General features: G+C 42.6%; 4 protein-coding genes and 1 pseudogene across 4 annotated transcripts in view; 1 reads left to right on the forward strand and 4 right to left on the reverse strand.

Annotated features, from left to right (window-relative positions):
• The first annotated feature begins 9,790 nt into the window (after positions 1 to 9,790).
• Positions 9,791 to 76,811, forward strand: fgfrl1a (fibroblast growth factor receptor like 1a). The gene is made up of 8 exons (XM_053428660.1): positions 9,791 to 10,292; positions 10,741 to 10,849; positions 36,573 to 36,845; positions 65,444 to 65,521; positions 70,482 to 70,769; positions 74,252 to 74,424; positions 74,523 to 74,703; positions 75,025 to 76,811. The coding sequence occupies exons 2-8, from the start codon at positions 10,789 to 10,791 to the stop codon at positions 75,456 to 75,458; spliced, it is 1,488 nt and encodes a 495-aa protein (XP_053284635.1). The 5' UTR covers positions 9,791 to 10,292; positions 10,741 to 10,788; the 3' UTR covers positions 75,459 to 76,811.
• A 10,117-nt stretch (positions 76,812 to 86,928) lies between these two features.
• On the reverse strand, positions 86,929 to 92,448 carry LOC128446403 (probable E3 SUMO-protein ligase RNF212; annotated as a pseudogene).
• Positions 92,449 to 93,158: 710 nt separating this feature from the next.
• Positions 93,159 to 95,670, reverse strand: si:ch211-255i20.3 (transmembrane emp24 domain-containing protein 11). The gene is made up of 5 exons (XM_053429144.1): positions 95,359 to 95,670; positions 94,895 to 94,986; positions 94,558 to 94,683; positions 93,841 to 93,987; positions 93,159 to 93,747 (listed from the first exon to the last, which is right to left on the reverse strand). The coding sequence occupies exons 1-5, from the start codon at positions 95,609 to 95,611 to the stop codon at positions 93,598 to 93,600; spliced, it is 768 nt and encodes a 255-aa protein (XP_053285119.1). The 5' UTR covers positions 95,612 to 95,670; the 3' UTR covers positions 93,159 to 93,597.
• Positions 95,671 to 98,342: 2,672 nt separating this feature from the next.
• On the reverse strand, positions 98,343 to 105,013 carry spon2b (spondin 2b, extracellular matrix protein). The gene is made up of 6 exons (XM_053429525.1): positions 104,871 to 105,013; positions 103,670 to 103,933; positions 103,121 to 103,344; positions 102,478 to 102,669; positions 102,187 to 102,373; positions 98,343 to 99,473 (listed from the first exon to the last, which is right to left on the reverse strand). Exons 2-6 carry the CDS (start codon positions 103,902 to 103,904, stop codon positions 99,295 to 99,297), a joined length of 1,017 nt encoding a protein of 338 aa, XP_053285500.1. The 5' UTR covers positions 103,905 to 103,933; positions 104,871 to 105,013; the 3' UTR covers positions 98,343 to 99,294.
• Positions 105,014 to 126,779: 21,766 nt separating this feature from the next.
• Positions 126,780 to 144,179, reverse strand: part of LOC128445891 (C-terminal-binding protein 1) — a 19,016-nt gene continuing 1,616 nt past the window's right edge. Inside the window, exons 2-11 of the mRNA XM_053428776.1 lie at positions 135,147 to 135,301; positions 133,892 to 134,036; positions 133,144 to 133,247; positions 132,634 to 132,736; positions 132,106 to 132,230; positions 131,640 to 131,729; positions 131,099 to 131,229; positions 130,446 to 130,573; positions 129,832 to 129,946; positions 126,780 to 128,516 (exon numbers count right to left, since the gene is read on the reverse strand). Coding sequence (XP_053284751.1) covers positions 128,321 to 128,516; positions 129,832 to 129,946; positions 130,446 to 130,573; positions 131,099 to 131,229; positions 131,640 to 131,729; positions 132,106 to 132,230; positions 132,634 to 132,736; positions 133,144 to 133,247; positions 133,892 to 134,036; positions 135,147 to 135,301 — 1,292 coding nt within the window. The 3' untranslated portion in view covers positions 126,780 to 128,320. The remainder of the gene's footprint in view (positions 128,517 to 129,831; positions 129,947 to 130,445; positions 130,574 to 131,098; positions 131,230 to 131,639; positions 131,730 to 132,105; positions 132,231 to 132,633; positions 132,737 to 133,143; positions 133,248 to 133,891; positions 134,037 to 135,146; positions 135,302 to 144,179) is intronic.

Here is a 144,179-nt window from a genome sequence, read left to right on the forward strand (position 1 = left end):
AGGGAGAGAGAGACATTAAGGTAATAATACAACTGTTATTAAAAACGTATACTTTTAATGGTTTAATAAAAACTATTGCTGAGGAGAGCAGAGGAAAACGTACCAAACAACACCTCAGAACACCACCAGCTCCCACACACACACACACACGCACATACAGCAACACACACAATTTACAGCATCACTAAAAATACTAAACATAACTGGCTGCGGTGCCAAAAGGGCCACACAGGCTCAACTGGCATGTAGATACTCAACAGTCCAGGCAGCTTCTCCTCCCTCTCCTCACGGGAAGCCTTCCTCCTTTTCCTTGTTTCTTATGATGAACATGATTCACACAGGTCATTAACGTTATTCATTCAGGTTAGTCACAGTGACACATTCAAGCAAGACCTGAGCTCAAGCAAGACCAGAGCAGGTTCGATTCCGACCCAGCCCTTTGCTGTGTGTCGTCCCCATTTCATGCTCAAACCGCCTGGTCATCAAAAGAAAATATATTAAAAGAAAATAAGAATTTTGCCTTTATTCGAATCTACTCCAAAATCTAATGAGTTCTTCTACGCAAAATGTCATAGAAATCAGGTAGAAATCAATAGTTCTTGCGTAATCCTGCTAATTAACAAGAAAACAGACAAAATATTGCGGAACAAAAAATTACCTCCTACATGAAGGTAATAATCTGAATTTCCATTTTATAAAAGATAGAAAAGTGCATGTTTAATAACTATTGCAATAGTAGAACCAGATGTAAATTTAAATCTAAGTTAATATAATATATTAACAAATATATGAGCATATAACACTCACACAATTTGCATCTAGAGAGACTCACAACCAAGAGATCCACTTCGACCACAACTCTGTCATGAGCAACCCCCCCCCCCCCCCCCCCCCCCCCCGCCCTCACTCCCACTACCACCTGCTGTCAAACTTTAACTGTGTCACCACTGAGCAGATCACTGCTGATTCTGAATCAGTCCCGGCTCAGGTCTGGTTCCACTCCGGCACATTCAGCTCCACCAGCGTCCTGCTGGATTCTCCTCTGTGCCACTCTGTGCTTTCACAGCTGGCTCCATCACATTACACTTTTTATTTTCCCAGTCTGGGGGCTAAATATGTCCCGTTAGGTTAACTGGCCCCTATGGTCGCCTGGACCAATAACAATATGTACGTGTGTGTGTGTGTGTGTTTGTGTGTGCGTGGGTGTGTGTGGGAATGTGCGTGTGTTTGAGTGCAGCGGGGGGTCAGGCTACCTGGCATCCAGATGTGGAACAAGACGTTCTGCTTGAAACACAACCATTGTGTCCTAACAACTGTACGACTTGAGTGAGGCAGACATTTCCTCTAACAGAGCTGATATCCGTCAGGATGATGTGACGCTTGTCGAGCAGCATTTGTATTTGTGTACGTTTCCATTCCACAGACTAATAAAGGCTTGGGGGGGTTATTTTCTTGTATTTGACCCAGCAGATGAAAAAATGTTGACATGTTTAGTTTTCAAAATTAATTGATTTTGTGTTAATTTTTTGTTTAGAAGTTAACATCATGAAGCCGCTGAGGTGAAGAGAAACTTACAGTTGATTCCTGTTTTCACTGATAGATCCAGTTCAACAACATCTCATGAATAATACATCAGACAAGTCTCCAGATTGAACTCTGAGGTCGTGGTTGAACTTCAGAGGTTCACTGGGATTCAAGGACTTCACATATGAACCTGTGTGGATCTCAGGTCCATTATTAAATACGTTTTCCTCACATGTCACAGAGCTTATAACAAGAATGGAAACGATCATATGAAAAGACAAAATCTCAAAAACATGCTGTATTCTGAAAAATGGGAAGTAAATGCAGAGGATGCCAAAAGTCTCACTCACCCCCCCCCCCCCTCTCTCTCTCCCTCTCTCTCTCTCTCTCTCTCTCTCTCTCTCTCTCTCCAGCCGTTTTCCATTATCAGTGCCCAAACCAGCTTGTTAAAAAGAGTGAAACTCAAACCACAGTTTTGAAAATTACAGAATTCCTTCATAAATGCCCAACCCTCCCGGCGGCTACACTGGGTTCAGGCTTGAGGTGAGCCCGCCGTACTACAGCATACACACACACACACACACACACACACACACACACACAAACACACACTAACACACACACAGTCACACACGTACATTCCTACCTTACCAACAGTCGAATGTCAGACTGAGCTGAAAAAAAGTGGACCACTATTTGGAGTCATATTGATAAAAAAAACAAATAAAACCTTTTCATTCAAAGTCTTTTATCAAGTACACGTGTAGAACGGCTTTTATACAAATCTTTTCAAGATTGTCAAATTGTCAAATTTCAACCCTTGCTGCTGTCAGTTGTAAAACATCTAAAGATGTGGAACATGGGACAAACAAACATAAACTGACACGTGTGATGCCTTTAAAACGTGAACTGCATTAATTATCCAGCACATCAGGTTTGACTCAGACATCCAACTGAAGGAAGGAGAGGCGGAGCTGGTCCTTCAGTTCCGTACCTCCAGGGTCAATGGTTGGATCACCACAGGGAGCCTTTCAGCCTTTTAAACTCCAGTGTCCAGAGAAAACAATCAAAGAACTTTAATTTAATTTACACCACGAAGGTGTGTGAGAAAACAAGCCGTTAGCGGATCCCTGCTCCAGCCTGTAGAGGCAGTGCTGAGCACAGACTCGTCCAGTCAAACACCTGCAGGTCCCTTCTTGACACACAAACACACACACACACACACACACACACACACACACACACACACACACACACACACACACACACACACACATCAACTCTCGATACATACATACATGTTCATAGAAAACAAAGACAAGTTCCGCCCCCCCCCCCCCCCTCTTTCATTCAAACTTGAACTAGAGCCATTTGACCTCAGCGAAATAAAAATGAAATATTTCTTCCTTGTTCTTCTTCTATCTGCTCTCAAGCCCTGTAATCTCATTATGTAATTTGTTTTGTTACATGACTAGGTAACCTGAGGTTCTGCTTCAAAGCCATGTTACAGATTTATGCTGTTGTTTATCTTCTGTTGGTTAAAGCCTCTTCTTGCCCACAGCCCACCTGGACTCTTCACTGGATTTCTCCTTCCTCCAGGTCTGAATTGGCAGAAAAAACTGGGGCAGGAATGATGATGCTGAAGAAATCCCACTTTGTTGTTTCTGTGCAGCTGCTCTTTAATCTGCCTCATGTGTGCCGTCCCATCACCGAACCTGCGCCAACCTGGATAATAAAGTGTAATTATTCTCAGCTGCTCCCTCGTGTAAAAGTGTTAAATTGCTCGAGTCCTGCAGCGTTCAGCTCAGATAAGATTGTTTCTTTAGAGAATGGAGGCGGACAGCCAGTCCCTCTCCTCACCACACCGAAGTTGTGTAGTTGACACAGAGATAAAGTGTTTGATGCTGGACTCAGGCGTCAGAACGGACCAACACCGAACCCCGAGTGCTTCACACAAACACACACACGGCTCAGCTTCACGCTCTGTGAGTTATTCTATGTTTTGCTTCGGAGGGAAATTGGTGCACTTTGGCCATAATTGTTTCAAAACTGCCGGCTAATTATGACCTTTTGAAAACAAAGTGTACAGATTGAATGTGACATTCTGCTGTGCCTGCAGAATATAAACGCCCTGGTGCACTGGCTGAAGCCCAGTAAAACCTAATAATGGAAACCAGCGTGTCCTAACCATTGCTTTAACTGAACTGGAAGGCTATTTTCACAGGTTTCTGTCTCACTGACCCGCAGACGAGAAAAAAGGAGAACACAGAGAAGTTCTCTCTCAGATTTTGTTGCTGCAGCTTTTCTGCTCTATTGTGTATCGTGCTGTTGTTGTGTTGCCATGGTAGAGTGATTAAAAGATGAAAGTTCTCTCCGGGATCGGATCAGTCGGCTTTGAATCAAACACGAGACGGACTTCCTGCATGCTCCGAGTGCAGAGGGTCAATCCCACTCACATACACAACACAGTGTTTATCAATCCCTAAGCTAATGTGGAAGAGAAGTGTAAAAGTGCATTTATATTATCAGAAGTTTCAAGTTGTTTGAGTTGAGTCGAGGTTCATTAAATTAAAATTTCCCCGATTAGTTCCATTCTTGTATTTTTATATTTTAGTAAAACCCATTCAAATAATAATAATCACTATGTGTGTGCACACCTCTGCCAAGGCCCAACAGCCCCTTTGGATTCAATCAGGCTGCAGCAAATTCCACACACACAAAGATAACAGTCCACTAAATGTGTTTTATTTGATCTGTCTAGATTCATGAATTATTCACTGAGAAAAACACAACTAAAATATTTAAAGTAGTAAAAGTGTGTGTACCAGGTTTATACGTCCAGTAAATTTTGGACAGAACAAATAAATGGAAAGAAAACATAACCTGCTTGGCACAATAATAATGATGTTATATTTTGTTTATATATCACTTTTAACAAAGCTCAAAGACACGTTATTCCCAAGTCTCTGATATTAAATGTATAACTTAACCTAATGTATACATAGTTCTTTGAGTATTTGCAACATTTAACCCATGAATTGTAAAGAGTGACCACTGAACAAGCCGAATAACGACAGTCACTGGAAATATGGTGCAGAAAATCAAGGGGTAATCCAGTAATAATTCTACAGTTGTATCATAAATCCCTCCCAGTCAGAGAGAAGGAGCCGGAACAGAGAAACGACAAAGTCCCCAGTGACAGATTCATCCTCAGTGTGGGAGCTTTGTGGCGACAGTCGAGACGTGTGAGAATAAGAATCTGTAATCTGCCGCTGACAAGGGATGTTCTGCACAAGCTTGAGTTACGATCTCCAGCTCCTCTCAGACAAGTGACGATCACAGCTCAAGACTTCTCTCAGTTTACTTATAGAACATAATCAGATTTCTGGCTTCTGATGATCAGTTTTATATTAAGGCAGAGAACAGCAGAATGAAAGACAGAGGTAAATCAAAATACAACGAGAGAGCAGAGGTTCATCAGATGACAAGTTGCAAAACAGTATTTAATGCATGTGTGTGTTTAAATTATAGAAGTTGAACAGATCTATTGAATAGATTATTACCAGAATTATGATCGAAATATATTTGCTGTTGCAAGTTGATTAGATTTAAACATCATTTCTTAAAGAAAGAAGTATTACACTCCTGACACACACACACAAACACACACACACACACACACACACACACACACACAAACACACACACACACACACACACACACACACACACACACACACACACACACACACACACACACACGCACACACTCCCACTCCCACTAAGAGTGATCTTTACCAGAAGTTGTTCCAGCCTGCTGCCTGTCACAGTTCATGGATTTCAATGGAGCATATTCACTCCTATTCCCACCATCTGTTGTGATCATTTTAGAAGAGAAGCATGTTCTTACATTTACATCTGTATTTGAAACATGAAAGACTGTGTGTGTGTGTGTGTTTGTGTGTGTGTGTGTGTGTGTGTGTGCAGATGTGTAAATGTTATATGAGTGATATAATCCTCTGCTGCCATCAAGTGGAATAGGGAGGTCGTTGCAGTGGTTGTTTCTGAGGCCTCCCAGTAGGAAGGTTCAGGTGCTCCAGTTTGTGTGTGTGTGTGTCTGTTTTTCACCAGGAACTTTAGCTTCCTGCTGCACATTGGGGTTGATGGGCGAGTGTGATGAAGTTCAGTGGCTCATGCTGTTGACCCATGACCTTTTATTAAACTTTTGCTCCAACGAAACACAAACTAGCTGTTGCATCCTACAGCTGTAGTAGCTTAGCTTGTACCAGAACTTACCCTCTGGTCAATGTTTCCCAGAATCCTTAGTGTCACTGTAACACACACACACACGGATCTCACAGCCTGCAGTGACCTCTAGTGACCTCTCGCTCTCTTTCCCACCCGGTATCATCTGGGATTGGCTCCAGCCCACGACCCTCAAAGGATGTAGGTGAAGGACTGTAACCACCTACATAGGAATGCATTATCTTGTTGTTTGATCATCACAAAAATAAACTTGGATTATTTTTATATCTAAGTTCATTATTGAGCTTTGGAGGAGACAGAGACAGACTTAGTGTTTCCCCTGCTTCCAGTATTTGTTCCAAACTTTGTGAACCGTCTGCTGGACACTGCTTCATATCTGACAGACAAAGATTCAGTCACACAACGTATGTCTTGTCGGTGACCTGTGGAAGCTATATTTCTCCCACTGATCCAAGTTATCGTTTCAGCTCTTTCACATTTGTTTACTTTCTTTTTTCTTTTTTTTTAAATCGGTCACACATTTAGTTCCGAGCCACATCAAAAATTTTGATATCTGCAGATACTTTCTCCCAGTTGCTCGACACTCTGTGAAGCTCTGGGGAGTTCGGGGAGTTTGGTCGGCCTCCTCCTGACGCTGAAATAAAACACAGTGGTTAGAGTCTTAGCACTGGAACGCAGCCATAGACAATACTCTGCTGTATATCAAAGTCAAACCAAATTGTCATGTGACATGGTTTCATCCAATGACGTGTTCGGCTGATGCAGAGTTCAGGATGTCATGTAAGGTCCTTCGGTCCCATTCAGACTAACCTGATTTCACTCATTTCTGAAAGATGGACACATCACAGATACATTTCTTATTAATAATTGGACCAACTTTTGATGCTTACTCTAGATTTTTGGGAAATATAACATTAAGTGAGCCTGTCTTTTTTTTCAACAGATGATAAAATGGGGACGGATGAAACCTCTGGGCCAGATTTCATGTTTACTTTGACCTACTGTTCCACATCACTACCACAAACTTTAAAACAATTCCGTTCAGATATTTTTAAATATAAACTAATGACTGGTAGGTATAATGTATTGCTTCTTTTGTGTCCAGTGAGTTTAATTACTTTAAGGTCAATTAGAAATGTGAACTTCACACCGTAACCCATCACCAAACACGATCCTGATTGCTGAATAATATACAATAAATAGTCAGGCTCTCCTATCAAGTCACACTGCAGGGTGGTGCTGTTCTTCTCACTACCAGGAGAGGGCGCTGCAGCTCTTGTGAGGGACAGAACATTCTGAAGCTCTGAGGAGAAGATAGATCAACATATGGATTAGCGATGGGTCCAATATTTACAGACATCTTGTAAAAGGAAAAGAGGAAAAGCCATAGTAGGATTAACAACATTTAAAACCTGTCTTGTTGACTCACACTGTCTTCATTGAGTAAAGAACCTTAACATCTTATCTTCAAATATTAAGAACACAGTGCTTCTTTTTTAGTTTGAGACAAGGTAAAACATCTACTACTAGTATTGAATAAGCATCTTGTCAACTAGTATCTAATCAGCATCTTATCAACTAGTATTTAACTAGGATCTTATAAACTAATATTCAATAAGCATCTTATCAACGCAGCATCTTCATGTCACAAACACTGTGAATGGAGTGGTAGTTTAAATATAACATCGCTGTAATAACGTCTGTTTGCCAGCAGGTGGCAGTGTCCATTATAATACTTGGAGCAAGCTCTGCTGGATCAGATCAGTGTTCTGACTCTGAAGTTGAACGATTGAAGGAAGGAATCAATCAATAAATAAATAAATAAATAAATAACATTAACAAAAAAACACACAATTAAAAATAAAAAGATTTGAAAATACATAAAAGTAATATTTAATCATATTTATAATAATAAAACGGGTGAAAAAACATTTAAATAGTTCTTTGTTTGAATGAATGAATAATAATTACATTATTTATACAAACATAGAATATAATGAAAACTAAAATATTTGTCTTGCATTGTGTATTTATTTACGACACCATTCTTAAAATTACACTGCAACAGAACTACCTATAGTGGTAGAAGAAGAAGACAAAGAAGATGATAACGAGTGAACAAATGATTGAATGAATGAATGAACTTTTACCACTGAACCCTGCAGCTCTCCTGCTTCTCTTTAAGAAACTTCATCATCTGTCGCTGACTAATGATTTCAGCTGATCTGACTGGAAGAAGAAGAAGATGAAGATGAAGATGAAGTAGAGAGTGAATGAATGAATGAACCCTGCAGTTTCCTCCTGCTTCTCTTTAAGGAACCCTCACTTCATCACCTGTTGCCAACTCATGATTTCACCTGATTTGACTGGAAGAAGAAGAAGAAGAAGAGGAGGACGATGATGAAGGACTGAATGAATGAATGAACCCTGCAGCTCTCCTCCTGCTTCTCTTTAGGAATCCCTCTCTTCATCATCTGTCACCAACTCATGATATCACCTGATCTGACCAGGATCTGACTCGAAGTAGAAGAAGAAGACTAAGAAGAAGAAGAAGAAGAAGAAGAAGAAGAAGAAGAAGAAGAAGAAGAAGAAGAAGAAGAAGATGATGATGATGATGAAGATGAAGGACTGAATGAATGAATGAGGCCTGCAGCTCTCCTCCTGCTTCTCTTCAAAGATCCCTCACTTCATCATCAGTCACTAACTCCTGATTTCACCTGATCTGACTCTCGTCTCCTCCTCGCCTCCTTAAACCGCTCCAAATTTGTCCGGCGCCCTCCCGCCCTCTGATTGGCCCGCTGGCTGATTGGCCCGCGCTGTGATTGGTCCACAGCTCGGCCGTGGGGACGGTTCCGGCGAAGTCACTTTTTGTTTTGTCGCCTGCGGCTGAAGTTCGAACGCAGCCGCAGCAGCCGGAGGCGACGCGGACTCAGAGGATTCGGACCCCGGCTCTTTACACCGGGAGGGAACTCGTGTCCTCAGAAGAGAAACTGTTTTTCTCCTCTCGGTCTTTTCCGTGATTCAGAAACTCTGCAGCGGACTCACGTGTTTCCACCTTCAGCTTTTCACTGTGGTTCTCTCTCCGCTCCACGTTTCTCTCTCTCTCCTCAGTCGCGCGCTGAGTTTCCTCGAGCCCTCAGAAGTTTTTGAAGTGTCCGGTGTTGCGGTGACACGCGCATCTCCCCGCGGTGCTAAAGGAACGGAAGGAGGCGATTTGCGTGTTTGTGCGGGATGAGAAACGTGCGGGTCTGAGGAGATCTCATCTCTGCTGGAAAACAGTAAGTCCGACTTCATCTCTGAATAAATAAGTACATATTTAATAATATAAAGTCTTTACAGTAAAGTGGATTTGATCTTCTCATCACTTTTACACTAGTTATTATATGTATTGTAATCTTTCCTTTTACTCTAACATATTAAAGTCTCATTTTTGTCACATTCATATAATCCTCATTGATATTAATCTACTGAAGCTGCTATTTGCATTCCCTGCAAATACATTTTCTAACATAACAGGAACCACAAGCTTTACTTTGACTTCGTTTCAGGGTTTTAAGCTCATATCAAGATAAACAATTTCATATCAGTAGAACTATGACCATAAATGTCACATTATTACATCTTAAGTTTAAAGACTCCTGAGGGAAGCTTGTGATTCTATACTCGTCTTTATGGGCAGAGAACAACTGGTACTGGATACACATTTTTAAAACTCTGAAGAAAAGCAATAAACATATTATACATGTAGTACTTTGTTATATAACTATTGAAGAAAATTACAGATGGGATCATTCTTATTGTTGTTTTATTGCCCAGACACATCAACCTAGAACAAAGTGTTTTATTCAGTGAATGTTTACTTGCCTTCAGTTTGGTTGAAAAGCTTTAGCCTTTATAATAAGGTTTTTTATTTGGCTTGTTAGTAAATTATTTTAAAGAAGTGATATATTAAATCTTCAGTTTTGGTTCATCCTAATAAAAACGGTCACCCTTGAAAAAAGGCGTCTTACTGTGAACTTTTAGTTTCTTGACATCTATTTGGATTTTATGGAGTAAAGATTGATCTATTAACATAGGCCACCAGTAAACTGCTTTCCACCAGTACAAATCTGTGTGTTGGTAGAAACTCTCCTCTTGTTGGTCACATATCAATTATCCCACCCTGTGTAATGTGTGAGTGTGATTCTGAGACGCGGAGGTTTTGACAGATGCTGATCAGAGACGCAGCAGGTGACGCACAGAAATAAGACCTCATAAGGTCCAGAGGAGAATTTATGTGGCGGAAAGATGAAAACCTCTGTAAGGGGAGACATGTGGACAGGTGGACGGAATAAATCTGCGAGGGAAAAATTGTTTGGTACTTGTGGAAGATCTCTTGCTGCTGTTCAGAAGAGCCGGGACAGATTTATACTGGTGACCACTCGGTGACACTTTCCTCTGTGCAGGAGAAAACATTTAGCAAACACGAGACCAAAAAACTGGAGGTTAGAACGCAACATGTTGTAAGTGAGAGCTTCTCTGTGTCCTGTACCTCAAAGTTCAAGCTGGTTTGAAAAGACAAATTAAATGATTGAAACTCGTCCAGAGAAGCTTGAAAAGTATTAAAACCCGAGACGACTCATTATGAGCGGCACATGTGTGATTATATGCATGTGCAGGTTTCACATTCTCTCCAGCTGTCAGCCAGTCGCTAGTAAATCATGTTTTAATTCCATCGCGCTTGCAGCTATTCTGGCAGCGATGAATCAAACGCAGTAATGAGTGTGGCTGGAATCAAACACACTGTGACAGCAAACAATACAGCTGTTTAAATCATAAAGGGATGATTTATACACGGACATGTCGTCTGAATACTCCCTCAAGATGGGAGGTGATTCCTCTGTCTCTGCTAAATACAGATATTTCACCTGTTATCCTTCATTAAGCGACTTCATTTAATTTCCCCCTCAGGTTGAAGAGTCTGAGCTGATCCGTCTTCCTGAAAAAAGCTCAACCAAAATGGAGATTTTCTGTGTGTGTTTGTTTCTGAAGCTGCTCCTGATGTCCGCTGCTGCCAGGGGTGAGTAACAGAAGCACTGGTTTCAACAGAGACACGAAACAAGACGGTCATTATCATATTGTCAGGGAAAATAATGGATGTATCATTATTCTGCAGTGCTTGCAAAAAAAAAAGCTTCTTTGTTTAACATTTGAAGCGTCATGTTCAGTTGTTGGATCCTCGCTGTGTTGCTGCTGCTGCTGTTCCAGCCCCAGGAGTTGTTTTTGTTTTTACATAGTGTGGTTTTTGAAATGTTGTGGTTTGACTCCTCTGACTGTCTGAGGCCAGAAGCATGATGGGAGGACAATAGTAGATCAGGGACAAACTTCAATTGTGTCTTTTCTACCACTTTTTAAAAACGGAAACTTTAATAACTGACGCATTAGACACGTGGCCTTGGATGAACTTCAACTTTTTTTTAGATCAGTCCTTGAACTTTGACTTGGTGTTCCGCAGCGTTCTGCTCTTGGCAGGTCGTCTCGATCCTACCTGGAAGTGGTGTTTGCTATTTTGCAAAGATTCTGTCTTGTTTGCTGTCGAGCGGTGATCCTAATTTGTTTTTCCCACCCGAGCCGTGCTGGCAGGTCAGAGTCTACATCTGGCACCACACACACCAAAAGCCTGTCTGACCTTTTAAGCCTTCAAATCTGTCACCACACAACATACGATTTATAATGCGGCCAAGTCAGCAATATGAATAAACTGTAGTAAAAGTCCAAATATATGGAAATGTTGTATATTATGGTATACTGTATAAATAAGATATTTAAGGTATATTAAATCATGCTGAATTTCTACTCTAACTCAGTACTTACCCATCCAACAGCACTAGTCTGTCTCTAGCTGAGGCTTCAATGCTTTTTACGCCTGTTTATAGTTTTTTTTGGTAATTTTTACTTTCTCTTGTTGAGGGTTAAGGACAGAGGATGCCTATGAGACAACTTGTGATTTGTGAATATTGGCTATACAAATAGAATTTGATTGATTGATTGATTGAGAATACTGTCATGTTTGAACGAATACCATAACTGCGTGGAGTACTAGTGCCCTTTCAAAACCTGCCTGCTTGGAATGGGTTGTTTTCTTGGCCTGTGGTGATGCTGGTTGCAGCCTTTCTCTCTGGAGCTGATACAAGGTGAAGAGCTGCTGGAGGTCCAACAGAACCTGAGACTGTTCCACTGCTGCTGCACAAGGAGCTGTAAGAGGAAGAACCTTGAGCTGGAGAGTCAGAGGTCGTTGTTATGAACATGGCTGTTGTGGTGATGATGAGTCCCTGCTGCCGCTGCTACAGAATGATGGGTGCCATAGATTACTTTTAAGTTATATGTGTAGTGAGCAATGAGTAACAGTGCTGTGGACAAAAATGTAACTTTTCAGATTTCAGTTAGTTTTCCGTTAGGCAGTATTCAGTTTTTGAACAGCCCCACATGGAGGTCGTTGATTAGGATCATCAACAGCTCAGTTCCCTCAGCACGCTAACTAACATCAGAACAAAAAACAACAACAACAACAACAACAGCCGCACGCAGATGAGAACGATCACCACTCAGCCGGCATCATGGGCCGACAGTCACAGAGTTGGTGCCAGTTCCCTAGATCACACCAGTGATGGGTTTCCAGTGGGAACAAAGCTGCATTCAGTGAGGCCTGTGTGCAGACACGGGGCTGAAAGTAAACACAGGGTCATAGACCGCAAAGAGATCAGATTAGATTAGCCTATTAGGGAAGTTTGCTGTGCAATGCCACAGCATTTCCTCCCCCTCACTGCCTGCAGTCCGTCGACTGAGCCGGGCAGAGAGAGGCACTGGAGGTGTGGGAGAATGGAGGAGAGAGGAAGGACGAGTGGAGGAGAGGAATAGAGGATATAGGCCATTAGAGGACAGGAGTTATAATTGATGATGAAAGAGAAAGAAGGGAAGTAAGAGGAAATAGAGAGGAAGTAGAGAAGGAAGTGTATCACAGGAGCGACTGAGGGAGAAAGGACAGGAGAGGGTGAAAAGGACACGGGGAACAAACTGTCATTGTTTAGCTACTAGAAGCTGCAGTTTATCTAGTTAGAGCCTGGACCTGGTTTGTTTCTCTTGGTGAGGGTCCAGGATCAGTGTTTGAGCAATTTAACCAAAGTTACTGTGGAAATCAGTTTTCAGAAATGCAACAAAAAAGCTTTGTTTGTCTCCACGTTTGCATGTTTAGTGGATCTTGTGCCTGAGGTTCATACCATGTTACTGTGGATCTGTGGTTTTGAGTAATGCAGCGTGTCATTGGTTCTCTGTAGCTCATCTTTGACATCCCTTGTTTACAGTGTAATATCGTACAAAAGAGGAATCATTCATCTATTAATACCATAAATCTGTCTTTTGGTGGAACGTACATCTCAAGAGCTATTCTTCTTATCCCCTTCAAACTCTTTTGAATATTATTACAGTTTTTTTTTAAATCCTAAAAGTTGAAATCAAACAAAAGTTGCACAAAATGCCACAAACTCCACTTTATTCCTCAGAGAAGCTTTCACTAATTCAGGGGGCCACATTAACGAGGTCACGGTGGAACTGAATAACCTTTAGCTGCGGTGGGAGTTGCCAAGTGCCACCACTGTGATCGACCTTAAGCCACTGAGCAGCTTTACCATACGAGTAGTCCCAGGCTTTGTTCTGTGACACCAGCACGATATATGTTGAGGAACAAACCACAAGTCTGCAGCGTCCCACTATGGCTGGAATACAGTAAATAACCCCGTGAATGTCAGGAGGACAAAAACCGAGCGTATATCAGAGTGTTTACACTGAAGATCCCCAGAAGACGGCCTCTAGGAAGCAGGGCGAGTGTCTCGGGCTCTCAGCAGGGTGTGGGCCAAATGTTAGAGGAGAGAAAGGAAACTCAAATCCAAGCCGAGGCAGATTTTTATCTTTTTGTTCAGGACTGGAAGTTCAACCAGTGATTGGATCGCTCACCACAGTCATATTCACTTAATTGAAGCTGAATAGAAAAGTCATTCAGATCTAGTGGTGATTACAGTTTTCCAGTCTCTAGTACCAAAATTCTAATTTAATTTCAGATTGATTATATTGAAAACTTTTACATGGCTGGACTTCTCCACTGCACTCTAAGAAAAGGCCGAATCAGTTCATCGGTCACTTGACGATCACCCAGATGAATATGCAAACTGCAGCGAAAGGGTTTGGCTCCCGGGCAGCTGCACAAACAATGAACAGTGAAACGTGAAATATCAGAGGACAATCCAGGACATTTCAAAATTGAAAATGCTTTTATTTCCACGGAGCTCTCGGTTGCAGTAAATATAAGGCAGCCATTGTACATGTATCCAGGAAGTTATGTCTCTGAAATGAGAAGTATGGTTCGCTTCAGTGAAATGGCAGCAGCGCGGCCCTGAGTCGAATTGATAGACCCCCGAGAACAGTTTGAAAGGCTGTTACTGGAAGTTACGTTTCCCTGGGTGTCCTCGGAGTTGAGTGTTACATGGCAGCGAAGTCGGTTTTCCACCGTTAGCGCTGATCGGCCAGTGGAAGCAGGGAACCTTGGAACGGCCGAGGGGTTTTCGCTGGACCTCACGGCACGGCACGGAGATAAAGAGAAAACTGAGGAGAGGAACAGGACAGAGAAAGAGAGAGAGAGAGAGGGGAGGATATACAGGTGAAGAGAAAGAGAAAGGAGAGAAACAACAGAGCGCAGACATGACACAGAGAGGAAGACAGGCAGAGATAAGCCCGGCAATACACAGAGAGAAACAGAAATAGATGAAGACGCAACATTTATGCCTTTATTACAGCAGATGTCACATAAACTGCTCCCCAGAGGCTTACACAACCGCACTGTTTGAACTGGTGTCTGGGGCCTGTGTGTGTGTGTGTGTGTCTGCGTGTGTGTGTGTGTGTGTAGTTGAGCATGAGACTGAGCAGCTGAGAGATTAGCATTCTCCTCTGTGGGTTGAACTGCACTGAGCTCGAGTACAGGGGTCAAACACTGGTGGTAAAGTCACAGTGCATTCTGGGATACCTGCTGCTCTGGACGTATGACTTTGTTCCCGTTTGGAACAGATACTTTTAGGTTGCTTGATTGCTTTCTCATCGAGAGGCTGGTAAAAACTTTGATTGCACTTCTGTGTCTGTGAGATAAATATGAAGCTGCCACCAGGAGATGGTTCATTTAAAGAAGGATAACAAGCCTCCAGGCAGCTACAGGCCGTTATGTGAGGGACTATATCTTGGCTCGGAGCAGTGATTTTCTGCGTCATTGCTTTCTGCACATAATCCCTCGTATAACAACAACCTGCTGGGGGTTTTCTTTTGTGCATAAGAAACAAATCTAGTTTAATGTGTTGATCATCATTTCCAGTCTTTATGCCAAACTAGGATAACTGTCTCTTGGCTGTAGCTCTCTACTGAATGCACAGATGTGAGGGTCTCAATCCTGTAAAGAAAGAAAGGAAACTTTAATAGCAACATCTACAGATTCTGGAGATTGAAATGCAGCTGCAGGTCAAGGCCAGAGCCTCGAGCTCCTCTGCTGCCATTGGCCACCAGTCCCTCCGCCATGTTTTGCTACGATCACCTTGAAGATCCAAACCATACAACTAACCATCCGGGATTGAAACCAGTATTCGTATTATCCCCAGTGACATCCTTACAGGATTCCAGCAGAGTTTAGTTTTCTCTGCTTTTACCTGTGATGTTGAAAAGACTTGTTCACATCTTTCTTAGCTTCCTCCTCCAGCCGCACTCTGCCTGGAAGCAAACAGAGAAAAGAAAGGATATACCCAGAAATCAGTTGATGAGTGTGGGTTGTTTACATGGTTTCCTGATGCTCTGCTCTGTCCAAACAAATGTAATGTTTTCCAGGTGATGTTGCTCTATAGACCACCCGTCATGTGCGGGGCAGAGACAGGAACAGACGCGGAGATGAGAGGGTTTTTATTTGTTGTTCTACGAAGTGTCGAAGGGCCACAAACATTAAAAAGGCATCTTCATTGCACCGACGCTGCCAAATCAGGGATGCACATGGAGGAGCAGGAGAAGAGACACACACAGAGAGGCACTGGGGAGCGTAAACAACCGCACACACAGATGCTGGAAATGTATACAACCATAAATATGAGTAAACACATGTAAGCGTGCACACACAGACACAGACACACACAAATGCACACATACACACATACCGCAGTAACTTAACAACCTCCTGTCCCACACACTCATGACTGGGGAATGTAATTAGCAGGCCAACACTAACAATGATATGTAGGAGAGAATTGTCGTCGGGCACAAAGAACAACGGATCGACAGTAGAGCTTGAAATGTTTCAGAAAAGTAAAGGAGGGCTACAGAGAATCATTAGTTTTACTTATTATTATTGTCCTGATTTAATTGAGTGTTCGGTAAATGAAATATCAGCAAACTGGGCAAGATTCCAAATTCCCACGAACTCAACTAATTTGTACGAATGCTTTGCTTGGTCTAACCACCGGAATCCTAACATGCAGCTTGTAGACAAGGAAATATTTACTGTTGAGAAGGTGGAACCATTATTTAGTCATTTGTAGATTAAAATTCTTTGGGTTTCAGACTTTAAAGACGTCACAGTTGGAAACACTCAGTTTAGTGGTAGTTTACTAAAAAGGCTTCATTTTTATACATTATGTCAATTCTAGATGTTTAAATTAAACCCATGTTATTGTGTTTAAAGGAAAACAAACTAAAATTTACATTATTTTACTGAGTATATTTGTAACAGTAGTATTTGCACATCTCTCCACTTGGAGAACGGAGACAGAGGCGGATGAGCAGAGCAGCATCTTGATTCCTCGTAGAGTAAACGACTGCATACCACAGACAGATGCTTGAAACTGCCTCGTAGTGACCAGACCCACTCATCAGTAAATCTCCTCTGCTCCGCTCCCCTTGTTTGAGCAATGCAACGCGTCCTAAATCACAGCTCACCATCGTAAACGCCATTTGACAGACTGATAGACTCTATATGGCCTGATGGGGATAATGGGCATCTGGCTGCTGGATCCAGGCTCCATCATTACTGGTGTTAGTCATCGTTAAGGTTTCCATTTTCCACAGAAAAGCCATTTTACTAAAGCATGAGGATCAAAAATGAAATTTCAAGAAAGAACATTTCTATACCTTTTACCTTATATCAAATAAAACTCTTAATTCTGCCTGTTAACTGGGAGGTGCAGTAGATAACTCATTCTTTTCGGTGACCAACCTAATCTTTATTGTGTGGTGATAATCTTTTTGTCTTTTAAATGACAGAAAAGCTGAAATCTCCAGTGCGTGTGTGTGTGTGTCTGCTGATTACGTGGTGATTATGAGACAAAGGGCGGCTTCAAAGAGCCCAGATGACGCTCTGAGTTCCTCTTGTTAAATCCTAATGTCAGGACCAAATGTTGTCTCTCCGGCTATTTGCACAAGAAGAGCTGTCGTCCCAATGCCCCAGAATGCAACTTTCCACTTTAAATCTAAAGTCTTCTCCTTTTTTATATGTTTTACTTGAGGTTTAGATGAAATATTTGAGATATGATGAATCCAGAGTGAGACGTTCAAAACCATTTTCTCTTCTAACCTATATTTACAAAGTTTAATTTTTTTTTTTAAGTATTCATTGTGCATTGTGTGCTCTTAGAATTTATCCTGCACTGACATGAAGCCATTTGCAGGAAACCGATTTGTCGAGCTCAAGGCCCAGCCCCCCCCCCCCCCCCCCCCCCCCCCTCTTTTTACCCCTGCTTTACAGGGCCTGTTAATGTTAGAGGCTATTAGCCCACATTTAGATAAAGTCAACGTTTGCTTTGACATCGCTAATGGCGGGGTGGTAATGGGGTTGTCTGGACTGTCTCTGTGGGGGTTGTCTGTGTGTCGGGGTGATGTGAAGATGTGACGTGTGTTTGTGGAGGTGGGGGGGAGCGGGGGGAGGCAGCAGAAAGAAACAGGAGGAGATAGGATATCAAAAGAGAGGCTTTTGGGAGAGAAATGGTGAGAGACGAGGAAAGAAAGGCTAAAAGGAAGTGACCCTAAACCTCAGGCAGACTCAAAATTCATCCGCCCTGTCTGATAGTATCACATGTTCTCTATCGAACTGGTTCTACTCTTGATTTAAGCTGGAGGATGCTACAATGAACTGAAGACTCCATGTTTTTATAGATAGAGATTCAGGCTTTAACTCTAAAAGTTTTAGGATGTCCACAAATAAAGAAAAGTTCTGTCTGTTGCCACAATGTTTGGCTACATGAGTTTATACCTAAAGGCATTAGAAAGAGTTATAGAAGCTGCAAACAAAGTATATATGCAAAGTATATGTAATGCTCATAACAGTATATTTGCAGGGGTTATAGTCATGTTATTGTTAGAGCAGGTTAGAAAATTAAGAGTACGAGTTTCTTATTCATAATTTTCTCCTTCAATCCTCAAATATATGTTTTTCCTTCTAGTCTCTGCAGGTTTGACTTCTTCCCCTTTTTAAATATGACATGTTGCACATACGTCCTTCTCCTCCACTCCTCCTCGTACTCTTTCCTCCCCAGCTTTTGTGTCTCCTCTCTCCTACATAGAGCTGTATTGTGTGGGTCGTGGCGCCACAGTGCTGTATTGTGGTCTCTGTGGGTTTGGGGTATGTTTGGTCAGTGCTACAGCACAGCGGGTCAAAGGGCAGCCTGTGGATCAGGGGAGGGGAGGGGGGTCAGGGACAGGGTCTATGTGTGTGTGTGGAGGGGGGGGTCAGAGAAACCACATGCCCGCACCGGAGGAGACTGCAATAACACACCAGGAACCCCACAGGACAACACACACTCTGCTTTCACTGCTTTATCTACTCCCTGTGTCTCACTCGCCCTCAGGTCAATCACTTCATTGTCATGTATGACAGAATCACACTAATTAACACATCCAGACTCAACTTAATGACCTATATTGGTATATTTTTTAAACCAAATATTGCATAGAACAATATGAGATTTAATAGATTGATTTTATTGTGGAGCTTTTGATTTCCAGTATTTTATCATATAGTTGTTTTTATATTTATATTTCCCTTGTAAATCTTTTTCAAACAGGCACAATACACAAGACAATACATTTCCTGAGTCTTGAATCCTGAATATCTGTAAACTTTAAGTACTTCAGTAAATGTTACTTTGGAAAATCGAGCAGATTAAAGCAAATGTAAAAAGCCCGGGAGCATGTTATTCTGTTCCAGGTCACTTTGGTTAATCACCACTTTTCACTCAATGGTAGGAAAAGATGGGAAGGATGGAGTTAAAGCTGGTCTACAGGGAGGTCTGTGTGAGTGTCAGTCACCTAATTGTCTGTACTGTTCTGCCTTTACATCTCACCTCCTCTCTGATCTGTCTGTTCTCTTTGTCGCTCTCTATCTCCCTCTCTGACAGTTTAAGTCCTCTGCCACTTTCTTTGTCTCCGCTGGTTTCCCTCTCTCGCTCTCTCTCTCTCTCTCTCTCTCTTGTCTGCCCTTCAGCTAGACCCTTTCCAACTGTTTTTTCTGAACCTCACCTACCACACACACACACACACACACACACACACACACACACACACACACACACACACACACACACACGTAGACACACACAGTCTCCAGCTGTTATTCCTGATGGCGTTACAAATGAGATGCTGAAAGGTGATCGCTGCGACAGGAGACGTAGACCCTCTGTTTTCTTTGGGCTTTAGCTTGTCAGATTGGGTCTGTTGAGGGGGTGCGGGTGCGGGTTGGCGGTTGGGGGGGTGGAGGTGATGCAGTTCTCAGGGCAGCTGTGTGTTTGTGGGTAAGTGTGTGGCTGTGTGTGTGTGTCATTGGCCGTGATAGACTGACCGACAGACACACACACACACGTCCAACCCTAAAACCTAAAAATACCACCATTGTGACCCGAGCCCTGAATGTGATTGACATGTTATGGACAGTGAGCCACGCTCTCGTCCTATTGGTTGTTTACGAGACGCTCAGGTGACCTTCAACCTCGGGAAGTGGAGGCTGATCAGGGGCAGGATGTTAAGGCAGGCGGCTTTAGGAAATACTTTTTGTAAGCTGTTGCTGTAGGTGGACACACTTGAGTTCTTGTTTGTCTCAATTCAAACGTTTACTCTCACAAAATGAACACACACTTTACTTGATTATGTGGTAGCAGGTTTCACATATCAGTTTGCATGAATTAAAGGATTCACAAGTTATTCTCCAGGAAATTCTAGATATTATGTCTCTCTCTTGTTTTTCTCTGCTGTTTCCTTTCCACTAAAGCAGGAAACCCACTTAAAGTCTGTTTTAAAGAGACTTTATATCAATGGACACAATGGGCTCAGAGACTGTTTGGGGTTGGTCTTCCTTCAAGATCAGAAAAAAAACTTTAAACATGGCACCAAGTGGAAAACCGCGACACACGAGGAGACACAAATGCACTCTTCTTTCTCCCCAGTGCCAGCTGTCAGTGTGGAATCCATACTTCAGGGGGAATGTGAGAGGACTGTGAGAGTTGTGGGGGTGGGAACTCTGGTGGGGACATATACCAGTGTATGTGGCTGTGTGGCCAAAGAAGGGCATTCTTGTCATCTGGTTTTTACTGATTATTGATCTTTCCTTTCCTTCAAAATGAAATATAACCTAATATTTGTCTGTGTCCAAATACCTGTTTGTATGACATTGTGTTTGTCACCATCGCAAGTAAAAAACTATTATAGTTGTTTTGTACATACACAATCCCATTTAGGGGATCATTGTTCAAATCCAGCTTGACCTTCAGATGAGATGAAATCAAATAAGATAAGATTACGTTTTATTATCAGAGTTATCTTCCTACAGAAACCAACAGAAACCATTTAACCAAACAACAAAGCACTTATTGAATCTCACATTCTGATTAAGTGGCTTCTGTGGAATCAATATTATCACTCCTCTAATATTCATACCTCAGTCCTTACATGGAAACTTGTTGAATCTTTCTGTAAAAGCAGTTATTATGAATAAAAGTTGATTAAAATCGAACTTTGGAAACTTGGATTTTGAAGGTTTGGCTTTGCCGTTACAAAATCTGGCCTTAAATTTTGTGAACTTAGTTTTTTGGCATACATTGGTCCATCCTGGAAGAGGGACCCCTCCTCTGCTGCTTCTCCTGAGGTTTATTCCTTTTTTAAACGTTTTATTTTAAGAGTAACTACTTTTCCGACTCAAGGGTCTGAATGTGACGATCCTGTTTGCTTCACACACTTTAAAGCACTTTGAGTTTTGACTCAAAATGTGTCACCAACGCAGTAGAATCTCAGCTCACATAGACAGCAGCCGAAAAGCCACCAGTTCCCCTCCTGGAGCCGGACACAGTGTGATTCAACTCTTTCAGGACTTCACATGCAGCCAAAGTAGACAGAGCATCCTGCGTTGATTATTGTTAATAATTTGAGAAGCAGCACAGAACTGCATGACTGGCATTTCTTGCATTTTTCCCGAAGCAACAGGCAAAACATTGACCAGATCTGTCGAAAAATTACAAAAACAGAGTATCTGCAGATATCGGTTACAGCTGCGGTGAAGTAACCCGGGACGTTAAGCCCCTGCCAGTAACACACGGTGCCGACGTACAGCCTGCAGACCAGTTAGCTGCGTTAATTATTTCCCAGTGCACTACACTTCATCACACTGGTCAGCTCAGCGCGCACGTATTATCCGGAGGTAATCCCTCTGTTGTGCTGGCTCCGTTATCACACCAGGATACAACGGGCCTATTCTTCCACACGTAATTAACAAAGGTGCTTATGTGCTGCTTTCTGGGATTTAACTGTTGTGGTGGTGGAGCTTTAGGGGAGGCAGTGGGACCCGGTGGAAAATGGCGGAGGAGGAGGGGGAGAGGAAAGCTCGCAGATCAGCGGTGCAGCCGAGCTTTCAGACTTTAGGTGTGCAGCTTTCACCACACTGGATTACTTGTGGTTACTTTTAGTTGAGAGGGAGAAAGTTTGGGGTTTATTCTGGCAACTGCATGTCGCCCTCAGTGGTAGAAAGTAATGTGATTTAACACTTGTTAATACACATGTCCACAGTTTGTGTGTATCTAATAAAGACTTGTGTAATAGTGTCAACAACAAAAAGGTCTTGACATGATTTATTATGATGGCCGAGCCACACCCTCAGATTTAGCTCTAAACTGCTTTTACGCTTTCTCCGGAGGAGTGTGTGAATGTACATGTCAGATTAAGAGCCTCAACTCACGAGGCAGCCTTGGGGTCAGATTTTGACGCAAAGGTTAAGGTCAACAGATTCTAGAAGCAAGATCAAGCAACTTTGTCTTAAACTGATTTTTTAAAAAGTAGCGTAATGTTGTTGTCTGCGTTTTCTTTTATTGTGACACACACACACAGTGACACATGTGCAGAATGATGAGAGGAAAAAACAAGTGCAAGAGCTGAAGAGAACATGAGGGAGGCAGACTGAGGTAGAGATTAGTCCACACTGACAGCCACAAGTAACATGATGACTGATTCATTTCAGCCGGTTTTCTGGAATCGCCTGTGAATGCGTGTGTGTGCTTTGAGTGTGTGTGTGTGTGTGTGTGTGTGTGTGTGTGTGTGGTGTGTCAATCAACACTTCACAGGCTCTGTTCCCAGATTGCCTTGTGTATCTTTGCCAATTCTGCATGTGACACACACACACACACACACACACACACATATGTAATGTTATGATCAACCACTGATTCTTTTTGCTTCTCACACGGATGAACAAGAGTTTTTCTGTTCTTGATGAGTCTTAATGGATCCTCGTCCCTCACAAACCTTCTGGTGGTGAAACTACACGAATCGTGTGGAGACATTTAATCACTTTCCAAATCCAACAATCCACCACTTCACATAGCGATCAGCCAGATGTGCAAATGTGAGGAGCAAGTCAAAGCAGTTTTTAAACTTGTCTCTCTAACTGGGTTTTTATAGTACTCAGCTTTTACACGAATGTGAGTTCGGACCGTCCAAAATGATTTATTTTTGTATTACTTTGATATGCCAGTGTCACAGAAGCATTATTACTCACTTCCCAAATCTGTCTATAATATCGTTATTTATTCAGGTGAATCCTGTTTAAAGAGAGACTTGAATTTGCATAAAGTATCAATCAGTAAAATATATTAATGCAAATCCAATGATCTTATGATGTACTGAAACATTTTCTCTGATCATAATCAATCATTAGTTTAAGAAGCTGTGAAACTCTCCAACATGTTTTAATATCCAAGATTAAATCCTCATGAAAAATGTTAAACACATCTTTTATAGAGGTTTCCTACATCTGAGGGATCTAATGGGGCCTCAAAGGATTTTACCTGATCACTGTCGACGCTCATGTGGCATCAGGTGACAATGAAAGAAACACAAGCTTTGACTCCCTCAGTTTTTACTTGTGTATCAATGATGTGTGTGCAGGTTCAGTCCCGTGTGAGCTGCATGTGAAGGGGTTATAGGTTGAAGTTTGTGTAAAACGTCTTCATTTTGCTGATAGATTTGTACGTCAGTCAACAAAAAGAGATGTAGGTTAAGCACATGCAGTTGCACACACACACACGCACACACACACACACACACACACACACACACACACACACACACACACACACACACACACACACACACACACACACACTTTATTCCTCTCTCTCACACACACAGTTGGCTAAGGAAAGACAGTGACCTGAGCTGAACAAATGGACTTAGTCACGGCTGAGGATTGGTGTGGAATGTGGGAGGGGGCGTGTGCGTGTGTGCGTCCACGTGTATGTGTGTGTGTGTGTGTGGGTTTGTGTGTGTGTGTGTGTGTGTGTTACATGCATGCTTGGAATGTCTAACTCTCCACCCAGTGAACCAGAAAACACAGGTGGAGGAGAGAAGGAGGAAATACAGGAGGAGGATGGAGGGAGGAGAAGGAGGGAGGACTGGGTTATCACACGCAACAACAAGTGTGTAAAATGGATGAAGTGTTGATTACTCATTAACTAATTAACTCTTCAGTCTTCTTTGCTTGTTTGTTATTAGTGCTTCATTTGTTTTTTTTCTCACTATTAGAGACTTAAATAAGGTTTTACTTACTTAACATGCAGAACTTAAAGACATAGATTGTGCCTGATTGCATGTAAGAGGTCAAAAGTGTGGCTACATTCTATCAGGCTTGATGCCAGTAAAACGAAAACACAACAAATCTGGAGAAACACATGAACGTGCACGGAATATGTTTCAGAGCAGAAAGTTATTCTGCGTTGATCTGCATGAAGAACGGGTCACAGCACCGATCATTACACAGCTTCCTTCAGAGTCCCCTCCCCCAGGTTCCCTCTCTGAGATTAACAGGTCATGTTTGGCCCACATCAAAAATTCAGCCAATTAGAAAACGGTTGTTACAAAACGTAGCTGCACCTCCTGAACCACAGCCAACCACCAGAAGGTCCAGGAGTCTGAAGGTTCCCAGTTCCTTTCCTGCTCTTAGGCATTTCTTATTAATGGTTGTTTATGTTAACAGACGAGTTTAAGTTGTGGCTGAAATATAAAACTAAAGATTGTTTCCTTATTGTGTAATGAAACATCGTTCATTAAAATGAATGATCCAAAAGAAGAAAAAAAACACACACATTGAAGCCAAGGTGAACATTTTTAAAGGATACCTCCTCCTATACAGTTGAATATCATAAAACCAAATTTAATTAAACCCTCAACACAAAAGTCTCTGCTCCCGTTGATTTATTCTTTTCATTTCTATTTTCACTCCAGACGATTTATATCTTATCTACGATTATTTAACTGCCTCGAGAGTAGCTCCGTCCATTCAGGCGCTTATAAAATCAGTCTCCTGCTTTATATGTGCTAGGTCAATATGAAAGACCCGTAGCTTTATCACTGAAGGGCACCACAGCACGTCTCTCTCTGTGTGTGTGTGTGTGTGTGTTTTCAGTGCTGTTAATGTGTAACAGTGTCTGCCTCCAGAACGCTGATAAAAGTCAGGTCGAGGACACCGGTCGCGGCTCCTCGTGCACACAAACATCCACACACACTCAAGAGTGTTAACTACTTCTTATCTCGCACCAGCTATGTCTGGCCTTATCTGCAAGGCACGCGGCGCTCTGCATGCACACACACACACACAGACACACAAACACATAAGATGCACACCCACAATACAAATGTATGCATTTACCATTTTGTTGAGGGCAGTAAATTGTCGTTAAATATAAAGGTTTGCCACCAAAAAAAAGGGAGGCTTGAAATGTCGGCCACTGCCTTGTTCAGGGTGACATCGCTAACCTGTCTCCACTGTGGTAACCTGACAGTGACGGAATAAGTAGATTGACCCCGACCTCCGACTTCACCCATATGTTTAACAGCACCTGCAGCAGCTGTAGTTTTTTGGGGGGGAGACTTTTCAGTGTGTTAAGTGTCACAGGAAAAGGTAAACATCAATGAAACGGTGAAGCTGTTTCAACATCAGCATTTCTGCATCTTCTGCAAATGTTTTATTCACGTCTCCTAAAAGACCTTAAATGTAAAACGTGAAATGCTAAGAATTGAACATGTTCTTCACCAGTTTCCTGATGTAATTACATTATATTTGAATACCTATGCATGGATATAAAGAGTCGATCTGAGCATTTTACTTCTTTTATAATTGTCTCTTTATTATAACAGTGTTTATATTTTAATATCTGTAGCTGCACCAATGACTTGTGCAAAGAAAGACAAATGTGAATATAACGTGACAAAGGATTTCAGATTGTACTTGGCAAATTGTCCTTATTGGAAGGTTTTCCTTTTACTACAGTGAATGATTCATTTTCATAAATCTGTGTGTGATTCATTTTAAGGGGGGGGGGGGGGCTGGTATTCAAAATGGTTCGTTGCATTTTGCTGGCCAGGAAGTAAACTGAGCAGATTAATGTTTTGCAAAGTATAAAACCCCGACAGGAAAAGGTCTGTGGCCCATTTTGCACTTCACCCTGCAGGTTTCAGAGGAGGTGAACACTAAATGTTAACTTTGGAAAAACATCTATGTGGTCATTTTATATTATTATTAAACTCTAAACTGTTTATATATGAGAGGTTTTACTTCTACACGAGCAACTAAAGTTTCCCCCTCCATGCACAGCAGCTTCTTTGGTAGGTTTCCTGTAAATAACAGCCCTGGGAGAGATTTTTTTCACTGGAAGGTAAACTTAATTTATTCTTTTTAAACTTTATTTCTGTGAACTTGTTTAACTTCAGGGGGTTATGATGCAGCTAAGTTTAGCGCCGTATGTCTTATACGTCAGTAATTGGCTGTGGATCAGGACGTCTGTTCCATGTCTGTCTCAGGTCTTATATTGCCTTAAAACGTAACCCAGTCCCAAGCCTACATACACACACACACACACACACACACACAGACACAGACACAGACACACGCACACGCACACACATTGAACTGGAATAGTACTTATGGCCTTTAACCTACTTTCAGCCCCAGCTGGCCCCCTTTCCTCATTTATTTGGTCTTTTCCACTCCCCCCCTCCCACTTAACGGAATATAATGTGATTATCTTCATTTCCCCCCCATTTCTTAAATCCCATTATCTATTTGCCAAAGATGATCCCAGTTGCAGCTCAAAACAAACGATTCCATCTTCAGTTTAAAGAGATTACATCATCAGGCAGTCTCCTCTTTATTTCAACACATGTTTTGTAGTTTGGGGAGTTAAGACGTAGGAAGTGTATTTATAACTTTATCCATAATGTTAAAAACCAACGGCAGGTCCCGTGGATGCTTTGGCAGCTCCGTCTTCAAAGCCGACAGGTGGCATTTTAATATGCTCACTGTCAAATGGTGTAAAACAGGGGTCTCCAACCTTTTTTCAACTGAGAGCTACTTAGAAAAAAATTAAGTGGCCAAGAGCTACTTGCATCACATCGCACATATTTATTAATCAACTGACTTAAGCTTCTGTTTGTACTCGTGTGAAATTGCAATACACAATGCTTATCAAAAATAACTCAACTCTAATACAATAACTTAATAACCCAACATCAAAGGTCCAAGAAAACATTAGTACACTCACTCTTTTTAAAACTTAGTGAGATGACTGGCACTGCATGGAGTCCTTCTGTTTGTACTCGTGTGAAATTGCAATACACAATGCTTATCAAAAATAACTCAACTCAATAACAATAAATCAATAACTCAACATCAAAGGTCCAAGAAAACATTAGTACACTCACTCTTTTTAAAACTTAGTGAGATGACTGGCACTGCATGGAGTCCACCAAAGAGGTGTATGCTGGAGTGTATGCACTCAGGTTCACTCTAATACAGTCATTTAAATGTTCATCTGTCAGTCTTGTTCTGAATTCAGATTTGATGACATTCATGTCAGAAAAAGCAGCTTCACAAAGGTATGTCGAACCAAATAAAGCAGACATTTTAAGTGCTGCTTGGTGAATGTTCTTGTAGTTTTCGGGTCTACAAGGCTCCAGAAATGTTGTGAGTGTTGCTGAGACTTAAGCTGAACATGATTCTGGAGATTTATAACCTCCATCTCCATCTCCACAGGATTGACAGTGAACAGTTCAGCCATCTTTTCTGAAATCTCTGTGATGTCTACCTCCATGAATGGGTTGGCAATGAATGCCACACATGGCTCCAGCTTATCAAAATCATTGAACCTATCCTCAAACTCCTGGCCTAGCTTTGACATGAGGTCACAATATTTATTGACATCCAAAACAAAGTCAGCCCCTGCATGGCTATCTAACATCTTAACTACTGTTGGGAAGTGTTGCAGTCTTTTGTTTTTCAGTTGCTGGAGGTAGAATGACAGTTTTGCTTTAAAAGCCTTAACAGCACTGATCATGTCAGAAATTGTTCTGTCTTTACCTTGTAACTGGGTGTTGAGCTGATTGAGTTTCTCTGTCATATCTGTCAGGAACGCAAGATCAAGCAGCCACTCAGCATCAGACAAAAGTGTAGTGTCCTCCTCTCTTGACTCCATGAAAGCCTTGATTTCGTTCAGCAATGAGCAGAAGCGATGCAGTATTTTTCCTCGGCTCAGCCACCTCACCTCAGTGTGGAGAAGGAGATCACTGTGTTCAGCAGACAGTTCCTGGAGGAGCAGTTTGAAGCTTCTGTGCTGCTTGGCCTTTGCGCGAATGGAGTTGATGATCTTAATGACAGGTGCCATCACATGATCAAATCTCATGACTTTGGCGCATATAGCCTGCTGGTGAATGATGCAGTGATAGTTCACAATTTTAGGAAAGTCCGGGTCGGCCTTGCACAGTGCAATAAATCCTGAGTGGCGTCCTGTCATAGCTGGTGCGCCGTCTGTTGTAATAGACACCAGCTTTTCAATAGGCACGTTATTTTCAACGAAGTACTTTTTCACAACGTTGTAAATATCGACTCCTCTGGTTGTGGTTTTTAGTGGAAGCAACGTCAAAAACTCCTCTCTGGTGGAAGCGTCTTCGAAAACCATCCGGACAAACACAGCCATCTGAGCGGTATCAGCCGCATCCACCGACTCGTCACATTGAATTGAAAACCATTTGCATTTAATCATGTCCCGCTCCAACTGACCCACTGCATCGGCAGAGAGCGCAGACACTCGCCGTGCCACTGTGTTTGCGCCAAGCTGTACATCAGCGATAGCGGACATGATTTCAGTCTTACTTTTATGGTCCTTGAATAATGTGTCGGCCACCGCTGTCATTGCTTCCTTCACCATCCCGCCATCGGTGTATGGCTTCTTGTGCTTTGTCAAAATGTGCGCCACTTTAAATGATGCCTCCGTGGCCGCGTTGGCTTTCTTCGTCGGTCCGATGAATAAACATTGCTGTTTTTTAAGGTTTGCTTTCAGCTGGTTCACTTTCTCAGTCCGTAGAGTGCTGCCTGCTGGAAAATCCCGTGCAAAGTTACCGTGGACTTGAGTGTGGTGGCGCTCCACGTTACCTCTTTTGCCGACCGAAACACTGCTCCCGCATATGAGGCACACACACTTGTCCTTCACGCTAGTAAAGAAGAACTCGCATTCCCACTCCAAATGGAAATTGTATGTTTTCTGCTTTTTTTTGACTTGGCCACCTTGGTTTTCCATCTTTGTTGTTTGTGTAAAGTTCTGCTAATACCACCAAACTCCTCACTTTAGCTTAGCGAGCGTACAACGTCACTCAACGTCACAACGTCACTTTGGCTACATTTACACCGGACACCAATGTGACATATATGTGAACGTAAGTGAGATGAGGTGCATTTACTGTCGTCGGAATATATTTTATTTTTTTATTTTTTTCGGTCAACCTATCAGGCGAGCTACTGAAAACCTGCCCGCGAGCTACCGGTAGCTCGCGATCGACGTGTTGGAGACCCCTGGTGTAAAATGTCATTTCCCCTCCTTCTCCATCCAAAGACAGAAGTAACAGAGAAAACAAGGTTTGGTGTCTTCAGGTTTAAACAAGTCGTGACTGCGAGACGTTAATGGACCGTTCAGGATGTCTCTTCCTCTGTCAATCTCTTTGTCTCACAGGATGTCAAACGTAATACACGCTCATGGAAAGTAAAGCACATTCTGTTGCAGTCTTCATCGCAGGTAGTCATTAAGATGTCAGTTCCTTGTCCAGCCTGCACTTGACCTGCAAATCCCCAATTTTAGCAGGTAGTTGTTTGAGTGGATTAATTCCGTCTCTTGATCCCCTCGTCTCTCCATTCCTGAGCCGTCTGTCTCCATGTGTGCGTCTAACTTTCTGTCTTTCACACACAACTTCGTCTTTCTTCCCTTCCTGTACTTTAATCACTTTCCTTAATTTGGCCCAACGTGTTACTACCCTCACACAAGTGCATAGTGTGCATGATGTGGGTTTTTTCCCGAAAAGCTCTTTACAAGCTTTGAAAGAATGTTCTCGGCTCCAACTGCCCTCAGGTTCTTGGTGGTTTGTGCAGCTTTACGGTCTCAGTTTCCTCAAAAACCTTGTTCCCACTTTCCAGTGTTGGACAATCCTCCATCTTTCCTTTATGAAATGAAACTGGTGCAGTGTTTATTTTGGGACCTGAGGCTGGAAGCAGTTTTATGAATCTGACTTTTAAAGGTGCATGAATGAACCTCAGTGCGTCGGCTGTGAGATAGAACTTCAGGTTGTAGCTGCACCGACGAGTTGTGGGCGTTGAGATTTAATTTGATTCTTTAACTGTGAATCTACACATTTTTTCCCACAGTGTGAAACAGCAGATTGTTTCCATCAAAGCAGTTTCCTCTTGTCCAAGTTGAGTAAATGAGTCGTTTTCATAAATCTTCTCCGTGATTCATTTGAAGGGGGGGAGGGGGGGGGGGGGGGTGGCATTAGAAATGATTCATTGCGTTTTGCAGGCCAGGAACTAAACTTAGCAAATTTATTGTTCTTGCAGAGTATAAAACCCGACAGGAAAAGGTCTGTGGTACGTTTTGCACTTCACGCTGCAGGTTTCAGAGGATGTTTAGATCAAATGTTAACACTGATATCTGGTTTTGGAAGGAACGACATGGCCATGTGGTCATTCTTATTTCATTTTCACACTCAATGTTGGGGAGAACATTTTGGGCATTGTTTGTTTGAATGAGGTGAGCTAAGGTTTTTCTCCTCCTCCTCAACTTGCCCGGTAGGTTTCCTCTATACAACAGCCTGGGCTCTTATTCTTAATCTCACTTGTGGTAAGGTGAAAATCAGACAGGTGCTGCAGCAAGAAGAAAAGAGAGGTGGAACAATGAATCCAGGCTCATAGAAGAGAAGCAGAAAGAGGTGGATAGAGGTGAGGATGTGAAAGAATAGAATAAGGAAGGAAGTAGCAAAGGAATAAACCATATAACTCTATATAATCAACCAATCAAATACCAGATTAAAATGAATAAGAACAAGAATATACAAGGTTTTTCACCTTCATGAGTGTGTGCTCTCAGGAAGCCGATGTTGTGAGTAACTCTGAGGATCAGGTTGCCACTCAGCAGACTCCTCTACGTTTTTCTGGCCGCTGTGTTTTTCTTCTTCTTCTGTGTCTGTGTGTGTGAGAGAGAGAGAGAGAGAGGTAGAGAGAGAGAGAGACAAGTGTCGGCCTTCGGTCTCTGTGCTGTGTGTCCCCCTCAGTGACGTTGATGTATCCTCCCCGGCCTCGGGCCCAGTGTTAACTGTCAGGACGGAGTAACAAGCAGCAGTTGACCTATTGATGAGGTGGAAGTGACTGGGTCAAAATGAGAAAGTGTCGGTGGAGCGAGTGTGTTTTTGTGTGAGCACGTGTGTGCGACAGAGGAAGGAAACTTAATGTCTTCCCATCACTCCGCTTGTTGCCTCAGGCCTGAGAAAGGCAACGGAGTGAGTGTGTGTGAGTTTGTGTGTCTCAGTGACAGAGAGGGAAAGGGACAGACATGTTTTTTTGTGTTAATTCTGTCAGTGTAAGCTGCAAGAAAAAAAACTAAGATTACTTTCCCACCTTGATTTGTCCAGACCTTCTGACTGTTTAAGTTTAGTCCAAACCAAAATAACAGGTGTGGAAAGGGCCTCTGACCAAATAGCCCGACCCAGAGAGGTGGTCTCGGTTCCGGATCAAACTCAAACATGGTTTATTCAGATGAAGAGACAGTTTTTTTTCATGTTCACTTTATTTAATAAGTCTGCTAATGCATCAGCCAAACTGGCAACACACCAATGACGGATGCACGCCCATCTACAAACCAATAAATCTTTAAGGATTGTTTGAGTACCTAAGCATTTTATTCCAGCCAGCAAGGTTATGACGACAGGACGAATGTATATCATACAAAAGTCTTTAGCATGTTCTCATATTTGCAACTTGAAACCAACACGTACCCGATCAGATGTCTTTAGTTCGGACTCTCAGGTGTGAAAGTGCTCTAACTCAACAAGTTTGTTAAAATAATGTGTTACGCAACCAAACATCTCCCTGGACTGGTCATAATAAAATGTGATAAATGGATCCAGCCTTTTTAAAGAGAGTTCAGAAACACAAGCGTAACGGCAGAGGATTTCACGGTTTAAACAAAGTGTTGCATAAATATCAGACTTACGTGTATTCGGGTAATTTTAGCAGCACGCAGAAATTTTCCTTGGAGCCCAATGTGAAGGGATGAACCTTCTGCCAAGTTTATGAACTGGGTTCAGTTAAAAACACAACAAAGAAATAAGTTTGTTTAGTAACTGATGGGATAATAATGATGACCTCTTTAGGACCCTTTTGTGTTACTGTGCTCCAGTCTTATCAGAAACACACAGTGACACATAGCTGGGTATGCACACACACTAACACACACACACACACTAACACACACACACACACACACACACACACACCTCTACCTTGCGCAGTACATCAACACTGTGTCCCGCTGTTAAGTGCTCTCCATCAAAAGCATTCCTCAGCTCTCTCCTCCAGCTCCAGTCTCACGTCCCTGCCAATAACAACTCGGTGTTGGACCCATCTGACTCGGAGACCAGTGGAACGTTAAGGGGATTAAAAGACCAAACTCTGGATCCAAAACCTAAACGTAAAGAGTCACGCGAAATATGGCAGCACATAAATTGACCAAATTATCAGGTATTTTCTCTTCAAGGAGAAAAACGCAACAGTTCAGACACTGAAGCAGTTTTTTAACTGATTTCCAGAAGTGTCACATGTGTCCTTGTGATGGAGAGTAGCTGTTTATTGTTCTCCCTCAAATGTAAAGTATTTTACAAATCCTTCATTGTCAGCCAATTGTGGAATTAAGATTTTTTTTTCTCTCGGGAAATGTCTGGGAAAGGCATTAGTGACTCTGATTTAAAAAAAAACATCACTCTGCTCAGACCTTAGCTGGCAGTGGAGTTTAAATTTCAAAAAGAATAAGCAGAATAGACAACCATAGAAAAGAGTGGAAGTGTGGGTTGATACAAATCTACTGATCTAATTTGAATCTACTCAACCTGCTCGACTGTAACTAGAACCAGACGTACTGTAACTAGGTTAGATTAGACCAAACTATATTACACAATACACACTGGACCATTGTATACTGGATTTGTTAAGCTGCTTTCAGACTTGCATTGAACTCCAGAGACTTTACACACTTTCTGTGGAGGAGATGCATGAGTGAAGGCAAATGACAGAGAGAGAGTCTCCGGGTTATCTACGCACTTTCTCCACCTGGCCCCCCCGCGTATAAAGTCTGCATAAAGTCCCTCGAATCTGATAACACAGACTTTAGTTAACTGAGATAAATCATCTTTATAAAGAATATTTGATGTGTATTTTGAGTTTTTCATTTTGTCCATGTCCCATCTGCTATGATGGAGGAGGCGGGGTTCATGATCTACACTGTTGTCAGCCACCAGGGGGCGATTGAGAGGCTTTGGCTTCACTTTTGGGGAGATGTCATGCTGTCCATCGTTTTTTTTCCATCTATGGTTAAAACTAGAAAGTGGACTTTCAGTTGTTTTAAGTAAAACTACTATTTCCAAGGTTAAAACACAATATAATATACTATTCAGCATACAGACTTCTATAAAATATTTCAAAATAAAAACAATTCTCCAGAAAATTCAGGCACAAAAACGAATCTGGCCAAAGAAATGAAGTGAGCAGTACATTGTGAGTGTAACTGTGAAAAGAGCACAGAGCATATGAACTGATTTATTTGGCCTTCAGACTTTCTCTCTCGGTCCAAGCTGGAGGAGGATGATGAGTTCAGTTCAGAGCTGGAGGGTTCTGCCTCACGTGTGAGAAGTGTATCTCTGACTCGAGCTGTATTTTCCTCATTAAGCTGTATAGTATCAGGTATGCACATCTATCTTATTGCACACTCCCTGCTTCATCAAGGGGAGGGAGAGGGAGGCTGTGCATGGAATGTGTGTGAGCATCTGGAGGCGCAGACAACTTTTTATTGTTGTGGGAAGTCAGTTTTAAGCAAAGGAGCGCCCATAAGCCCCAAATGGACTAAACAGACAAACGTTTTCTAGCCTTACAATTTTCTCTACCCCCCCTATACACACACACACGCACACAAACACAAACACACACAAAGATGCAGTCAACCCAACAGATAAACGAACAAAGATGCTGAAGCACACAAAAGCACATAATCAGTGTAAATTGACTAAATAAAGTAACTCTACCACTTTTCATACGTAAACTAACATTCAGCTGCACATACAGTACATGTCCTGGAGGACCCACACACATGCAGCAACCCCCCACACACAGAGACACAAAAACACACTCGTGTCTCATGAAAGAGAAGAATAGATTTTTTACTCGCTTTGGTTTCACCTCAGGAGACAGATTCAAAAAGACATTTCTATGGTCATGGACCGTGCAAAAAGCAGGAGGAGGGGGATACGCGCTGGGGAGGAGGAGAGATGGGCGAGGAGGGAGAGTGTAGCAGAGGTTAACTGTTGAAAGTTGAGAGGTTCAGTTCGAGGTCCTGCCCCTGTGATCCTCTGGGGGAAGCTGAGGCTCCGCGTGTGCAAATCCGGGGCAGGGGACGAGTAAATCACGCTCTGAGAAAATAAGAAAGAAAAAAAAAAAAAGAGGAAATATGGCACAGCACAAAGAATTTGGTGTGAACGAGTGTGACGAGAGAGAAGACGGGAGAGCGGGGAGTAAGAGAGTGAAATGGAGTGAGGCGGAGAGGTCGATGGGAGTGATGACAGGGGGAGAGAGGACAGGAGGAGGCAGAGGAAACGAGGGGTTAAGGGCGAGAAAGAGAGAGGTAGCAGGGGAGTAGAGAGAGTTCAGGGGAATGAGATTTCAATCCGTCTGAGGAAGAGAAGAGAAGATATAGACAGAAAGAAGAAAATGAACAAAAATAGGTAGAAAGGGACATAAATAAGAAAAAATGATGTATGTGTTCAGGGAGATGCATAAAAGAAAGAAATGGGGAAAGAACAGCAGGAGAACGCAGGATTAATAACCAGGCTGCAGAGGAAAGAAAGAAATCAATGTAGAGAGAAAGGAAAATGAGAACGAGTGAGCTGTCAGGCCACTGATGAGAAAAGCACACAGCCTAACAAGCACAATAATCTGTCCAGGAGCGATGAGGATGGAGGGAGGACAGAGGAGGAGGAGGAGGAGGAGAGACTGATGTGAATACCTCCATGTGACTAATGTGTTTTTCACACGTTTCACCTTGATTCACATCTGCATCCATCCCTCCATCCCTCCATCCCTCCATCCCTCCATTCATCCGTCTTTGTGTCGACCTGTTTAACAGCAGCAAACACATGAAGACCGCTGCTGTAACGTTTTCCCTTATTAAAATCATATTAATTTAGCCAATATTATATATATATAGAAATTATCTCATATCTCCAGTTGCACATTGAAGAGAATTATTGTGAAAGTCTTTGTCAGATTTTCCAGAATCTTCTGGAAGTGAATTCAGAAATAAAGTAGACAAACAATTTGCTGATGGCAGAAAAGTTTTCCTGGCATTATCATTTCTTTCCCTGGTTTTTAAAAATGGCAAATTTAAACGGTTCCTTATAGATTTTAACTATTGATGTCTGGAATATCCTGCTTGAGAAAATGGATGAAGGGATTGTTGGATGGAGGGATGGATGGATGGAGGGATGGATGGATGTAGTACCACCTGTTCATCTTCCGCAGCCACACCTCAACTTCTCTTTCCCTTCCTCGTGCAGGAACCAGCTAAATCTGCTTCAAAACAACCCCCTCTCCCAGTCTGCAGCTGTTTATTAAACCAGTCGTCCACAAGGACAAACCAAACGTCCTCATAAACAATACCTGGCATCGGGCTGTGTTAGTTTTCCGTGATAAGAAGAAAGAACCAAACCTCAGATGTGTATGTTTACGTGTGTTCCAGGTCTTTATCAGTCCGTATGTGTTCAGCCTGATAAGCCTCTATCAGGCACATTGTTCAAATCACACTCCCTTTGTCCTTCCTGTAACAAACGTTTAACCTCCAGGACGTGACCCCGAGTCGCTGGTTTTCTGATGCATTTACACACAGTTGCCCTTTGTGGCCAGTCGGGACACTCTGTTCGGGCCACTCTGTGTTTTCAGGACTATATTTGGAGGCTATTGTTTTAACCCAGAAGCAGTAATGAGACGCTGCACTCCCACATCCCTCTCTCTCTTTCTTCCTGTTTGTCTTCCTTTGTGCTCCTCTCCTACTCGGCCATATTTTATTCCCCCTTTTCTCCCCTCTGACATATACTCCCTTAAATTCCTCGTCCCCTTCATTTCCCTCCCTTCTTCTCTCCTTACCTTCCTTCCTCTCCTCTTCCTCCTGCATTCCTATTCCTTCCTTTACCCCCTACTTCTCTCCATCTCTCCCTCCTGTTTTCTTTCCCTCTCTTCCAGTCACCCCGTCGGCTCCTCCAGCACCTTTTGTTTTTCTAGTGTGCAGTTTCACCGTCGGGCAGCTACTGATTGGTCAAGGTCACGCCTGATCTTATGTCTCAACGCGACGTCTCAGTTCATATTGAACTCACCGCTCGGCTGAGTGTTTGCTCCCGCGGGACTTTATTGTTGTCTTTGTAGAAATGTCAACGTTTGAGTGCAGCCATTATAAAATCACATGAGGTTAAAGGATATTTCCTGTTGGTTTCATGTCGTATTTGCACGGTTATTTGTTGTGGGAATAGTCGTTAAGAACTTTTAATAAATCTCTCTCTCTCTCTCTCTCTCTCTCTCTCTCTCTCTCTCTCTCTCTTTCTCTCTTTCTCTCTCGTCATCTCTCATCCAGGCCCCCCCAGGGTGTCGGAGCAGGTCGCCCACCGTCAGAGCATCCGCATCGGCCGCACCATGAAGCTGCCCTGTCCCGTGGAGGGCGACCCCCCGCCGCTCATCATGTGGACCAAAGACGGCCGCAACATCCACAGCGGCTGGACGCGGTTCCGGGTGCTGCAGCACGGCCTGCGGATCAAAGAGGTGGAGACGGAGGACGCGGGGACTTACGTCTGCAAGGCCATCAACGGCTTCGGCAGCGTGAACATCAACTACACGCTCATCATCATCGGTACGTGTCTTATTGTGAAGCTCTTGGGGGGGATTTCACACTTTCCTGGTTGGGTCAGACTTCAGACTTTTCAGTTTAGTACAAATCTAAATAACAGATGTGAAAGTGCAGCTGGAAATCACATTTTTTTGAAAGCGCAGACTTTCAGACAGATGCAGGAAATGGTATTAGTCAATAGAAGAAGAAGAAGAAGAAGAAGAAGAGGAAGGAGGAGGAGGAGGTGGCTCACGGGTTTGCTAAATGTTGAAATGATGACTGTGTTCAGTTAGCGCAGTTGAACTGGTGTTGGCGATGCTGGTAATAATTCCATTTCGATATTACTTTGGCAACAAATTAGTTTTTCCCTTTTTTTGTAACCAAATTAGGCCAAAATCAAATTCTCACGTTGAAGCAGTTCAGAGTTGTGTATTTCTTTTCCCCAGTGGTTATGGATGATGACAGACATCCACCAGTATATCACTCTTTTATTTCTCTTGTTTTCGGTTCCCTTCTTCCCCTTTAATTTAACTCTGCATTCGATCTTCAGAACTCACGTCTTCTTCTCTTCATCACACAGGAGTCTTCTTTCTCTCTTTCTTTCTTGTTCTTTTCTTTCTCTGGGATTTCACATGCTCTCTCGCTCCCATTGACTCTGCCCTGTGAGTTTTTTTCTAGGATATAATTAGCCAGGTTAGGTTGGCGGGGCCATTATACTGTACTAAAGCCTGTGTAGGGCCCCAGACAATGGAACTCTGCTTTTGTCTGAGTTTTTTTTATCCTTGTGTGTGTCGGTGACCACAATTATTGTGTAATTATGAATGATGCATTTGTTAAAAGAGATGCTTGTGTTTTTGCTGTATGTGTGTGTGTGTGTTGGACGTCGTGTCAGTGCAGTGTGGAATGTCATGTCTTTGCGTGTGGGCTCGATTCAGACGTCGCTATGAAAGAGACATTGTTGTGTTTTGTTCTTATTTTTTTTCTCTATGTTATCATTTTCCAGGCGCTTGTCAGAACTTCTGGGTGTGTGCATGTGCTTGTGTTTCTTCCAGTTGTACAATCACTGGGTTGTTATGTGGTTGTTGTGGGTCTGTGACCCTGTGGACTACGACAACCTTGCTGCTCAAATACAGGTGTGTGTGTGTTTCTGTCTGAACTGGGACTCAAATAGCCGCTTCCCTCAACTCTCAAGCTTGTAAACAGAATAGCCAGCGAGGACAGTCAGTGTGTGCGTGTATCCGCGTGTGTGCGTGTGTGCGTGTGTGCGTGTGTGTGCGTGTGTGCGTGTGTGTGTGTGTGTGTGTGTGTGTGTGTGTGTCTGAGGAAGCTGCAACACAACCTTCTCATTCCATGTGTTTGGGCACATGCACTTTGTGTGTCTCAGCAAGTTTCCAGTTAATGTGCATAAGTTAATGTAATATCGTCTGAAGTCATGGAGACGTGTTGTGTGTGTGTGTGTGTGTGTGTGTGTGTGTGTGTGTGAGTGTGAGTGTGTGTGTGTGTGTGTGTGTGTGTTTGTGTGTGTGTGTGTGTGTGTCAGGTTTCAGTCAGTAGAGCAGATGCCAACAGGGAGATTAAGGCAGCGTTGCCGTCCAGAGAATCTGACTAAAGCATCTCTCTCTGCCCGGCGTCGGCTTCTTCAAAGACGGGCACAAGTAAAACGCTCCCACGCAGAAATGACCTGCCACAACTCTCTGCATCTGAATTACTGTTGATCATTTACTGTGTTTACATCAGTCTTGGAGTTTCGACAAAAGATTATAATAACAAGTTTTTTTGCAGCAAAGTGTGAATCTTGCAGAAAACTGAACGATTTTATACATTACAGACAAAGTCGTCAATAAACACATCTTTGTTCCAGGTTGTTATAATATTATACTTAATTAAACTTTAGTCTCTAATGTGATATCACTTAAACTGCAGTAAAACAATCTGTTTGTCCTTCTGTTCCTGTAAAGTTTCGCATCCCAGCAGCAGTCACAAAAATATATTTAGTTTCCCACAACACGTCGACATGTTGCCAGGTCCGTTCTCCACTAATCATTATCGGTATGTGATCCAAAGCTGTATCGGTCCTGACCTGAACTTCAAAGTCGGGCTGGCATACAGAGGGCAGCCGGGCGGGGGGGGGGGGGCAACAGCTGCAGCTGAGGTCATCCATGCAGACAGCTGCTGCCTCTCTCTCTCCCTGTCTCTCCCTGTCTCTCTCTCTCTCTCTCTCTCTCTCTCTCTCTCTCTCCCTGTCTCCCTGTCTCCCTGTCTCTTTCTGTTCTTCTCTCTATTTCATTCACTATCCCCTCCATTCATTTTCCACTCTCTCACACACACATCTCACATGCACATGATTCAATGGATTGGGCAAACCTACATCCGTGTGTGAGGCTCATCTCAGAGATTTCTCTTCGACTGGAGATCAACTAATTTCACCTCAAACCTGCATGAACAGATTTAAATTGAGGCTTTATAAGATGATTATTTTGGACCAAAGGCGATATAGGTGCAGTTTACATAATAATCTGATCTCAAAGTGAACATACAAACTGTTCTGAAGCGTTCAATGGTAACACACATTTATCAGTTTTTTTAAATTGAGCCTTTTAAGAAGTCTCTCTGAGCAGAATGATCAAAGTTTTGGATGATAAGGCCCGAAAAGTGCACATCACTTGACAACTTGGCCAAAATTAACCTTTAAACTATCTATCACACTTTTTCAAAAGTTTAAAGATGAAAAACCTAAATGTGCTAATTACACCATAGTCTATAGCTTCAGGAAGAACACATGCACAGAGTTCACATGCTGTAGATGCTTAAGAGTCGACCTCGTGTTAGTAGAAACAAGCCTAGAAAAATGGAAGCTGAAAGACTGACCACAGAACAGTCGAGACAGAAAGAAGAAAACCAGAGTTGGAAGTTGAAGTTCAGTAGAATCGTGATTTAATGAGCCAAACAATGATTGATGAGATGATTGTTTCATGTTATGATTCTCACATAAGTGGGTAAAATGATCCAAATGACTAGAACAGTAGATGTTGGATAAAATGGTAAAAAAAGGAGGTGAAGGAGTTTCAATTACTTGAGTTAAAATGGATGTTTTTATTAATACTGCTCAGTTGAATGGGGGTTTGTGTCCTCACATGGCCCATTAGCAACTGGGAAATGAAGTGGCCAAGGCTACAGATTTTTCCAGAATCAGGAAGTTCAAGTTTTGAGTCAAAGAGTTTGGTGACTTATAGCCGGCCAGGAAGAATGCACACAGAAAGGTGAAGACAGTTAGCAGCAGGACAGATCTCCTTTGCTTCAGTGACTCGGGTGTCAAGTCAAGCAGACTAATCTTTCTTCCTGTGCTGAGGTGCCTGGGCAGCAGCACAAACAGTGCTTCGCCCTCCACCCTTCACAGACGACCCGTGAGAGAGCCAGGAATCCTGCTGAAGCATCTCCTCTGAGAGGCCGCGAGCGTGGAGATGTGTTTTCTGGAGCAATCTGTCGTCCAAAGCGTGCGTGCACTCCTGACAGCCTGTCCTCATCTGCTCGGGATGAAATTCTAGAGTTATTTTGACAGCATCGTCTTGTTTTATTCTTGCTTGCTTCACTGTTTAGCTTCCTCCCTCCTCCTCCTCCCTCCTCCTCCTCCTCCTCCTGGCCTGCTTCTCCACTCCTCTCTTGTGTGGTCCTGTGGTAATTACACTGCGACCGCTCCGTTTCACAGTAATGAGCCCAAACCAGCGTCTTATTGTCTTTCCCTCTCAATTTCTAACCCAAACTCTCTTTAACACCTTTTTCCTATTAGCACTCAATCTCCGCCCTCATTCCGCCTCCCTCCCTCGCTCGGCCGGCTCGTTTTTCCCCCGACCACGTCTTAATTTGTATCAATATTTTCACAGTTTCCCGTTTTTCAAGGGTGTTATAGCGTTCGATTGCCATGACACACCCGCTGTACGGCTGCCCAGGGGCTGGAAGTGATGGAGAGGCATTTTTCTGTTAGCGGGGGGAAATTAAAAGATTCCTTGAAGTATTTTTTGCTTTTATAATGTGTGGGTTGGCAAATGAATGGGTGAGTAAATAGCCTGTGTGTGTTGCTTGTTTGTCTGAGGATTTGAGGACTTGTGCATGCATACACTGGTGTGCGTAGATTAATGGGAGCAACAAACTGAGTCAAATGTATTTTTTCATCCTGAAAACTCAGAGCTCTCGTTTCTTCCTCCCACTCTCCTCCTTACGATCTCTCTCTTTCTCTCTCTCTCTCTCTCTCCATCTTTCTTTTTCCTGTCTCCCTTTCCTCTGCCGTCTGTCTTTTCCCGCTCGGCTCTGTGATATTCTGAAATTGTTTCCCTCCTCCCAGATTAATGATAGAAAATTTATAGTTCAAACCAGATGTGATGACAATGGGAGCGTGTCTGGAGCATGAGTTGGGAAGCCGAGCGTAAGAGGGAAGGAAGGAAGCGGTATGGAGTCGCGCGTGTGTATGTCGGTGTGTGAACAGTGACTGTGTGTGTGTGTGTGTGCGTGTGCGTGTGTGTGTGTGCTTGTATTTGAGTTTGCTTTTAGTGCTTCTGAATGTAGAAAATATCATTTTTAGTTTGAATGATCATGTTCATCGCTACATATTTGTGTGTGTGTGGTCTAAATATACCTCATATTGTTGGGATCTAAGTGGGGCCTTGTCTTTTTAACTGGGAAAAAAGTTAGACCCCAACCCCCCAGCCCACAAAACATAAATCATGAAGTGATTCATCTAAATGTGTTTAAATCTTAGGGTAAAGCCAGGTTTTGGTAAAGGCTAGTGGGTTAAGAAAACTTGGTCACCAGGAAATGAAAGTCAGCGTAACATCCTATGAAGTCACCCAGAGATTTAAACATTTAACCACTGCAGCTGACAACTGGCCACAACTGGAGACATAATAATGTTTGAATAATGATTTGTAAATTATTTATTTTCACTGAGCAACTGATACATAATGACTCCTTCCATCGGGTTTATGCTTTCTCTGTTTATCTGTCCCGCACGTGTGAGACTGCAGCTGTCTTCCGGGCCAGAAACTAACACATGCGATCAGGTTGCAGGCTTACATCATGTCTCCATCCCTCTGTCCCTTAGTCCCTCCATCCCTCCATCCCTCCGTCCCTCCGTCCTGATTCCTCGTCTGTTTTCGTGTTCTCACATTTCACAGTTTTTAATTGAGATATCTGGTGCCTCATCTGGAGAGGATGTAGAGGTGGCCAAGGTTTGCAGCCTAATGAGTATGAGTCATACTGGTGTGTGCATGTATGTGTGTATGGTGTGTATGGTGTGTGTGTGTCAGCATGTCAGCATGGAGCCCAAAACTATTTCAAATAACTCAATCTCTTTCTTACACACACCCTTAGCCACCTCCTGATAAACGCATAGGGCAGCTGTATTTTACTGAATGTGTGTGTGTGCACAAGTCTGTGTGTGTGTGTGTTGTGGAGTTAGTGTTTTTACTGCCAGATTCCTCTGCTCAGGTTACACGCACCACTTTTTTTCACTAATGGCTGAGAAATGCATGGAGTGAACGTGGAGCTGCAGCTCACTGGTTGTGCTGGTGCTCAGTGGAGGGTTTGAGGCCTCGGTGGGGATTTCTTTTGTCTGTGTTCTTGAGGGGGCTGATATACAGAAACATCAAAAAGATGTTATTTAAAAAGGGCCAGAGAGTTGATAGAGTGGTCCCTGCTTGTCAGTAGACTTGAAAATCCCTGAAGAAGTCTCCTCTGTGTGTTTCTTTGTGTTCTTATGCCACTTGGATAAGAGCAATTGAAATTGTATTCAATTTTAACATTCAAATTTTTTAATAAACTGTATTTAAAGTCAAAACTTTCATTATGTTCACCAATAAGTTATGTTTTACCCCGATTCTTGTGTTGGTTGGTTCCTATAAGATCACACAAGAACAGCTGAAGAGGATTTCCATGAAACCTGGTGTCAGTATCTGGTGCCGATCTGGGGCCGGATCCAAGATTTTTATTAAACGTTGTGAGAAACAAAACTTTTATAGTTTTCTCTGGGACTTACACATGGATGTTGGAGGGGAAAATAAATCAGGCACAATTAGGGAACTGATATCGATGAGTGTGTGAGATTTGGAGCAGCTTCTACTCAGTAACTGCAGTGAGCGCACCTCAGACAGGTGTGTAGCCCAAAAAGTGTTTATTTTGAAAAGAGTGAAACAAAGTGATTTTAGAGTTTTAAAGAGTGATTTTATCCACAGCCCTTGTGTGGAAAACACTGATTAAACTTTTCTCAGTCCAAGAAAAAACATCTGTTGTTCTCTCAAGCGTTAAAGCAATAAGATTTATACTTTTGGCTCTGCAGAAGTATGAATCTTAAATGGGCGTAAATGGTGCGTGACCAGAGAAAATTCGACAAAAGTTGATTATTGATTTTCTCAAGGTTTGCAAAAAGTAAAGCTACAGTTAACTGGAGGGTTAGGTCTGTTTTTCTGTGGTCCCCTGAGGCTCCGTATCAGATGTGAGGTTCAGGTGGGTCCTGCTGTTGTAACAACAACACGCTGCCCGCACAGAGAAGTAGACAAAGCTGGCTCTCCGGAAATCAGGGTGGCACAGTGGTGAGCAGAGATGTAAACATGCTGGTGTCTGTGTGTCTCTGTGTGTGTGTGTGTGTGTGTTTGTGCGCATGTGGGCTAGGGTGATAATATGAAATAGCATTGGGCGACTGTGGAGTCGAGTTTCAAAAGATGTTTTCCACCTTGTTGTCGAGTCCTGTTGAGACAAATGCTCTCAGATGCACAAAGATATATGTCCTGTATCTTTTACATAAATCAACAAGACTGGACAGAAAAACATTGCACACACACAAACACACACACCTCACTGACAGATGTGAACCAAATACAGATGCACACACACACACACACACACACAGGCAGAAGATTGTGCACTCCTCAGGGGCCCTGGCCTCCATTTCACGGCTGTCTGTCCCACATCCTTTCGTTCTGCCTCGTTTCACTTCCAGCAAAGACACGGAAAGAAGATGGACAGGATGGAGAGACGGAGAAAGAAAAGACTAAAAAAGGCCTCTCACGTTTTTTTTTCTTTCCTGGATTTAGTCCGAAGACGTCAACAAGTCTGGGGGAGAAAGAAGAGAGAATAATAATCCGTGTCCTAACAGGATGAGATGTCACATTCGAATCCAAAACAGGGGATGAAGGGATAAAGAGAGGTGTATCTGCTGTTTCTCTATTGAAGCTCCAATAACGGAAGAAAGACAGAAAAGACTACACACACATACACACACACACACAAACTGATGGATAGGTGGTCTGTTTAAAGTGTGGTGTATTAACAGTCCAACACTGAGCAACATGGAGCAGCAACACAAAACGTTAACTATCGACTGTAAATAAAGATTGACAAAATGTCATCTCTCCAAAAGTGATTCAAAGCATCTTGATTGCCCCCTAGTGGTTAGCTGCAGTATATAGGGCTAAACCTCCTTCATGTTAGTGGACGGGACATGGTCCAAACTCAAAAGCCAAATTAAAAAAGTTAATTGTCAAAGATAGTTTGATTTATTTTAGAGGTGTTACATTTTTCGGATAAGTTTGTTTTAAGTTGTTATTTGATGCTTTAGAAAGAGGTTGAAACACAGTGATTGACAACTGAGACATGACTCACGATTGGTCAACCGTATGAATCGTCTGGTGCTCGCTACCGTGTCTCAGCCCCCCCGGTCGCAGACTCAGGCTCTACATATGCAAGAGGGCCGTGCTCGTATCAGGGATTGAGTTTCATTTCTTGATTGTGGGAGGAAGTCTACGAACGTAGTTGCTAGAGGAAGTGATTGTTGTTGTGTAAAGCGAGTACACAGTTTAGAAAGTCAAGCTTGTCATATTCTCTCTCGCTTCGTCTCTTTGTCTTTTCCTCACTCTGACTCTCTCGTCCTCTCTCACAAGCCTCCTGTTGTCTCCCCCTCTGCTCCACCGGCTGATCGAAGGGATCTCTTCTCTTAAGGCGTCTCTCAGCTCCTCGTTCCCCCCCCCCTCCCATCTGCCTTCATGCTCCATTTACATCTGTATATGTGTGCGTACGTGCATGTGAGTCGAGTGAGTAAGTGAGTATGGCCTGGGTCTCCTGATTCGATGCCAAGCCAAGCTCTCGTACAGACCCCTAATGGGTCTTAAATACCCTCCGCTAGCTTTGACTCCATCTCTCCGTGCAAGATGCCGTCTGTCAGTCAACAAGCCTTTTTCTCCAGGCAGCGAGGAAATCCACCACAAAACAGAAGTGATGTGTGCGTGTGTGTTTTGTTTTTTATGATTTTGCGACAGTTTCATTTCTGTTTTCTCATGGAGCCTTGAACCCTCTCCACCTCACCTTCCTGATTCACATTCCTCTCAACAAATCCTCCAGCTCCTCTCACTCGAGTGTTGCCGTCATGCTGCGTTTGTGCTACGAGTCAAATTAGCTGTGAAACGCCGGATATTGAACAGGGGAAACTGTTGATGTCTGATTCTACCTTTCCATTTGAGTTCATCCATAATTATTAAGCATCAGGGAACTTATACGGATCGTTTCTCTGCCATCGTTCAAACCTCTCCTCGCTCTGTCTCTTCCATCCTTCTTAAATTCTCATTTCAGGCTGGAAATTACCTTTTAACTTCATCGACCAGCTGTTCCCAAAGTCAAATCTATCTTCACTCTGCTTTTCCACAGAAACTCTCCCATAGCTAATATGAGGTATAACTTTACTTCTGTGTGTTTTGGCATCGCGGGCATCCGTAGGGCTAAGAAGTATAATTATAATAAGTAACAAATGTAGCAGAATTCAACACGGGTCATTTAGTGTACTATTACTCACATCGAGAAACGCACGCTGTCCTGAAACACGAGTACCACTGTGGGAAACTGAATATTTGTGGGCTTCTTAAACGTATCTCAGCTCCTTAGTTTGTTTAATGTAATTAAGACCGAGCTGCTCAGTGTGACTCCAACGGCAACACAAAGATGAGAGGAGGCGTGGAAGAGGAGCTGAGGAGAACGCAGAGGGAGCTGAGGAGAACATGGCAGAGAGAACTATTGGTGATAATGAGAAAAGAAAGACTGAACTGAAGTGGAAATATATGGATGAGTGAAGGAGTGGAGAGGTTGTGCTGCACCTAGCTGTGAAAACTATTCAACTGTAGTACATATAAATACAGTTTTTAAATTTTGATTTTTTAATTCTTACAGTTTCACATCCATTACGGGTTAGAAATGTCAACAACTTTGATTTGGATTTTTCCAGAAATGTATCTTCTGTATTCTCACATGGGTTCGTTGATTGTTCAACTGACTGAGGTAATGATCAAGCAGGGAAAGTTCAGCAGAGACGTGAAAGACGTCAACAAATCCTCTCAAGGAGACGGACTCACTGCTCTTAATGGAGACGTGTCCTGCAGCCCTTCACTTAACAACTACCCTCCTCATCCTCACCCCACCTCCATCTGAAAGGAAACAGGGCTCTTCAGCATCCTTCACTGCGCAGCTCCCGGTCCCTCGCACGCAAAACTCCAACGACTCCGCGTTCTCACGAGGGAGGGTTTAACCTCCCTATAACCTCATCAATGCAAACACACACACACACACACACACACACACACACACACACACACACACACACACAATGCAAAATGATTGACAAGAGGAGGAGAGGGGAGAAAATAGGTGGGGAAGCAAGAAGCAGAGGGGATTATTATCATTACTTCTACAACTAATGATGATAAGCTGTATATGTATTCTACCTTTCATAGCAAGTTAGAAATTGCTTCACAAAAGGATAAAACAAAAAAGTTTTATAAAATAAAAATTCTATGAAAGGAAACAAAAAACTAAAAAAACTAACCTAAGATATGAAAGTCTTGATGTTTTAAGTGTATAAATGTCATGAAATAGAAGAACAGGTTGAATGGTTGACAATTAAAACAGAATGTTAAAGGTCAATGTCTTGAATTGATTCTGACAAGGATACAGACGTTTATAAACATGTACAAAGTATAAATATTTAATTATATGAAGATTAGTTAACATATTACATAACAAAACAAACAAACTTTAGAGGCATTATATGGCCATCGCTGTGAAGAATTGCTAGATAGAAAGATAGATAGATAGATAGATAGATAGATAGATAGATGATTAAAAGAAGGAAGGGAAGGATGCGTGAGTGCTGGTATTCGTGTCTGATCACAGCAGTTTGCAGGGGAGCCGTGCACTTCTGAATAGACAGCTTAGTGGCTATTATACGGTCTAGAGGATTAGTCCTGTTCACCATTGTTACCCCAGGAGGTACCAGCGTGCAACCTTACACACACACACACACACACACACACCGAACACACACACATACACACTTTCTCCTCCTATTTCTTCTTTTGTTTTCTATTTGATTCACTTTTGTTCCTTTATTCTTTATCACGTATAAAACAATTAACCCATCACTGATCTATAACTTAACTCAAAGACGCCCAGACGCCATCTCCCTATACTCCCCCCCCTGTTACTTCATAATAGGCCGGTCCATTGACAGACCTGCTTGTTCGCTGAAGGAGTCTTTTCTCATTAGGCCCTGGATTTTGTCGCTGGCCCTGCAGGCTCCATTGTCCCCCCCACTCAGAGCTGGCTATTAGGCCTTCCCCCTGTAACGACCCCCCCTGCTGAATAGACCTGAGAGCAGTGGAGAGCCCGCGGAGGGCAGAGCGGGGTCCGGCAATTAGCAAAGACATGTTTGAAGAGAGGGGGGGAGAGGGAAAAAAGAATGGAAAAATCAAGGAGAAAGAGAGAGAGAGAGAGTGGGGGGGGGACCTGTGCTACAAAAAGGCTCCTTTTGAAGTTTTAGAAACTTTTGTCTCCCCTTTTTTTTTTTTGCCGCTTCACTCTTGTGCTGTCATCAAAGCCAAAGTCCGGTTCTTCAGCACACAGTGTCCCTCCTCCCTCCTCCCTCCTCCCTCCTCCCTCTCTTTTCTCTCCCGTTCTCCTCTCATTTGTTTCCCTTCTGCCCGAGAATGCATTTTGTGTCAGCACCAAAAAAAAGAAGCCCTGTATCTCCTGCAGCCGCTTTGATCTATTAATGATGATGTGAAGAGCGAATTATACTCCGAGCTCCCCCCCCCACCCCCCCACCCCTTCATTCTTCTTTTGTCACTCTTCAGGGCGCTGCAGTTGCATCTGGCTTTTTCCAATCTCGCTCCACACTGAGAAGGAGCAGGCGCAGAAAACCACTCTCACTGAGAGGGACGATAGAGACAAAAAAATAAAAAGAAAGCAGCAGGCGGTGGAAAAACTTGCTGCGCTTATCAAAAGCTTTATCAGAGTTTCAGCTTTGTATCCCAAAGCCAGTGTTTTATTTGGATTTGATAAACCTTGTCCTCTATTCAGGGTTTTCCTGCCATGTGGCTGTCGGAGGCTGTCGGACTCAACTGGTGTTTTAAGCGTTCACCATGTTGCTCCAGGAATATTTGATAAAAACGCTTTATCTCTTGTATCTTTATAATTTGATGATAACTGAGGTGAAAAACACGGAGAAAAAAAGATAATGAAAAAGGAAAAATGGCTGCAGACAGAAATAAATCAAATAGTTGTGTGGTTGTGTCAGCAATGAGCTCCAACAGACTGATCCATCAGGTGTGTGTGTGTCTGTGTGTGTGTGCATGTCCTTACTTGTACACAATCACTGCATTCCCCCGCATTATATTTCACATAAATGCATGCACAACATGCTTTTGCTGTTTTGTCTCGATTGTGCGTCTGTGTGTTGTCTCGATTGTGCGTCTGTGTTATTGTGTGTGTGTGTGTGTGTGTGTGTGTGCAGTTTTCCCCCACGGTTCTTAGGTAAACACCGTGATGTTTCTGTGGCGCCTCCGCTATCACCCTGAAGTTTGATCAGTGTGACAGCATGCTGAAAAGTGATACACACACACACACACACACACACACACACACACGCACACACAAAGACTGTGGCCATGACCATAATCTCTTCATCACATTCCTCTCTCATGACTATTTTACATTTTGTCAGATTGAAGATCTTCATCTCTTTTTTTCTGTCCACCTTTCCAAATGATTATTTCTTCATCTTTCACTCTGACGCCTTTTTAAATCTCTTCTGACTCTCCCAGAGATTTGGGGGCTGTTGAGAGCTTGTCCCCCCCCCCCCCCCACCGCTTTCATTCAAGGCTAACAATCTAAGACAATTTTTCTGTACGCCGGTGTTGCTTTGATTGCACATTGGAGCGCTCCGTGCCAAAAGGCGTCTGATGTAAGCCGCCGTGACAAGCCGAGTGTGTCCTCTTGGTCTTTGCCCAAAAGACCAAAGCCCTCACAACAAGTGGAAACAGAAGTAAGAAGAAAGAAAGGGAGAGCGGTGGGTGTGTAGTTGCTGTCAGACGTGTCGTTAAACGATGAGAACAAGCCACAGAGTTAAACCCCTTGTCAGCCAACTCCTCTCCTCCTACTGTACTTCTGATTTCCTCTCCGTCTGAGACTCTGGCCATGTGGTGTCCTAAAGGCAGCAATTTCAGAAACTGAGAATAAGTATTTGTAACTATGGGTAAGGGTTAGGTTTATGAAAATCCAGAGACGAATCTACCACTTGAAGATACTGCAGATAACTGTGTGAGACCTCCTGTTTCACTGGTTCAGAGTCTGAACCTGGAGCAGCTGTGTACTACAAGACTGAACACATGCAATCACCTGCCTTGCTGAAATGTTCTCGAGCAAAACCGTGACTATTTGACGTGAGTAAGATAAAAGTGGCTTTATTAATAATCCAAGAACATCTCTGAGCAACACAACAACGTGTTGAACAAAGCCTCCATCCAGGTGAGTCATGTTGGAACGTCGCGCAGCGGGTGCATCACGATGAGCGGCTCGGTTTTCCATTGTTGTAAATAGTTGTTCATCAAAGACGGTCTGTCAGCGTGAAGCCTCACACAGCAGAGCCTGCCAGCGTCTTTGAAGTTATACAGGTCCACCGCATTTTCTCAACACACACACGGAAAAGCACACACACAACAGGCATGTCGGCTGCCTGTCGACACTCGTGAGCGTGTATGCAGATTTATGTAGAAACGAATCGTACGTGCGAGTGTGTGCACACAACAAGCGCTCGCACATGTTTGTGCGTTTGCATGTGACACACTCGCAGTAAAGAGGTTCAGGAGCTGCTTTGAAGTGCGACTTGTTTTAAGGCCGCTCGTACATTCCAGCAGGGATCACAGTGGAGTCTGAGCAGAGCCGCACAGACCTGGGTCACAAAGAGCTGCTAAATAATTTATAATGTTTAGATAAAGTTTCTGCCTCGGGACGAATCCATATATCACACTGATAGGGTCACAGGGTCACAGGGTCAACACATAGAGACACACAACCATGTAGAATGTCTGATTTCTCTGGTTCTTACAAGTCTGCAACTATAAATGTATTTACATGTGTTTTTGATTTGTTGAATTTGAATGTATTGTCCCATACAACTTGGATTGACTTTGATCTATTAGAACAGAATCATAAATTCCTTCTATTTCTGTGCAAACCAAACATAAGACAAGTTGAAAAAACGGGTGAAAGCTAAAGCAGATTAAAAAGCAAGTAGGACGATAAATCAGATTGAGAAACAGAAGGAGGGTTAATTAGAATCAGGCTTTATAAGCCATTAAAGGAAAGGCCGATAAGACTGATGGCTAAATAGTCAGTGATAAAGTAGACGAGTGTATAAAGTAGAATAAAAGTGTTGCTTCCTCCGGTCTTCTCCGTCCCACGCGACCCGGCGGCAGCTGCGATCGCACATATGGTCCTCCGCAGAAATGAATTCAGGAATGTCGGAGGTCAAACGGGGAGAAAACTGCTAAAGTACTAATGAGTAGCTATTTAACCGGAGTATAATTTGATACAGGGAAGAGCAGGGTGGGCGCGAGGGAGAGAATGATTGAGAGTTCAAAGTGCCGAGCCGAGGCCCGGCGGTATGTTTCAAAAGGCGGCGCGTGGTGATGGATGTGAGAGATTCATTAATTCGGCAAAGCAAAGCGCTGCCTTGATGTTTACTAAAGTTACACATGCGGCAGCTGGACGAACACACACACACACACACACACACACACATACGGACAGGTACAATAAGATTACACACACACAAAGGCACTTGGATGAAAGAGACGGCGTCCTCACATTACGGCAGATGCACACAGAAATTCATGTGGATGCACATTGTGTACATATGTGCAAATGCCCTCAGACATGTGCTCATTCGCATAAACACACTGACACGCTCACACACAGTGAATAGGACTGACACGCCCAGAGACACGATGATAAATTTGGATGTATATAAAAATAAAGATGAAAAGGGCACATGCAGCTCACACACAGACACACACACGCAACACACACACACACACACACACCTAAATCTCCCCTCCGTAACCAAGACACATATTTATACAACTGTTGCTTTCTTCATCAAACCCCGAAGCCTTGACTCTGAATGCACCATGAAGATTTATATTTGCAGTTAAGTGATTATATTTATGAGCGACCACGAGCATTAGTGAGTCCCCTCGACATCCATCATCCTCCAGGATTTACTGTGACGGTTCTGCCTCCTGCTGAGCGGTGGACTCTCACGTGGCAGCGAGGCAATACCTAACCGATGGGGACAGCGGCTATTTTCGGGATATGAGGCTTGATTTTCTTTTAATAAGCCAAGATGGTTTGAGGATGGAGCAAATTACTAAATATATCAGACGAGGTGCACCTTAAACAGACAGTGCACCGCGTGAGCTGACATGTAAAGGAATGATTGCACATTTTAAAGCTTTTATCAAGTCTCTGTGGTTTGCGAGGTTGTTGTTGTTGTTGTCTTTCGGGCGAGTTCGTTGCCCTCTTATTCCAAGAAGGTTCTGATCTCATCCCACAACTCAACCACTCGACAGCCATCGGGACTCACTGTGAAACGAGACAGCTGTGTGATCGGATCCCGTTTCCTCGCATGGCGCAGACAAGATCCGGGCCTTGGCGGGTCTGGTTTTGATGTTGTTTACTGTGGCAGTGATGGCTGTCGTTACATCACTCAAACGTGCTTGACTTGTGCTTGGAGCCAGATTCACCCACACAAAGTTCTTCCACTTCACGTCAGCCTCTTTCATGTAAGAGTTGATGATATTGAACAGTTTGTCTACAGCTGCTTTGAAAAGCCCTCAAATCATCGGCACAGCAAAAAGTGGCGTGTGTCAATCAACAGAGTGTGTATGATTTGATGCAGCTTGGTTGAATTGCATGGGACTGTTGAGACTTGGGGGTAGTTTGTCCTCTACTGACCATTCTTGACTTGTCTTTGTTTTGGTAGTAGTGACATTTGGTTTAGCTTCATCATGTCCTGGACATTATCCCACAGTCCTTTCACAAACCTGTACAAGCTTTGCTAGCTGTGCGCAGCCATGCAGTCATTTATATCCCCCCCCCCCCCCCCCATAACTCAGGGCCTCCTCTACGGGTCGGACCCCCCAGTTGGGAAACCACTGGTTTAAGGGGAATATAGAGTCATGCACACACCTGGTGGACAGGTGCAAAAAAAGAATGACATCATGATGAAGCACAGTTATCTGTGGAAAAAACAGAAAAAACAAGGTATTGTTTTCCAAAAAAAGTGCCTTTAAAACCACGTCTGTTTAGTTAATTGAGATGTATACATGTGTGACCTTCATGGTGTATGTTGACACCCACACATAAGCAGCGGACATGAAGTAATTCACTAATTCCCCCTGAATCATTTCTGTCCTTGAACGCATCACCTCCATCACGTAAGTCTGCCGGCTGGAGGATGAAGGCTGCTGCTGTCCCTCTGCCAGGTTCCTGTGCACGGTCCACATCCGCTCCATCTTAGGGAAATCTCCGTCCGTGTTGCACGCTTGACCCCGGCTGCTCCATCGATGAAGTGTGAAGAGTGATGTAAAACAGCAACGTGAATGAGCACACCCGCCGCAGATGCAAAGATTAATGCACCTCCACAGGCACACACACACACACACAAACACATACACACACAGACACACGTACATGTGCATCTGGAAAAGATGATGCGAGAGCAGAAGAAAGTTGAGGCACCGAAGGAGGCTGCTTTAGTTTTATACTCGGGCTTAAAACAACTAAATTAACTTGCGCTGATCCAGACAAAGTATTAACAACCACACAAAACCCCAAAAACCTGATCCCTCACTCTGTGTTTTCAGAACTCATAAACTCTGTCACTGTCTGACGTTTATGAGTGAGTGTGGAACCACTTGTTCCCTGTTTGGTGTTTCATCGCTCTGCTGACGTCTTATGCTCGGACACAGTCCACGTTCGGAGCCGGAGGAGCCAAAGGTTCTAGATGTATCTTCACAGAACATTTTTCATGTCACTACCAAACCCAGGCCTGGTAGTTGAGCTTAACCCGAACACCAAGGGGTGAACGGCTCGTGCCTGGCCACAGTGTCTGCAAATATACCAGAGCTGGATTGCTGCTAGACGCTGCACTTATTAACACCTCGTAAAAACTGTGGCACGGTGATCACACGTTTTGAATCTGGATGAGAAGGATATTGAATGAGGCGGATCTGTGCTTTGTCAGCTGGAGGCGACACAGATGAACTCTCTCTCTCTTCCTGTCACCGGTTCACCAGGGCAGCAGCTGAAAAAAAGATTTCAGAGTCAGAATCTGTAATGTAATAATTTATTGACCCGATAGAAAATAAATTCCTTCCCTCTGCGTCCTTGCAGTGAGGTTAGGGGGCCTGGGGTCGGCTGCTGGAAAGTAGATGTGTGATTAGTTTCTGACTCAAGGACGACTGAAGGACAAATCTCCTCACACACTTACACAAGCCTGAAAAAAGCTGCTATTGATGATGGATCTAACATTTCTTGATCGGTTTTATAATGTTTCATTTCATCCGGCGAGAAGCTTTTCTAGATTCAGGGTTTTGTAGCAATGCTCAACATATAGGAAGGAAGACATAATAAGAAGATATGGATTTCTCCTCCAATAATAGACATAATTCACTAAATGTATGTGATTTACTAGTGGAAGAAAACTAGAAAATTAGCCCCGATATTACTAATCTTACTTGTGCACAGCTGTCCAATCACAGCCTGCCGTTGGCCTGAGAGGTGTTTGGTTGCAGGGATTGGTCGGACGCAGCTGTGAGATCAACTAAGTGATTACAAGTTTAAGTAGTTTTACAGACTTGAGACTTATGGCGTCAGTTTTTTCCTCAACTGACATGACAGATGTTCACGTTACCTGATGAAATGAATAGGTGATATTTAAATCTGTAATCTCCTCTTCATCAGTTGTGTTCATGTGCTGCGGTTTAGTCTCTCCTGTGTCGTACGAGTAGCAGATCGTGATGAAGAGTTGTTTCTGCTGCTTTACTCCTCGGACACTGTGGATGATGGTGTCGCTCACAAATGAAATATGGAGTAATTAAAGTAAAAGGATGTGGTCGGGGTGAGAAGAGAGAGATCAGTGCACTGCAGCTGTACAATAGATCTATAGAAGTCCAGGGGTCTGGAACTATTCTCAGCCTTTGGGGTGTGGCTTTTACTTCCTGGACCAGGATTTTATTGCTCAGCACTTTTAGCCAGGACTCTGTTCCCTGCCTCAAATGAGTTACCTGGAAGGGAACTGGGAACATTTGGGGGCTTTTCTGTTCTCAGTGGCATTTTTCTTTCCTGCCTGACCTTCACCGTGAGCCGTACGTGCTCTCAGGAAAACGTAACGATTACCTTGTTGATGAGTAAAACAGAACTACTCCAGATGTTTGAGCTGTGATCGGACTAGTATATCCTTCTTTTTCAATAAAACCGCCTGTTTAAACGACCAGGACACTGTGTGTATGTGCACTGACTGATCACCTGCTGTCTTTATCCTGCACGAGACATTCAAGCTGACGTATGTTTTTTATTTATGATGCACTTACCCTCGAAAAGAGATTCGTCTGTTTCAAATAATGTAACCGTCACCGCTCACATACTTTCATGCATCCCTTATGTTGGAGAGGTAGAAATACATCCACTAGAGGGGATCGCAGAGTCCAGAGTACAACAAACACGGAGGAGGTTTTTAAATAATGTTCTTCTTAAGACAAAGTGCCGGACGAAGTAATGTCATTTAAATGCCTGTGTTTTCTTATCAATGTGTAAAAGTTGTGTCTCAATTTGCCGCATTGTTCGGAGGCTGCACTTGGAGACAGATTGCGTCAGAGTTGTGCGACTAGACTGTTCCAATTCGAAGCCTCCGACAAACACAGCTAACAAATGGATCCTTCCACCCCCGAGCAGCGGAGGCTCCACCAGGTGGATCCTGCACAGCCCAACGTATCCCATGATTCATTGCACTTCTGGGACAAACTCAACTGAACAACTTGGAAAGACATATTTTCAATGTTTTAAATCAACCAAAGATCTTTTTCGTCCATAGCTGCGTTTTGTAGAATGAGCGACTCTTGTCTTGTGTGTCAACGTGTGTGTAGGTGTGAGAAAGCAAGTGGTAAATGGCCCAGTCTGTCTCGATGGCTGATTGTCTCCCCGTTTGAGATCTGGATTTAGATCCGAACAAGATGAGTTTCCTTGTGTGTTTATTTTCAAACTGTCTTCCGGTTTGTTCGTGGACTCGCTGAGTGACTGACTCACGGCTGGAAAGACAAACTCAGACACTCTGCTGCCTGTTCGAGAGATATGATCAAGGCCAGAGTGAATGTAGCAGGTCTGACACATGCCAGATACACACACACACACACACTCAGTCATACACAGACACACACTGCCGGGGTTAATGCAAGAGTGGAAAACAGCCTCTCTACCTTCTCTTACGTATGACCCTACATTATTTTTTCCTGTGTGTGTGGACTGAGTGGAAACAGCAGGTTTTTCTCGATCTCACACACACACACACACACACACACACACACACACACACACACACACACACACAGGTGGCTGTAATTAGTGTGCTGAGCCCATTCATGGCACAACATCAAACTGCGGTGTGTGTGTGTGTGTAAGCAGGGCTCTGTATTTCCCTAAAGCCCAACACACACACACACACACACACACACATGTCCACACATTAATGGATGCATACACACTCACTTTTTATTTGTCTTGTTCTCTCTTTACCGGGCGTACAAAAGGTTCCCCCTGAAACTGTTTTTGTTTAGTCTGCAGTGAAACAGAGCCGTGTTTGACTCGACTGCAGAAACGGACAGACTCAGTGTTTACCTCCACACAGGGAACACAGACAGCGGAGGTGGAGTTCAGGGGATTACGAGTTAGATAAGCCCCGAAAATGCTTGACATCTCCAGTCAAACTTAAGAATACACACGCTTGGTTTTTGTGCTGCAGCGGTAAGCAGAACCTGTGCAGCTCCAGCCGCTGGGCACGAGGTTATAAAAGCAGTAATAATGCTGCTGATGAGGAAAAGCCTGGAGCGCTCTGTGGTCAGCGCTTCACCGTGATGACCAGGCAACGTCTCCCTCTCTTTGTCGTTCATCCTAACATGACCGGAGTTATCGAACGACAACAATGAGCCGTTTTGTAATGAAGCCGTGAGTGGGTTCAGAATGCAAGTTGAAAAAGAAAGTGAGAGCGTGTCGGGGAACATTGTTTCATTTGGCTGCTTCTTCAACTGTCAAGGTCTTGGACGGGTTTTTAAAAAAAACTGGCGAAAACGTTGACGGTTGAAACGTTGCCTCACTAAACACTGGCAGCAGAAAAAGAGAGGCAGTCATCACCCTGAATATTAAATGCTGCTTTTGTCCTCCAGTAGAACTCAAGTATAGAATTCTCAGTTTTGACATTTCGTTTTTACCAGAATGACAAGAAGCTTTAAAAGCGTTTTTTATAATTTCAACTTAACTTAAATTTAAAGTGTTACATTTTCTTCCATAAAGCAAAGTATGAGTAAGTTAAATTACTCAATGAACAACTAGAGCCACTTACTCTTAGGATTGCATGGTGCAGCGGTGATAACCATTGAAAGTATGAACCTCATGGGTATTTATTTGTGTAGTTTGCATGTTGCGTGTTTTCTACGTGTGCTCTGGCTTCTTCCCACGATGCAAAGACATGCAGGTTAGTTTAATTGGAGACTCTAAACTGACTGTAGATGTGAACGTGAGTGTTAATGATTGTTTGTCTCTATACGTTGAACCTGTTGTACCCTCTCCAGAGTGAACCCCACCTGCAGCTCACCCTGCGACCCTCAGTGGATGAGCAGCGTAGATAATGGATTCTTATTATTACGAAAATGTGATCACAGTCATCAGTCGATGAAAAGCTCAGGGAAGGTTCAGGAACATACCGATGCACATTAACAGTCCAGCACTGGAGGTGAGTGAGTGTAATGTGATGTAAAACAGAGAAGCAGCAAAATCCAAAGATCTGAAGAAGAAAAGCACAAGATGTTTGGCTGGAAAGTTAGATATATTGTTGCCAACTTACTTTAAATCAATCACCTTGCAATCGTCTAACGATTCTGGCTATTTTTATAGTTCAGTTATGAAAGGTTATTGTGCATCATCTATTCTTACGTAACAGACATGGAGGTCAGATTTTCACATTTCACAGAACATTGTAAAAGACTGAGGATTTGGCCACATTAATCTTTTCTTATCTTTTAGTTCTTACCTAAACCAGCAAAGGGAGAAATAAACCACGTACACTGAACCAGATGTGGGAATGAAACACCGTCTGCGTGTGTCAGTGTTTGTGTGTCTGTGTGTGCGTGTGTGTGTGTGTTTGATTCGCACATGCAGGTTTGTACCAAATAGGTCAGAAAGCTGGAAGCAATTCCCGGCCAAACGTTGACGTGTGTTCATCATATTTCCGAGAGGCCGAGCTCAGAATGCCACAAGTTGTAATCACATTTGTAAATAGCATCGTAAAGTTGCACTCGTAAAAAGTTTGTTGTCCCGGCCCGGTCCAAGGGGGCCGAGGGAGGAGGAGGAGGAGGAGGAGGAGGAGGAGGAGGAGGAGGAGGAGGAGGAGGAGGAGGTGAATATTTGGAACAGAAAACACCGTCAAGTGTGTGTGTTTGTGTGTTTGTGTATCTGTATGTGTGTAATGACGAAGAGTAATGAGATCAAATGTTCCAGAAACATTTGTGAGCAAAAGATGTTTATGAGGTATTTTCAACCTTAGAAATTGGTTGTGAGTCTGTGTGTTTGTGTGAGTCTGTGTGTGTCTGTGTGTGTATCTGTGTGTGTCAGGTATGTGTGTGTGTGTGTGTGTGTGTATGTGTGTGTAGCTGTAGCCGTGATTCAATGATTTTATGGTCACTGGAAAAAGTCATCGCCTCAAACACACGTCATTAGTGTGATCGGTGCCCACTAAATACTCCAGGTTCACTCAAACACACACACACACACACACACACACATGTATAAGCTGTTAAGCCCTCATGTTAGACCGTGGTGTCGCGAGGAGCCGTTAACCGTAGTGTACGACTGTCCGTTCCGTGGTTACAGATAATAAATCTCCCTGCGCTGGGGGCGTTTCTTCTCTCCAGCTCTCGGCTCTTTTCATCTCTCTCCTGCTGCCTCTTGACCTCGGCTCAGAGTCGAGTCAGATCCCGTCTTGTTCGCTCTCCCTCTCCGTCGCAGCCCCTTTCAATGTCTCTCTCTCATGCTGTTAATTGAGGACTGTGTAGCAGCGCAAGTCATAATGGTTTCCATAAGGCTGCACAGCGTCTCCACAGGCGAGAGCGTAAATCACATTGACGTGTGTGTGTGTGTGTGTGTGTGTGTGCGTATGAGTGTGAGTGTGTGTGCTCTTGCATAAAGGTTACAGGAAAACGACTCCCCTGTAGGGACCTGAGAATTTAAAACCACAGTAAAATCGCGGGTGAAACTTTTGATTATTTTCATTGTCAGTTAATCTTTTGAAAAGTTCACCACTTGTATTTCGCACAATGCGAAGGTTCAACGCGGCCAAAAACATCAAACATGGAGGAGATCAGAGAGGCGTTTTCAAAAGTAAAAAAAGAAAAAAGCTTTGCACGTGATGCTTATAAGATTCTTTACAGTCAGTCCTCACTCTGCTTCATTTGCCGATCACCCAAAATAAAGTGCAGTAATGTAAACACCAGCAATTATTACATTTGTATCAACCTTTGCTCAATAAATGATGAAAGACCTTGCCAGTGTTCCAGACAGTTGCTTTTAAAATTGAGTAGTCAATCGTTCTACCCACAAATTACAACATCCTTGAGCACAGAGATTCCTTTTTGACCTTGGACATAGTTTGAGAAAAGACTTCAAGGAGCCACTTAGTGGGGATCTCTGAGCTTGTAGCTGTATCCAGTGACCTTCATCATGTCCTAGTTTGCTTCTTTTTGGACAGATCTGTTGACACATGAGCTCAACACAGTAGCTGCTCTGGTTTCATCCCTAAACGTTTAGGATTTCTCACGTTTGGACGGATCCTCTGAAGCTGTTTTCAGACATGATCTGTGGAGAAGGCTCGCACAATTGGGTCTCGACTTTCTCCAGAGATTTGACTTTGGATGTGTATGGTTCCTCTTTATATTTGGGTTCCTGTAGTTTTTTTTTGTTTTTTTGTATGTCAGGTTTTAGAAAGTTGAACAATACCAGTCGCTCTGGGTGAATCCTGAATCTCCTGCTGTATTCTCACACGGGCTCATTCAAGCACTCTCCAGAGTTCTTAGGGGCGGGCAGGAGAAACTCCTTGAGTCCTCTTGAGTTCAGTGGATGTCTGAAAGCAGCGTTTGAGACACTACTCCATTCACAGAATAAGAAAGAGCATTTGATCCAGTTGTAAACCCGAGAGAGAGCATTCACAAATTCAAGAATTAAGTTTGGTTTGTTAAAGCCTTAACTTAGTGATTTTACATTTCAGTTTGACTCACTGAAATATGAGGAGCATCCAGCAGATGGTTTGTTGCCTTAAACCCTTTTAATTCCTCCACCGTGGGGTCTCACTGAATCAAATTAATAAAAAAAAAAACTTTTACATTCATATCCGTGTTGGTTTCTGCGCTGCACACTCTGTCATCAGTGGTTTGGCTTGTTCCTGGCTTCATTAAACAGCTACTGTCCGTGGAGGATTACAGGAGCCGCGCATTACATGTGAAACACGAGCCGCTCTGCAGACAGAAGGTTTCCACAGAGCATCGACGGTATTACATGCTGGATCGGGAGCCGCAGCTTGTAAATCTAATCGTTCATTACAATAACTCTGTGTGTTATGTTGCAATATGCAGAGAGAGAGAGAGAGAGAGAGAGAAGGAGGGAGGGAGAGAGAGAGAGGAAGAGAGAGAGAGAGAGACAGGGAGGGAGGGAGGGAGGTGTTGGGATGTCCCGCTCTTTATCCCGCCAGTTTCCAGAATGTGTCATCTCTCTCGTGCTGTTCCATCACCGGAGTACGAGGCATGAAAGAACCAGGCCACATGTGGTTTGGTTGTTTTCAGAGTTGTAATGTGTGTTGTAGTCGGGAGGTCGGGGCTCTGACAGTTCAACCAACTGCTGAAGGACGAATGATGTTTGTTCTGCTGCTTGTTACAGTCGATGGGTTTTTGGAGGAGGATGGATCCTCGCAGCGCTGCCAAGAAGGAGGGGAGGGGGGGGGGGGGGGGGTTCCAAAGTTCATCTGTCTCATGCACACAGTCAGCATTTATCAGCTTGTTCTTCTGCCCAAGAGTAATCAGCCGTCTGTGTGGTCCTGTCAGAGGTCAAAGGCTCCGCTCACATCTTTCCACAAGTTTGAAAAAAAGGAGTTGGACTTTTTTCAAATTGAGGTTGCTCCTCATTCAGTGATGATCATTGTGCTGGCTAATAATCTCAGGATAGAGTTACGCTGCAGCACATGTTTTGGAAAAGTTTAAATGCACCGGTTAAATACTGAAAAACAATCGTTTTAAACTATTGGATAGAGATAGGCATTGTTATTTCTTCATAAAAGTTATTATTAAAACGTGCACAGACAAATCTGCTAATAGTTCTGACACTTAAAAAGTTTGATGAAACCGGCAGAAAAGAGTAAACGCCTAAAAAATGTGAGCTTCTAATCCGACCGCATTGTGAGACCGATTACTCAGATTACATTTCCTCTTTAGGTTGGAGAAGTAAAATTGGAGGCAAATGAAAATCTGTTTAAAATGTCCGATCATTTACATATCGTACATTTGGCTTGAACTTCAACTTTGGTTAAATTAACAACCAGATGTCAAAGCATTAAAAAGACTCAATTCATATGGTCTCTACCGAGAGCATAATCCAATAAATGAAATAATTATTAACTAAAATATACCTTGATTATCATTACCAGCACTGATTAAGTATGAATTGATGATTTAGAAATCGTCATGTTGTTCTAGATACTTGTGAACAGATTAGAAATGTGTTTTATGAATCCACATTTCAAGATAAACCCAAATTAAACAGTAATTATCCTTTTTTGACATGTCCAACTCCAATAGTGAAAAAAGGTTCACTTTGTTTTGTCATCATTAAGGCTAAAAGTGTGTGTCCGCTATATCCACAGATCAAACAATATCATGTTGAAATAGAGACACTGGTCAGTGTTTGTAAGACCAACAGTAGTCTACTGGGTTTGTCAGAATCCAGTCAGGGCTGCTGGTTTTGGCTCCGGGGCTCCAACAATCGGTGGTCAGAAACATCTCAATCCCCCTCACACATGAGCTTTAACACAAACACACACACAGAGAGAGGTTCTGTCCACATATCCAGTGTCTCTATATTAAAACCTGGAAGGACGTGACCCTTTAGGAAAACACATACAGTAACACACTGGACATTCGGGACTCGTATTTCTGAGCGTGCCCAGGTCCAATCAGTGCTGTTTCTCTACCGACCTCAAAGCAAATACAAGAAGGGGTTATACAAATATACACACACACACACACACACACACACACACACACATAAGGGGTACCCAGCCAGTGAATGTGTGAAATGTAGCGCACTGTTGAACCACTTCCCCCTGAAGATTAAAAGAGATAGGAATGAAAAACAAAAGAAAGAAAAACAGGCAGAAAATGAAAACGGGAGGGATACAAAGCATGAGTGTGAAGAGAGCGAGAGAGAGAAAATGACTTCAGTTTTAAAGTTTGAATTAAAATGGCACTCAGTGGAGTGTAAACCTACACCAATGCCCAATAGTCCTACACATTATGTTCTAGTTCTCATAGTAGAGCAATATAAAACAGAAAGGGAAATGTTCCAGTAAGATTTCATGGATTCACCCCTGAATCTGCATCTGCACTAAAATGTGAGTGTGTTCTTCCTGGGAGTTCTTCTGCAGTCCACATACATGTATAGCAACATAACTAAGGAATGGATCAGAGCTCATCTGAGTCAGCACTAACTGTGAGGAGAGTTTCCAGCTGAAGCTTTAAGGGGGTGAATTATCAACCCCTTGCACCGCAGCCACGGAAAATATAAAACTACTCTATTTCGAGCAAATGTTTCTTGTGAGCAGAGCTGTGAAACCTGCGTAAAAACCTCCAGCCAAAGGATCTGGCCGGACATGAGAAGGTGGAACGGGATCAGAACAAGAAACGTGTTTATTGAAAGCAGCTGAAGTCTGGACGGAGGAATATGTTTTCTACTCCGTGTGAGTGTTCAACACGAAACAAACAGTGAAGCATTAACTCCACCAGCCACCCCCCCCCCCCCCCCCCCCCCGTGACCGTGCACTGGAATAACAGAGCTGGAGAGAGGTGTGAAACTGACTCGGGCTGGCTGACATGTTTTCTGGATGTCGAGCATTGTTTTTTTTTTATTTTACTCACCGAAGGTTTTAAAAGGTGTCACATCCCAAACATAAAAGGAATGTATATATAGAGGAGCAGGTTTCTGAGGCCGGAGTCTGAGGTGACAAAGTCGAACGTGGTGTTAATGACGCCGACCACACGCGTTGATCTCTCTCTCTCTCTCTCTCTCTCTCTCTCTCTCTCTCTCTCTCTCTCTCTCTCTCTCTCTCTCTCTCTGTCTCTCTCTCTCTCCGCTCTCTGAACATCCTTGGATGAAAGCTTCCTCTTCTGGTCACGGCCGAGGTGACAATGGAGGAGTCAGCTGGTCGTCTGTGCGACATCACGTGTTAACAGCTGATCTGAACTCTGTTTGGACATCACTGAGCCGGCGGTCTCTACTGTTGGGTTGAGTTTTTTTACGAGTGTAGAAATCAGTCGCTCATCTTTGAAAGGCAGTCGGTTCTGTTGAGGGTTTTCATGGGAGGCCCCTCTTCAACACCGCGCCTCATGTTACAGATCTGAAAATGTCAGTGAAAACCTGAGACAGAACTTCAGCCACATTTCTCTGAACATGTAGAGTAAAGTGCTGAACGTGTTTGGAGAGGTTCTCCTCCTCAGTGGAAATAGTAGCTCTACATTTGAATATCAAGAAATAAGAATACAACAACACTCTGGATTTATGACCAAGGACCAATATAATCTTTACCATAACTCCAAAGCATTTATCTGGTTTTAAATTCATCTTTTTACGTAGGTAATATTATTTGATCAGGCTGATTTGTCTCTGTATCACCACATATAGATGCTAATACATAGATGGTTAGGGCATGTTTTGAATTTAGAAAATACTTTGATACTGTGGATTTTTTGGCTGCATTGTATACAGACAGTGGAAGTGGTCCAACCGCCCCCCCCCCCGCCCCCCCCCCCTCCCTTTCCAATTCAGGTTTACAGGCTCACACCATTCCTGGGTGAGGGGGGGGTTTACCCTGCTAGCTTCTAAACCGTGTTCCCTGTGAGACCCCCGCGCACCTTGGCTTCAAACACGCTCCCCTTTCTCAGAACAGCCTGCATGTGGCAGGAAGGAGGGATGAAGGGGCGACTCAGAGGGAGGGAGGGAGGGAGGGAGGGAGGGAAGGAGGAGTGAGGCTGGACGGGAATACCAGCACCTCAAGTTACCATGTAGTTAAATAACGCCAGGACGCACGCACCCACACATGCACGGACACACCTATTCAGGAATTCATATCTCACACACACACGCACACACACAGACACACACACTTTGGGGCCTGCACCACGCGGCCTCCCTGCTATTAATACCAGCCCCGGCGATGCAGGTCATGCTCCGTGTTTTCATTTCGAATGCGTCTTTTTTTCCATCGTCCTCACGGTGACGCTCACTCAAAGCGCTCGGAGCTTTCAGGTGGTCGTCTGCAACACGCGTGATGAACAGATCCGTCTCACGTTACACTCACGCTCTCCCGGTGCTTTCTGCAGGTGGTCCCAGTCCACTTCTCCTCATTTCTATGACCATGAGGTTTTGGTTGAAGTCTCAGGTTCAAGCCAAGTTAACTGCAACCCCACCCCAACTCCCACCCACCCACCCCTCACATGTATTATGACAGATCTGACGTTGCACTGTATGAGCCCTCCCCAGCTTCCTGTTACAGGGCCCCTCGGATACATTGGATCCATCTTCGAGTGTGGAGCCTGAAGCAGGAAGGTCCAGACAGATGTTTGCATCTTTTTGTTTATCAGTGGAAAGAGATGGTGATGGTCGGAAAATGAGATTAGAAGAAAGGTGATCCTGGAGAACGTTATTTAGACGATTGAAGGTTTTCAAAACAGAATTTCTTCTCTGTATCGTGTTGTTTTTCCTAGAAAGGTAATTTTGGAAAAAATCTAATAATTGTTTCTCTTCTAAGACATTTAAGACAAAATATTTACTCGTAGGCATGAGTCAGCGAGTTGTATGAATTTGATTACAAGTGATTTGCAGCAGCGCCAAGTCTTTCCACACAGTCACTCTATCATATTATTTGTCATTTGATTTTTGTTGTGTGACTCTGGTCTATTACTGAGAAGTTTGAAAAGCACGTTAAGCAGTTCTCTGGCTGCAAAGTAAGTTTGAGCTCTAATGAGGTGCAGAAATTCGGAGGACATGTTTTACACATTTTACATTTCGACCTGTAGCTTCCGGTGCATTGAATTCCTGATATTTTCCTGCCAGCCTCCTAGTAAAGTGTTTGGAAAATGTCCAAGTGAGTCCATAAAAGACACAGACGAAGACGTGAACTTGGAAAGACGAGATTCTAAAGGGCTCGGTGAGGTCGGACAGTTTCCAGACCTTATGGTCCAGATACTTTCCAAAGCTCAGGCTTCAGTCGCCACTCGGCCTGATTTTCTAAACCACTCATCCACCTGTCATTCCCTACTCGAGGGGTATTTACGTCCCCACTCCCCTGACCTCTATCAGTCTGCCTCCAATTTGCAACTTCTTCAAATCGATGGTGAACGAGCTACATCGTGACCCTGCATTAAAACGGCTACATCCACGTATAAAACCACTGTCAGCCGCTGATAGAAAACAGACAAATTCCTCCTGACTCCCCGTCCACCCCCGAGGCTTCTTTTCAACCCTTCAGTGCGTAGCTCAAACTGTGTGTTGCACATCATTCATGCTTATCGTGAGCTCACTGGAGCAACAGATGGGTGCAGAAATCATCAACTCATCAAAGACCATTCAGCACAATTAAAGTTCAAGGGAATATTTCTTCGTCCTGCGTCAGAACTCTTCCTTCCACGCTGCGTTTTATTCATAACTTTTTTTGTTTTCCTCGCCAGATGACTCCGGCTCGAGAGGCGGAGCGGGGACGGCCAATGGCGACGCCGAACACGCCCCGGAGCTTGCTGGGAAACTGGGTAAGTGCTCTCACACATACAGGAAGGAAGCCTGGAGGTGACACTTGGGATAGCGGAGAGTGTGTGACTTGTAAAGGAAAACAGTAGCAGACTGAACAATAAACACCTTGCAAACTGTCCGAGCCAAGAAGGTGAGGGTGTGTACGCCCCCCCCTCTCACACACACACACACACACACAGAAATACACACGTGCACACAGCAGGGTGGGTGTTTGCGTAGGTAATTGACTCTGACAGAGTGGAGAGGAGTCTATTTGTGTGAGGTGTGACTTGGTGCCCCACCCCCCCCACCAAGTGTCCCTGGATAGTCTCCCTGTCGTGTAATTTAACCCACTCTTGTTGTCGTGCTCTTCTCTCTCAATCACCATGAAGCCATTAGTCCAGTTGCACATGTTTAATACGCAGCCATGAGAGAGGCATCAACCCGACCATCTTAAGATCTGCTATCAATACATTACAACCAATATTGATTTTTATAATTGGATTTATAAAAATTTGACCAAAACTATAGCCCGTTCAATATATATTTTGAAGCAGTACCACTATTATGAACACAACATTTTCCAATAGCGATATATTGGTCAAGAAAGTGTCAATAAATCCTCAGACGTTGTTATTAAACCTTTATGACAAAGAAATGTATTTGAGGCTTGATAATTTACAGTTTAACTATAAACTTTATTATTAATAACTATAGACAACACAAATACAACCAAACCAGTAGAACTTGAATTGAGCAAATACAAATATTTGGGCATAAAATGCATCTTTTTCTGCATTTTCTATTCTCATAGACATTAATATTCACTTTAATACAGAAGATACATGTATAGATGCCACTTCTAATGCAAGGACCCACACGAGCTCTTCCCTCAACTACTCAAGTCAACATGAGCCAGAGTTACCTCACTTTAAAATCTCCATAATCTCAGTAGCTGAATATAAATTTGGATATCACAAGTCTCTCTCTCTCTCTCTCTCTCTCTCTCTCTCTCTCTCTCTCTCTCTCTCTCTCTCTCTCTCTCTCTCTCTCTCTCTCTCTCCCTCTCTCCCTCACTAACACACACACACCCACACAAACACTCTGGTTCACTCTATCTCTCCCTGGCACCCTGATCAAAGTCGGCGTGTCGGAGGGTCAGTAGTATTTTTACACTGTGAAGTGTGGCGTTGAGTTGGCCCCTGAGACCCAGAACAAGCCTGCCCTTTCGCCCGCCCTGGCTCTCACCTCCTCCCCTCTCTCTCCTTGCTCCTCGCTCTTAACTTTCTCAGTTTGCCTTCGCTTCTCCTCCCTCTGTTTTTCTTTCTCTCTGTGCCCCCTCTTTTACCCTCACTTTGTTTTATTGTCTTAACTCTTTGTCTTTGTTCTCAATTTTTCAGCCATCACTCCCGTCTTTGATTCTCAGCAATCCCTCAGCCGTGCGTGTGTTTTAACCTCCACGCGAACTTTGCCCTCTCTCTCTCTCTCTCTCTCTCTCTCTCTCTCTCTCTCTCTCTCTCTCTCTCTCTCTCTCTCTCTCTCTCTCTCCATCTGTTTTCTCCTCTACCTCTGTTTGATTTGGTTTGGGCGTAGACGTTATAAATCAGCTCATTTTAAATTGCGCCTCACTGTATTTCGCTAGCCTCATCTTTATCCAATCCACCTCAGATCAGATTCACTTTGCTCCGGCTGCTCACGTCCTCATTTCTGTTCATTTCAAGCAAGTGCAGTTGAATTCATGTCGAGACAAAGGGAGCCGCTGCCAAAACATTAAACTATTAATCGCTGCGTTCTGCTGTACTGATGCACTGACTCCAGTTCAGCAGTAGTCCAGTAGCTTTTCTCAAGACTCACGCAGGACAAAGGTGAGACTTAAAAGCCTTTGGGGTATGTTTTCTCTGTCAGCCGGCCCAGCTTCGGGTCGGAGCGATATTCCGCTGAGCGATGCAGCCGTAGTAAAACCTCCGGACCCGAGCGCACAGAGCCGTCACATAACTCTTCCTCGTGTTTGTTTACTCAGAGCTGGAATAATAACTGTGTCCAAAGAAACAAACGCAACTGCAGTAGTTTCGGGGTGATTTATCGCCCCGGTTGATGGCTATCTGCTGTGGCTTGAACATGAGGGCTGTAAAAATCAAGCGCTCCTGTGAATGATTTCCTCTCCTCCCTCCCTGCTGGAGAGTTTCTTTTCCCCTCTTTGATGTGTTTTCACTGCTCGTTGATTGTTGGACTTCTTTTAGAGAGGGACGTGTGTGTGTGTGTGTGTGTGTGTGTGTGTGTGTGTGTGTGTGTGTGTGTGTGTGTGTGTGTGTGTGTGTGTGTGAATAGATTCATGGGGTTATTGTCTGACTGTTTTATTTCTTTGTGAGGAGGAATATGTGTCCGTGAATGGCTTGAAGGGATCAAGTCGTGCAGCAGTACGGACGGATGTGGTTGTTTGAATGCGTGTATGAGGTTAACTGGAGGCTTTGTGTTTTGTGAGAAAGAGTTTGCGTGGGTGAAAGGAGGGTTTGTGTGTGATGCCAGTCGCTGTCTGGCTTTGTGCGACTTGTGCACAGAGTCGTGAGCGGATATTTACGGTGATGTTACATAGCTGTGGGTTCCACAGTGAGCTTTCACAACGGAAGGATTTGAAGTTCAAATGTGTGGCTTTTTTTAATGAGCAGCAGAAGAATACAAACCCGGGGCCAAGAGGTGCTGGATCAGTGGAAAATAACAAATCTGCTGTGTCTATATTTGTGTGTGTGTGTGTGTGGTTTTTATTTTGCTCCATGCTATCCAAGAGGAACCTTGTGTCATTATTTAGCAGCCAACAGTGAAGTCCCGACGTCACATACTGTGGACATGTTTGGTCAAATACTGAAAAATGTATTGACATTTCACGTAACAATTTAAATGTATCTGTTAACAAGACGGAGCATATCTGACGTGAAGCCTTGGCATTCTGTCCTTCACCATCTTGGTCTTTTGAAACTTTATTTGGAGGATCATGGGTGAGTGTGGGGAAGGGGGGGAGGTAGAGCTGGGCGATATGGAAACAAATCTTTCAAGATATTTGTTTTTGTCAGTTGATACACAAACTGATACTCACATGGGATAAACACCATCTAGTCCTATATTCTAAAATCAAATCAAATTTCAAATATTATTTTATTTGTATAGCCCATATTCACATATCCCAATTTGTCTCATAGGGCTTTAACAGGGTGTGACATCCTATGTACTTAACCCTCAACAAGATTAAGGAAAAACCTAAAACAGGGATAAAAGAACGTAGAAACCTCAGAGAGAGCCACATGTGACGGATCCCTCTCCCAGGACGGAGAGAAGTGCAATAGATGCCACAAGTAATGGAGAGCACGAGAAGGAATGTTTGTCAGTAATGTTCGAGCATCTGAGTAGACATATTGTATATCAAGCAGTCTTGTTGTAATCATAGTCCAGGATCAGCAGCCACCAATCTCCACAATCCATTGACATGATCCACTGTCACCTATTAGGATCATCATCAGCTGCCACCTCGATCATGGTCCTCTATCTAGATCAATGCCAACACGAAACAGGATCCACAAATATAATCCACGATCAGCCGGCATGATACAGGATCCGCCATTAAGACCCCGATCTCTGATTCGTGATCCACCGTCATAATCCACGATGTGGCTGCAGCCGCGATCCTGGATCTGCAAAACGATGAAGCATCCAACACGGACTCCGGATGACATCCTCAACCTTTATCTTATACTCCATCAACTCCTCTCGTGTCTGCTGCATGTCAACCTGCTGCTCTTTGGGGAGTTTGTCAAGGAACTGTAGAGACTCGGACTCGTCTCGCTGCATCGCCTTGGCATTCTTCAATCTCCTCTCCAATGACACAATCCCAGCCTGCATCCGTGTCTTGTCCTCGTTCAATCTCCTCTCCCTGGTGTTCATCGGGACTTTAGGAGCCAGGTTCCTGTCTGCCTGCCCCATATTCTCAAACTCTGAGTCTCAGCTGTTGACTAATCAAGTCTTTGTTGCTGTTGTTCTGTCGGAGGCTCTTATCTCAGGACTTTCTCTTCCTCAGTTAAGTATGATTGTTAGTGACTTCAGAGCCACTGATCTCTTTGATCTTTGCTCCAATGTTGCTGATGCATGGAAACATGAATGACTCCAAAATCATTTGATGAAAACCCCTTCATGTCTTTTTAAATTTATATTTAAGTATATAACAAAGAGCAGGGGGGTGTTTGGATCAACATGCCACCGCCGGCTCCCTCTAGAATCTAGATATGAGACTCTGTTTTAGCTTTTCTTCTCATTCAAATAAACTGGTGTAGTGCCCGTTCTTTGTGAACCGAATACAAAGCAGTGGTTATTGTCGTGAACTTGCTGTGGCGATGGAAGTAAACAACTGTTTATTGCTGTAAATTGCTGCAGATTGTTGACAATTGGTTAGCTATTGAAGAATAGAGTAAAACCTTTAATAATCAACAAAAGCAACGTCTCTACAAAATGCTAATAATATGTTAATTTATCTTATATCAAAAACAATGTCTAGGAAATGTAAAAGCTAAATAATCTGAAACACAGGAGGCTTGAAACATGCGTGAACCGTCCCATTGTGTCCCTGCCTCCTCAGATGATTTAGCTTTGATCGCTTGTTACGTCCAATAAAAGTGTCAAATAAGAATCTTGTGAATTCCTTTTCCAGTCGTGGTTCTTTCTCTGCTCTGAAGAACTGAACTGTGCTTGTTAATATAAAACTTCTCTTTAAACCGTTTATATTTCTTCTCCTTCTCCCTCTGTTCTCTCCTTTTCTTCTCTTCTCTTTTTCGCATCTGCATCAGCTCAGCGGGCGAAAGAGGGGATTTTTTTTTTTGTCGTTGATATTCTAACTTTATGCTCCAAGCAGCTCATAACTGTCAAATTTAGTTTACAAGAAAAGATCTGTGGTCAGTGTTTCAATTATCCTCCCGTGTCCCTCTTTCCCTCATTCAGTGCGTCCACGTTTCACCCAGCCGGCAAAGATGAGGAAGCGTGTCATCGCTCGCCCGGTGGGCAGCTCGGTGCGTCTGAAGTGCACGGCCAGCGGGAACCCTCGGCCCGACATCGTCTGGCTGAAGGACAGTCGGCCGCTGGCGGAAGAAGACGACGGAAAAGACGGGAAGAAGAAGAGGTGGACTCTGAGTTTGAAGAACCTGACCCCGGAGCACAGCGGCAAATACACCTGCCACGTCTCCAACCGAGCAGGAGCGATCAACGCCACCTACAAAGTGGAAGTCATACGTGAGTCCACCGTGATTTATGTGCATCATTTATAGGGTCAGTCCATTAAATAACCATCTCTGTGTATTTCAGAGAGAGATCTCACAAATATAGAAGTTAATAGCCTGGTCCTTTCATATTCTCTTTTATATTTATGTCCACTGTGTCATATCTCTAAGGCTCCAGAAACCTTTTAAAAAAGATCTAAATTAAGATGTTTGCGTCCATCCAAAATCTTCATTATATCAATTTCCCATAAAACATCATAAATGTTCTTCCTCACTCCTAAAGTACGACTTACTCTTAGCTCCATCTTGTTAACATGCAGTTAAATCTCCAATTGGACGTCTTAATGAGATTAAACATATGTACATACATATACGTCATGTGACGAAGGTTAAAAGCAGATAACAGGCAAAATGGTTATTGTGTGTTGTCGATCATTTCAGCTCTACTATTGAAACATCCTGAAAATGTGTGTGTAAGATTGTGAAGGCTGTGGAGCATGTGGTCACTTCATGTCGTGACACATCGGAAAGTACATTCTTGGAATTGTGGTGCGTGAGTTGTGGAGTGTCCCGGCTGGCACATGATACTCTGTGTCTCTCACCCAAACAATAACATACTGTACACTACTGTGTACACAGGATGTAGATTATTGTTTGACAGAGAGGCCGGCCGGACCTAATGGCAGGGTTCTGTTTCCATTCTATGGTCGAGAGCCCCATCATTAACTTTCAACCGTTGAAATGATTTGTTGGCAAAGTGATGCGTCTTTGTGCTCAGAAAAGAGCTGAGTTTAGAATTCCATCTGGTTTGAGGAGAAAAAGACCTGAAGACGATGGTCAGTCATCAGTTTTCTTACATCGTTGTGGAAATTACACTTCCGTTGTTTTTCCTGCATTGTTCATTCCGTAACAAATCCAGTTTTCATATCAGCGCATATCAATAAACACTGATGCCTGTAAAAGGCTCACATCTGACAATATTATCAGCAACCAATGATTCTGCCAGACTCCTGTGTCAAGCACGATGTTAAACTATGATCCTAAACACTCAGGTGCTCAAGGTTCTGTCGTAGAACCACCGTCCCGACCTCAACCTGGGACTTGTGCCCCAAGCGCATGAGGTTACAAATATAAAGGTTTTTAAATAGTTTATTATAAGTCTCCTTTTGCATCAGTGGCATGTATTGATCTCCACCAGTCTCTGTCGATTAACATCATTGGAGCGAGTGTGGAATCTGGAGCTGGATGAACCAGCTGCAGTCTCACTCTAAAGAAAGTGTTCAGAGCAGAATGTGTTACGATGAGTTGTGAGAGTTTTCGATGTGTTAGGTCGTGTTGGAAAACTTTTTTAGTGTCTTTTACGCTGGTTGATTTAATGTTGAGTTGTTTGGTGGAGAGTTGGTGTAGAAGTTTGTGTGTGTGTGTGTGCGTGTGTGTGTATGTGCGTGTGTGTGTATGTGCGTGTGTGTGTGCGTGTGTGTGTGCGTGTGTGTGTGTGCGTGTGTGTGTGTGTGTGTGTGTGTGTGTGTGTGTGTGTGTGTGTGTGTGTGTATATGTGCGTGTGTGCGTGTGTGCGTGTGTGCGTGTGTGTGTGTGTGTGTGTGTGAGAACTGAACTGTAGGTTATTGTGTGTTACAGCTCTGTGGAGAGAATCAAACTCTCCTGACTCTCACTTTACTCACCACATCTGCTGTACATTAAACTACAGCTGTAGTCTTTCCTCAAAGGCATTCATGCACACACACACACACACACACACACACACACACACACACACAAACACACACACGGATTAAATCAAACTAGTGCTCGCTTATGTCAAATGTGATATTTTCTCCATCAGTCGGGATCTACTCAGCTGTCAATCATTCACTGCTGTTAGAGAGAAAACTATAAATAACGGCATTCAGGAGAAAACCTGAGAGGCTCTTATGAAACATAATAAATTCATAGATACAGTTGAACGACATGCACGGAATTCTTAAATATAATAAGTTATCAGATGGTGGTGAATGGGTTTGCACCTGGTTAAGCAGCACACACATCCTTTGAGAAGATTTAGATCATGTTTGGATTAGATAAATGAAATGCAGGTTATTCAGCTGCAACATTCAGAATTATTCCTGCAAGATGACGTCCGGAAATCAATTAAAAATTATAAGCATTAGAAATAAAATGTCATCATCCCCACATGAAATTGACTTTGAAAGATTAACGACAGCCTCAGTTGCAGCTCCACAGGAAACACTGAGACAAGCTAGCTCATGTAAATGTGTTTTCTATGTTTCGCCTAACTCTGAGGATAATGGGAGTCACATGTCTCTGGCAGCTTCACCTGGAGGGTTAGAGGCTGACAAAGTTTGGGAATCCATGTTCTAAAGAATTTATTTACTACCTTAAAATAAAAATCATTGCCCAAAGTCTTCACATAAACTTTTTATTTTTACTTTCCCCTCTGCCTTAGTGAGTTCTCGGTGTTGTTTACATGTGGGGTATGGTAACCTTTTCAACAAACAGAGAAAACCAAGCAAGCGCTGCAAAGTGTTAAACCTGCAGCTTTTCTCCGTCACCTTTCTTCCTCCTCCTTCAGTCACTGGCACTTTTAGAAACTTTTCTTTCCAGCTTCATGAATTCATCCTCCAACAAAACCCAAACTGAGGATTTAACCTTTCAACTTCTGTTCAAGACCAGGTTGAAAACAGCTGCTGAAAAAAAAAAGAGAAATCGTGTTAATTCTCTCGTGTTATGTTCCCGTGAGATTGCATGAACAGATTCTGAAGAGGAGACCATTGAAAGTCTCTGGCAGGTGTGTTTATTCTGAGAAGAGAAAAGGCGGAGCTGAAGATAAGGGATCTGTTTGTGTGTCTTCAGCTGAGACGGAGGATGTGGTGCTTGAATGCAGCAGATACTGTTCAAATAATGCTTTCAAAACACATCACGTTCTCTCAGCAGCAGAGTGTGTTTCACTCGGTTCAAATGCATTGAGTAAACAGAGTGTAGTCTTTCCTCTCTTGTGTTTTTAATTATGATCGCAGCTGAAATCGACAAGTTTCAATATACAACAATTAACCCGCCTCTTCAAGTTAACACTCTGGAGACTGAGACCCACAGTTCTACAGTATTTCATTGAAATCTTATTGAAGAAACTGAAAAATCAAAGGAATTATTTACATAACGGGCGTTTTTTTCAGGGATTAAGAAATTGCTCAATTTACTGCTTTCCTGTAGCGGTGGAAATAAATGAAGCCTTTAATCTTAATGCAAACAAATCACAACAGCTTCTGATGGTTTACTCACCAACCATCTGGACAAAGGTAGTGTTGGAACCACCTGTATTACTCCACCCTCTGATGCATTATAAGGACAATAGTGCAGGAAGTGTCTGTGAATACTGGACAGAGGCTCCACATGCAGCACAGTCTCCAGTCTAGAAAAATGATATTAATATTCTTCTTTCTTTCTCTGTGTGTGTGTGTCTGTGTGTGTGTCCTGCAGAGCGTACCAACTCTAAACCCGTCCTGACCGGCACTCACCCTGTCAACACCACCGTGGACTACGGAGGAACCACGTCCTTCCAGTGTAAAGTCCACAGTGACGTCAAGCCGGTCATCCAGTGGCTTAAAAGAGTCGAGCCCGGTGACGAGAACAAGTTCAACACCACCATAGAGGTACGAGCACCGGCTGCCCCCCCAAAAAAAACCACTGCAACAGGTTACTGGTAATCTGAGTGAATGAATCAATGCATTTGTTTGCTTTTCTTTCAAAGGTTGGAGACCATCGCTTTGTGGTCCTGCCGACAGGAGAGGTGTGGTCGCGCCCCGATGGCTCTTACCTCAACAAGCTGCTGATAACCAGAGCCAAGGAGGAGGACGCCGGCATGTACATCTGCCTGGGAGCCAACACCATGGGCTACAGCTTCAGGAGCGCTTACCTGACGGTGCTACCAGGTCAGAGGAAGAACCAGACGAGATAACATCAACCTGTATTTATTCCTCTGGTTTAAAACACCAGAGTGGAAGATGGTTGACCAGCGGGTTTGAAGAGAGGCAGTGAACTTAGTTTTTAAACCATCGTTACTAATGTGAAGCCAGGACACAGTTTATTTGTTATTCTTGGCTGTAGCATCAAAAATAATCATGAATTGCAAACTCAACGGTGACAACAGCAAACAAAATAGATAAAATGTAATATAAGCTAAGTAGCATGTTCCCATGACTGCCAACATGCTGCTTCACTCAACAAATAATTCCTATTTTCATCTTTCACAGATCTGAAGCCCCAAATCAGCTCTCTCCCCACAGCGACCTCCCCAGGCCTCCCCTGGCCCGTCATTATTGGAATACCTGCAGGCGTCGCCTTCATCTTAGGCACCGCCCTCCTCTGGTTCTGCCAATCAAAACGCACCTGCTCCTCCTCTTCCTCCTCCCCGTCTTCCTCCTCCGCTCTGCCCGCCGCCCAGCGTCTACCGGCGGCCAATCGCGATCGAGCGTGCCCGACGCTGCCCCCCCAGCCGGCCAACGGGGATAAAGATTCTGTTTCTTACGAGGACTACGTCGCCCATCAGCAGCTGCTCCAGGCTCAGGGGGGGGCCCCGGCGGCTCCGAAGGTCTACCCGAAGATCTACACGGATATTCACACGCACACGCACTCGCACGTGGACGGGAAAGTGCACCAGCACCAGCACATTCACTACCAGTGTTAGCAGCGAGGCTACGGCAGCGAGCGTTGGGTGTTTTTCGTTACAGTGCACGTAGACTCACAACAGTCCACACTAACTGCTGACTATACAGAAAAAAAACACACAGAGAGCAAAGAGACCGTGAGGAAGAAACACGGGATCATTTCTCCCTCACTTTGCTGCAGCCGTGGACTCGACACACAAAACGATGAAGAATGTAAAGAGAGAGAACACAAAGATCTTTATTTTTGAACCACGTCATCGCAGAGAAAGAACCCAAAGAACCTGTTTGAATCAAGCCTCCTGTGGAATGGAACCTCCTGTGTAAATGTGTAAATCTCTCACCGGGTTGCTCACAGGCCTCGTGAAGCAACTGGGAACTCACCGTTTTTTAACAGCAAACCAGCAATTTATCTGCCTCTGTTCTTTCAGTACAACCACAACCTCCTCGGTATGAACACAGCTCACTGTTCACTACCAGCCTCCAAATATAGCTACTCGTGTATATAGTGGAATATGATTATACGGCTTCTAGCATGCTACGTCGTTCCTGGATCATCTATAAAGAACATATAGCATGTGTGTAATGTAATAGCGTAACTTCAGAGTATATCGGCCCGACTGAGCCATAAGAACCAGGACTGGAGACTGACTCCCCCGAGCCGGCACCTCCAGCAGAGATCAGGCCCACCGGGGTTTCCTTCAGGCCGACAGCTGTTCTCATAAGTGTTCCAGCTTCTATCTGCTGGAAAAGAGCTGATTTCAATCTCTCCACAGCTACGATGGGATTTCTGCTAAACCCGGGGACCCCCTCTCCCGACAGGGGTTGCGGAAGTAATCATTAGATCTCTCCAGACTCTCGATAAGTCCTTTCCGCCCCCTTTTCTCTACTTCCTGCAGAATGGTGGCATTTCCTGTTTGCATTGTGTTTGATGCTTGCAGACTTGCGAGAGGGGTTGAGGGATATCGGCTCTCGTCGTGTCTTAGGCACAAAGGGATCATCCACGAGGCCTCGGTGTAGAAACGCTGCCTCCGGAGAATTGCTTCCAGATTTCACGGCTCACGCTCGGCTCTGCGGATAAATCACAGGTCCTTGTTAATCTGCTATATGGTTTAGAGGGCTTGAAAAAAAGAAAAGCGACTTAAACTATGTAACTCGAGGATGAGACTTGCAAACGTCATCTCTTCAGGCACCTCACAGGTCGACCTGTTGTCTGTCAACCCTGATTCATAACATGGAAAAAGTCACTTAAAGATACTTTAAGGGTCAAATAATACATTTCAACTGGTAACTGAATGGAAAACCAATATCTGTATCATTACACCGAGTGTCTTCACATTTCATAAACCTGTGTGGCACATTTTTTATCCAGTCGTCTGCAGGATAAATCAAGATCTTTACTGGATCTTTTTTTAAATGAACATCTATTTACTGAATTTTCAACTGCAGTGCCTTCAATCACCCTGATGAATTAAATTGTAAGTGTTATTGTCAACACCTTAAAAAATACTTTAAAGGTAAAATAATGTTTTATAACTGGTAACTGAATAGACTTTCAGTTTTGTTTGCATTACATTTAGAGCCGTGGCAGCACCCACTGTGCGTCTACTCACTTATAAACTCGTATTTACCACCAGTTGAACAAACCTTACCTTACCCCACCAAGTTTTCATATTTACTCCAGGCCAAGTGAGGAATTCATTATTTTAACTATCTAGATCTCTCCAACTTTTATTGCACAGTTAAAGGATCTTTCTTTAATGAATTGAATTTGGTAAACTGAGTTGGTGGCTCTTCCTCGTGGTCGTGTGTCCCGAGCAGAGGTCTGATCTACCAAACTGGAAACATCTTTGTGTCTGAGTGGAGACTTACACGCACCAGTGAGGTCAAGAGCAGCTGTAAGGAACAAAGAAATGAGTGCACGGAGATCTGAGGATGTTTTACTGGTCAGTGAAAGCTCGAGGAGGAGATGACAGATATTATATTTGTGATGATAAATGGTAGTTGTTGGGTCGTTTGTTTAAACTCGTTTAGATTGACCAGCACCTCAGATCAGAAATTAAATCATCCTTAAACTCCACTACATCCGGGTTCTTGTTAGGATCTGACCCAAATTACTCACACTCATAAATACATATATATTTTTCATCAAGATCCATTAATTATTTGCTTGGAAATTGGGGGAAATGTCCCAAAACATGATGAAAAGTGAAAAAGGTCCTTAGTGGAGTTGAACAAACCCCCTCAGTCCACAGCCATCCACACCACTCACTCTCTCTCAGGTGTCCATCCCCTCGTTCCTGTGTGTTCGTGAATCTGACCACTAAATGAAAACTGTGTAAAACGAGACGCTGGGATAAGATTCAGCTCTCAGCTGTTTTACGTTACAGGTTTCTCTCACTCAGAAGTGAGGCAGCTGTGCAGAGACGTTTTAATAAGATACAAAATGTGGGGGAATGTAGAAATGTACTGTATATATGTGAAATATGAAAGAGGCTGTAGGCTTGTTATGTAGTTTTATATATTTGTACTGTATTTAGTAAACAGCAGGCGTTCTCCAGGACGTCTGAAGTACAACAGTGAGAACTTTAAACAGCCATGTGACAGGAAGTGATCTATTGAAATCACCTGGTTGCACATGGGATCGTTTTTTCTTCAGCATTTATTTTTGCACATAAATCTTTAAACTCAAATAGAGAAATGTACAAGTGTATGAATATGGATTAATAAATATATACACCCATTTTGTTAAAATAATACTCACAGGTACAGTTTGAAGTTGCCCTCAAGAAAATTAGTTTGATACCTGTGGAGTTCTCGATGTGATTGTACTGACAGATATGATTTTTATTAATAGAGAAAATGCAGCCCACAGATAATCTAGACATCATCCTCACGACAGGTAACATTAACAGCATTTAAAATCTGAACCTTTGTCCTGCTCTTGAATGAAGATAAAAATAAACCCAGATGTTATTGGACGGATGAAAACGTCACTCACTTCTTTCATTGTTCTCATGTTACATGTTCAAACCTGTGAGTTTGATGTGTCAGAGCTAAGGGACTGCCAACAGACAGACTGTGTGTACCTGCACCTACCACTAGTATGTACATGAACCGGCATTAGTGTGAAAAATTAAATATTAGATCAGTTATAGAGTCAATGCTTCAGACCATAAAGTAGCTCGGCCCATGAAACCTTGTAAATGCTAAATTGTCTCAACATTCAAAAAGGTTTGTGCTTCTCTAAGTGTGCGTCTAATTTATTTTCTTCAAAACATGTTTGTTATTTTTCATATAATTGGGCATTATACTGCATGAGTGGATTTTGTGTTATAGTCATGATGTAAGCTATGTAGCGAAGGCCATGTTCATGTCATTGTAAGATACTGTATTTATATATGCCGACAGAATATACAAAAAAACTATCGATAATCTTTGTATCGACAATCTTGTACAGTCCCATCATCGTCATTTAGGATACAAAATGATTTTCTCCCTTTGTAATCACATTACTGGTGCCATTAAAAACAATAACTAAAACCTCTGGGAGTCTTTCTTCTTCTTTTATTCCTCGACGTCCCAGATCCATCTGCCTCGCGGCTTTAATTCTCCGTCCTGCAGACACACACGTGGATTCCAGCCGCGTGCAGCACAACACACCACAGCACCATGGGAGCGTCTCTGAGCGAATGTCCCTCTCCAAATAGCTGGAGCCCATCAACTGTGAGGGCTGCAGCCGGCGTTCGACCTGTCAACATGTCTGTCGAGGGAGATGACAGATGGACAAGCGTTGCGTGCAGACGGAGGGTGTGAAGGCCCAGTGTCTCTCTCTCTCTCTCTCTCTCTCTCTCTCTGTGTGTGTGTGTGTGTGTGACTCACTTTAGGAGAGGACGATGATGAAAGAAAAAAAAAGTCTGTTGAAATGATGGGGCACTGGGAAAGGGTGGATGAAGGCAGCAAAGCCGGACGTGAGATCAGAATAAGAAGATAAACATCGGTAGTCAGTGGTGAGTGTGCGTGTTTTGATTAGCGGCCATAAAAGTTCATATTTTAGGTCCTTAGTGAGCGAACGCTAGTTTCCTGTGGCGAGGTGAGACGCAGAGCGGCTTCACGTGGAGTTCAACTCCGGTGAACTCTGACCTGTGGTATTCGCTTCATGCCTTTAAACCACGGGAGCACCAGGCCCGGGGGCTTCCAACCAAGGTCATCAAAAGTTCTCCGCCCCCTGGATACCTGCTGCACGGATTTAAACAAAACATAAGAAGAACCAGACTTCGCTTCAGGTAAGTTTAGTTTTTATTTTGCATGTTACCTCCATTGTACTGTTTTATTTTGAAGCTCACATCTTGTCTTGTTTCAGGACACTTCCTGGTTCTCCCGATGACCCCCACCAGCTCTATTGTGTCTCACCGGTCAGATCATGTGACCTCTGATCCACCTTTTGCCTCATGATCGTGATCAAACTTTAGTCTTGATTGGTTCTTGATTTAGAGACTGATCCTGGTTCAGGGGCTTCATGGGGCCTTTATCTCTGACCAGTGGGATTCAGACTGCTCGAGAACCTGTCACTCAGGACTTCACTGCTCTGGATTGAGCTAGATCTAAATCACTCACTATCGCTTTTTTACTATAAAGTAACTTCTATGTAGAGAACTATATTGTGAGGTCATCGGCAAAACAAAAAGAAAAAGCTTTCAGACACTACTCTTTGTATTTTCTCTGCACCGATAATGAAGTCATTGTCGCAGGATTATAACTTACAACAAACTTAAATTCTTAAAGTTTATTTTACACTTAGTATTAATACTTTGGCAGCATGATGGTATATATCGCTCGATTAGTGCCCACACACAACATTGTGGGAATCAATGAGTGCACTATACAGGCTATAACAACATTCCAGCAATAGTGGAAAACAGTGAACTCAGTATTCAGTGCACGATGTCGTGATAAGTGAGTGATTTCAGACGCAGACTAAACATTAGCATTAGTTTACGATTGTGATTGTGATTCCGATCAACCTGATAAAACCACTGACCCTCTTCTGTCTGCTGATTTAAAACTGATTGAGGAGTGTACAGTGTATTTATCAGAGCTTTTTTTCGCAATGCTATATTTAATTTATAATAATCAGTAACTTGACGGCCATATAAATAGTTTTAATCACTTTTCAACAACAAGAACAGGTAAAAAAAATCATAAAAAAAGAAGGATAAGTCAAATAAAATCTGTCTGGCAGAGAAGGAAAAGAAGAGCTTTGCCAAAATCTTCTCCCGTCCTGTGTTTACTTTGCTTCCCCTTGTTTCTCCAGACGTCATGACACATTACATTAGACGTTACACATTAGAAGCACTGACACTGGTTCCCACTCGTGTATTAGATGTCCCAAACAGGATCATTACTACAGATACAGAGAACAGTCTCATAGCGTTCTGCATTGTGAGGTGATAAACGGGGCTGGGGGCTGGGGGGGGGGGGTATTGAATGTGCGAGAGAAAGGACAAAGAAGTCTGAGAAGAACAAAAAAATAAAATATACAAAGAAGGCAAAAACCTTAACAGGAATTTGTGGTTTTTAAATTTCTGCAAAGTCAACAGTTACTCATGACTGTAAAACCCGACCGGGGGATTTACAAATCCTGGAACCTCTGGATTTCCTTGCATCTGGAAAGCTTCACCGGTGATAATTAATAAGGCGGAGCAAGTGATATATAGAAATTAAAGCTGTGAACGATATCACACTCCACATTTTTGTAAGTGTGAGATTTTGAGGAGGACAAAAAAAACAACCTTCGCTGGGTCCTTTCCATCCTTGACATTCAACTCTCATTCTTTTCTTATCTCTGAGATTAGCCCTTTCCTGCTTTTTCTTTTTGAGTGTGTGTGTGTGTGTGTGTGTGTGTGCTGCTGTGATTTTGATTGACTTGAAGAGTGAAGGGGGAGAGGATGAAGGGGGAGGACGGAGAGAGGTGGAAAAGATGAAGAAAAGCAGGGAGGAGGAGGAGGAGGAGGAGGAGGAGGAGATGATACAGAGCTGCTGACAGATGTGTTGATCTCACTGCTGCTCTGCACGGAGGAGAGGAGATGAGAAAATGGAGAGAGGGATCAGCGGAGAGCGAGGAAGTGTCGAATGAAAGGGGAAAGAAATGTGCAGAACAGGAAGGGAAGAGAAAAGGTCGTCTTACTTCTTCCGTCCTTTCTTTTTCCACTTTGTCATTTTAATTCCTGAAAGCAAAACAAATTGTGTATTCCAACAAAAGTCGGAAATTCAACCTCTTTTCTTTCAGTAACACTCTTTAGTGTGATCTGCACTGCGGGTTCCTGATCCACTGTGTGTTTGTGTTTAACCAGGTGAGAGCTTCACTGGGATTATGAGCTTTCTCCAGAGAAGTCGGGTAAAGACGTCAGCAAACAATAAATGCGACTCAACAATAAACACAAAGTTTATCAGGGCGGAGATTCTGTTCCACTCCAGAGCTGAGATGATCCTGGTGAAACACACGAGCAGGTATCAGGTCTCAAGTGAGCATCTGAAGTGAATTAGAAACTAAATCAAAATAATCCGTAGCAAAACCAATGTGCTGTGACTAATGGGAAAATTGTGACATAGTTTAAGAAGGTATTTCTCCGAGAGAAGTGAGTGGCTGTTAAATAACCTTTGAATTAATTGGAATACTGAAATTGACATCCTTAATCATTTGCTTAAACAACTTTTCTAATTCAATTTAGATATCTGGAGTTTTGCCTGGATGAAACATGCACCTTTTTTATTTTGATAATAATAATAATGAATTGTTCACTTTACATAGAAAAGCAAGTGAAAGTAACAAGACTTTAACCCTTAACTGGTTTACTAAAATATTGAATGTACTGAAATCCTTCAGACATTGTTTATTAATACAAATAATCCCTCACACAGAGGAAATGTGTGCTGTCTTTTTGTAGACAGATGAATTTTAACATGAGGAGAAGGCCTAACAATGAAATTACAAAGAATTAGACATAGAAAAGCTTCTTTGTCGGAGTGGAAGCTTCATGTTTTCAGTGAATCTTCCTGTGATTGAATCGTGTGGTTGTGCAGGTTTCTCACCTCCAGTGTGTGACACTGTGAGACAGGCTGAGCAGAAGTGTGTAAATCTGCTGAAGACATTCCTGAGCTGCTGCGACACAGGAGGAATCCTTTGTTAACTTTAAGTCGTTGTTTGTTCTTTTCATTCCACATAAAGCTTCAGAAAACAATAGAAATCTAAATTGTAAAAAATATAAATACCAATATCACTTAATACCAGACACAGGAAGCTGAGAGTTAAGAATGCTCCATATTCTCTGAACGCTGCAGCACTTGCACGAAGCAGCGATTCATTCATTTACCAGAAGTTCTGTTAGAGAAATGAAGCCATCACAATTATCTGTGAAACTCTCGTGCGCTGCCAGGACAAATGTTTGGTCCCTCAGACGTCGAGGCCTTGCAGGACCTTTTGCTCGCTTGCGGAGGGGTCCAGTGTGCGGTCGGCTGGTTTGAAGGGTGTGAACCCGCGGAGGAGATTCCTGTGAGCTTGAGTCAACAGCAGCTGTGGTTGGTGATGAGGAGAAGCTGTCCAAAGAGCTTTTTCTACTGGCAACCGCCTTTTTTCACTGTGAAAAGAAGCGCTCAGGTGAATGGAGTCAGTGACCATGAAGGGCTCTGACACACACACACACACACACACACACACACACACACACACACACACACACACACACACACACACACACACACACACACACACACACACACACACACACACACACACACACACACACACACACACACACACACACACACACACACACACACACACGCAGAAGAATGAGAAAACAGATTGACTGTTTAGTGACTTGCATATGCAACACGTGCACGCGGGTAGACACACAAAAGCACAGATGCGTCACACACACACACACACACACACAGGAACAACACAGACACCTGGCTGGCATTCAGGCTTCTCCTCTGTTTGCATACCTCTCCCTCTCTCCACTCGTCCTCCACACGGCCACAAAGCCGCCATCAAAACAAGGAAAACAAAAACAGTAAAGGGAGGCTAAAAGGGGGCAGCGGGCGGCTTCCATCCTTCTTCCACCCATCCCTCTCTCCTTTTCTCCTGTCTCTCCTCTGTACCCAATGTTCACCCCCCACCACCACTATGAAAAGAGAGGGATGTGGACGTACAGGGTGAGAAAAGAAAGAAGTCTGGCAGATGGGAAGGGAGCCAAGGCCTTTAAAGTCTGCCACAGAGCCGTGACAAAAGCCTCCTAATCTCGGTGTTGTCTTTCGGCCCCTTTTTCTTCCTGCACATCCTGCCAAGTGTGTGTGTCTGTGTGTGCGTGTGTTTGTGTGTGTGTAAAGGCGAAAGAAAAGGAGAGGAAGAGAATCAGAGTTCAGTGTGTGTTTTACAAGCAAGAGTGTGTGTATATTTGTTTGGGAGAGTAGTAAAAGGCAAGTTGGTGTGCGTTTGTGTGAAAAGAGATGTAGTGTGTGATAAAGAAGTAGTGTGTGTACACGTGTGTGTATCTGAGTGTGTGTGTTTGTGTGTATATGACAGGAAAGGAATCTTTCCACAGTCGCGCTGACATCATTCAAGCATGCATGGGACAGTTGGAGGAGGCCAGACCCCTTCAAAGGCAACAGCCTGCCTTCACATGTGGGATGCCTGTGTGTGTGTGTGTGTGTGTGTGTGTGTGTGTGTGTGTGTGTGTGTGTGTGTGACCTCCTGAGCGTCCCTTCCTCATCCTGTAGATCCCTATCAGAGGCAGCTGGGGTCCAAAGACCTTCACAAACACACACACAGTGGAGGAATGCATATCGCAGTTATCATGATAGACGACTGACACAGACTACAGTGCCACCTACAGGCCAATCGATTGAATGCATCATATCAGTTATACATAGTAGATTCCTGCACTTACAGAGCTTCACCCCTTTAACTTTAACTCTAATCCATTTAACAGGCAAAGTACTTTACAAGGCCTGACAACTGGAAGTCATTTAGATTTCAGTGTCTTGCTCAAGGACACAGACGAACAAGAGAAGCCGGGGATTACTCCGACAACCCTGATCCTTGACCCTGAACTGATGACGACACATTTTTAAACATGTTATTATTAAAATGATTACATATCATCATGAAGAGAACATAAAGTACTGTTCTTAATGCAACAGCAATGGATTTTGTAGCTGCTCCACTCAGTGACACTGTGAAGACTAGACAAGTATGTTTTTATATATACAGTCCATTTATCATTCGATCAGAAAATGTATTTAATTTAATTTTGTAATTTGCAGTTCCTTTAAACATGACTTTTTTGATGAGTTAATAGTTTATAGCAGCACATTAGCATCAAACTATGTTTAAAACCCCTTTAACATATTCACTGGAACAACTTTTAGAATGTTGAACCATTAGAGCAAAGCAATCCCATTATCACCTGCTGCAGCAGATGTGTAAACTGAATTCACAACGTTAACACTCTTAAGCATGTCAAATAGGATTTGAGGAAATATAAAAAAAAACATTTGCCTTATTTTCTTCCAACAGAAGGCCGGAATCCTCAAAGCCATTAAAACGAATTGATCTATGAAAGGTGGTGTCTCTCTAAACTGCACTGAAGTGAGTTCTAAAAGAACATTGTAATAAAGGTTTGGTGGAAGTGAGAGTTCATTAAATGATATTCAGAAATAAATCCTCCCTTGTGGCTTTTTTAAAGAACATGTTAAATCTTCACTAATCTTCCTTTGTGTTTTCTCAGCACTGAAGTCAAACAATGAAGCTGATGGGGATCATAGATTACACACATCGACACTGGAGAGCTACACAAGGACTCACTGCACACCTCAGGAAGACAAATAGCTCTCGTGTGAAATCATTTAGTTCATGTCGTGTCTTGCCTGGAGGGGATTACACTTCGAGCACCAAAGGCACAAGACTGAAATACTGAGTGACAAAGTGTGAAATCTGGATCAGATTAAGAGAGAAGCTTCTCTCTTTCTCTCCCTCTCTCACACACACACACACACACACACACAGAAAGATGGAGATGGGAATGGGAGGGAGAGGGGGGGGAGACAAGCTGTGGGAATACGCTGCTGAATAATTACAACTGACATCAGAATAGTTTTCTTTAGCTCTCTGAAGTGGCAGGAATCATTTGTACAGCCTGGAGCCATGCAGAGGTGTGTGTGTGCTTGTGTGTGTGAGTGTGTCTGTGTGTGCTTGTGTGTGTGTGTGTGTGTGTGTGTGTGCAAAGCAAAGTGAGAGCGATAAAGACACAAAGAGAAAGGGCAGAAGTCTTAGTGTGCGAGAAAAGTATCCAGAACTGCGGATGAACAAAAAAATGGTGTTAACACGCACATTATCACTGTCCAGCACACACGATCCTCAAGTGTGTGTGTGTGTGTGTGTGTGTGTGTGTGTGTGTGTGTGTGTCTGTTGGAGACATTTTTTCTGATTTAGTCCTCTCCCTGTCAGTGTGTGACACCATGACAGCCTAGTCTGCCCGAGGGAGCCATTTCTCTCTAAGTGGACCTTAAAAAACAGGAAACGACTTGGGATCCCACTGGAGCAGAGAGGGGGATCAAGCCTCCTGACTCTGTACAATACCCTTCAACCTCACACACACACTAGTAAGTGCCTGAGCATAGCGTGCACAGACCCAGAACCCACACACACCCACAGTCACACCTGAGCCCCCTTCAATAGACACCATTCACCACCCTGACAACCAGGGACAATAGAGGCAAAAAACGCAGGTCGACAAAGAGCGAGTCAACCTGTCTGAACACATCAGGCCGTCCTCGCCACCCGCTTCCACGCAGCAGCTTCTCCCCGTCGAGATGACTTCAGGTGATATCATGTTTCTAGACGGCTACAGTTTTCTTTGCCTCCACTTGTTTTGTAACAAGATTTCAGGGTGAAATCATGAGTTGTGTTACTGAGGTTACATGCATCAGGCCAGAAGTGCAGTAACTATTGTTGAGGGTAGTTGGCTGTACGGCTTCCTGAAGGCAACACCAGGCTGTCGGCCCTGAAGGCAAAACCTTGTGGAATCCAGTAAAGGAAAGTTTTTTTGTGAACCTAATCCCAGTTAAACTCTGTAAATTGAAGAGATGGAGCGGAGTGAGCATAACGTCAAACTGTGCCTCTGGCTAAAATCATGTGAGGTTGTGTCATGAGGCCTGGAGGTTTCTCTGCTGGATTACTGAAAGTAGTTCACTCTTACTACAACAACAGCTAAAGAACAAGAAATCTGAAGTTTAACTTGACCTTTGACTTCACACCAGCCACCACCACAGAAGTGACTGCATCAGGATATCTGCAGCTACACTTAAACTCATAAAGAAAGACTTATAACTTCATTTTACAGGTTAAATTCATCAGGAGACTGGAAGAGTAACAACAAAATAAAACTGAAGTTGAATTTATTAATCAATGAACAGTTACATCGTGGCCCAGGTTCAAGCTAAATAAGTCAGATTTCACATGCTTCATAAAAAACAACCCACAAATCAGCTGGTGGCTCTGATTTGCCAGAGACATAGCTCTCTCATACCTCTATGTACTGTGCACGTCAGTGGCCATGTGTGTTTCCTCTAGGGGTTTCATGTCAGTTTAAGTCTGTGTGTTAGTTAGGGAGGAGGGCCGACCAGGGAGAACATGGACTGTCTGAAGGAGGACAGAGGTCTGAAGATGGGAGACGTCCATCCTGAGCTCTGGCCGTATGAAAGGTCTGGTGTCACTGGTGCTCCCTGGAAACGACTGGAAGAGGAGAGATGAGCAACATGATCAACCAATCAGAGATAAATCCCACTGGTGTATTAAAGAAGATTTAAAAATAAAAATCCTCTCAAGTACCTATGAAGAAGAATTAGCTTGTATTAGTTCCTCTTTTAGTACCTTCTAACTTTCCCACCATGTTCCATTTACAAAAAGGCAGTACTTTATGAATTTAAGATGTATCCGGATATAGAATCATAATCATTCTTTAAATTATTTATTAAATTAAATCAAATTATGAAGCGCAAAGTATAGATATTTACTGTATGTGCATTTACAGAAATACCCAAATTTATCAAAGATATTAAATAGACAGACACAAACGTTTATTATATGAGATTAATCACCTGACTGTCGCAGATCGAGCAGAGTGGTTGGCCAGTGTGTTCTGATTGGATGATCTGTGAGAGACGGAGCCTAAATATGACACACAAAGTAGATTGATGATAAATCCATGAAATACAACAGAATATAATGGTTTTATAAATACAAAACATATTTTGGGGTCTTTATCGGCTCATGTGTCACGTTTCATTTGGAAAAGCCTCCAAGAAGACAAGATAAATGGGTGAATCTTCTTTCAGAGTAATTAGTATCTCCTATTTTCCCCTTCACACAGACTTACAGGTTGTTACATAACTGGGAAATGTACTCAACCTCTGCTGTGAAGAGTCGAATAAGAAATGTCACGTGTTGTAATGGCTGCTGCTAAGCCTTTAAATAGCCCAATCATTCTGATGCAGGTTAAAAATTGCGGTATTCTTCAAAATGATACTTACTAACCCTAACCCTAACCCTAACCAAACACAACAGATATAGTGAGAATCTACACTTGGAGTGAGGCTAATAGCATTTCAGGGCTGTCACCTAACTCATCCACCATAACTGAGGTCAAATCCCTTAAGAGACTGACTCAGGAACTCAGCCTGTGTAATCCTAAACAAAACATCTGACAACATCTGCATTAGTTTAATCACTGTGGGTGGTCAGTGTTCGTGTCTGTAACCTCCAAACGAAGGTCGGGACTGCCAGATGATTTTGTGAGATGTTTACAGTGCGATTAATCCGTGTCTGTATGATTCCTCAAAAGTACATTTAGTACGAGCCATTACTATCACGCCTGTGTACACATTGAGCGAGGAGGGAAGAGAAACCACGAATCCACACGATACTGGTACGATGCCCTATGCATTGACGCAAAAAGAAGCAGATAGTCTTTCCAGAGACAGAGGAATAGCGAAAGCAGATACACAGTTACAGCCAACACACACAGACTGCAGTTCTCCTTATAGTTAACAAGTACACTTTTATGACAGGTGGAGCAAAGCGCTTACCCATGCGTTCAGCCTGTGGAGGACTGATTAATGACAGTCGAGGTCCAGTCTTAGGCTGAAAGATAGAGAGACAGAGGGAAACGGCACAAATCAAGACTTTTAATTTGCTTCTTCCTGTCGGTTCTTTTTATTTTTCCGCTACTACAGAAATAAATCCAATCCCAAGATGCAGTGTGAGAGTTTATATGTTACAGTAGATTATACAAAAAGCAGATATGGACATCAACGTTTGGCGAAATAATTGAACTTACTTTCCTGAACAGGCTTCTCTCATCCACCTCCAGGTTTTCAGTGCTACCAGACAGGAAGGCACACTTCATTAGTCTTGGTTCTATTGGCTGAACACTGCAGTGGTCTCTGAACTCTTTTTATCCAACCTAAAGATCTGCAGGATTTCAGTCCACGTGGCTTAACTTGGCTTTGGTGAAACTCAAATTGAAATCTAAGTAACGTTATATTTATTAATGCAGTATTTTAAAGGGCACCCAATTAAAATGAATGAATTATCACTATTATACAAATCACATTGAGCTATGTTTACAAGCAGTCTTGCCAGCCCAACATTATCTTTTCAATGGGTTGAATTCACCCTGCAGGTAATTTTGCAAATAAGATTAATATCCGCAGTAGAAAAAACCTTAAGTCCCAGCGGATGAAACAACATTTATACCATTACATTCTGGCAGCCAATTAATCCTGTGTCAACGGTCTCTCGGAAACCTGACAGGGATTCCTGACTAAACCAAAGAAAACCATAGCTTATTCAGGTGTGTGTGTGTGTGTGTGTAGATGGCCGAAGGGCAGGGCAAAGCTATACAGCAGCTTAAGCTAACACAAGCCACCATGGGCTGAACCCAGGTTATAGCTTGTTTACACTGTTAAATACCTCCTACATTCTCTCTCCTTAAAGAGCTGAGAGACAAAAAAAAGGCAGAGTAAAAAAACAGAGCTTCAGACAAGGTGTCGAGAGCCGAACAGAGGAGACGAGGGTTGATAGAATGAAGAGGGGGAGTGAAAAATGAGAGAGGTTCAATACTCACACGTTCGTGGACGAGGAGTGCCGTGAGAGGCAGATGGGGGAGTTATATGGGATCTGCAACACTAACAGCAAAAATGTAATTAACACAACAGCTACTACACTATAATCGATGAAGACACATTAGGTGAATCATTGGCCAGTTGTTCAGTGGCCGAGTTTCAGCTGCTACTGCAGTTTTCCCCTTTTTGTACCACTTGCCAGTTCAGGGTGTTTCAGATTAATACCACAAAGACTGGTGCATGTGTGTCATTAACTTGTGGGATTATTTACCTGGATTGTGTCCATGTGGCGTATGAGAACTGTGGCTCATTTGAGACACTGATGAAGCTCTGACACTGGATGAGAAGAGAAACATACAAGAATCATCGGTTTCCATAAGACAGAAGTCACAGCTGCCTCAGACACAGTTGGAGTTAGTGTTGAATGACAGAACAGATGAGGACCTGAGCAGGACTGACATATGATTTATTGAAATTCATCTTTCAATACTCATCAACGAGGGTACCTTCCCCAGAAGTTGAACAGAAAAAACCTCCACTTTCCCTTTAAACTCATTCAGTTCTTGCTGAAGCCGACCAGGAGTGAATGTGCCAAGAGTGACACCTGGTGAGAGGTGAAGCATAACAGTCAGCTCTTTGTAAACTTTATAAACTAAAGTGCCAAATCCAACAAGTCAAACTCCAAGATCCAAATTTCAAATCATTAAATGTTTTACTGCCTCCAGAGATCCAGATTTTATCTGTTTTTTCCATCTGTTTATTTCGCAAGAATTACAAAGACTGATCCAGGAACATTCCATACGACTCCTGATATTGTACGTTTATAATGCGTGAATTAAGGAAGATAAAAAATCATTTATATATGGGAAATAAAATCGACAACAACAGTCAAATGCTTGTAGGTAAACTCCTTGGATAATTAAACATTTTTCTGGATGGTCTGGTTTGTGGAACTATAAAACACGACATGATTACCCTGCACAGTGGCTGTTAAAGTAGTACAACTCAACAGTTACAGATCAAATTTACAAGCAACCATCTGTTTATCTCAAACTATTAAATAGATTTATACATTTTTAAAACCGTTTGCACGAGTTACTTATCTTTTTTAATAGAAGATCAGGATGTGTGTATATCTACTCTATGTACTGTACCTCTGATGCTGAAGACATTTTTCTAGTTTTGCGATGTAAGCGCTCTGTTCATTCAGCTTCCTTTAAAGGGAAGAGAAATACAAATAAATAAAAAAGTCAGCCACGATGTCACCCAAATTCGATTTAGAAATCTGTATAAAACTCTATTTATAACTTACTTTGTCATCTGCTGCATTTCCTGTTTCATCTTGACTAATACGTCTTCTAATTTCTCATTCTGTAATTGATTAAAATGGTTAAAGATGCTCACAGCTGGACGGCACCTCAGGAAAATATAGTCATTACCATTATCTGCCAAATGAAGAAATGTCTCTCACCCTTTGCTGGTAGTGAGTCAACAGTCTCTTCTGATGTCTCGCCTGGAACATTATAACCTGAGAGGAGAGGAAACACTTTCATCTCTGAAAATACATAAAGATATATAACTCTACAAAACAGCCAGTTGAAGATGTTGATGCAGCTTTAATAAAAGTTACTGAGACAAGAAGGAAAATGAACAAACTTTGCTGATTTCCGTCAAGTGCTTGGTTGCCAACACGTTGACGTCAGAAAACAAGGCTTTAACCTCCGAGCTGCTCTGAAACAGACATTTCACACATGACTGTAATGACATCATGGTTCTAAATTGATATCCATCTGTTCATTAAGTGTGATGTTATTCAACGCAGACAGCTCCACAACCACACAATGACGCCATCGGATTTGAAGGAAGATACTTACTTTGTCAGAGAGAGGTGACACTTGGCAGTTGGTATTGCATATTAAACATTTTCCTTGTGTGCCTGCAATTCAAATTTAAAAAAGCAAATAAATAAAATGCACAATCTTTGCAGGGTGACAGCTAATAGCAGATTTGTGGAAACTGAATCAAGAACATAACCAACAAACTGGGTTTTTAAAGTGTTTATCCCCTGAATCTAACACTGACAAACAGAGTGCAAGGCTCAGGAATGGACTTGTGGTTTATGAATATGAAAGTCACCACATCCAAGATTGAATCTAAGGATATGATGAGCAGTACTTCTACTCTCTTCTGTATAGTAATATTGCTCTCTGATTGGAGTAAGTTACCTTTAAATATCTGGTCTCTGTCATCATTATTTATCTTATTCAAAAATGTGATATTTTATCATATTAAAACAAACTGCCTCTGATTTCAGGAATGATGCCACTGTGCCACAATTTCTTGTAGTTCCCTGAATCCTCATTTATTTATAGATTTGTCTTTTATTCTATCTGTCTTCACTTTTGTAAGTGTTGTGTTACATACTGTCCCTTGTATTGCTCTGTTTCCCATTTGAGAGACACAATACATCTCAAGGGGTTTATCCTAAGACAATACATTTCTATAACGACCTAGGAAAATATCAAAAGTTTCAGAAATAGAAAGGCTCTTTTGGAAAAGTACAGTCAAAACCTTCTGTCTGAAGTGGTGTAAAAGTGAGTGGATCCAATGTGTAGTATCACTCCCAACCCAACAGATGTCTCTGTCTCATCATGCTTCCTCCTGCACAGAGCTGCAGGCAGACATGGCCGTGCACACTGGGTCTCAGGTCAACTCACCTTTCTGGAAACACACACTGCAGATGATGTGACCACATGTCGTCAGAGCCAATTTCCTGTCGGCACCGGGGGGGAGGAAGCAGCAGTTGCAGCAGATCCAGAAAGACATTGAAACTCCTGCAGAACACAAGAGCAGCATTCGATAGTTGTACTTTTCAATCCTGATCTCTTACCTTCACCAGTGAATCAGATCTGACCCCAGTCTAAACCTTAAACCAGTTGTCTGGGGCCTGAACATAACCTGGGAGGAGAGACGCCATTTTAAATGGCAGCAAACTGAAGGGGGAAACAAAATTTGTCACAACACCTGCTGGGGAAGAACTCACTGTTTATGTGTGAGCTTGTTAACTTAGCTTCATTTAAACATGCTATGCTGTTTTTCTAACAGTGCATTAAGACTTTAACTGGATTCCTGTTGAGTTTATAGCAACTTAATCCACCAGCTCGGCCCTTATTACGATCAATTACATGTGTATTAGCATCACTGCTCAAGCTAGCTCTGTAGGTAGGGAAGCTAAATGCTAACGTACCCTTGTTAATGGTAAATAAGGCTCCACAGAGGCGATGCTATCAGGGCCGCACCAGTAGTTAGTCGTTTTATATATGATCTTACCTGCTCTCTATCGATGAATGATGGAAAAGCAGGGTCGCATCCCATCAATAATCAATCTCCGTTAGCCTCTAGCAGCTATCACGTCAGTTTAGCTGCTAGCTAATCGTAGCCTGTGTGCTAATGCCTCACCTGACATGGCTGTGGCTGCAGGACACTTACAGATGGAGGTAAGTTATTATTGAGAATAAAAAGAAAAGAGGCTTGACTGAAAAACAATTGTTCAAACTTTATTGAAATTGCTGAAGTCTGGTTATTAAGTATTTAAAGATTGTGTATATTTCCTCATTAAGGGGTTAAACAACCGTGATTATTCTAATATGTCCAAACTAAAACTCTAATTAATGGAGTATCATACAATGCTATACATTTACATGGTGAAAGAGATTAATATAAAATAATGTCTATGATACATTCCTATAGTAGAATAAATGGATTTTCTCCACATGTTGCATCCATTTATTGTTTACATGCACAGTTTTCACCCTAATATCCTGTATTTGTCAAACCATATGTTTGGCAGATGGAGAGTTTTTAATTGTTACAGTATTTCTGGCCATGAATCTTCCTTTCTGCAGGTTATTAGAAGCACTGGAGCAGGTGTGGGGGAGATGGGTACAGCAGGTTCAGCGGTGACGGGGTCAGAGGTCACACCAGCTTCTTGGCAATGAAGAATGCCTTGAGTCGTTTCATCTGCCAGAAACCGACTGTGAGCAGAATGGACGTCTGCACCACGGCCCACCACATCACCTTCCTGTTGGTGGTCTCGCTGATGTGTCGAAACACCTCCTCTTTCTCCTGAATCGCAGCAGACGAGACAAAAGATGGAGGGTGAACACACAGTGAGTCTGGATGTTTTGATAATACTGCAGAAAGCTACTTCTCATTTACCCGCTGGTACTCCTGCTGTCTGCTGATGTACATCATCTGATCCACGAGGTGTCTGAGGCTGTTCTCCAGTGTCTCCATGTTGTCTTTGGTCTTGTCAGTAACGGGTTCAATCGAGTGCTCTCCCATCTGAACGTCCACGTGTAGCTTCTGCTCAGCACAGTGGGGAAGAGATTAAGATATTATTCTCTTATTCTTTCTCGTAAAAATGTCCTGTTTTCCCAAGAGGTTTCATTTAAATTCTGAACACTTCAGGACCTTAGGATTTTTACTGTTCTGTCACATGACAAAATATGGTGTTTCCTGAAGAAGTTTTATGGTTATAACCTTTTAAATTTAAGCTGTGTCTGCTTGTGACCCCTTATCACAGGTTTCAGGTACAATTTGTATCTTGACATTTTCTATTGTCCCATTTGATTACATTTTACATACTTTTTTTACAGTAAAAGTTGAAATGTAAATTAAAAATGTAATGATGATGATAGTTAACAATATTATAATTTTTCTATTGATTGACTAATTGACTAGTGACTAATTGTTTACAGTCCAGATTTATCATGGCAAAAATAAGGGAATACCGTGATCGTGTAATCGGGGGAAGGCAGAATGTTTTTTTTTTAATTATTAATATCTATCTGCACGCAATTCACAGAAATTACTTTAACATTGTATAATGTTATTTTTATCATTTTTTAAATTGTGTGTGTCCACAGGTCTCACCAGTCGTTCTCCAGCAAAGACAGAGAACCTGGTGGAGTTGCTTTGGAAGCAAACGTAGTGCTGACCAGAGGCGTGAGCTGTGAAGGTGAATTTACCAAATTTACCAAAGCGCTTGGTCATCACAACCTAGAGAGAAGGAAACATGCTGTTAGGCCGACATCTCTTCAGGTACGAGTCAACAAAATGGAGACGTGGTTATTAATATGTATGAATTATTCTTATCAATCAAACCATGCTGCACGTTATCCTTGTTTTGGTTTGGTTTGAATAGAGAAACCAGCTAGCACATGTTTCAGTGTACCATCACATGCTTGGTGATAGACTGTGAGTTCAGTACCTCCTGGTTTGGGTCTCTGATTGTCACAGTGGCACCAAAGTGGGGGGAGTTGTTGAGCGACCTCATATCCCAAGGCTCCAACAAGAAATAACCTAAAGGGAAGAGACATTCACACATGTGTGCGTAGACATACTATATGTGCACAAACACGTAGTTGTAATCAAGGACAAGATTTTAACTTTTATGAGGGAATGGACTGTATCGATATATACATTCATCACCATGTTACTAAAGTACAGAAACATTTCACCTATTCACTTATGGTAGGTCCGATTCCACTTTTTATATTTCTATGTCAAATTGTTATTGTTGAGGAGGAAATCAGTGTTCTTGATATGCATGTAACAGTTGTGTGTGTGATTCAATAATCACATGGAACTTCACAATACACCTATTAAAACATAATTCCACATTCGTTGTTCCTGTTTGACGTTCAGGAGGAGTATTCCCTCTCCAGGACTTACCGGTCACCAGCGTGTCCTCTGGAATCTCCTCGATGATGCACTTTTCCTCCTGTTCTCCCAGATCAAAATACATCGCCGAGGCCAGCATCAGGTAACACTGGAGCAGAAAGCCAATGCCTCGAAAACCCATTTTCAGCAAACAATGAGCTATTAGATTACAATACACTTGACACTGACCAAATGTTTGGCCTGTACTTCCGCCCTTTTTTTCTCTTAAGCGTATTGCAAATGCTAGTTTTGAGGTTTGTTTCATGGACTAGAGCCAAACAGCCATTTGCCAAGGCAGATATTTACAGTGGAGGGCTGCAGTATAGTGTGAGAGTGTGAGAAATTCACAGGTGCTGTTTTGTGTGACGAGACATTACCGTCGCGTTGTGACTGGTTAACCTGGGAGCCAATAGCAACTCATCTATGACAAGTTATTGATTGGGACTAGTAACTTGCACCAGATACAGAATAATCAGCAGTGACTTCTGTGTGCTCACATCAACATGGCATGGGAATTCATAAACCTTTCTGGGAGATGCATTGTTTTTATTGGCCTTAAACAGCAAATATCTACCATTTAGAATATTATTGTAAGAACTTGCATTTCTCATGCGTCTATAGTGTGTGAAAATGTACACATTTAACTGACCATGTCAATATCTATATCACAAATAAGTTTCTTACTCCTTGTGGATTTTCTTTTCCTTTTTCAAAAATGCGATGTTCACCTTTTAACCTCTTATAAAGCAGTGAAGATTCCCAGTGTTACCGTGACTGTTGCTACAATACAGAGGAGAAATTGAGTGGAAAATGTAATCCAGACCATTACATACAATAGTTGCCATATGCCTGCCCTACATCAGGTCACTTATAACGTAAACCCCAACACGCCCACACACAGAATGAAACCTTCTCGAATTTAACAGCTGCAAAAGTTATCATCTCCTAAGTAAGCAAAGAGTCCGATTTCCCTCTCCTCCCACACCTCAGTAGTTTCTCAGAAAGTGTGAATGCGACTGTACCTGCCAATAAAAGAAAAGAAAGACACTCCAGCTTTGTAGAAACCAACCGCTGCGTCTGCCCTGATCCTGAGGCAGTGGCACTACTCATTGTGCAGCAGCATGGCAGAAGTGAAAACCTGATATTGTCACATTTTGTTGCCACTGTTCTTCAACTCTTTCACGTTAATGGGCTCTGCTCCTTCACTGTCTGTGTCACTCTGTGAGTGTGGGCGGGGCCTGTTTGTGTGAGTGTAAACTCCGTCTCACTTCGTCTTCAGACACAGATTTGAGATGAGAGAAGCGACTCCCTAACTCACTAAAATGCTGTAATGTATAATGTGGTCAGTCATGGGAAAAGGCACATATTAAAAGGCAGATTCCTCCTTTTTATGAATTGATATCGGATCATTTAAATGCAGATAGATTTTTAAACCCATTGCCCATCCCTAATTGCATCCCATCATTTCTTTACATTTATCAGCTGCACATGAAACCAGTTTGAGCGTTTGCTTTGCGACATTGCGCATTCTCCAGCTTGGAGAGCCCTTATAAAATGGTTTATTGAGGCCATGAAGAGATGCACATGGTCAGCAGCTATACTCAGATTGATAATGGCCCTCAAACGATGAGTGATTGGTTTCGAGGGACCCAAGGTGAGTCTGCTCCACACCATTGCACCACTACCAGCCGGAACTGTTGACCCCAGGCCAGAGGTGCTCACGCATTTTTGCTGTTCCTGGCAAATTCTGATCCCACCATCTTTGTGTGTCTCAGCAGAAATTGAGATTCATCTGACCAGGTTGCATTTTTCCTTTCTTCAGCTTTCTACTTTTGGTGAGTCTGTGCCCATGGTGGATTCAGATTTCTGTATGGGCTCCTCTGCTCACAGCAGTGTGGTTGTCTGAGTGGTTATCTGTATTCTTCTGGTAGCACGAACCAGTCTGGCCATTCTCCCCTGACCCCTCATCAACAAGTTGTTTGCATTGGTACAAATTGCTGTTTCAGCAGTTTCAGAAGCCAGCCTCTCTCCGGCACCAACAGACCTGCCATGGTCAAAGTCACTAAGATAGAATAACTGATGCCAAATAACTGGTTGATTACATAATTGCATTGATAATCAGATGTGAAGTCGTTTCCTTCTGAGGACACTTCAGCAGTTTATGTTTCTCTTGACATATCAAGACTAATTCTGAGCAACCTGGATGATAAAATGGTAAATCTCTTTTCTGAGGATGTGGACATCCGGAGATTCTTCATCTCATGAGATTCAGGACACACTCTGAACTCTTAGCTGATGAAAATATTGTTGCATAAAAGCCAGAAACTGGATCTGCTCCTCTCCCGTCTCCTGATTCTTTATCTCAGTAATTTTCCTCTGCCCTTGTTATTCCAAACGGAAGGAGCTCCCTCGTGCACCAGATGTTTGGTTCTTATTGCTATTCAATCTGTCATCTGCAGTGTGGTTTCTGCGTTGCTTGGTGGGAAAGGGGGTGGGGTCCTAAGTGATTTTTATCTGTTTCACATATGAAAAAAGAGGTCACTTTACATGCAACTGGTTTCTGCTCCGTCCATTATAAAGAGACCCCAGCATCATCATGGGATGTGCTGCACTTGACGTTACAGCACAGAGTGAGCTCTATAAGATTTAATGAGTCGTGATCTAAATCAACATTTGTGGAACTTTTTTTAAATAGTTGGTGTGCACATTTGTCAATTTTTATGACCAACACTTCATCAGGACGAGCTGGAGCCAACGCTGGGTCCTGAACCCAGGTCATCCAGTTAAAATCATTTCTCTGAACACTGAACTTGATCCTGCAGCCCCAGTGTTTGTAACATTACCATGGGAGCCCCGGATGCATTAAGTCCAAATGTGTGGTTCAGATTTAAAAATCATACGCTGCATTGAAGGAGTTGAGTTCATGTTATGGAGGAATATATTTCTCATTGTAGGAATCATGTGAAGTTTTGAAAATGAATGCGCAAATATCAACCTTTCATCACAAAGATAATCTCTTTATTCAAGAAACAGTTGAGACTTTATCTTGAGACTTATTTACACTTTATTGATACAGACAAAAACTTTTTTTTATACATTTTCAATATTTTTATACCAAACTTATTTTTCTGTTTGTAACTAAGTACCATAATCTCAGTAACAGTAACATAGAGGACTACACATTTTTACCATCGAATTTGATATACTGTACACCACAGGTTAAAATCCTGTCAATAAATATATCCTTTGTGTTCAGGAAAATAACCACAATGTCTCTCTTTAAACATTATGCTTTTCTTTCTCGCACTTTTCTGCTGGTACTACCTTAGCTAATGGGACTTGAAGCACCATGTTTTCTCTGTGTAGGAGCCGATGTTATTTGGATTTTCTATTTAGTATTTCTCGGATACGGTGATTTGAGATCTTACGTGTTGTTTGCTTGGATTTGTTTCCAAATCAGTCAGAGCAAAGCTGCTGGGAGGCAAACAACTGTCTGTGATCTTCAGAAATGTCAAACCAAAGCCAATTACAAAGTGAAAATATGTTTTTAGTTCATGAGTAAGTTTAAAAAAAAGGTTGTTCAATCCCCTGACAATTTTGTTGAACTGCCAAAACTGAATCGGTATCTAATGGCTATATAAAAGTAGCCAAACTACACCTCTGTAGTGCTGACAGATCTGTCAATGTGACATAAGGATGAGACTTTATTGGCAGTCTATTCTTCCAATTGAACAGTTTGACAGTCACTCTGTACAATTGCCATTTCCACAGAAAGAGGCCGTAGCCAGGGAGGATGGAAGGGACTCTGGCTCTTCATGTTTATGCCTTACGTGAAGACCTTTTGTTGTTGTTTCTCCGTCTTCGTCCCTTCCTGCCTTTCCTGGACGTCCTATCTTTCTTTTCTCTCCTCTCTTTCCTCTCTTTCTTCTCCCGCCTTCCCTGGCCTAGTCATAAGCAGTTGTCCTGGATGCACTTCCTCTCCCCCTCCAGAAGGGGGCAGGGGGCTCCGTTGTTGGCAGGGTGCATGCGGATGTATCTCGTGCGGTGCTGCACGCCTGCCTCTCCACATTTGCCTTTGCACAAGCCCCAGGGAGACCAGACTGACACCTCACAGTCCAGAGGGGTATCTGCAGACAGGGGGAAATTTGTATGAGTATATTTGTGTTTCCTTTTTACAGATTTGAATGGAAACTGGTGGAATAAGTCATAAACAGAAAAAAACACTCGTCTTAAACGTGTATTTGTCTCGTATAAAAGTGAATACAGTAATGAAAGGGTATTCCTGTAAATCGTGGCGTGCAGCGTGTGCAGCTCTTTACAGACCCATTGCCTCTTGTTAGATTCTTGGCAGTGGCTGTGCTCCTGGAGTTACAGTAGGGGAAATAAGTATTCACCACTCAATCACAGTTCCAATGGAGCAATTCACATTAAATTGTGACCAGACATTGGTGTCAACTCCTGAATTTCACACATTACAATCCATAAAGTGTAAATTGAACACACTAAGGAAAAGCAGTAAACCAAGAATAACGGATTTCACAACGTTGGCTCGGTTAGTTCTTAGAAGAAACTTACTCAAGTCTATATACACATCTAGAAATTATTTGTCACCGAGCTTTAGCACAAGGAACATCTCATGATGTGTTGAGGAAAATAACTTAACCAAGACCTTTACATTGTGAATGTTACTCTTGACGCACAGTTGAGTGACAGATTTCACAACTCCTACATGTTACTGTCAGAACCACTGGGGCCATTATCTACAAATGGTAGGAACATTAATCCACCATGAATTGGCCTTGCACAGGAGCTCCTCACAAAGTATGTGACCAGGGAGTCATGATGGGCAACAGAAGTACAGCCACAGAGCCAAGGACCACACTCCAGAAAGACTTGGAGGGAGCTGTACAGTTGTCACAGAGAAATCAATCGGCAACACACTCCATGCACACTCACTCCATTATAAGGCAAAGGCACGATGAAGCCTGTGAGTTACTGGAACTGAAGATCAAGAAAGGATGAACCACGTTTCTTCATAAAGACATAGCCAAGAAAGGCTTCTCCACCAAGTAGCTGCTGATGTGTTCACCTCTTTTTTCCAGTCAGTCCACTTTTGTAAAAGATAACTCTACAACTTAATTTCTGAAATGCAATATTACAATTTATTTGTAAGTTTGACCTTCTGGAATTTGTCTTCCTGGCTTTCACCTCTCTTTTCTCCAACATTGTGAACTCATCAGACTACCTCAGCCAAAGTTGCTGTGTGTTTGTGTTCAGCAAATAAGTATCGCAGACGTGGTGAGAGGTGAAAGAGTAGAAAAGCAGAATGATGTAGGGAAGCTGCACGGATGAACAGACACACAGACGGAGAGGTGGAGCGTGCAGGTCAAGTCGAGACAGATCTTGGCTTCTCCATTCATCTTGCACTCCCATTAAAGACGGAGAAGGATAACTTGAGAAGATGCTTTAAGACTCAAAGCTGAGTAACTAAAGCAGGTGATTTGTGAGGTGCAATATTCTAATTGTTTTCCAAGCCCCGAGGAGAAGGTGTTACAGAGACTGGGGGTTTAGTGGAAGGATGAATAGTTGGAGGGTAAGGATGGAGAGTTGGGAGCAGGGCAGGAAACCCCAACATGTCCTTGGCACCTCTCTGTTGTTTGTTGACAGGTTGTCGGGGGAGCAGACTTGTGATGCTGAGTCAAACCTTTACAGTCGCTCTGAACTCTGAATCTGATTACCGCACTGTCAGCGCTAATGCCAGGCTGACACGCTATCTGATTCCTATTTTCCGTTTTACCGGTTGAGTCATTTATTTAGACTTTCTGTGGTAACGTGTCCCACTGGAGAACATCAGCCACACACACAGGTTGTAAGACTATCGCACTGTTGGCTTTACTCTTGTTTGACACACTCCTCATCTTTATTTTTCCAAGCTGTCTTTCTATTTGTTCTTGCATTCAGACTGTTTTACTGTTGCTACTCATCTGTGCAGCAGGGAGTCTTAAAACTTAACAGTCTGGGAAGCAACATTAAGTAAATCCAGCTTCAAATCATGGAACCAGGCCTTGTTAAAACACACATGTGTGCATCCTATGTTTGGTCATGACCTAAATCCTGCTTTACATAATTTTTACATATTATTCCTAAAATGCTCTTCCACTTTCTCTGTATTTTTCCCTCCCCGGTGGAAGCCAGATGTGCCCCTGGCATTTCTTGATGCCCTTCACCCACGAGGCTTCTCTGGTTTCTGGTTGGAAGTAATTGAGTTTGTGTGTGGCCTGTAATGGTTTGCAAATGCTTCGATCTGAGTCAGCAACACACACAAGTCCCTACTTTTCTAGTAAACCCTCAGTTCGAGACACCTACTTTTTAATTTAACGTTTCCATAGTAAGATTCAGTCAGTGGAAATAAATGGGGAAATGCTACTTTAGGTGGGATTTGTGTAGTATTGAATATAAAGTTGTTGAGTGTGCACATCCTTATGCTCATGTACAATAAAAGCCAATGGGTAAATGGAGACATTAAATAGCCCTTAATGGTGAATGTAGGTGTGAATTGTTGTTTGACTCTTGTCCAGGTTGTACCCGTCCTTCTGCCCAATTTGAACTGAGATTGGCTCCAGCCGTGACACTTAAGGATAAACAGTATAGATAATCAATGATTGATGTATGAAATGTTTTAGTGATCTGTCGTTTTTTTTTATTATTTCTATTGTTAAGCAAGTTGTTATAGCGGCCCTATTTAAGGCAGTGATTTAACAGTTTTGATGTTCTTCAGAAACCAATTAATCATTTTAATCGAGGTAGAAATTCTTCTTTTGTTGTGTTGTTCAGACTTACTTATGAGGGCCTCTTCAATCTCGTTCCCTGTCAGCAGTTGGTTGGTCTCGGTGGGCAGCTCAGGCAGGCTGATGATCTGATTGTTCTTCTTTATCTTTGTCAGGGTGACCTTGGCGATGGGTGGGAGGTGCTTCACGCGGGGGTAGTAAAAGGAGTTGGCAGGGTGACTCGGGAAGGAGGAGGTGATCTGAGGAGGAGGAAATGTATATTGAAGAACAGTTGATGTAACATGGAGAAGTTTTGGTAAAGATCTGAGGAGTTATCACTTAGCAGTTTCTCAGTTTTACCCACCTGTATGATTTTGTCCTGTGGGATGGTTTCATAGTTTGGAGACGAGAAGGTGAATCCGCTGTCCGTACCTGCATCGTATGGGAAAAGCTCTAGAGACACATTGTCTTTCCACTGGTCGCCGTCACACAGGTCAACACTGTCCAAACCCACGAACCAGTCAGGGCTCGGAACGATGCGCACGACAAACGACAGCTGCAGATGGAGGAAGAAAAAGCATGGGAAGGAAGATGGAGAGTGGAGGGAGAAAAAGGAGAAAGAAGAGGACAGTGGGGCGGGGGGGAGAGTGAAATATGGAGATAAGGAGAGAGAGTGAAGAAAGACGTGTGGGAAAGAGAAGAGAAAAGTTATTACTTGCGTTTTTTTAGCAGTTTTGGACAACATCATTCTTGGTAATAAAAATGTTTTATTGTTGTGACATCCTCAATGGAAATAACCTCACAATATGGTTCACAAGGGCAAATACACAAGTACTCAGACATGTTTGAAACAGCTCAGGTTCAACCCCAGTAGTAATTACTGTCAGGAATGGCAACAATTCCACTGACCCAGGCCTTGTTATGTATATTGACCTATCAGCAGAAGGCCTCTGACAGCCTGAAGCCCGGCTCCAGACCCGAAGGCAACCAGGTGTTGAGTAACTCACATAGGAGTGCCTGGCGAAGACCTCAAACTCAGTGCTCATCTGGCCCGTTCCTCCCACAACAGCAGGAGCCGACAGGATCCCATAAACACTTTGGATGCGCTCGCCGGCCGCCTCAACTTCCTTCATGAGCGTCCAGGCCTCGCCCTTCTCCGCAAACTCCCTCACTCCATTGCTGGCAAAGTCATTACGCTGCCACATGTGGTAGTCGGTGCTGTGGGTCAAGCCTGGGAGCAGAGAGGAGGAGAGGAAAGGATCAGAGGAGGGCTCAAGTCTGCAATAGTCAGTTTATTTACATCTTTGCTGAGGGGCGATGTTTTGTCTCAATGACTGAACCGTCTGTCCTAATGTCTTGGGCATAACTGAGAAGATTCCTTGTATTGCTTTTCATATCGAACATGAATTTTACAAGTTTATATATACGTACCGTTTGGGTTATTTTTCTATATTTTTCGTTTAACAGTTAGTTTCAAGCACTGAGCAATGGGTCATTAAGAAACATTTCTAAATTTCTATTGATCTGTAAAAAGAAACATTCCACTCTGAACTTACCAATAAGGTTTGACCACTGTGCAGGGGGACGGTAGACAGGATACTGCTTAGGGAAAGCACCCCGGGACCATTTGCCGGTGAACGTTAGTCTGTACTGGGCCGGTTCAGAGGCCGTGCACATGGGGACGTCGGTAGGAACAGGCATTGCCTGAACGCCTTGGCCCAGTGTCAGCAGTATGACGACCAGATGGGAGAACGCCGCAGCGATGGAGAGGATGTTCCTTGTGGTGTCCATGGTAATGAGCGCCGGGGAGGATGAAGAACCTGGAGGAGAAAGATTAAAGGGAATTCTAATGTCAGGAGAACAGTCAGCAGTATTTTTCAAAGCTGAGTCATCCAGCTGCAAATGAGGGGAAAGGACCGAATAGATTACAATATATGTTTTAATTCTCTCTGCTCTGCTGTTGCTCTGATCCAAGAGGACATCACTATTCTGCGAGGTCTCAGGAGGATCAGATACATGGCCAAATGAAATAGAGAATTCGAGAAAATGGCAAAGTGTGTGGCTGCACCATCTCTGTGGGGCGTGTGAGTCAGAAGAGATGTTTCTCATTCCTTTCCACTGTTTATTTTCCAGTGTTTTCCTCTTGTAAACTCGAGTTAAACAACGCTTGGTTGATAGGCGGGGAGATCTGGCCTTAATTAAAACACAGTGAAATGTTGTTGTTGTTGCAACCTGATGAGCTCTGCAGTCCTGCCTCACAGAGAATGAAGCTCAGCCAGCTGCCTTTCCTAATGCTGGATACCTCATACATCATCCTCACTATCTGGCTGTCCAGAGAGGGAGCAGTCACTTGGTGACTCATCTTGCGACCTCCATGAACTGGTTCAGTAACTCTTCAGTGGGGTGGTTCCTCTCTGTCTCTGTCTCTGTTTTTGCAGTATATTTCAATATACATGACAAACATGAGCACTGAGATAAATATTATCTTAAATAATTGCATATGAATTACATCATTGACATGCAGTTTTTAAACAACAAGACTTTCTGTTTATTGACAAATCTTTTCTTAATTATCGTTTAATGTCACGAGAGCTGTTACAAACTTTGCAATATCCACAGTTCCTTGTCTCTTTTCTGTCACTTACATGGTGTGTGACTGCATAAAGTTACACTGTTACATGCAAGCTTGGCAGCCTCCTGTCATACAACAGTCACACAGAATCTCTGTGCTGTTGGTGTGGTGCAGAAACTACTCACTGAATTTGCTCAGGGATCCAGAGGAATGAAGGGATGCAGCAGATGAGAGGAGGTGGAGCTGGTGGAGGTGAAGAGAAGGGGAGAGGAGAGTGGTGGATGTGGCTGTCTGGAAGAGTGACTGCAAAGTTCCAACCTCTCTTTCGCCTATTTATGTCTTTCAGGAGGTTCACCCCCCCCCCCCCCCTCTTTGTCTCCCCCTTTCTTCATCTCGCTCCCTGCCCCTCCTCAACTTTCTAAACTCTTCCTCTCAGCCTCACTATCTGCCCCCTTCATGCCCTTTGACTTTGGCTCTTCGTCCACCACTCTCCTCCTCCTCCTCCTCTCCCCTATTCTTTTTTAAAATACCCCATTAACTGACTAATGTGTTCAGCAGGGCTGGATTCACAGCCAGGTGTCCTCTGCAGATCCATCGGTGTCATTTCACAGTGTGTTATTGTCGGTCTCTGCACCTACAATTGTGACTAATGAAGCTCATTATGCATTTCTAGAATTTTCTAAATGTTTCTCTCTGAAGTTTTTTGAATTGGAACTGAGCTACTAGACCTCGTCCTAGTGCAGATATTGTAACTCAAAGTTTTATTGTGCAGGACACAGTAAATTTGCAAAACTCAAGGCTTTGGCTTTGTTGAGGAAGTAAAGATTTTAAGTTACAAAGAAATAGTGTGTTTGGTTCCAGTGAGTCAGGGTTAAGTATAAATCTTGCACCTTCACAAAGTGATTTTTTTTTAATGTCAGGGTATTTAAGGTGTGTAGCATGAACTTTGATTATTTCAGTCCACTTAGTCGGTTGTGGAAGGAACAATTTGCAGAAGAAATCATAAAAGTGCTGTAGAACTTCATGGTAGCAATCATAGTTTCCATGACAGAGCCCTCTGCTTGTGTCTCTTAGGAGTTCAAACTGGTTTTCATGCTTCGGGTACCAACAGACAGGATTTTAAACCAGACACTGCACCACTTGCATGTTATCATCAGCAACAAGCTCTTCCAACAAATTACCTCTTCAACGCTTTTCACATTGGGTTCTAGAATTTATAATTCACTGGCTTTATAAGGATCAAACTCACATCCTTCAAATATTCCAAGCAGGACTTTATGTTTATCTTCTTTTGAGCGCCATAGCACTTGTTTAAAAAAAAAGGGTCCAAACCATTTCAAGCAGATGTATTTTCAGAAATCTTAAAAAAAAAAAAAAACATAGTTAAATGAGCTTTTATGCGTACTTGCCTGTATGCATGTCCCCTTCTGGTGTAGTGTTTGACTTGCTGAACCTGGAGGTGGTAGACGTCACTCCACACACTCACGTGCACGCACACAAATTTGCCAGTGCGCTGAATCAGCCCACATCTAATGATTTCCACATGGTCACGTTTCTTACAAACACAAACTTAACACTGGAGTCCAGTCTGCGTTCAGTTCGTGACATTTACAAGGAAAGTTAACTCATAGCCACCTTCATAATTCCTGCTTACAGAACAGAGCTGTACAGTTTGGTGGAGGGTTGTAGAGCAGACTGAGAGAAGGAAGAAGAGGAACCAATGTGGCTTGAATGAGTTTTAGCTTAATGAAAAAAATCTTCAGTTTAAATTGACTTACTTTCTTGCACTGGAGCTGTTGATGGTATCACACAGTCTTCCACTCATTGGGAGTTGTTGATGTAGAGACAGATACACATGGCCTCCAATTATGTTGTTGTATTTTTTCCCTGTTTTGTTGCCTTCGGTAAAGAAACAGTTTCACAAGTGCACCCTGGCCTAATTTTGACAAATAAACTGAGTCCTTATTTTAAAACATTCTGGCGCTGGTCTTAGCTGATTGGTGCTTGTGTAGGAAAATAGTCAGTCTTGTGTTGCTTGAAAGGAAGCCATAAATACCAAGGGAGAAGAAGGTCAAAGATAATACAGGTCAGGAACTAACACTGACGGCCTGAACACATTGCCTGCTTTGCCTGTCGGGTACCTCACTGACCTGTCATGGCTTGCATGGCCTTGTGTGTCCAAACCAGCAGCGTGTCTGCTGCAAGCACTCACACTGCCAGCCGGTCTTTGACAATGCATTAATCATAATCACTGTCCATTGTCGGTGAGTTGTCCAAAGAGTGAACCTTCCTGAAAGCAGTCATGTGATGTGTGTTTACTGTGGTGAGGGTGAGAAAGAAAGAGAGCCCTGGAAAACTGACCCTCGGCCTAGAGATTGAAACTGCAGTGAACTGCGTCAGTTTTATACTAGAATGGGAACCAATGGCCCTCATTCCTCTGTCAAGGCCCAACAGTTCCCTTAAATTCAATCAAGCTGCCGCCAAATTGCACACAAGCATAGATAAGTGCTCCCATCATATGTCATCAAGATACACAAAATAATTCCCTGGGAAATCTGTGAAAATGTCAAAAAGAACCCCCTATTTTGCAGTGTTTAGCGAAATCTGATCTGCACCGAAATTCAAAGGGTTCTTTCTTGGCCCCTGTCCCGTCTTTCCACAAAGTTTGGGAATCCATTCGGTGCTTTGTGTGTTATCCTGACGACAAACAAACAAACCGAACAATCCAATGGACAGTGTTGAAACATAACCTCCTTTGTGGAGTTAATAATGTTGCTGGTAAGATGTAATCGTGACCATCAACAGGTCTGTTCTCTGTCTATTTATTTTTCGGCAACACATTGACGTCACCCCAATCAAAGTGAATACTGCAGCGTTTCTGTTGAAGCCTCCAACGCAGTTGTGTGATTGCTCGGTAGGTAAAACAAAAGACAGAAGTCAAGTCATTTATCATAAATCAGTCACTTTCTTTCTACACTTACACAAAAACACACATTCCTGTCGACACCTGGTCTTGGCATTCAATCTTTTTCACTCTGTTCTCTCCCCCAAGTTCCACTCAACTAACCCCCAGGGCCTTGTTACAGCAGAAATTACCCCCAGATTACTGGAAATAATTTACTCCTCTGTATGGGAGCAATCTGTGTGCATTCATTTGCACATTTCTTGATAAATTGTAGGTGAATTTGTGTGCACGTGTCTCCGCCAATGGAAGCTGCAGGCCAGTGGTGACATTGTACAGCGTGCAACACATGGATCTCTCCGGTTTGGCCGAACCTTCTCTCTTGCCTCTGCGGTTGCGGGTCTGCTTCTTAGTTCTGTGATAATGAAATATTTTCCCGGTCGACTGTGAAGATACAGCTGGATTCACCCGTATAAAACTTAATATTTGCTCCTCTAAATGTTGGTTACACAGATTCTCACTCATATAAATCTGTGTGACCTTCCTCAACTCTGTGATGATACTTTATTTGAGTTCTGCTGTTGGACTCCACAGTTACAGACGGCTGGTATTCTAACTCACTTTGTTTGTGTCATCAATCATCAAAACCCACCGCAGCCAGACAAGCCAATATTAGATGTCGAGACAAAAGCGAATTTATATGGTGAAATGTGGATGAACAGCGCTGGTCCAGGGTATTAGGTGACCGCAGAGTATTAAAACATCATGCATATAAATTCAACATTAGGAAATCGCTGCTGCTGAGTCGGCTGTTCTCGCTCCCGCTCACTCGTCCTCACGTCGTAGCGATTGGCCGAGCGGTTGACACCTGGATTACATTGTTCGGTTGTAGAAGAAAGATTTTTTTGAAAAGCCCCGCAATGCAGATTTATACGTGGGTAACTGCAAGTGACAGTGAGGGGTCATACGCAAGTGAGAGGCAGGAGTTGTAACAATGCTGAGTAAGCCATCTCGGCCGTTTAGTTTGGAGTGGCCAAAAGCTTTGCCAGATTTTGCTTTGGGAAAATTAACTACTGTGGCAGGAGGGCTAATAATTTCCCCCATGAATCTTTCCTGATGTTATTATATTTTTTTCACAAGTCTCAAATTCTGACCTTGTAAACCCCCGCTCAAATCAAATTGAGACAACTTGGCGAATTAGCAGCATCAAAATATTACTAAATTTAAATTAGCAAACCTCTATTTGTGCTGAAAGCTCTCATTGGATTACTTTAAAACTAAAACTTTTCAACATTTTAAAACAATGTCTGGTTGGTTAACTCAATCCTTGCCCCTAACGCGACCATCTCAATCCCTCCCTGTTTCCAGATGCACCAGGCACATCTAGTCACCAAAATACCAAATGCACAGTCACGTTCCGTGTGCCATGGCGAATGAAAATAGATCCATATGTTTTTATTGACTAGTATTGCAGACGTTTCCACAACAGCGTGTCAGTGTCGGTCTTTGCAATGTGTGTGTCAAACTAAAGCTCAATAAAGAGGCAACATCATGTGGTTTAGTGAAACGTTTCATCTCTCATCCAAGAGGCTTCTTCAGTTCAGTTCCAGAGGTCTTGTTACCAAAGAACAGAATCATATCTCATATGCCATGATTATTGATCTCTTTCCCACATGTTATTATGTCGTGGTCACGTAATATATTTTTCCCCAAATGTCTCCAGGGGCTCCGGAACTTACACATTGACACTATCAGAGTTGCTTTTACCAGCTGTCCGTCCTGCATTAAGCAGCTGTAGCTGTGTTTAGTTTAGCCTGGATGATGTGTTTGTACAGTAGAACTTGCCCGTGTCAGTGTTTGGTCAAGTGCAGTAAACGGCCCTTTAATGTGCGAGCGCGAGTAGGAAAGCTTTGCTCCAGCTTGGTGTGACCGTTTAGCCTGACTGCATTTGTTAGGCTAAGTCAAGCCGGATTAGGGAAAGGTATCCAGGGTATGTTGAGCTCGCTTTGTAATACAGGCCGATAATCTCGTCATACAGACAGTTAATTTGCATGAAGAGCGGGAAAGTGAGATCCGATCACAAGTGGTCACAGGAGGATGCATTTTAGTGCCTGGTTTGAACAGACCGAGATATTACTGTCCTTCTGTGAGTGGATCAATCAGAATGGATGTCAACACCAGGTCTGAACAGGGCCTGTTGGTTCAGAATTGACTGAGTTATAACCCAGAGAGGTGAGTTTACAGAGTCTATGTGTCACAGCTCCTGCTGCTCCATCTGCTGACTGAGTTGTTAGCAGACCAAATCAGCAGGCATGCAGCAGCTCGGCTCAGACCTGCACCTGTGCCTTTCACCTCGGGCCTCACCTCTCTCCCTCTGTAAGGACTTGTTTTCTCTTGGTGTGGTTGGATTATACGCTGTCAAAATACAATTACTCAGCATTTTCAGCAACACCCACTTAATCAAGCTTTCAACTTCTCCTCGGTGACGAATTGAGAAAACATTAGGTTTGTGGCACGTGGACTATTGTTTTACAATGTTGCAGAGAAAAAACCCTGCGTGTGTTTCAATAGAAAACAGTTTGTATTTGATTTTTACAAGCTGCAACTATAACATGTATACTCTTAGTCTACCACTTTATCAATTGATTAGTTTCTAGATGGATTAGTCTATAAAATATAATAATAAGCGATTAACATAACTTGGTTGATATCTTAAAATTACTTGATTTGTCCCGCAATAGTCCAAAATTCTTTACTTTTCTGTAATAAATAATCGTCCATGGACAGGAATCAGTAGATGTGAGATCAGTTAAAGTTGGAGGAGAAGTCCAGACGGTTATTATTTTAGTTTCTCTATAGAAATGCTTCTAAAGAAAGTAAATTGGAATTTTATCAAACACTATATGCAACTGATGCTTTTCTCGTCTCCTTCTTGCAGCGTCTAAGCCACGACCAGTGTGTGTTTATTTATTTACTCTTAATTTATTACTGCTCACTCTATGTTTCTGTCCTTTGGCAGGATGAAGTTACCTTGCTGGTCGCTGAAACAGGTTTTGAAATAGGAAGTCTGTTTTTTATTGCATTTACAGCAGCTTTATATCTTCATATTCCTCTTTTTTTATTTCTCTTTCTCAGTCTGACCATATTTCAGTATTTTACCCCCTACCCTCTCCCAATCTGTCTTGTTTAGTATTGACAGCCCCTCCTACCTGCATCACAGCCCCTCATTCTGGTTTGACCTTTTCTCCAGCTCGCTCGCTCTCTCTCTCTCTCTCTCTGACCCGCTAAAGTGAGATCCCATCATGTTTTTCCCATCATGCTGTCCTCCCACCCTGCGGTGAGGCGGTGAACCCCCGGCCGGAGGTATAAAGGACATGATTTACTGGGCCCCTTCGCTGCAGAAAAATGGGAAAATGAAAGAAAAAAAACACGAAGTGGAAGCTCAGTTTTCCAACACAGTAGCTCTCTGCTTCGGCGCAGGTTTCACTCCTCGAAGTTTTTCACTTGAAATATGAGAGGATCTACACACAACACGCTGTGGTCCAATTTTGTCAGATTGCTAAAGTGCCATAACGTATTTCCACAGGAGACGGGAGATGACCTGGAAAAGGCTGATTTCTGTTTTCTCCCTGTGTGATTTGTTGACATGTCTGAGGGAGGAGGTGGGAGCAGCAGTTAAGACCTGAGGCTGCGGCTCTGACACATTGTAATGAAGTGTTTTTGCATTTCAGCGTGGGACGTTAAATCCCAATTAAAGTCTAGCTTGTTTTCATCCTGTTGGCCACGTGTAGTTTAAAGCCCTTTGCACATTGCTTCAATTCGAGATTCAATAACTTGATTGTTATGTTTCTCTCGACATGAACAAGTGTGATCAACACATCAGCTCTTCCCAAAATAAAGATTCACTGCAAGATATCTCAAGAGGAAAACATTTTTTAACAGGCCTAGGATGCATTTAGAGATGGCATCACAGCAGCGATACATTTTTATTTCTAACAATTAAAGCTAGCACTCAAATCTCCAGCACCTATCATTACATCCGTGTTTGTCTGTTTTGTAAATGCAGGCTCATGTTTGTTGGGGAAATCCAACATGTAAACATGTTGTTTGAAGGGAGTCTATCCGACGGACAGGTTACCCTGCTGGAGCACGATCTGAAGCACAGTGAGTCCCGCTGAGTAGATCTCACATCTCCGGTGAGTTGAGCAGTGCCCAGACAGACGGGGCTCTTGAACCAAAACATCGTGACAGGCTGTGCCAATAAATCTCACAGCTGGAAACTCACCAGTGCATATGTGCGTCAGTGTCCAGACAATTCCACAACATCAATAAATATGCCTGAATATAGTTTCATAACCACAACCAGGGCACTGTTTGTATGAAATGTGCAAATTCAAATTTTAAATAGAAGCCCACGTGAGAAAATGTGGATAAGCAGCACTGATAGGATATTGAAGTTCCATTTGGGCTTCGGGGGTTTCCATTTATTAATTTTGTGCCATATGTTGATGTACTGATTTAAGAGGTGTCAGTGGGATATTTGCAGTCAAGGCTGAGGCTCTGTAAGGATTTTTTCTCATCTAAACTTGGACACTAAAACTGCCAAAGAACATTAAGTTTATCAAAGTGCTTTGTTCTTGCAGGCCTCCAGTTTAGCACATTTCAAGGTTGTTGTTGGTTTTTCTACTGTCAGTGAGTCCTCACAAAATGTGCACACTGGCTTGTCTTTCACTTCTTAAAGACAATAATATTATTAATCCTTTTCTCTGGGACTGTGCAACCTTCCACATCCATTTTTCTTTTCTTGACAGTCACCATGATGCTTGCTGTGACACGTAACCGCTGTGTGCATGTTGCGTTCGGACCGTGACGCGAACTGGCAAACAGCCAGAAGAGACATATCAGTCAATCTCTTTATGTGATTCTCTCTCTGTGTATTTGAAAATGTTTAGTTTTATCATTATATTCATGCTTGTGGGGGATTATATCACATCTGACACCCGTTTTTCTTCGTATGTATATTATATTTGTTATACTGGATGCAGATATACAAGGATATTGTGCCATTGCAGATTCATGGTTAGAGATAGAAACCTTATTTTACAGTTTAGTTAAAAAAAATTTAGCTTTGCTTTGTCACATGATACATTCAACAGGTGAACAAATGAGTAGATTCAACATCAGTGATAAAGAGTCAATATAAATGGGAATGAAGACAGCTTTAAAAACAGAACATCTGTGGTTATCATAGATAATGGAAAAGTGTACAGCTCACGAAGAGGAAGTTCATATTTCGAACACAGCAGTGGAGCTGCTCAGTAACGTCAGCATCTAATAAAGCTGAACAGCATGTGTTCAGAGACCTTTTTTTTTAATCTTAGATGGAGATTTAAACACAATCACAATTTGATATTTCATAGCCAGAGAGCTACAGTGCACATTGGTCCCTGGATCTTTCCCCTAATTGGGATATTAAATAAAATACTTGACACTGAGGATACCCACAACTGAAAAACCGGCCAATGTGATGTCCTCTGTTCCTTGACTTGTGATTGTTGGAACGTCTTTGATGATGGAGGGCAAGAAAAATCTGCTTGACAGAAGTCTGTCCAGCTGTCAGGTCTGGATACAGATGATTTACTAATAGTTTGGAAATGAATAGACAGGGGAGGGTATTAAATTATTACTGGAGTCAAAAAAACTAAAATAATCTTAGATCTCTGGGGAAGTACCCTTTTAACCCCCCCTCCCCAAATCTATTTTTTGTTTCATTTAAAAAAAAGGGAAGTTTTGGATGTAAACCTAGAATGTGTCACGGGTCTCTCAAAGGGTATTTTAATCAAACAATAAAGACCTAACTTGATGATGGTGGAAAGATTAAGATTAAGATCCATTTATTTGTCCCAAACACATGCACAGACATGCACAGGCACACTCATGCAGGTAGGGAAATTTAACCCCTGCTTTTGACCCATCTAGTGAAGGACACACAGAGCAGTGAGCAACCATGTACGGCGCACGGGGAGCAGATGTTGGGGTAGTAAGGTGCCTTGCTCAGGGGCACTAGACAGGGTAGGGGGAATCCTCTTGGATTTTTGGACAGATCAATCCAGGTTCGTCTTTTTGTTGTTTCTCCGTGGAGTCGAACCAGAGACGAACCAGAGACCTTTTCTGCCCATAATCCAAGTTTCTGCCACTTGTCCACCGCCTCTCCGAAGCAGTGTGGGATCATGGGAGTTTTTCTCCTCACCATCATCGCCAATGAAAATCTACCTGAAGTTACCTGGAGCGTCTCTCGGTGTAAATCATGTTCATAGATGAGGTGATGAAATCAAGTTCTATTCAGGTTATGCAGCGAAGGACAATCAATAAGCGTGATCCTTTCAAGCTGACTGGCTAACTGGCTAGTTAGTGTGTTTGACCTTCGCCAGAAGTCTTTTACCACAAAATGAAACGTTCCTTTACTTTAAATAAGATATGCACAATCTCTGGGTTTGAATATTGTTAGAAACATTTTAGATAATGTAAGTACACAAGTTAACAAAACGTATAACATAGGTCTTGTCGTTTTTCAACATTTGAATGAAGAATTGTCACGTACGATATGTTGAAACAAGCCAGTTTGCTTTCTGGTAGGATTTTTGCCTCCCTTGCTTTTACACCATTGGATTTTAAGACTCAACAATACACTGAATGGCTTGTCAAGATGGATTGCTTTTACAGGGCATGAGACAGAGAAAAACTGTTCCCGTTTCCAGGTGACGCCAACGGATTATAAAAAAATATCCACTACAGGCCTCGAATGGCTTTCTCAGACACAAAGGTCATATCACTCCCTCGGCATGCTGGGGGATGATATCACAGTCAAAGTCAAGGTGAAAATGAAACAAAAGCCAAACTGACTATACAAGCTTTCCACACAACTGGGGGGGGGGTTGCATAATGATAGTTAAACAGTGACGCTTTGTTTTGAGTCCCCACTGTGGCGTATGAAACTGTGGCCAGCTACCTCTGTAATTTAAAGCATGATTTATGGCCTGTTGAAGTCGCTGGGATCAACCCACTCTTGAGATGACATTCTGCAGAGAGCCGTGCATGCAAAGCAGTGGATATCGTGCACTGTTCATACAGTCATGGCGACACGACTGCACCAATGAATAAAGAACAGGATGAATGAAAATGCAAGGACACATACAAAAGCGTTTAGCGTAGATGTGGTTAGATAATAGACCAGATGTCTGCACAAAGAATAATTTATAGACTTTCTGTTTTTCTTATTATGTGGCAGGAGAATTGTACTGAAGAAAAATTCATACATACTCGTGAAGTTTCGTCAAAATAATTTCTTTAATGCGTTATTGCAGGACAAGACATTAGAGACTTAATTAAAAGCGACATATAGATTGACGTTTGGTATTTGGGGTCAGGGTTAGCAAATGCATCCAATCCACTTATTCACTAATGATAATAAATTAAACTTGTGTTTATATTTGAGCAGCCTATATATCAGTTATTTCAGCAACTAACAAAAACAAGTAATAAAGAAATGACAAATTTTTGGAACACCCTTTGATTGCAGTCCAACCTGTCGCCTATTGATCAGAGCAGCCGGACAGGGCATTTTCAAATATGAGGATTTGCATCTCCTCTCTCATCCAGACACTCTGTGCAGTGCTGTCATTATTATGATCATTCTCTGATGTTCTCATTCAGCGGAAATCAAGAGGTGCAAGTTCACTCTGAGCGATGTTCGCGCAGGAAGGTCTTGACCTCATTTCATGTCTTGATGAGCTAAAGTGACCTTTTGTGTTGTCGATTTAAAAAACCTTCATTTGAGAAAAGTTATTTCGTTATAAGTTTGTAAAAGAAAACAGCTGGAGTGACATAATAGCTGTTCATTCATCCAAAACACCCTTGTGACGATTGAGAATTACAACCCTCAGTTTTAACCTTCTTAAATAGTGTTTTGTCCTTGTTATATATCAAATAGCAATTCATGTAATATTCATTTCCTGTCCTGATCCACACAGTTATTTTTCTTGGTTTCCATTGCACACTGAATCCAACTATCTAGATTAGTGACTTCATCCAAAAGGTTATGTTTTTCTGGGAGAGGACCCCCCCCCCCCCCCCCCCCCCCCTAGTCCCATTCCAACTTTGCTACCCCATTTTAAACCTCAACTAGCCAACCATACATGCACACACCAAATGTATAAAGTCCTTGGTTTCCCTAACATAACCGTAAAAAATCTGCTTCCTCCCAACTGGGGGCACAGATTTCTTCCCCCAATTGAACAATTGATTCGTTTTAAGTCTGATTTTCCAGAGGTGGCCTCTGACCCACACACACACACACGCACCCCTCATCGGCTTTCACCGCCTCTTCATGATCCAGCCAGGAACATCATCTTGTGTTTCTGGTGTCTCTCTGTTCAGGGATTAACCGTCTGTCTCTGAGGATCTGTTAGGTAACCCTGCTCTCCTGTCCAGAAAATACAGAGTTTTTTAAGGACAGCCCCATTACACTACATGCAGAAAAACACCCTCTTAGGAGCTTCCTGCTGTCTTGATGAACCTGGCTGAACAGGTGAATCCACAAACCTGGGATCCATCACGCAGCTCAGCCCATTTAATCTCCTTCTGTCATGAAGGATTTCAATGGGTGGGAGGAAGGAGGATTTTTGAGCCTTGAGACAATTTATACATTGATTCATAAGCAGGTGCAATTCAATGGCACCAAAACTGTCAGGTGCAGTAAATATCAGGGGATGTGAGTCGGTGACAATGTAAAATGTCATATGAGCTGAGGAGGGGTAGGGAAAAAACTATTATTTGACCCTTTGGCTCAAGCATAGATTTCATTTTAGGGTCTGTCCCCTGAAAACAGCTGAACGCAAGATCTTGTAGCCTTTAAATTGGTTAAACTAGACACAAAATATGGACTTGGAGTGTGTGTGCCTGCGTACTTCTTGTGTGTGTGTGTGTGTGTGTATGTGTGTGTGTGTGTCTAGGGTGTGCCCCGCCTCTTGCCCCTTGCCAGTTGGGATTGGTTCCAGTCCCCGTGTGACCCTTTTGAGGATCAGCTGTAAAGATAATAAATATCCTTAACATTCTACTCAGGTCCAAATTTGAAATTGTCGCGTCGGTGTCTGCTGCCAAATACCAGTTATACCTCATTTCACTTAAATAGGCTTTTGAATGCTAAGAATTTTGCATACCTCATGGAATGTACTTACATACAAATACCCCAAATACCCAAAAGGCTCAAATGAAAAATCAAAAAAGAGTAAATTTACTTTATCTGGATATACCCTATAATGCATTGGCTCTTATTATTTTTATAGATGATAGGTTTGTAAGGCTTTATACATATTAACATAGATTAATAGGAGCAGACCAGGTTGTGTTTTGGTGTCGTGATCACATGAAAAGTTTCCTCTTCGTTTTAATTGCCCCCCAAAAACTGAGCCAACACTACATTCTCATTTTAGTGGCTGCTGCAATGCAAGAGTTGGTTCTGGGAAATGTCATGTGTAACTTTTTTATCTACCACTGAGACATTTTTGTGCCAAAGAAGCATTCGCCTTCATTTATGTTGCAATTTGGGAAACTTAGTTCAAAGCTGTGAGTTCAATAACGCGCAGTATATTAGCCCTCATACGCTTCTTAGCTTTTTAACTGAAATATAAGAAATAAAGTTTTTCCGTTCTGGCTTTGTACACTTACCATCAGACTAAAAAAATGTGTCTGTGTTATCTTTGCAGACCCATCACCCACACTGGTCAATTGGGATATTAATGTCGTTTCCTGAACCACCCTGGTCTTCCTGTATGAAAAGTGTAAATCACTGCAGATGGTTATTATTCCACAGGATTTCTACAGGCTTTATATATTATGCAATGTTGAAACAATTCTTTATCTCAAAGGATCGAAGGCTATGTGACGTTCACAGTGTAAAATGATATCACATATGCGTCATTGTTCCCAAAGTCAAACTAAAATTCAAGTCAAAAACTGACTTTTATTATGTAAATCAAATTTCTGAAAGGTTGCAATAGGATAAGTTATTATTTTTTAATGAGATTACTGTAACACCATAATCCGTTTCTTCCTACCACTGGTTTCCTGTGACAGGGTAATAAGCCCAGCACTTTGTTTTCATAGGTGTGCGCAGTTACTGCACAATATTCGGTGTAAATGACCTTGCCAGCCGCTGTCTTGGGTTTCCCGTGTAATGAAATAATGATGATGGATGTGCGGACTGCGACCAGAAGTCTGACAGCCAAGGTGGGGGGGGGGGTGTGATTGAGAGGAAGACTCATCACCTCGGTCTCTGTACCCGTGTGTCTGTCTCTCGCTCTGCATCAGCCTCAGCCACGCTGGGAGGTTAATGAAGACAGAAGTCGGTGCAGTGCCACACATGGCGAGGATTTTGAGTAACAGCTGTTCGCTCATATTAGATGTACAGATTCTATCTACATGTTTTACAATGCAAATGATGCTGTGCGATGTAATTTGCATCCCACTGTCTCCCATCAATGGGGAGGTTGTGTGTCTGTGTACCTATTTTTGTTACCTCCTTAGGACCTTTTCCAGCATAAGCACCAGTCTCGTCAGGACCAGTCAACCTCATGGGGACCAAGCCTGGTTGGAATGAGGCAAAAAGTCATCTTTGAGTTCCTGGTTAAAATCAGGGTTCAGCATGAATCGGGCATTGGTAGGTTAGGGATATGGTTTCATTAAGATTGCATGTTCTGCGAGTCGATGGAGGAATTTAGCTGCACAAATTGTGCAAACAATCTCCTCAGCTGATGTTTTTAATTTGACAGTTTCAGTTCAATCTCAGTGTCACACACGTGCAAACATCTCATCCATCCTTTCATTGCAGTGACGTGCTTTCGTTCTTTATTTATAAACTTTGTCCTTGCCAACTACAGAGCGTTGTCCACTGCAAAACACAACATCTAAGTTTGTTTAACTCTACAGGCAGCAACTCGGCCAAGTCAATGACGTGTCACCAACACAGTCCCTCAGTTAGTGGGGCTTATTATTGAGCTTATTCTAATGAAAAGTCCAGGGATACTAGATTAAAGCTCATTCACAAAGATCCTATGCAGTTATTTGCAACTTTGTAAAGGATCACAATCTCTGTCTACTCTACAGTCACAAACGAACAGAAGTCTAACCGAGGTAGAAAGATAGAAAAACATGCTTTCAGATGACACTGTCCTCACTTTTAATTCAAGACGATATGTACATCTGGCCTGCAGAGCCGCAAGGCTGCTGGAAACTTCTGGTTATTAGCTGCACTTGTTCTGGCAGATGAATATGATGAATATCTACTGCTGCTTTAGCTTTCACACAATTTACAGTCAATATGGTTTGTGTTGTCATAGATAGATCTATTTTTCCTTAAGGATTGAAATGCATGGACTGGACATGAAACAACGTGACCTAAACAAACATGTAACACCAATAAACGGAGCCACTCACGTCCGACGAGCTGTCTGCAGCACGATAAACAAGAACTGTGCTCATACAGCAACATTTCGGATTTGAAGCTGTCTAGTTTGTTGTTCTCTCTGACTAATCATGTTCTATTAAGACGCATCTTCTAAGTCAAGTGTGACTCAGGTCCAGTTTGGTGTTTGGCTCAATATCCAACTGGTTTTGAAATTGTTTACACCGGCCCAACATTAGTTGCAGGATAAATGCATAATCTTTGGTCCCTGCAATTACTGGCATGCCACCAGTCATCCTGGCTGTACGCCTGTCTGTCTGGTTTGTATATCCCTGTGTGTATTATATTTAAACTCATCTCTATGGCCTCCACGCTCGCCTTGGAAAACAGTCTGTTATTAATCTCTGACAGAATGAAGCGCTGCCCTGTCATCTGAATTTATTCTCGGTTCCTAGAAGAAATCTACTCTTGATTTTTAAAAACAAAACCGGGCGAATCTGCAGATGGTTAAATGTTTCTTGGAAATATCTCGTTGTGGATTAAGTTGAACAAGGATTCTGTGGTTTGGGGAGAAAATCTTTAAAAACAGCCTTTTGTTTTGAGGCTAATATGTGAAATGAGAATCTGAAAGGTCTTTAAACCTCATGTAAAGTTGTGATACCCCCCCAGCTGACCCCAACTGCTTTTATGAGCAGATAAGCTGAAGATCTGACAAAGTTTTATTGATTTTAAGACAAAACCCCAGAAATTCTACTCATAATTCAGTAGAAGGTGTAAGAGGAGAGTTTTATGTGCTTGTATATACTGTGTGACATTGATCAATCATGCTATACTGACAGTGCCAATTGTACAGCAGTAATATGTGTAAAAAAGTTAAATAGACCCTTACAATATTTAATATAGTAATTTGTGTAGTTTGAGCCTGAGTTTCTGGACCTTCCTTCACTTTTGGTGGACCCCTCTTTATAAAGACTCACCCTCTACCTGCTTCACCTCACCACAAGCTGTGGTACTCTATGGGAGAGGTGCACAACATTGTGTTAGATGAAATTTCCATATTTTAGCCACACTGTCATTACGTGTTTTTAAGTTTACCCACCAGCTCAAAGTTATTGTATAGTAAACTAACATAATTCTGTCACATATTGTGTAGGGGCTCAACTTATGAACTCAATGGATTGGAGGAATTTGCTATTTACCTCTCTCTGATAGAATAAACAACAATCACCCCACTGGTGTGTCTGCATTGCCAAATGTAAAAAAACTAAGCTATGTCAGGCCGAGACTACGCAGTGGATTCAGTGTAGATGTATAAATTGGCCTTGACTCTGCTTCATGGCTCCTGTTTGCTTGTAAAAATCTGCTTGCAGACTTTGTGTCGGAGCTGCTGGCGCCAAATTAAACTTCTCTATATGTTAAACTTTGGCAGGCTCCTGCATCCCTGCCATTGAAACACAGGGAAAGGAGCAGTCCACACAGAGGTCAGAGGTCAGGTAGCAGCAGCTCTTACAGTGAGGAGCGGTTTAGGTCCACCCTCTTTTCACATCATCAGTTAAATCTCTTTTCAGACAGCAGCAGGACATTGTCGGTGTGCAGTCAAACAAATGCTTTTTGAATATTTGCAACAAAAAATGTTATGTTCCCCCCTTAATTGATATTTGTATGCATGTGTATGTATGTGTGCGTCTAGTGCTCCAACAATGTGTGTTTTTCTCATTGTGTTTGTGTGCGTGTGTGTGTGTGTTTATACAAACCACACGGCATCTGTCCTCCTACCGCAGACACATTTGGGCAGGAAAACAAAATAGAAAACCCCAGAAACCTGGCTGTGGAAACTGGGTCAGCATCTTTCACAGACTTATATGGGAAACACAAAACACACCAATACGCTTCAGGGGGGGAAATGTGATAACGTGACCTGGACTCACTCTGAAAAAATGTAAACAAAATAATTGAAAAAAGCTGATTTTCAGGTTAATGTGCACAACAGTGTTATTGAGGGGCATAGTAGAGGGGCATTTGTCACCTCATCAATCGCGGTTCACCATTTTCTCTCTCTCATACTCTGCGTCCTGCTTCCTTCTCTCCATCTTTTCTCCCTCCTTTTCTGTTTGTGTCTTTAGCTGTCTTTCTCATAATCCTCTCATTTGACTCCTCGTGGTTTCTCCAGCAGCGAAGGCTCCATCCAACTGTCTCTTTATTTTTCATATAAACTACTGCAAAGCCAGTCTTCCAACATTATTATGGGTCTAATAAAACCCATTAGGCCAGTGATAACAGTAGAATCGTCTTTAACAGATCCAGTGAAGGAGGTAGAGCCCAGTCTTTGTGCCTTGTTAAAACCCAAGAAACTGGCATTCAGAGGCATAGCATCAACAAACCTCTGCGTGTTTGGCATCGTGCTTGACAGCTGCAGTCAAACAGTTTAGATATCATGTGGACAAAATGGGCAAAATCTTGCAGGAGCCTTGAACTGCAGCTTCATACTTTTAACTTGGGAACTGGTAAAAGTAGTCTGAGGTCAAAGAAATAGGGATTTACAAGTTACCTCTCGTCTTTTACTTCCACAAACCATTTTCTTCACATGTGACAAAGTCATGGCCGGTAGATTTTGTAAAAATTGAATTAATCGAGACCAAATAGCACAATTTCTGCTTGCCACATGCAGAATGATGGTGTCCTTCCCAAACAGCTGATGGAGTTAGCGCCTTTCAAGCAGCAGCTGACATTTACAAGCACGTGTCTGGTGTTGTTAATATTTTTCCTGGCAAGGTGGAAGAGCCCTATATGAAACACTATAGCTGCTTTCAGACATGCACTGAACCCTATTTTCACCAGAGGACGTTTATGTGTGAATGCAAATGTCCCGAGGGAGACGCTCCACAGCTTCTGCGTCTGTTCTCCAAGTAGAATGTCAGTAGAAATCCAGGAGAAGTCGATCTCCCGGTGCAAAACCAGTGACACGTGTAGAAGACACCAACAAAGATGTCTAGAGAGTTTTTGGTGATAAGAGTTGACACCAGTGTCTGTGTGTTGTCAAGAAAAATCGCGTGATCTCCCCATCGGAGAGATCACGCGATAATACTAGGGCGTCCAATGTCTTCCACCACATTTTTGTGGATAATCATCTTCTGTGAGGGTTTATTTGGACTGTGCCCTAGTCGAGGGGAGAGGAGAGCGGAAGAGAGGAAATGTCTGAAGAAGAAACCACAGAGAGGTGAGAGGAGATGTGAGGGGAAAGGCGAGAAGAGCGGAGGGACGGTAAAGGGAGATGCAAAGAGGAACTGCGAAAAATCCACCGGTTTCCGACACGTCCATCATCGACCAATTCATCTGGACATTCCTCCTGAACTCACGTCTCTGTCCCATGCACAACTTTCAACAAGGCCTAAAACTTGAATGACATGGTGAATTCTTTATTTTATATTTAAAAATTATATTTATTATATTTATGACGAAAAGGGTGGGCAGAGACAGCTCCTGGCTGTGGCCCCCGCTGGATGAATTTACTCGAAATCCTCCCTAGACCTTCGGGCACTGATTCAGATGCAACAGACTGAAATAGAAAAGCAGAAAAGCAACACCTAGACAGTGAAAAGACCCATGTTGCAGATTTGAGCTACTAAAGTTAGAGTTGTGTATTTATGGGAAGTCTCTAATTCAATATTAAACTAAACACAAATGTTTTGAAAATTCTGGGCTGGAGGTAGAGCGTGTCGTCCACTCACTTGTAGGTTTGTAGTTTGATTCCAGACTCCTACTGTTTGCATACCGAAGAATCCTTGGGCAAGACACTAAACCCAAAATTTCTCCTGATGTTGGTGCTGGCAGTGTGTGAGTGAGAGTGGGTGTGTACGGCTAAGTAAACTTTGAGTAGTCATTAAGACTTTAAGAAAAGTGCATCTATAAATCAACCTTAAATCAGCCCTAATGTATAATGACAACTTTTTTTGTGTGTGTGTTGCGGTTTACTTTAACTTGAATGCACTTCCTCCATCACCGGTTATTAGCTCACACAGTAAGACAAACAAGTTTTGAATATTTGTCTATATTCATGTTTGCAAGCATCTCGTAAGTGGCCAGGCAAAGACAGGTGGATCAGAGCAACAGCACCCTGAACATCCATCAAATCTTTCTTGGGTACTTGTCGATTTGCACGTACTGCTTCAGTTTGGAGTCGTCTCCCGTTCTTTTCATGGCTCGTTCTGTCTTGTCCGGCTGCCAAAGGTTTAACAAGGACAGGAGGCGTCACTCTTCCACTTGAACCCTGTAAAAGCGTATGATGCTATTACACGGATTAATGCTAAGTGTGAAGCCCAGGGGCAGCTTGAAGGCATTTCCTGATGGAGCGGAAAGCGTTAGTCACTCAGCTATTCCCCAAATTTTCCTCTTCTCCTAACAAGCCAGGATCTCTTAAATCTTCGAGCTCAGTGGAGATTCACAGTGGAAGATGTGACCGCCGAACATCCAGGGTTCAACAAATGTCCCCAACCTTTACATTTGAGTCCGTTGGTCAAACTGAAAAAGGATCTTCCTCTTTGCAAGGTGCCCTTTGGAGGCCTCCACGCTAAGCTGAATAAAACTCGCCCTCTACCTGTTTCTACCGATACATTTTTTTTGGGCTCCATCTGGGTCCCATCCTGCTTCCTGAGATTTAGATTAAACTATCTTGAGTTTCCAGCTGCTGGCGAGCGTGTTCCAGTGGCTGTAACCCTGAATGGAGGAACCAGAGGAGGAAGGAGGAAGGAGGAAGGGACAACGAGTGCAACTGAGAGATTTGAGTGTGTGCGAGGAGCAAAACAGAGATAGAGAAAAATAAAGACGACAAGGAGGAGATGTAGCAGAAGTCTCTCCATGTCCAACGTCAGAAGTCGGCTGTGGTCGGTTCAAGATGAGGTTTACAGCCAATTCCACAGAAGAATCATAGCTAATAGATTTAGCTCCTGCCTCTCAAAATGTCATCTTCTAACCACTGAATAGATTTTAAATATTTATGTTCTGTCATAAGGTTTCATCTCTAGTTAATTCTCTATGGCTAAAATGCCTGAAAATGTTTCCATCAAGCGAGTGGGCATGTTGAGGATCATTCTAACACTCAATGGACGATTTTATTCTGTAAACAAAAACATATTTATACATCCTGTCCTCCCGTCTGCATGCTGTTCCACCCTTCGCCTGAATCATATGTAGAAAGGCAAACTCTGGAAAAACATCTTGAGTGCAGTGGGCTGGACAGCACTGGAGCAAACACATCAACATAACAAGAGTTAACGTATGGTCAGCAGTTGTTTTCACGTAGCAAAGCTGTCCATGTGTTTAAAACTGTTATGAATTTGTCAGGGTTTCTGAACTCATGTGGTAACACTTTGTCCCGATGGAACCCTCGGCTCAGATCTGGGACATCTGTCCTCCACAGAGCATCTGATGTCAGAGGTCTGCAGGAGTGCTGTGACAAGAACCATGAAAGTTTGAGACCAGGCCTCTGGAAACTCCGGTGTACAAGCTGCATAAATCATTTTTCTCCCACAGTTTATACTCGACATTTACTGTTCTAGCTAGAATCAGACCACATCGATTTCCACGCATGGAATTCAATACGAAGCACAGTTATGTAACTGCTCGTTTGTTCAGTCCAATTCAGGTTAGATTTTAGTGTTTTGGATTCTAGCAGATTCACCTTTAAACCATTGTGTTTTATATCCAGCTCCACACCCCTCACAAGCAAGGGCAGTTATTACCTTATATTGTATTTGCACACCTTGATTACTAATATTTTATACAATGTATTTCGTATTTATCGGATGAGGTCTGATTCGATGACACTAGATTTACTATTTGACCAATCAGTGACCCCCTGTGTGCTGGACAGTGTCTTTATCACTGTCACAAGAAGTGTTGACAGCCGCTGTTCCACTGTGACACATCTGCACTGTTTACGTCTGGAGGAGCACCGAAAGATGAATTTAAGATTATTGCATGAATACGTTGAAGTGGAAAACAGATGCGAGCAGCAGAGCCAATGCAGATTCAGATTCAGACGTTAAAGCTGGTCTGTCCACAGCAGGAGAGCTGCAGCTGTCCTGGGGACATCTGGTGGACGCAACTGGTAACTGCTTAGCAAGGGCCACAAACATTTTTAGCAGTAAACAATTGTTCACCTTTATTGAGAATCCCACCATTTGTGAGCACATGTCAGCATGAGCCCAAAGGGTGAATCAAGACTTTAACTAATTTCTTCACCTCTATATCTGATCATGTTTTCACTCTGAAGAAAAAAGAAATCTGATAATATTCAGTCACTTGTCATTAATCGAGAGTGAAATACTTAGACAGATCAAAATCCCATAAGCATTTTATCTTAGCTGAAGCGTTATGCTTTGTTTCATTTATTTCTACATTTTAAAATTGTGGAACCTATAAAAGTTGCTGGGTTTGGCTCCAGCCCCCCAGGACAAGCGTCATAGGTAATAGATGGATGGTGTCACATCCTGTCAGTATAATAACTGTATAACAACTGAGAAAAAGTTTCTTAGTTAATTTATCAATGATGAGTTTAGAGAGTCAAACATCTCTCACACTTTACAAGCTGTAAATTAGACTTTATTAAAAAAACCTTTAATCAATCTTTTTCTACATCATTCAAAACAGACCAAGATTAAAAAGACACGTTTCACCTTTCCACAGTTTATTTGCTTTTAAAATAATTCATACAAATGCATACAGTCACAAACATATCTTTGTCAGGTTGTCAGTTTTGACCAAAAATAATGATATTTACTGAAGAATATAGAATATGTATACTGTATATTGCTACGCCTACTACTTTACCATAAAAGGGACCAAGGTAGGCAACAGTGGACTGCACGTTACTATCAGGGATGGAATTTCAAGGAGCACCTCGATGCATTAGAAGCTAGTCTGCATGTTTTTCTAATTGTGGCACCCATCGGTTTGAACAAGGAATGATTAGAGTTTATATTCGGAAGTAACCACGAAGTTTCTCCACCATGTAACGACCAGGCATAGATTAAGAGTCAAGTTCATAATATTTCAGCTTTCCCCTCAGGATTTGGGAGTTTTTAATCCTGGGTCAGATCAGTACCCTATGAACTCGACACTAGCCCGGGCTACAAAACCCTCACAGATGGCGAGTGAAAGTTCCATCCCTGATCGCCACGCTTACCTCACCATGAAGACGAGCAGGTAGGCAACAGTGAACTGCTCTACCACTCAGCCGCTGGTAGAAGGGGTTCGAGAAAGCACCAATCGCTCTGCTGGCCTGCTAACTTCAACAAACTGGAGTCGGTAATAAATATTCCTCATAGCGAAAGGGTTTTGAGATATTTTCTATACATTGTGGGAATTGAACCAGTAAGAACTTGTGTTACTGGCTCAGTTTGCTACCGTACGTATTTCTTCGTTGTGTGTTTAGATGGCAGTATTTGTCGTGATGCCACCAACCCCTTCTCCCAGTGCTGCTGTTTTTTTAAGACACAGATACAACCAAGTCACATTGACACAGGCAGGCAGAACACCATATGTACACATAGACACAGAGGCCACAGAGGGTGGCTAAACGGTATACTCGGGAAGGAGCCATCGTGAAATGTTAAAGGGATTCTATACTGGAGCAATCCATACATTCTGACATGCTACCATTAAACATCTGACCTTCACTGTGCATATATGATGTCTCTCACATTTCTATAAAAAACATACTTTTTTTGACAATGTTTTGTTTGCACAAGCAGGTTCATCTTTTAGAAAGCTGTTTAAAATGACAAGCCATGAAGCAGTTTCTTACTTATTTTTTATCTGTAAAAGCTCAACGTGGCAACAGAAACAGGAACAGATTTGGTTTGACCAAACTTCACCCCCACAACTGTTCCTCAACTGTCTCGAACGGAGTGTGACCTCTGCAAAGTGGATTTAACTTTGAATGGGAAGCAATACAAATGTTTTTGTCAGACAAAGTTAAAAGGGCAACCTCAATAAAATATTTATCTAGCAGCAAGAAGCAACACACTTAATCATCGCTGTTGTGCATCTTTTGTAAACCTTGGTGTGCTCGACCGTTCACGCTCCAGGAGCTGGACAATTACTGGGACTGGTGGTGGAAGTACTGGATCATTGCACATGAAGAAGACGAAGACAAGTACATGTTATGAAATTCACCTCATGGACGACCTGTCTATCAAACAGTAATTCACACAAACCACTCGATTATGCTGCAGATGAAGTCGCCCTAGCCAAGCATACCATTTTGCCACCGTCCTGCAGCCTTTCTTCCCACAACCCCCTCAACTTGGGTCAAACATTAACACAAGTCCGAGAGCAAAATCACATGCCCCCCTTAAACAAAACAAAGAAAAGCAAACACCAGATCGACTTTAGCTCGTATTTAAGGTCTTGTTCTAATGTGGCGGGACACGAAAAGGCAAGCAGGTAGAAAAACAAAAGCACTAAGTGGCATAAAAATGGAAAACAAAAATATATCAACATACCAACTGCGGAAACTTAATTTCCTGAGCTGGTGTGCAAAAAGCTGCCTCTTTTTTTGGGGGGGTGGGGGGGCTTGTTAATTTGGGGAGACATTTAAAATAAAACAAACAGACAGATATTGTATTCTCAAACCAGTTTGGCTACATAGAGGTCACACAACTCTTGTTTCTGTGTAAGACTGGAATTCAAATATCAGTATCTTCTCGCCGCGAGTCTCAAAACACAGACAGGTTACATTCATTTCATAACCTACTACTTTTGCTTGTACATCGAACTAAGGAAAAGACAGAAAAAGACATGAAAGATGCTCCTCTAACTTTGGACACACTACAGTCTAAGACAGCAGAATTTGATTTAGTATTTTTTTCTTTCCAAACCAAGAGACCGTTGTTGTTTTTTTTTGTTTTTTGATTTACTTCTGTCAGAGGAAACTATTCGAAAGATCAATGTGCGGACCTCGAGTTTCACAGTCTTTTTTTAGGACTTGTGTGGGGCAGAGGTAAACTGTCTCGTTCTTAAATTAGAACATTTGAAAGTGATCCACTCCTGATCCTCTTTCTCTCATCCTCCTCTTCTTCCTCTCTGGAGTGTGAAAAGGCTTGCTGGGAACCGTTTGCCAGAGAGTTGGGATTCGATTGTTTTTGGGGACCTCATCCTGTCGATCTGAATCCGTCTGATAACCTCTCCTCCAGTTGCCAGACAACGCGGGCAAGTGTGTGTGTGTGTGTCTGTGTGTGTGTGTGTGTGTGTTTGCGTTGGTGTACGTGTGGCTACAGGTGGTCATTCGGATGCTGCTCTCTGTCGCTCTCTGGTGGCTTTACTGTGTTTAGTCCAGGAGACGGAGCATGGGGAGGATGTGTGACAGCGGGCGGGAGGGTGTGTGTGATGGGCATGGCGCTGGGCACAATGCCTTCAACTGGAGGCGGGAGCCCCCCCGCTGGCAAACTGACCACCCCGGGGGGATACCTGGAGGTGTGTGTGTGTGAGAGAGAGATACACAACTGAGTCATGAAAGTTCAACTGGAACTGGAAGAGTTACAAATCTGTGACCTTTTCTGAAACGCCACCAGTCACTGACAGTCTGCTGGATCACATTAGGTTCACGTCAATGTAAGCAAACACGAATTCCACTGAAATAGTTCATAGTGGTTATAGCCGTGAATAGTTAATCTGTGGTGCTAACATGTAAAATATTCAACACTATCCTTTTCCCCCTTGTTTTCACAGGGACCGTCTCCACAGTGGATAGAACATGTCTAAGAAATGTTGATTCTTTCATTTTTAAATGTCATGTTTCAGTGCTGGTGAAAACCAAAAAAAATAATTCTATTCGGCTCTATTGTATTGAGGTGACAGCCAAATCTGAGGGAAGATAAAAATCTATAAATACTATAAACGGGAAGATATCTCGAGGGGAAAGTGAGAAGATATATTCTTTTGTAATTTGGGTTAGTTGACCTTTAGAGAAATTATAGCCTGTATCACAGTTTCTTTTTATCGCCCTCCCCTGACATTAACACAGGATCCTGAAGGTTTTTGCATAATTCGTAAGGATTTGAAGTTTCTCCTCCTGAAATGTTATAACAGTTCTGGTGTTTTAACAGATTCCGGTGAGTTTATATTGACGTCTGACCGCAACAGTATAAGATCAGTGATGGATCAGGTGTCATAGCAGCAATATTGAACTGTAAAAAAAGCCTTGAGCAGCCGTCAGACTGGTGCTGCTGGTCAGCAGTAGCTTTCCCAAGTGACTGGCTGTCAGATGAAAGAACAGCTAAAGGTGGGGATGCAAGCTGAGCCTTGATCGTGGTATTTATTTGCTACTGAGGTCAATCAGGTATTGGGAGAATGTGTAGTATAAGATTCCGGAGAAAATGACAATTCCTTATCCTGATTTCATACAACCCACATCATTCCAATCTTCAAACAATTGTTTTATTAGCAAAATTAGAATCAAAGTGCTCCCAGTAGGGTCGTGACGTTTTAATTGTAAACCCCCATCAACATTCCAGCCACACAATACACAAACATTTACACTTTTTGAGTCTTTGACCAAACCTCGGACCTTACAAATCTTTTGTCAAAGAGCTGGTGTCATGGGGCCTTGTTGGGGGGGGGTTTCTGAACATGGCGTCATTTCAGTCTCCTGTACGCAGCCGATTATAGAATTTGAGGGAGTTCTCACAAAGTTTGTCGTTGCTGTCGACTAATCAGCTGCTCACAGGGGGCCCCAGGCTATTGCCTACCTTGCCCACCCCGGTGCACTTCCCCCTGTAGTTACCTATAAGCCCCGTTCAGCTCGGGGTGGACGGTGGCTGGGTCCACTCCTGTCCAGTGGTTGTTCTGGGAGAGGAACTCCTTATTCACACAGTTCTTCAGACTGTCTGGAATACGACCTAAAAAACAGGAAAAAAAAAAAGATCATGAGAAGTGCAGAGTTATCTACACACAGGGGAACTAGTTAATTTCACTGCGCTACATTTCAGAACAGGTGTTAGGTGCTTTTTTTTTTTACCTCACTAACCCACTTTCTACAGAGGCAGAGAATGTGGGCATGATTAAACAGGCCATTGGTAGAAAGACCGAGCCACAAGGGAAACCATAAAGCAGAGGATGGAAAAGGAGAAAGAACAAAGGAAGAAGGCAAAGCGGATAGAGAGAGGGATGTTCAGAGGAGGAGGAGGAAGGAGGAGGCAGACTGTGAAAGGCCTTTAATCTCACTCTCTGCTAAAAGAACAAGATGGATGGCTTCTCGCTCGACTGCTGCAGGACACCTACAACAGATCTCTTTTGAGACTTGTGTTTACATTTTTCCATCGGGGATGTTTTCCATCACTGCGTGCGTGTGCATGTGCGTGTGCGCGTGTGCGTGTGCGCATGTGTGTGTGTGTGTACCTGTGATAGCCCTTCGGACCTCCCTGGCTGCCTCCTCTCTCATTTCCAATGATGCCTGTTCACTGTACCAGGCAGCGTGTGGAGTGCAGATCAGATTGGGGGCGTCCTTCAGTGGACCCTGACTGAAACTGACAAACAACAACAACAACAACAACAACATTGAACTGAGTTACAGCTGCAACAAGTCATTTCATTTATCAGTGATCATTATTTTAATCCTTAAAGTCAATAAAATGTCATGAAATTGTACATTAATGATGCTGTTTACAATTTCTATCTTTTAAATTGCATATTTTGCCCAATGAATAGAGATCCCATCAAAACAGAAAATCATGATCAAGTCTCAGATGTTGGTATTTTTGCTTGATTTGATTTTGTGTAATTGAGGTTTTTATTAATTAATCAGTTAATTCTACAGTTGGTGAATGTGTTTTTGTCAAAATTAAAATATCTATGTAACAACCAACAACAGATGAGCTTGATATATAATTTGAACGCTCTTTATATTCACTTATCTAGTAGTTTTTGATATCCTCTAAATCTTAAAAACTACCATATATTGTCTAACACAGGTATTTAACCGTCCTTTATCCTTCTCTGGTGGAGAAAACACCGGCTGCCTTTATCACATCATCAATCTTGGAGTTTATTACCTGAAAGGCTCTGTCTCGTGAACATCCAGAGCCGCTCCACGTATCCTCCCCTCCTTCAGAGCCTGAGCCAGGGCCTTCTCATCCACCAGACCCCCCCTGGCTGTGTTTACCAGGAACGCCCCCTGACGCATCTGTAACACACAGACACAGTTTACTTCTATCTAACAAGAACACAACACAGGTGATTAAACACACACAGAAGAAACCAAACTTAAAGCTTAGTCCCTGGAAAATATGTGCTCTGCTCTCTGTGGTGATATTGATCTACATCCATTCCATCTCATTTCCTCCAGCAAGGTCAGAGAATTGCTTAAGAGCTTGAATCCTTTGGGTTGAAGGATCCAAAGTGTATTAGTCGTCGCATGCAGCGCACGTAGTAAAGAAGCTCATTCATCTGTATGTGGTAGTGAGCTTCCCTGGGTATCCACTCCTTTAATATGAATGGCCTTGGCTTGTTGCAGATGATGTTAGAATAAATAAATAATTTGAGTGTGTCTGTGTGTTTGTTCGCACATGAATGTGTGTGTCTGTGTGTAGCTACCTGTTTGATGGTGAAGTCGTTGATCAGGTGGTGGTTGTGTTCGTTCAGGCTGCAGTGCAGAGACACACAGTCCGAGTGGAAGAGCAGGTCCTGAGGAGGGAGACAGACAGAAAGACTTAAATGCTCTATCAGTTTTTTCTTTCCTCTAGTTTGTTATAAAGTTTTAACAGGAGAGCGGATCTTATAGAGACTGGAGCTAAATCAAAGTGTTTCAGACATTTGCTTATAAGAGAAATGCAGAAATGGACAATCTAAGGAAAGGGATGTGTTTTCTGAACATGAAAACATGTGAACCTGTTAAAATCACAACACAAACTGAAATTAGGAATCTGAATATGAGCAGAATATGTCTCCTGTGCAGGTGTGGAGCCATTGTGTGTGTGGGAGCATTAACATTTTATCATTTTATAAAATTCACATTTCACAGTAACAAACTGGCCCCTGTGTGTGTGTGCGTGTGTGCTACCTGTAGTGTGGTGACCCTTTGTAGTCCCAGGGATCTTTCTACTCCGTCGGCCAGATAAGGGTCATAGAAAATCACATTGAAGCCAAAAGCCTTCGCCCTCAGCGCTACAGCCTGGCCCACTCGACCTAGAAACACACAAATACACGCTATTATACACACAGGTTCATTTAGACAGATTTCAACACACATTATTACTCATGCAAACACAATCATTTTTTGCCCTGTAAAAATAACACAATGCTCTGGCTACACACGTCTGCTTAATATGTTGGAAAATACTCTGACTGCACAGGGAAGAGATTTAAAGTCTACTTCTGGTTTAATCCTCTTATATCTGTAGTGGTAACTCCTCGGGAGCCAATTTAGCTGAGCTGAGGATGAAAACTTCCCAAAATGAAAGTGTAAAAAGAGAGGAAACGGTTTGATGAGCAGGAACCTGACCGACAGTCTGATTATCCAACCGAACTGAGGGATGCATATCGGGCAAAATAAGCATTTTTAGAGTTTCACTGATGAGGCGTTACTCACCGAGTCCTATGAGTCCCAGCGTCTCTCCTCTGATCCTCGCTGCACCTGAGGCCACCTCCCGGATCTGCTCCACGCTCTGAACCCGCGTGCCCTCCCGCAGAGCCTGGCGTACATATCACTCCATTATTACATGCAAAACTGACACGGGCGACAAAAACAATCACACTTCTCATAATCCCAGTCAATTTCTTAAAGATGTCAAGACTCCGCACTTAATAACAAGAGCCTACAATCCTTTTAGATGGTACGATTTAAATATGACTAAATAAGGATTTAAAACTTAATCATTTTTACTTTACCTTCTACATCTTACATCAACGTCTTTCAAATAGAGCCACATTCTAAAGGAAGCGAAATGTTTCAATTTTGCTTATTTGTCGGTAGATACTTTTTTACTGAGTGTCGAAGACCAAACTTGCACCTCTAACACTTCAGTGCATTTAAAATGAGTTAATTCAAATCCAGTTCATGTCATTTCCCCCTGTTTATCACCACACTAGGCGCACACACCTGATGCAGCCAGGTGGTGCGTCGGTACAATGTGAGGATGTGGCACAGCGTGGAGTCGGCCGTCTCCTCCACCGAGGCTGCCGGCATATTACATACAGCGATGCCTGTTCAACCAGAGAGCAGATAAGGATCAGTAATAGCTTTTTTGGGGTCATTTAAGGAAAGAGATGAAGGCTGGGCGAAAAGCTATTTTGGTGGAGCAGTGCAGGAGGAAGACAGGATGTCAGCAGTTTTCTCCACGAACACCACTGGGAACTTTCACATGTCACAGCCTCTTGTTGGAGGAAGATAGGAGATGTAAGTAAAGCTTTGCCTATTGCAGGGGGGAGATGAGTTGAAAAAAAAAAAGTTTAACTGCGTTCACCTTTAATCTACTTTGAACTTGTAAACATGCTCAGCACTCACTGGAAGCCAGAAATGGACATTTTTGGGGATAATTAAAGTTCTAACTTTTTATCAACAGTAAAACAAATGGGAGCATAGAAGTGGTGAAATAAGACATAACTCCAATTAAAGTAAGTCTGTTTGATCAGAGTGAGTACAAGCACAGATGACTGAGCAACAACTTTTGTTAAATACATTTAAAACAAGGAGAATAACTTATTTCAGCTTAATATTAGCAGTATCGGTCACGTTCTCTAGAGTACTTCACAACAAAAGATTGTATGATAAATTTTGCTTTAACAGTGTAAGAAGAACATTCCGTGTGTGTGTGTGTGTGTGTGTGTTTGTGTTGTCGTGTTCTCACCCAGCTCCCCGGCAGATTTGATGTCGATGTTGTCGTAGCCGCTGCCGATGCGGACGATAATACGCAGACCTTTGAACTTCTCCAGGTCTTCTCTCATCAGCGTGATGGTGTGGTACATCAGAGCTCCTACAGCTTCATTCAGCACCTGAACACAACACACACACACACACACACACACACAGTCAGTCACGTGATCGAGAGATGGAAATATGTCTCTGTGGATATATGTGAGATATCGAAACCTGTAAACTTTTACTTTACCCCCTGTTATAATAGGATGGTACTCTGAACATCTCTATGGCTTCTCACCAGGATGACGCTGCTCCTCTTTATTGATAATGAAATAATATAACTCAAAGAGAAGATACATTGATTATCGTATAAAATAGGGAATATATATGACTGTGAAAACCGGTTCAGCCTTTTAATTGATTCTCACTTAATCTTTCAATCTTGTTTTTAACGGTGCCAGCCTTTCCCTTCATGTGTTTGAGAGTGGGTGGAAATGACATGCGGTTCAATTACAATAAAGAAACCCTCTTTAATTACACAATGAGGTGGCTGCTTACTAGAGAGCCAGGGAGAGAGAGAGAGAGAGAGGGAGAGAGGGAGAGCCATCTGTTTCTCCCACGCTGTGGCCACAGAGCGAGTGGGCCTGGCAGGCGCCCAGAACGAGACGTAACCCTGCCAGACATACAAACCCATTTACGATCCATAGTGGCTGTGGCACGATCCCGGCCTGACCCACATTTCAAGTCTGCTCTCTGTACTCGTCTTGACTCTTCTTCACTTATTTTATCGTCTTCCTTGGACAGATCTCCTCTCTTTGTTTCTCGTGATCCTTTTAATTTCAGATCGTCCTTTTGTAAAGTGCTAATGCTGCATTCATGTCATATCGTTAGACCAGGAAAATCGTGTGGTATTTCTGACTTCTTAGAATGTCTAAAATAAGAAGGTTTAAAATGAAAACTAGGTAAAATAAATCGGTGTATCGGCCACTCCTTTTAATTTAGTTAGCTATTTTGTAGACTGTAGGTGTTTTCTGACATCTCGGTCATAATGACTGTCTGAACAATGTGTACCTAGAATTGCCAACAGTCCCCTTAAATTAAAACTTATAGCTAACGCCACATTACGTATTCGTTTCACAGTGGCTGAATAAAGCTCATACCCTCTACCTAACCTCAATTCAAATCCATAAGATCCAGATTTCCAGGTAACAAGTTTGTGTGCATTATCCAGTTGAGTGTGTTACCTTCTCGTGAATCTCCTGTGTGGACTGAGCGTCGCAGAAGGCCACAGTTGCTACGTCTTTGAGGATGGGCATCTCCACAGTGCAGTCACGCCCGTCCAGCAGGGCCACCAGGGGGCGCGGGTGCATGGGCCCGTTCATGATGGGAGGCCTGATACCTACACACACACAAAAGAATATAGGAAGAATGTCAGATGGGCAGAATAATAATGATAAAAGATAGACAAAGACATATTAGACTGTCGGGCATTCGTTTGCTTGAGAGTTCTCTCTTTGTCTTAAACTGTTCTGTGCGTAACGAGATCTAAAGCTGAAGGTATGTGGCCTTTTTATGTTTTCAGGTTAATCATCTCTGACTTTTAGATGAAGTTTGCTGACTCTGTGAAACAGGCGGTAATTGGGAAAATGCTGCAGTTACGTTAGGTTTGTAGAAAAAAGCAGGACTTGCCCTTTGAAAATCAAAAAGCCTGAACATTCAGAATATCCCTTTAGAATCAAAACTCAGGAGTTTAGCATTTCACCTTATTTGCATTATTTTAATGAAGTTGTCATATATTCATGGTGAATGTGAAGGCTCGTCCCTGTGGATCAGTAACAGGGAACAACTTGTAAATGGAACAGATGTTTTCTTGCTGACTTGGCCAGAAAACCACTGAGTCAGCAGACTTGAAGCTCTTTAGTTTATGTCTCAGTTACTCGATTATCCAGTCGCAGTTTGGTGTTAATAAAAAAAAACAATGCAACAAAAGTTTGATCATAACTCAAACCTTAAAAATGTCACTGAAAATACGTTTAGAGTTTAAATAAGGATTGATGACCTGTCTCCTCCCCAAAAGTTAAGCCAAAGTGAATGGATCACCCCCTGGTGGCTGGTGGTATAAATCCTAAACCCCACCTTTCCACAAGATGTATTATTAAATCATCTCTTTGAGTTTGAAGCCTGAGACTGATGCCAAACTGTACAGGAGAAAAAGCAGCATTAAATAAAGCAAATACACAAGAAAACCCTACTAACAGTGAAACCTAAATGTAGCTTTAACCACAGCATTGATTGAAAGTGACAGTGCAGGGGCAGTTTTTAGTTTCCCTTCATCATCACCTCCCACTCAAATCTTCCTGGATCGATTTGTTTTCTCTTCTTTCATGTAACTGTCATTGTAGAACACTGACTGACAACCAGGACGTCTGACAGCTAGGACATCAGATGTAGATTCAGAGGACAAAGACTGTGTTTTTGTAATTGTGTCTCTTTGACGTGTAAAGAATTGACAGCGCTCTGAAACACTGCTGCAAAAGAAGAAGAAGAAGAAGAAGAAGAAGAAGAAGAAGAAGAAGAAGAAGAAGAAGAAGAAGAAGAAGAAGAAGAAGAAGAAGAAGAAGAAGAAGAGCAGAGTTATGCCTGTTTCTGCTGATGCTGTCTCTGCTCATCACTCGCTCGTGACTTTTTCCCATCTGAGATGTGCCGGCTGCCGTCTCAAATAAGCAGCTGCCTCTGTCATTTTTCTCAAAATATTCCCCAGAAAACTTTTTTCTCTTGGAACTCAGACGTCCAAACTGAGCCTGTTTTCTACCTTAGTGGATAAACTCATGAGAAAGTTGCCAGATCGTTAAACCAGTCATTTCAAAATCAGCATCCGACAGTGAGTCTCTCTTTGTATTTTGAATTCCAAGGATCCCTGAGATCTTGACAGATGTTTGGCAGCTTCCATCCTGCAAATTAGCCTGGGAACTGTGGGCAGGGATATTCTTCCCTTAGAGCTGTGATTAAACAGCCCATAAACAAATCAAATTAAATCTGGAATCACACTCATATACCGTCAGTGTCATTACTGTGATTTTCATTGCTTTGCAGCTGTGTTTTTCTAATGAAGCTTTTTAAGTTACTGATTTTCTTGTACTTCACTGTCTGTCTTGCTTAAAGAGGCGTTGTCACATTGTTTTTAGGTTTTAGATTGATGCGAATACAAAAGAGGTTTTTTTTGTGATTTGTAAAAGCCAGGATCTTGTGATTGCATTACTAATGCAAGCTGCTTTGGCTTCTTCTGCAATCACTTGATTGTTTTATTTGTATTCTTTATTCAGAGTGACATCTTTAGCATTCATGTTTGAACAACTTGTCAGCTTTTAAAAAATCTATGTTTCTGTGCTGGGAATATGTGTTACCACATCCTCTGCCTTTAACCAGATACCAGTAACTGCTGCAGTGGAATAGCTCAGTGACCAGAGGGTGATGACAATAATATGATTCAGCAGCAGTGAGGACCTGAAGAAAAACATGTAATAAACCTCTGTGGGCAAAGGCAGATGGATGATGTTCCTCTTCCGCGTATTGAGAAAGTCTAAAACAATATACTGCTCAGTCCTACCCCCCCCCTTACAGACTCCCAGGGGTTTTCTGTGGTTGTTGACTGGGCCGATGTGCATGCATGGGGAAATAATGCATACAGTGATTACATGGATTTCTGCTTCATGCTCCACTGTGCTGCATTGTGCAGGGTTTGGATGTGACAGAAAACAAGTGGAGGGCGCAGACAGGAAGTGTCTGTAGTCGGTCTGTGAAACCATAGTGCACAGAGCTAGGGTCAGGAATGTGATCTATGTTTACGCCTTTACAGTGACAGCCTAGTGATTCAAACTTTCCTTAGGGCGTGTTACCGGCAACTGATTTTAACCTCACTGTATGGCAATAAAAAGTACAACCCATGTGTGAACCTGCTCAAACAAAATCCATACAAATGATAAATTGCAATTCTGCAGCGCTCAGAAACTGCCCTGAAGCAAAGACGGCTCCGAACTGATCAAAATCCATCACTGGATTTCTGCCTTGTCTCCTTATCTCCGTCTTCAGACCCCAGCCTGAAACCGGATCTGATGAAGCCGCCCCCCCCCACTGTCCAATGTAAGACCAATAAAGGTGAAACTCAAATCCTGCTCACTGGGCCTTATGTGGCCTGGTAAAACATTAGCTTTCTGTAATAGGATTTGCCCCGAGGCCATTGCACTTAGACATCAATACAAAATCAATGGTGCATAGCTGAGAAATTGGAATTCAACAAGAACAAAAAGCGCTGTGAGGCTTCAACACGGCGCTCATTGTAACTCAGACGTAATCATACGTCGCTCGCCCGCCTGTAGATGCTGCTCTGTAGTGTTAAACTCATCTCCTTTAGGATTTTGAATCGAGCTCATGAACAATGTGAGCTTGATTCAACAACACTCTACTCGGTCCCGCAGGCGGAGCGGCGTATTTTTTTGGGAAAGTAACAGAGATTCCCCACATTTCTGCTGCTCACACTCGGTCAGAGTGAGGGAGGAAATAGCTCTCATTCCAGCTCCATGCGTGACCTTGGAAGGACCACTGACTGCTGAGTTGTAGTATTCCGTCTCTCGGTCTCTAACACAAACACACACACTAACACACACAAGCCAAATCTCATCATTGGAAATATTTAACCGCTCTCTCTCTTTCTCTTTTTTTGAAATCTAGAATCGAACCAACCCAACTGGTCCTTATCTCCCGGTCCTTATCTCCCAGTCTCTGTTTTTTTTAATGTATTTCCTCGTTTCTTTCCCGTCACATTAAACACTCATTAAATTCCTCATTATATTGAATAATTGCCCCGACTTTTTGCTCACTTGGTTCCCAAACTCTAAAACCTCATCCAATATCTTCCATCTCTCCTCTCCATTTCTCATTATACTCAATACTCCACTACTTTCTCTCTCTGTTTCTCTCTCTCTCTCCCTCTCTCTCTCCCTCTCTCTACCCCCCATAGCCCGGGGGTTGGGGAACTGCTGGGAGCTTTCACAGTGCAAACAGGCGTCTCTCCAGCCAATGGGGCCCGAGCTCCGGCTCTGCTCTTTCCATCTACTCAGGGATTTTCTGCAACTATGCTTTGAATCAGATTCACTACTGTCTTTAGTCAACATTTTGAGGCCGTGCAGCAGTGCAGTGATAGTGATCTGCAAAACAGAGGCTAACATCATAAACTGAAGGAATTCAAGTTTTTATAAGCTGTGATTTTTCTGTAAAAATTAAATCCATCAGGGTTATAACCACTCTGCATGTGTAGTTTGTGCTTGAGAGCCCAAGACGCAAACTGTTAACCTCTGATATGAAACCTGCATTCCGGAAAAATGTGTAATCAGACCCAAAAGCCTCCGTGCTCCTGACTGCTGGGGCTGCAGAGCCGGTGGGAAAGCCCCGCAGCCTGCCCCTGTCCAGCTGTCACTGACCAGCTCATAGGAACAGCTGGAATTCTGTCCCTGAGGAACAAGACTCAAGTTTTCAGATTGTCCGTCCACAGAGATGATGAAGCATATCAGCAAGTTCACCAGAAACTACTGCCATGAGCTGAAGTTGTTTTTATAAACTGTTCGTTTAAACTTTTTTTAAAAAGTATAAATCTGCAGCTGAAATTATTATTCATTTAAGTAATTAGTTAATGGACTGAAAATGTTTCTGCAACTATTTTCATAACCGATTCATCTTGAGGTTATTTTGGAATTTTTTTCTCTATTTTCAGACATTTTATACATTTAGATGTTTTATTGATTATTCAGAAAACATTTAGCTGATTAATGAATCATGAACTTTGTGCTGAAACAACAGATTGATTACTCAAAAATCTATTTTTAATTAATGTAGTTGTTTAAATCAAGTATCCAGCAAAAAACATGTAAAGCATTTGTTATTTCAGACTCTTGTTACATTCTCTTTTTTTAATAATTTAACTCTGAATATCTTTCAGTTTTGGACTGAAGACGTCATGTTTAACCGAGTAGTTTCTTTTTAATAGACCAAATAATCGATCACTGAAGTAAACAAAACAGTAAGTCCATTAATATGGCATGAAAATAATAATTGCAGCTCTACATAAATCTTATATGTGTAAGTTGTGTTTTGATTATAGATACCTCTCACTTCCACAGGCACATGGACCGATCACGTATATAAGACCAGAGCGAGCCTCAACTCTTTCAATTCAAATTGCAGCTCACATCTTTACATCTTTCTGTTACTGCCAAACATTTCCACCCAACAAGCAGCTGCTTCATGTGGGTTTTCATCGCTCTTTCAGTTCTTCAAATAAGGTCAAACTTCCTGGGTTAAACGTTGTTTTCGACTGAACTGGAAGTGAACCCTGACGAGGTGACGTGTCTGCCACAGTGTTTGTGTTTTTGATCTGCGAAGGAGAGAGGGGAGCGCTGCTGTGGGCACCTGTGATCAGTCGGCCGCCTGCAACTGTAACAACCACCATGGAGCCACAGCCCGGCTGATTTATAAGGCAGGCCCTCATGGCAGGCAGCAACATGACGTGGTTAAAAAGCCCCTATATCGCTCTTTCACTCCCTCACGGTTGATCTTCCCATCCTTTCATGTCTTGTTGCCTCATTTTCAGATTTCCATCTCTCATTTCGGTCTCATTTCCCCAGGCTTTCTTTATCTCCCTTGCCATTTCCTTTTCTCTCTCCTGTCCCGTCCCACCCCTCTAAGAATAAAAAAATTAATAAAGTTTTTAGTCTATATCATCGCTGTATAAACGTTCTTAAAAAACGGCTGCATGTGCAGGTGCAAAGTTTTCAGGCAGTGTGACGTTTCTGCAGTCTTTCATTTTTTCTTGTTTTTGTCTTCTATCTCTCCCTACCCTCACATCAGTTCCCATGAGGGAAGACACACACACACACACACACACACACACACACACACACAACCCATATGTACATAAATACAGGTGCATACACAGCAAACCAATCCATGCAGGTTGACATGTCTAATATACAGTGATATATGATACATATAAGTGCTTACACATAGAAATGATCGCCCTGCAGGCCTTCTCTTTCTCTCTCTCTCACATGTACACACAAACACACACACACAAAAACAAGGTCTTAATTTGCAGGTACTGTTTCTTCCCGCCAGTTCAGGTTTGTCAGCTTTTTTGTTGTTGCTACTGAGACACCAGCTCCATGGAGAAGGAAAACAAACATTTTCTATTAAAAAATATGTTTACTTCATGATATTTTAGGCCAGAATTTATGAGGAATGATTCAGCTTTTTCTAACCGGAGAATAAAATACATTTAACTTCCTAATATGAAGGCAATGGGTCTGCACCGATGTGCATATCCAGTGTAGGAGGGTGTCAACACAATCCTGATTTGCATGTTGCCAAAAAGCCAACCTGCTGGCCCATTGCATAGTTCCCCCTCAGGAAATACTGCATGTAACTACAGGCCGTTAACTGGATTACTGTATGGCTGTGAGCCCATTATAGTGGATTAACTTAATATGCAGAAGAAACAACAATCACTTTGAAGTTTCAATTGGATTTGGTTCAGTGTGGAGACTCAATGTGTCCCATAAATGGATTATAAAGGCCATGAGACTTTTATTGTATTCAGATTAAAGGTTCACAAACTTGTATCCGAGCTACAGCAGGGGGTCTCTGAGAGGGTTCAGGGGCTTCCCCAACTAAAAACATGCTTAATTACCTCTGAAAAGAAGTGTGTTGTTTTGGCCCCTGTCCTGAGTTTGTCTATTTCTAACCCATCGAGCGGTGGGTCCAGGATCTGCTTTTATCAATTTATTTAAGATTGCAAGATATAGTATTTGCTGATTTGTCAGATAATAATTCGTGGATCTTGATGAAAACCATGTGGCATATATAGGAGACTGATATTCAGCCTTTGAGTGTGTGAACAAATTATAAATGTGGTTTCATAAGGGGACTGCTGGTCCTTGACGGAGGTATGAGCTCTACTGAGTGCCATCTAGTTTCACATGCTTCCTTGTCGATTAGAGCTGCTCTGTCAGTCATTATCTGACTGGATCTAAGTGTTACCGGCTCATCTCACTTAGCATTGATGATCCTGTATTTATTTCTATAATCAAGTCATTATCCATAGAACACCACACTCCATCAGTAGCAGATCGTTCTGCTCATTTAGCCTCATTTATACCCTTTCTCAGATCTTTGATAAAAAGACAAGGTGCTGATTTAAAACAGTGTGAAATTCAAAGTTACTAGGTATTCCCCCCCAACACTCCCACTACATGAATACTGCAAGTACAAGCTTTCTAGTGCTGACAATCATTGTACATTTCTGCGTGATGACACTCACTGACTAACAGTTCCTGCCTCATGGCTGCCAGTGGCTGAGGGACGTGTTTCAGCTGCACGTCTTCCCCTGACTCACACGGCTGCACGTTTCAGAGTAATGGCTGCTTTTCATTAAGTTGAATTACAGCCTGTCTGCTAATTGTTGTTTTGGGCTGTTGCACTCCAGGCCTGTTATTTTATTTTTCTCTGCCCGATGATATTTAGCCACCTGTCTATTCTGCCATGCTTCTCCGTTGCATTTATTTTGAAATGAACAGGTTGTAATTGAATGTAACGGGTGAGTTGTATAGTGGCTAACCTTCACTTGAAATGCACCGGTGTTCAGGCGGCAGCTGGCAGATCCTTCACTGCCGCTTCCTTTTTTAGCTCAAGCATTTCCTCGTGTGCATTAGACATAATAGACTTTCAATGTCCGTTACTACATACTGTCTCTTCACTGAGCACTTAAGCCTTTATAGATTTCCTAGTGCTGTCAATTATACCTGTATGAGTATATATTTTTTGAGTCCCTGCTTGAATCGAAAGCTCCACTTAAAATGCTCATCGGTGAGGAGGATTATTCAAATTTAAATGTGAAAATCATTTAAAACCGGAAATAGATCCGTACTGATCTGTAATTATTTTTATATTTAAATTTGATAAAAGTAAAAACTATTTAACAGCTAATCCATTAAACCAGTTGTCTTTTCAATGCTGCCATTACCCACCAGACATTATTCAATCTGCATGTGTGTCATGACTTTTGAAAACTAACAGTTCTTCCAGGTGATGTTGGCTTGTGGTTTTCTATCGTTGGCAAGATGAGCAGTTTCCTTGATTTCACCCTTTGACATAATAATATGACAAAAACCTCCCAATAGGAAACTGTCTAGGAGCTGTTTAGATTATGATCTAATTCATATTTGAGTCATTAATAAAAATGGTGGAGGATAATATCAGTTTCACTCACTTAATATGTAATATACCTGTATTCACTGTAAAAACAAGGTACAAATACAGCTAATTCAAACTCATTTTAGATTATAAATGGATTTTTTAATGTACAGTTAATTATTTAGTTCTGTCCAACTATGAGATTTAAATGTCATTATAAATTGAAAAAACTTGATCCGATGAAGAAAAAAACCCACCAGAAATTAAGTTTGATCTTGAATTGAAATTGAACTTTTTTGGGGGGTTTGTTATTATTTATTTTATGAACTTTAAAAAAAAAATTCAGATACAAGAACGTGTTTTCCCTCTGTCACTACAGCGCGTCACATCATTACTCTTCTGTCTGTTCTGTGTTTCCCCCCTTGTTGAAACAATAGATGAATTTCGGTTGATGTTATCTCCTCCACATTCCTGCTCTTTATCTCTCTCTCTCTCTCTCTCTCTCTCTCTCTCTCTCTCTCTCTCTCTCTCTCTCTCTCTCTCTCTCTCTCTCTCTCTCTCTCTCTCTCTCTCTCTCTCTCTCTCCCTCCTGCTCCTGTGTTTGCAGTGGTACTTTCTTTTCAATTATTAGCGCTGTCAATCATACCTGCATTTAGACTGGTCAGGTTCAGGCGTCCATGTATAAATCAAATGCTCAATCTGTGATAATGATATATCAAAAGAAAATGTCAAAGCTTCTCAGTATCAAATGTCAGTATTTAGCCAAGGTTTTATTGCATAAAAAAACGGGAACGTCTAGAGATTAATCTGTAGTGTTTAACTTTTATTTTGTAATAGCTGACCCATTAAAGCCTATATTGCCTATAGTCAATCTGCAGGTGTGTTTTAAACTGGTAGTCCTCCCCGGGGATGTTGGGTTGTGGTTTTCTATAGTAGCCGACATGTCACAACAGGAGCCGTTTCCTTGATTTTATCCTTTGACATCATAATGTGACTAAACCTCCTGGTGGGAAACTGCCTGGAGCTATCTAGCACAA

The sequence above is a fragment of the Pleuronectes platessa genome, chromosome 8 (genome assembly GCF_947347685.1).
Source record: "Pleuronectes platessa chromosome 8, fPlePla1.1, whole genome shotgun sequence".
Classification (NCBI taxonomy): domain Eukaryota; kingdom Metazoa; phylum Chordata; class Actinopteri; order Pleuronectiformes; family Pleuronectidae; genus Pleuronectes; species Pleuronectes platessa.

Coding starts and splice junctions, on each gene's coding strand:
- fgfrl1a (XM_053428660.1), top strand. CDS start 10,789: ATGGAGATTTTCTGTGTGTGTTTGTTTCTGAAGCTGCTCCTGATGTCC. Junction 36,846..65,443: donor CTACACGCTCATCATCATCG/GTACGTGTCTTA, acceptor TTTCCTCGCCAG/ATGACTCCGGCTCGAGAGGC. Junction 70,770..74,251: donor CTACAAAGTGGAAGTCATAC/GTGAGTCCACCG, acceptor TGTGTCCTGCAG/AGCGTACCAACTCTAAACCC.
- si:ch211-255i20.3 (XM_053429144.1), bottom strand. CDS start 95,611: ATGAAACAAACCTCAAAACTAGCATTTGCAATACGCTTAAGAGAAAAA. Junction 93,988..94,557: donor TCTTTGCTGGAGAACGACTG/GTGAGACCTGTG, acceptor TGTGCTGAGCAG/AAGCTACACGTGGACGTTCA. Junction 93,748..93,840: donor GACAGCAGGAGTACCAGCGG/GTAAATGAGAAG, acceptor GCTGCGATTCAG/GAGAAAGAGGAGGTGTTTCG.
- spon2b (XM_053429525.1), bottom strand. CDS start 103,904: ATGGACACCACAAGGAACATCCTCTCCATCGCTGCGGCGTTCTCCCAT. Junction 102,374..102,477: donor CACAGGACAAAATCATACAG/GTGGGTAAAACT, acceptor CCTCCTCCTCAG/ATCACCTCCTCCTTCCCGAG. Junction 99,474..102,186: donor GATTGAAGAGGCCCTCATAA/GTAAGTCTGAAC, acceptor CCCTGTCTGCAG/ATACCCCTCTGGACTGTGAG.